At 40.6% G+C, this 144,179-nt stretch overlaps 2 protein-coding genes across 2 annotated transcripts; both read left to right on the top strand.

Moving 5' to 3' along the window:
* The first annotated feature begins 28,352 nt into the window (after positions 1-28,352).
* LOC310955473 (uncharacterized protein) lies at positions 28,353-31,982 on the top strand. Its single transcript, XM_083925290.1, has 2 exons — positions 28,353-28,551; positions 29,971-31,982. The coding sequence occupies exon 2, from the start codon at positions 29,975-29,977 to the stop codon at positions 31,766-31,768; it is 1,794 nt and encodes a 597-aa protein (XP_083781416.1). The 5' UTR covers positions 28,353-28,551; positions 29,971-29,974; the 3' UTR covers positions 31,769-31,982.
* Positions 31,983-84,232: 52,250 nt separating this feature from the next.
* On the top strand, positions 84,233-136,017 carry angpt1 (angiopoietin 1). Its single transcript, XM_083925826.1, has 9 exons — positions 84,233-85,019; positions 105,074-105,229; positions 105,928-106,049; positions 107,192-107,424; positions 113,617-113,744; positions 115,034-115,135; positions 118,626-118,792; positions 130,605-130,735; positions 134,081-136,017. The coding sequence occupies exons 1-9, from the start codon at positions 84,603-84,605 to the stop codon at positions 134,242-134,244; spliced, it is 1,620 nt and encodes a 539-aa protein (XP_083781952.1). The 5' UTR covers positions 84,233-84,602; the 3' UTR covers positions 134,245-136,017.
* Positions 136,018-144,179: the final 8,162 nt, after the last annotated feature.

The raw sequence follows: 144,179 nt of genomic DNA, 5'->3' as shown, positions 1-144,179 counted from the left end.
TATATCAACTTATAACTTGGCAAATATCTTTTTCTCTTTTAATATGTTTCAGCCCGATTATTCTATCATTCGCCGTTGGTGCCTATATTTTCCATTTCGCTGAGAGACATATTTCTATGATGAACGTGTGTTTCCTGGTAATCCAGTAGACAATAAAGAGACCTGAATTTGAAACTGTATAGTCCCGGCACTGGGGTCTAACAGAAATACCAGATGCAACCGGGTGTGCAGTCTGTGCCTCAACTGTTTGGACATGCTGCTATACTGTCCCATGAGACAGTGAACAGTCAGTTCAAATGGAACAGGTAAGAGTAAAATGTGTGTGTGTGTGTGTGTGTGTGTGTGTGTGTGTGTGTGTGTGTGTGTGTGTGTGTTCGTATGTGTAAGTGTGCAAGAGTAGATGGTTGGTGTGTAACTTTCAAAATAAGCATTCAGAATCAATATTGTAAAGGCATGAGGAGGAATCTTAATCTATCCTCTTGCTGGCTTGAATGAAACTTACGACACTAAGTTAATGAGTATATTTATTTATGCTGCATGCACGGGAAATAAATCAGGATGGCAGGTTCATTGCTGACATTAAAATATGGACATCTTGTTACATTAGTTTCCTCTGAAGCAAAAAACAAAAAAAGAAGAGCGAGAGGTCAAAAAACACCTACAGGAAAACAAGTTTAATGTCATAGGAAACCTAATTATTTGCTTCCTTATCAAGCGTTAGATGAGAAGATCTAAACCGGTCTCCCGCTGTGGGTTAAGTACGGAGGTGGAATCAGGACGTGGAGGAAACAGCTAGCCTAACTCTGCTTAAAGTTTCAAATGCACCCACAATCATCTCTAAAGCTCACTCATATGTTATATGGTACATAAACAGCTCCCTGCCCCCCTCCCAACTGCCAGTAGCTCCTCAGAGGATGCTGATTGGCCGGCTCACTCTGGCTCTGAACACGAACGCATTACTTGGAGCATAGGATTGTGCTTCCCGATCTTATACAACATCCCTTGCTTTTACTACATGTAATACAAAAAACACGATGCACTGAAAATATAATGAACTTCTCATCCTCAGTAGTTCATGATGATAAAAGTATTAAAAACAACCCCCCCCCCCCCATATAAGTAAATGGGCAAAGAACCAATTACTCCATGAATGATTAATAAAGAACTTAAGAGTCCCATATGTGATGATATGAAGTGTTAGTTGGTTTGCTTAATACCTTCATGTGGTCCCTTTGAAAACAATTACGTAGTTCAGCAGCTAATTTAAGAATATGTATTAATCAGAGAGAGTAAAGTACTATTTATGGGTGGTTATTCCCCGTCTGTTGTTATTCCAGAGCTCCATGTTAAACAGAATCACTGAATCCTCTTTGATCTGTGTTCTCTGAAGCGGCCCATATAGCTTAACATTCAGAGGGAATATTTACCTCTCTAAGTGAGGTGAAAAGTGTCCTCATTAATAACAGTGGATTGTTTTGTCTCTGAGCTGTCTGCCTGAAGTTGGATGGCTGCTGGTTGCTAAAACCGAGAAGTGCATCTGCCCAGAGGGGGCCGTGATAGGTCAGCGGTAGCGCCTTTAACAGCAGCGCTCATCTGAATATCAGACACAAATATTCACCTTGCATAAGTAGCGGCATGAAAGCTGCTTATATTTTTAACGAGACAGGTGTATGGGATTAAAATGGAAAAAGGTGTGTTTGCGTGTGCGCCCTCGTGTACAAACATGTGCGCGGACGTGGTTCTGACATACATATCCCTATCCCTGTGCATCTGAGGGGAGGAGAGCTGTGCAGGATTGAATTTCACCAGTTGAACTTAGCTGTCTAATATGTTTCTGTGAGAGAGGTAAATCACATACAGAGGTGACTGCTGCCAGGAAGGTGACACTTTGAAGCACCGAGGCACTCTGTCTCAGCCGTTTCATACATGATCATTGGTTTCTAATCACTGACCTGTAATATAGGCTCTATAATCCCTTCTGAAGCACCACAGAACCTGCTGTCTAATCTCCCAGACCCATGACTCATCGACTTACTGCCTCACTACAAGGCAGCTTTTTATTATCAGATGTTTTCTCCTGCTCTGTGTGTCGCAATGGGAAGCTTAATACTTCTTATTTAATTAAAGTGTGTTTATATTAGTGCAGCACGAAGAGTAAAGGAGATACTGAATCTATGAATTTCAATACGGAGGACCCTTATTTGATCTGTGTGCTGCCGCCACAGTGGGATGCAGCCCTATTGCAGCGAGAGGGGGTTAGTTTAGTGTTCTCAAGCCGTACAATTGGCTTTTGTGTTTTCAATACGCTAATATCAGTTGGTCTTCAGAGGGTATGTGTCAAGTCGGAGTGTGGCACTGTTGTCATTTCAAAACCCCCCAAATTTCAAACATCTCTTTAAATGACAAGCGTGTTTCATAAGGATAAACCCAGTAACCATTTGTCCAATATTTACTCTCCTTTTAAGCTCAGTTTTTGGTCTCTAATTCCTGAGAAAAATCTCTGGCCGTTTAACAAATCGTCCACTATGTTCACCATGTAGTTGCTAACTGTGTCTGTTTGCCGTTTGATGCTGGCAGGTATTGTACAGTGGGTTTTTGAGAACTCCTTCACTGAAAACTGCGTCATGGGAGCTGTGATGGCTAACCAAAACAGTCAAGTTGTGGGCCTGGCAGCTGAATGAGCAGAAAGATGTTATAAATCTCTGTGGAGCTTAGTGTAACTGCAGTTAATGATAATTCTCTGTGGGTTCATCACATGAGTGACACCTTTCACAAACAAAAAGTCATGCAATCCATAGTTCATATGACATATTTGATTAAAGCTCCTTTAAATCCTACAGGTGATTTTTTTTTATACTAAAACCGTAAGTGCTAACTCACGGCACACTTCGCATGGGCTACCAGCATAGCCACCAAAGATGTGTGGGGATTTTAAAGTGTTCAAATAGATTAAGATTATTAAGACATACCGTAGTTCAGTATTTTGTCGGTGTGTCCATGTTTGTGTGTGTGCCGTCACAGTACAATGGCCCTGAAAAGGAGGATGTCTGTTACAGCGTACCTGTCAAAAAAAAGCAGAACTCTAGACACAACATGTCTGCCTTTCAGCACCCTTTGCACGACTCAGTGTACAGTGAGGCGCAGGTGTGTGTGTGTGTGTGTCTTCACTGTCATTTTATGTGTCTGTGTGTGCTTGAAATGAGTCCCCTGGGTACCCGTTGGTTTCCTTTTGTCTGATCCCTGAGACCCCATGGGAGCGCAGAGGCTTTAGAGTTTAACTTAAATGTATCCTACACACAAACACACTTGTCCAGTGCTGTAAATCTGCCGTATGCCTCTTTCTCCAATCGACACCAGGAACAAGGGATGTCATTCATGTTTGACATCAATAAAATGACCTGCAACTACTCAAACACCTTTCTGTCGCTTCCAATTTTCTGCCTGCGTACTGATACAACACAGACAAGGAATAATGAAGACCAATGTTCCCCGTGGCTTACAACATACTAGTGAAAGATGTACATTATGTGTTCATATTCATATGATTGATCATATGTTGGTCCACCCACAGATATATATTTTCCGGAAGATGAATATGATTTTTCATTTGAAAATACTCTTATAGAGCATTATATTTATTTCATAATATATACTTTACAAACTGACCTTACTGGCAGCAGAAACGAGGACTTAAAACCAAATTAGTGAACACATTTTCAGTCAGGAGGGACCTCATAGTTAAACAGAGCAGGTAACAAGCTAGAGGCGCAGGATCTGAACTGCTGAGCAGCAGAAAACTGAGAAAGTGTTTGCTGGGGACAATGGGAATCTAACAGAATACACTTGGACCCAGGGATCATGAGTTTACATGAAGCCTGAAAGATAACAAGCTTAGAGCCCAAAGAGGATGCCTGCTGGTACTCGGGATGGTGCCAAAAGGCCAGGCTTGGTGTGCTGATGCTGTGGGTTGGGGATAGGAACCTTGCAGGATATTCACATACCAGGCACCAGGGAACTGGTCACCAGGCATTCACGGGGATGTATCGTCAGCAAGTGACCTTATTTAGCGGATCGGGTATTGGCCACGGCATGACCAAGCCCCATTAGATACTCTTTCTATTTAATTATAAAATTCACCGTTTCCACACTGAACAGTAAAGCTGGATTTTTAGTTGTACATTAAGGAGCTAGGGTGCAGCTCCTGATTCTATGCATGAGGCTGCCGTCATATCTGTGCCTCCTCAAAAAACAAAAGTACACATCAGGGCTTCTCCAGCTACAGCCTGCAAGCACTGAGATCGGCTGCTCGTGTTTTCCCCTGAAAGTGTCGGTTGTTGTTTGGAATAAAGACAACGTTGAGGAAATCGAAGAAAGACTCTGAAGTTTTCTCCTTTTCAATAACACATCTAATAAAACCACTGCGAGCCTGCTGCTTAGAGCAATCACCTGTCTCTATCAAAACAAAGGAATAACCGTAAACACAGAAACCGCACAGGATTAGTGTTCTATCCAGTAATGAGATAAGGTGAAATGGAAGTTATCTCGATGCTTAAACAGGCAGGTAGTCCACCGTTGCTCTGCATGACAGTGAGCAGCAATCGGGGGAATAAATTACAGCATAATACAGCTGGATCACGTACAATATAACCATCCTGTGTTGCTGTGTTGCCATCAAATGAAATCCCAGACCATTTCTAAAAACCTGTAGGTATCTTCGGCAGGACTCCTGTTAACCCGCTCCATGCATACATCCAGCTTTGTATTCATGGACTCACAGTGATTCCAGATCTCATGTTACTTTACATATACATTTGTTACATGCAGTGAAATACGCAGACTATAAATGTAGGAAAATTAGAGTGCTGGTGGCAAATGAGTAGCCAGCATCAGCAGAGTTGACATATTGGAAGCATATTGGGAGTGAAAAAAACATTTTGTGCGTTCCTGATACAGGCAAAGAGCTGGTAGAGGGAGCTCTGAGTTTAACTGGGCAGGGAGTGGAAGGCACCTCAGAGGCACTGGGGAAGCAGCAGCAATATCTGGAGCAGAGCCTGATGTGGCAACAGGATTCAATCGGTGATCACCAGTTTTAATATCACCAGCCAGCCAAACGAGTAACTCCTTCATGCTTATGATTACATGGAGTGAGTGTACCCTGCTGTGAGTTCAGGTTATTGACTGCAAGAATGTAGAATCCTAACAATTTTGTAGTTTATAATGAATTAAGTTCAATTTGCTCCTCTTCTACCATAAAATTACACACATTTTGCACAAGCGGTTTTTGCATCTGTCTCTTTAAACGTCTTAAAGTCAAATTTTTATGACTGACAGTTCGCTTGCAACGCCGACATGATAGAGCTGAGATTCTGGCATTTTCCACGCTGGGCTGACAGAGCGAGTATATTAGTTTGAGCATTTTTTTCTTCCGTATGATCAAAAGCCACCGGTGAGAACAGATGGAAAGCAAGAGAAAGAAAGAGACAGAGAAGGAGATGGAGGGAGGAAAAAAAGGCTGCAGTAATATTTTGAGACCCGGTGATCTAATAAATGATGAAAAGCTGTAATAAATCAGCATAAATAGACTAGGATCCATGCAGGTAAACAGTGTGAGGCTCAGCTGCTATTTGTCCTGACAGGGCAGCACACTGAGGGCTGAGCCAGTTTGGCAGCTGCACTTAAGACACGTAGAGAGCTAAATAATACTGCCCTACAAAAGCTAACCGCAGTAACTACGGATTCATTTAAACCATGAAAAATGACTTTAATGTTTGTTTGCTGTCCTGACAAATTAACAGTTGGCACATCTACAATAGATCATGGTTTAGTGGTTTGCCATGGTATCATTTTAACCAGATCAGTCCTGACCTCCATACTATTAGGTCCAAAAATGTGCATAACTAATTTTTTTTCAGCTAAAACTCACAACAACAATCCCATTATGTTATCAGTTTTGTATAACAACCATGACGGCATTCCTGTGACAGGTGGGTAATCTCATGGAAAGTATTTTTGACAGTCCATCAAACCACAAACGCCGGCTGGAATCTGATCCTTTCAGCTTCATTTTGAATGTCTGTTTTGATTTTAATCTGTTATATGAAAGCCCCCACCGCCGTTATCACCACACCACCACCACCACACACAAACACAAATGAGCGCCCCACATTCAAACACGCCTTCATATCACCACTGCTGCACGCTCCGCCTCAGTCTCCCTCTCCCTCGTACTAGATTGTGTTGCTATCCTCACCTGCAGCGCCACATCATGATCTGTATTTGCCGTATCTGTCCATGTCCTAGAGAAGTAATCACATCAGCTGTGCGATACAGAAGCAGTAACAAGAAAAATACACAGTTTCGGCTTCATTATCCTGCAACTGTAGGAGTAAGTAGGAGCCTTTCACCTCTGCTCCTCTACTGCTTTAGGCTTTTATTCTCGGGAGGGGGGCAGATGTATCCCTTCGATTATTTGCAAATGTAAAACTGAAACAACAACCCTGGATTCTTAATGAAGGGACCTTACGGATGCACCAATCCATATTTTCTCCTTCCGCTCTAATACCAGTGCTCTATGTAGTGTTTTTTTTATTTTACTGCAGTATCTAAACGTTGGTATTGACATGTAACACCAGTGAGCCCTTCTCCTTTATCAGGCTTTGTTAAACGCTGAATAAAAGATCCAATAAAATGCTGCTTTGTTCAGCTGCTCAGCTTCTTGTAATAGAAGACTAAGAAAAGCAGCAAATATTCACACTTGAGAACTTCAAGTGAAACAATCAATCATTCATTGATTGATGTTTCAGCTCTAATTTAATGTGGATTGTAACTGTCACGATACATGAACTTATTATTGAAACTGATCCTACTGATCAGCACATTCTTATTGTACAACCATAGAACAACTGCAGTCAGAAATGAGTTGTCCAGAGGTCAGATGGCAACTTAAATGATACACATCTACTATGATTACTACTACTTTCAAATTATATGAAAATGGCATAATAATGAGAACAATAATATTAAAACTCTTGAGCAGTTGGGGCGGTAGTAGCTCAGTCCATAGGTGGCTGGGCTGGGAACCGGAGGGTTGCTGGTGGCTGGAGAGGTGCCAGTTCATCTCCTGGGCACTGCCGAGGTGCTGTTGAGCAAGGCACTGAACCCCAACTGCTCGGGGCGCCGGTCACTGGCAGCCCCCTCGCTCTAACATCTCTCCATTGGTTGCATGTATATAGGTCCTGTCTGTGCATGTGTGTGTATTTCAGGCGTGTGTGTGCGTGTGTGTGTGTGTGTGTGTGTAAAATAAAAAAATAATAGAGTGAAAATTGAATTTCCCCATTCGCGGGGCTAATAAAGGAATTCTTCTTCTAGCAGTACATTAGTGTGGAATTATTCCAACTGAAACAAAGCATGCATGCATTGTCCTTCAGTTATTATTTATACAAGACATGAATTTAAGAAACATCCTTTTCTCAAACCGCAATATCTGAAAAGTAAATAGAAATTATTGCATCATCTACGGCCTCTCAATCTCCCTCACACACAAACACACTCACATCCACTCACAAACATACCACCCACTCTCTCACTTTAAGCATGGTCTATGTAAGGCCTTAAATAGCTCTCTCTTTCACTGGCCCATCACTTAAGGATACAATGTGCACAAGGTCCAGTGAGCACGTTGAATGATGGCATATTTGCCTCTGTTTCTGCTTTCTCTGCCAGAGTTTGAAGTGACTCTCCTCCTGGGCCATGTTTGCATCTTCTCTGTTGTGGCCAAGGTAGATTAATCATTAATCAGTCCTCCCTTCTGTCCCATCACCATCTGTGTGGGCTCATCCTCAAACCGAAAGGACCCGAACCATCCCTCCATTCTTCAACTCTTTGTTTGGGCTATTTGTTTCCTCCTACAAACTGTGTTTTTTAATCCTCTTTGGATTGTGGACATTTTGAATCAAGGGCTTGAAAACGTGGCAAAAATAAATCCATTCGAGACAGGATGCAGGACGCGAACCTGTTTTACTGTAATCTAGTATGAAAACATTTGACATTTGCATAAGTGTTTACCTCACAATGTGATTAATGAAAACTCTTAAGCTGGGATTTACTGCGACAAAGTCTAATAATCCAATTATCCCAGCCAGCAATGCATGCATATCTTTTTTTTTCAACACTCACACGTTTTATTTCACTTCTTTTAAGCCTCTATTTTAAAATCTTTCCCATAGTAAGAGGGCATAAATAACATTGAACACCTTGCAGTCCATTGCATTGGTATTGTTGATTTTCTACAGCGTATATCCAGTTTCTAGCACTTGTGGCACAAGGAAAAGTTATAATCACGCTCTTTAATCAGCATTTAATTACAGTCTGTCATCAGCTGCAGTGCCATTTTCTGGTCTCACTCATTAACCATGCGGTGGAGTTGTACCTCAGAGGCCCTGCAGATTGGGGAAGCAGAGGACCGCCGCGGCCCCACAGCTGCTTTTCCCATTCTCATCTTCTCAAGACTGTTGACTTCATTTCCTGCAGGCCTCACCCTGGGACACTTTTGTCTGCTTTTTCACTCCTCTGGTTTTCTATTCCTTTTCTTTTCCTCACTTGTTCTCTCTGGATGTGTGTTTCTCTCTGTGTCTCTTGCTGTGTCTATGTTTCCTCACTGTTGTTTCAACCTATTCTTTTGTAACTCCTCTCACTGCTATGATCTGATGCTGACCCACCTGCACTTCCCAAGTCTCTCCAGTCCGCCAGAACAAAATACTCAGTCACAGGCAAATGTATCAGAATGAAAATTGAGTATAAAGTAGCATTCGATCAGACATCATCTCTATAACCAACCATGGAAAATTAAATTTTGATTGAAATATGAACTTTATTTTCATCAGGTCATTGCTGTTGTTGCCATATTTCAACTTTTATGTGCTTCTATTTAATAGCTGCTAAAGTACAGTAGTAAGGTATTAAATATTAAACTCCTGACCTGTGTGTGTGTGTGGCCTCAGCTTTAGCTATTTAAATGACTTTTTTAAAAGCGAGTGGTTCATCAGCAGGTCAACCTCGAAGAGAAATAGGGTGATTTATGGTGTCTGTAGGGGGAAGGGGGAGGAAGGCGTGACGGAGGGGGAGCTCAGAGGTGTAGGGGTATGGGCGTGGGGGGTGGGGGCATCTAACACCCCGTCCAGAATGGGATGTTTTGGCAGCCTGCATGTTTGGTGCCCCTGCCATGACAGACTGTGTTGAGGGCATGGATAAAAAATAGGCCAAGATGCTTTCAGGAACACGGAGCTGTGAAAAAAACACAAAAATGAAGATTTTTACAGAGGCTGCATCACATTTAAATAATAATAATAATAATAAAAAAGAAATTGCCTCCACTCTTTTCTCTTCTCACATGCCAACAAATTGTAACATTTACTTCTAAATAGGTCTCCATTGCATGTGCATCTAATTTACCACTTATTAGATACACAAGCACACATAACTTCCATCAAACTGAGTCTGGTTCACTGCACCCTCCCCCCTACTGTGCTCCCCTCCTACACGAATGCATTACTTCTTTTCATCTTGAGCTTTTCCTTTAATCAAAATCACTCCTGATTTCCTTTCCATTTCCTCCTTTTCTTTTCTCTTTGTCTGGCCCACTCTCATGCTCATAAATCTGCCATGCCGAGGTCCATTGGTTGTGACATTCAGTACAGAAATCCTAATATTTTCTGTGAAGAAATCCTACTGCCACCCAGACACCCTATATACTTACACAGCCGAGGAGTTAGTCTGGGTGACATTCGGGATGTCAGAGAAGCTTCTGTAAAGAGGAGTCATTTGTGGGGAGACAAGGGTAGAAAAAAAGATAATATACTGCATTCAAAAGACAGAAGGAGGTTTTTGTTGTAACTTTAAGTTGGCTTGTCATCCAGTTAAAGTTCTAGTCTACTACAGTGAAGCTAAAATGGCTACACATGAAACACACCAATTCAATGCATGCATGAAAGGGAGTTTATTTGACACACCATCCAACATCTAATGTTAAACCTGGCAGCCGGCTAACTAGCCTCTTGAATCCTTCCTGTGGGTCTTCTGGTTTCTGTTTTTTTTCAATGACAAATACAGATTATTGCCACGTGCTGGCATGGGGAGTTAGTTAGTTGGCCGTTGGCTGTAGTCTTTGCAACGCGTTCAAGGGCCATTTTTTGGGTGAGACAGCGCTGTGTTTCGTAGCTTCCTTTTAGATGTGTACTTACGATTTGGCACCTGGTCGCTACTCCCATAAACATCCCAAACACATCAAACTAGGAAACCAGAGGTCTCTGCTGATACAGACACCACTACACTCTTGGGTCATAAGTGATGACAAAGACAGATCAGTTTTGTATGAGAAAATTCTGCTCATTGTGCCCTTATGTTTTCATGGTGCAACTTTTTTTTTTTTTTTTAGAAAATCATGAGTTTGAAACTAGTTACTAAGAACTTCAGAAAAACTTCAAACAAACTTTGTGGTGGATTTGTAACCCAATCATCATGATGAACATGTCCTTCTGTAATCTTAACTTTACCAAAACAGTTTGCAAAGCTTTATTTATTGATATGCACTTAGGAAATGTATTGCCATTTCATCTTTCAAAAAAAGAAAGAAAGAAAACACACAATTTCACAAAGATAGAAACAGCTGCCCTGCAAAATGAGTAGGCAATTTTAACAGCTTTTGCATATTTTCCCAAATTCAAATCCTGTTGACTCACTTTTGGTCCAAATCATTTACCTAAAAAACACAATGAATACATCAGAGTATATTTAGCGCATAAATATTTAGATTAATTTTGGTCATAACCCGTGGTCCTGTTTACCCTGTATTTTTGTTTTCCTCTCTGGATGCATCAGCTCAGTGCTTTTCCTATGGGTCTAGTGTTTGATGTGGAGTAAAAGGCTCCAGGAGTTTATGAATGAATATTTTAAAAGGGATTCAGCGAGGCGGCGGGGCACAAAATGGTTCCTCTGTCCTCTCTACAAGCCAGTCAGTCATCCTGCCGCAAGCCCAACTCTGGTATCTCATAAAAGCAAAGCTGCATCACTCTGCTGGGAAGGGGGAGTTGAATACAGGAAAAGTATATATATATATATGTATATGTATGTGTGTATGTGTGTGTGTGTGTGTGTGTGTGTGTGTGTCTGTGTGTTCAAGAGAGAGAGAGAGAGAGGCTTGAGAGAGAGAGCTGACAGACAGAAAGAGTGTGAGACAGAAAACAGACGTTCAGGGTGTGGGGTAAAGGGCAAAGGAAAATGTGGGAGCAAACGTTTCTAAAATGGGAACTTGTGCTGTATGAACCTGTAGGTTGTCACATGTATGTGTTGATCAGTGCGCAGCCAGAATCATCTGGCTGCTAGAGGCATTGCTGCAAAGATGCCTACGTCTCCACTTGAAACTACTAAGGGATTTTTGAAGTGGGGTTGTATGAGGTATTTATACACAGTCGGTGTATTGCCTTAACTAGATGGCGGTCGTTATGTACCCAGTTTGAAGAAGCAGGCAGGAAGACAGGCACGGAAGCTATTGAAGCGATGTACTGCTGTGCATTGGAGCAGCAGCTAAACACATTTTAGTCAACCTAAAAAAACAAGTGTATGCTATATTGAGAATATTTTCACCGCTTTCCCTTGCTGTCAAACATCCCTGTTTAAGTGTACGTGGGGGTGGATTGAAAGCATTCTGTGCTCTAGTCAAAGCCACCAGATTCCAGTAACAAACAGGATTATTTGCAGAACACAGGAGTTGCTCATCTACCGCTGTCTCAATCTGTTGTATTTATTTATGTTTTTAGTTTTGTTAGCTCCTAACTCTTTAAAACACCAAAGTCACAAAATAACATCTAATGAAATGGATTTTCATACTCTCTGTATCTGTGCTTGGTGGTTCTTTTTTTTGTACCATTTTTCAATCACTAGCCAATCTCAACAAAACACAAGGTTAAAATATGATGTAATACAAATAACAGGGTACTCTAGACTTTGAGCAGGAGTCTCTGCAGTCAATGTTTTCCATACCCCATGTTGCATAAGCACTTATTAGCCAATCCTGTGAAATCTTGAGGTTGGTATCAGTAAAAGTTTAAAAATCTACATGCAATGTGATCTCTGCTCTAGTCTCAGATTTTTGGCCACCATGTTTGTCTGGTTCTAACTAGTTATTCTCTGTTGGTATTGAGGAAGATAGAGGAAGGTCATGGTGGCGCGGTGCTGCAATTCAAGTTGCATCAGAGTGTGTCTGTGTTGTCTGTTTTTTTCATGTCCTCTACAGCTGCAGTGATAACATCAGTGGGGTGGTTGTGGCACTGCGTCAGGGCGACAACTGGTTTGGGTGTATGCGTGGAATGACGATGATTTGAACTCTTCACATGCAAAACTTGTGAAAGATTGCAAATTTAAAAAAACGAATTAAGGATGTTCTCATGCAGTTTTCGTACATGTAACAACGAAAAGTAATGGGCAGATATTTGTGTGTATTCCACATATTAATTGTGTGTATTCCCCACAGTGAAAGCATTTGACGCAGTATAATAAGGTGAGGGAGGCAGGTCAGGCGGGCTGGCACTTGAAACACAGGACTTAATGCCAGCGCAGTGGGGTTCAATTTCCATCCATACTAAACCAATCCACGGCTTCTTTTCTGATCCCAACCAAGTGTTTCTCATGCCTAACCATAACCGTCACCTTTTGTTGGCTCAAATCAGTCACGTAACGTTGTTTTTGTGCATTGTTACACTTCCAGTTTAGCGTATTTTGTCTTCCAGTTCATCCTGAGGTCTGTCAGCTTGTTTATTTTCATACGTATTTATGTACATAACTTTCCGTAGGATTTTCTATGAACGTGTTCATGAGAACAAGTTGATTGAGGACATCTTCAAGTGAGATTTGAGTCTTGTTAGCATGGATTCTTAAGAGTAAGCAATATTTTCGATGTTCGGTGTATGTGCGCTGCCTTGCATTACTGCCTTGGGGAAACCACATCCCTCAGGTCATTTTGTGATAAACGTCCTGAGATGGAGTTGAGTCTGGAAATGCTAACATTTCTGAATGCATTGCCTCAGACATCTCAGGAGAGGCCGGGGCTGGCGAGTGGGCAGGTGTGACAAGCACACATAATGCAGGAATGCTATGTTAGATGAAGCTCCCTGGCTCTGTGTCATGACTTGGGAGTGATGTAATGTGTTGTTCACTTAGGGCCTCTGGTATGTTTAGTCCAGACTGGTGAATCATGTCTGCGATAGGCTCACTCTCTGCAGCAGCCTTCATGTCTCAGTACACATGCATGCAAACATACCTTTTCCCCACTGCTATTCACCACATTTGTGTCTCTGCGTCCAAACTCCACAGGAAAGGCGAGGGCAGAGCTTTACAGTACAACAGTTCATTTTAATGAGAAGAGTATAGAAATGTCTTTATCTGAGCCACTTGCCAAAATCAATAAGCAGCATGACCTTCAGCACGGACAGGGGTTAGTAAAAAGGACAACATCAATATTTCAGCTGTCTCTGAGCTAACATGTCATGGAATTAAAATGCTGTTACACAAAATATGTCAAACCATTTGCTGATAGAAATATTCACTGTGTCTAAATTGACTGATAATGTCAAAGTTCAAATCCACTATCCGTGAGACCACCATGTAAAATTATATTCAGTAAAGCTTTTGATGGATTTTTACAGCTGCAATTGGTGCAAAACGAAACTCAGGGTGTATGGTAAAAATAAGAATCAAACCTGAGCCCAGAGGCATCTAATGAGCAGCTGCTCATGTGGAGCTGCTCAGTGTTTGTCCTGCAGCTCTTTGTTGTCAATCGAAGTGTATTAAACACAATGAAAAGAGCATACCTGACTGTTTAAGAAGCCGACAGATAACAACTAGGCAACTTTTCAGCTTTAACTTATCATAGGTATTTGCTGATTGAACAATGTAATGGCTATAGAATAATGACACCATCTGCGTTTTGACTTTTTCCATACAGCCTCGCTTTCACTATGTAATTCTGGACTCCCAGGAAAATGATGCTTCTCTTTACGACACAAAGGAAGAGGGCAGCACTTGAATTGGGTCAATACTTATGAAGGTGTTTATTAATAACACTGTAGTCTGAACGAAGACAGCAAACTCTTTATTGTCTTTATGATCTCCCAACATTGCTGTCAACAGCAGTGTAGCGTCACTACTTCTTTCTTACCTTCCACATTAAAAGTTGTCTGTTTCCCCTTTAATACCAGATGCCTAATATTTGTATAACTTCATTAAAAGGTCATATCAACATCAGTATTGGGGGTCAAATATGCCTGGGCTGAATGACGATATATAACAGATAAAATGACAACTTGCAGCTACACACTGTTCTGACTTGATACTGATTTTTTTGCTGTAAGGTTTGTAAAAAGTGATGGGATTTGTATTAAAATGTTAAATCATACTTTTACCAATTATTCAAGCGAGTCTAGAACTGCCTATCTATTTCCTGGAGCTACTTTTGAAATATATATTTATAATTTTCAGCTAAAGTTGAAGCGAAGAACAATTTAAATCTTTCTTGATTGAGCACAAAGCCAATTTTTGAGAGCAGACGAAACTCTTCTCCTGGTATTCATTTGAGACCACTCGAGGTAGATGGTGTTTTTCCTCTTAGAGTTTCTATTAAAGCCTTGTAAAGTCCTGCTGATTTCCCTTAAATGTGTGTTGATTAAGAAAACAGGAAGGCAGGCATGCCTTGGTTCATTAGTTGCCTGGTGAGCAAGGCTTAAGGTACGCATGGCCGAGGGGCAACTCTCATTCCAAACTTACACAACTCTGAAAGTACTGTAAACAAAAGCTCACACACATGCTGCACGTGAAGCAGGTAAGAATGTGCACACACTATAGCTGAATTCACAAACTTGGAGTACTTTGCAGTGACTATTCACACACACACACACACACACACACACACACACACACACACACACACACACACACACACACACACACACACACACACACACACACACACACACACACACACACACACACACACACACACACACACACACACACACACACACACAGGTGTGATCTGCCAGGCAAGGCCGCGAAATGCTGCTATGTGAGGAAAACACCTCACAAAGCAAACACAGTCTCACAAGGCAAGTGCTTGTTCCAAGGCCAGAACCCAGGGCAGCGCTCCTCACATCTCTGTGAGAGGAGAGGAAGGAGGTGAGCAAGCAATCAGATGAGACCAGCCGCTAAGATGCATGAAAAACATGATGAGGGAGCATGAAAGAAATAAGGCAGGAGCGGGAATAGAGGAAAATAAGACGAGAGTACAGGGAGGATTGAGGATGAGGGTTCAAAGAGAGGGGACATACAGTGTAGGGTTAGAGGGGAGATGGACTAATAGACAGCTTGAAAAATATAATGAAGTATGGAAAGGAAAGGTGAAAGGAGATGAAGATGGTGAGTTTAATCACAGGACAGAAATATTGAGTGAACGTGTTCACACCGTAGAGTTTGAATATAGTTAGTCTTTATCGTGTATGATTTACTTTCAAAGTTAAAACTTACAAACAAGGTGGAGAGCAAGCTGAGCAGCTGAACAGGGTTATGCTAGAATAAGATCTTATTTTATGTTGTCATATTTATTATTAGCTCAAGACTAATAAGTATATCCAGTTGTTTCTCAGTTTGCTCAGTGACGACAAATTGTATGTATCATTTATTTTACTGTAAACAAACATTGTGATTGGTTCAATGCTGTAGGTTTTTGGAGGCATAGCAACGGTAACTAAGAGGGCTGAGGTTTAGCAACCAGACAATTAGTATAAACCAGGTAAAAACTAGAGATGTTATATCATGAATCAGATGTTATTATATCATTTTGCTTCCCAATAGTGATTCCAATACCTCAACTTGTGTGTTGGCCAATACCCAGTATAGTAAATAAACATATATATTGTTTAACAGCAATATGCTACTAATCCTGTGTGGCTGTGATATGATTGCCTTCATTGTTGGATGGGATTAAACAAATACATACAGAGAGTGAATGCCATAGACCTTTCTTTTATCATATAGTTTGATAGTCATAATGTAATATTAACATGAATAAACTACTTTAAATTAGTTTTTTTGGTGGGGTGGGGGGTGAATTATGTGGTGGCCTATGTAGGTGCATAGACTCAATACCTGGTACCTGCATTTTAAGCAGGAACAGTCCTAGGAAAAACTACCCTGCAACCAGTAAGAGTATGGGATAGTGAGGAAAAAGTTTAACTGTCAGCATGACTCCTTCTACTCTGCTGTAGTTCTGGATGGTTCCCACCAAGTATTTGGCATTTGACTTTTTTCCCCCCACTTTTTGAGGTGACTATGCAGCAGGGCCCCAAATCTTGCTATGCTTTCTACAGAGACAACAATGAGCCACAAGGTCTGGAATCCAACATCCAACAGCATATTTTTTCTCCCCCCCTCTCCCTTCTCTCTCTAAACGCTTCCTCTTTCCCTCAAGCAGAAGCAGACTGTTTTGAGAAATGTGAGCTTGTTATGTTTTATGATTTGCAATCTGATGTCTTATTGACACGTTGCCCCCTCTACCACAAGAGAACCCTTCAACAACATACTTCAACATCCCATGCAGCCTCACACGTAAACGGTAAAAGGTTGCTCGAGGCCGTGTCTGTATTTTCTGTCATGGGTTTTTTTTTCTTCTTCTTTTTTTTAAGAAGCTGCTCTAGGACGATTCCAACTCCATTCATTCTGGATGACTGGTATTCCCCTCTATAGATGTGAATCTTGCTCTAACATTGCTCCATTAAGGGCTGCTGCCAAACATTGTAATGAGCGCTCTGGTGCCAGGGAAAATTTGAACATGAACAGACTCTCAGACAAAGCCAATCTTTTGTTTTTGTTGCCAGAAAAAATACCCACATGTACAGTAACAACATTAATTCTCTCCTCACATATGTTTGCAAAGGTTTTTTTTCTTAAATTCTTGTGCCGTTCGCTGCTAAATTGCTCTTTCCCTCTAAACTATGATAATTGTTTCGGACACTTTTTCCAGTCTGGAAACCTTTACTCTGATTGGATGATGGGTTGCCCGAGTGCCCGGTCTCCGCTCTGTTGTGTTGCCATATACATTTTGGGTTGCTGTGATGCCTGGCACCCATCTTACATGACCACTTGTTTATGTAGGCTATGGGAGACCTGCCAGGTCCTGGAACTGTAATGAAACACAATTCTGAATATTTCCCCCTCAAAATCTAAACTAAACCAACGTCAATAGCACTTCATCCAGAAATTCCATTTTAGATGTTTTCTCTATTGGCAACTGTAACTTGAGCTATGATCAGGCTAAAAAAGTCATGCCTAACCCAACATGAACCCGTAGAGTTTCTGTCCAAGCCCGACCTGAGCCCAAACCACATAGCAATTCTGGGTCCAGGCTTGTTTAAAAACCTGAATTAGATATCCATTAGAAGCCGGTCACACACAGCGGTACACAACCCCTACATTATTCACAACATAACACGGACTCTCAAGTCAGCATTTCATTTAGAAAAAAAAGCTGGCAAATTTGCACAAACCCGACCCGATTCAAGAGAAATGACTGCAGCCCAATCAGGTTCAGACAGGGAATCCAAGCTCGAACCAGAACTGGCCAACACATCTACGTCTGTAATGTGTGTTGTTGATGATGCTCCTTAAACAGGCTGGTTTCTCGCATTTTCAAATGGCACCAAGTTTTCAGAGCTTCCAGAGTTCCCTATCTGTTCTGCCTCTCTTTCTAAGCATCTGTTAAGCATCAGCTAAACACCACTTCAAAAGCTATAAACTGGAATGAATAAATAGTAATCAGCGTATAAAATAGCGGGGGAAAACAATACTAGGTATTTACCATCTTGACGGTGTTTGTAACATGAGGAAATCATTTGCCTTGTTGTGAACAAATGTTTGTGTGACAACAACATGCAACCACTAAGGACTTGAATTAGAAAGCGTATTTTATTTCAAAATTTCGGTATCGTCTCGTGAAAATATCTTTCTACTCATTGTTTTTCTGCAGAATATATCAGTGGATACATACAGGGATATATTGCACATAAATCATGAGCCACTTCTGAAGCCTTCATAATTTCTAATTGCTTATTCTTCTGGGAAACCATAACTGAGTTAATGTTGGTAGTTTTGACTTCTTTTCTGTGTTGGGGGCTTTAGGCCTGAGTGTAGGTGCCCATGTGTGCATTTCTACTTCTTACCTTGCCCACGTGCAGGATGTCTGCAATCTGTGAGCCGGATCTTCAAGACACCCCGCTCTCATTGAGATCCAACACGACAGATTATCTCCTGCATTCCACATCTGGAAGCAGTTGAGCGCAGAGGAGCCGCTTCTTCTGAGAAATATACAAAGATGTAGGACAAAGTGCACATGAATGGAGGTGATATGACTCCTTACTGTATGCCACTGTATATAACTGTGTCCTGATGGGCCTTGTGGTTTGGGTTATAAATATTCCTTAGACTTCTTGCTTTATCATTTTTGGAGCTATCTACAAACATGTGCAGCGCTTCTAGACTTTCCCATTGTTGAGCGACCAGTTTTTTCTGATCCAGTCTGATACGATACCTGGGCTAAGCTCATCGGTTGATACCCGATACCGATCCGATACTACTGTTGAATGAATGAACCGTATACCTTGCAATGTGAGTGAAGGCATCAGGCTTGACGTAAACATTTTGCCTTGTCAAAAAAGGTAACAAATTAATACAGATATAAATGTACTTAATATTATTTATTAATAAATAACAAAAGTGCAGCAGAAATAAATCAATAAATAACACTTCCATGTAAAGTGCACAGCAAACAGATATTTTAAAATGTAATATAAAAACCTAACCGGTGTCGCAAACAGAATTAAAGTGACTAGATCGCTGTAACCGTATTGCTGTTTGTGAAATTAATAAAAAAGAAATGACTGGATCAGAATGCTGGATCGGCCTTATACATCCGTTATCTGATCCAGCTAGTTAGTCAATATCGGAGCCGATATCCGACCCACGGATGGGATCGGTGCATCTCTAGTTGTGACGCTCCAAACTATTTCTCCGCAGTTTTAAAGCCGTAACAGTAGCAAACTACAGCGCAGTCTATGATGCTTAAGTGTCAGAACATGCATGCATCGCACACGGAGACAAAGATGACATGGCAGCCCGGTAAAAGACTTTATGGTTTTGTAGATGGCCTGTACACAGCTGGAGCGAAGTAAAAACAAACTATGATGTCTAAATCACACAGCTTTGACGCAGATTGGCAGTTGACACAGTGCTGATTGGCTAACCCTTGCTAAGCTAACCATCGTATTTAGCAGACAGAAATTAGAATCTCCTCCAACTCTCCCCAAAAAAGTATATGTGTATTTCCTAAAATGTCCCTTTAACACCAGCAGGCCACAGTATCAGGTGATACCTCATGCACTTGTGCTGAACCATCAGCTTTAGGGGCTGCTGATGACACCGCAACAATCGACCTTTTCATCAGATTTTATAACATTTAAAAATAATTAACATTTTTTAAAATCACGATTTATTCCCCCATAAACTAAATTACACACTAAACATCAGCAAGAGGGGATCTACTACATATACTATCTATCTCTTCATGTTTGTTTGTTGTTTCACCTGTTTTATATAATTATCAATGTGAACTATGCTCGGTACGCCTATGGAATCATTTCTCACACTTGTTCCTCAAACAGTCTTGGAGACAAAAGCGATGCAAGGAATGCAAGGAAGAGTGCAGGTTTTTATTAAATAGCGTGAAGTCAAGCAAAAAGACAAAACGTTCAGACAGCAACCTCTGTGATTATCATACCTAATGGACCACTATAATCACAAAGACCCCACCTGCATGCAAACACACACCCACACACGCACCATTATGATGATGGTAATCTAGCTTTTGTGGAGTCATTAACACCCTCCCGTACATGTGAATTTCCACGCCACATGCTCCTGCTCTCCGGAGTGTGATGTGTGGCTTCAAGAATTTTATTTTCATGTGAGATGATTCATGTGAGCACACACCATGATAATCACCAGCTAGCTGCTGTGCATCAATCAATTAAGAGAATCTGTCAAAGCTCCATAATGGTTTTAATACGCTGCCTCTTCCACTGGCTGGATAATTGCTACATAATTACTCAGAGTCATCTCAGGTAGAGCTGTACCTGGTTAAGTCAGCGCCTGAATGTAAATGTATGAAAAGTTAGTTTCAGATGGTTTGTTTGAAAACAAAGCACTGCTCTGGGGAGCTGCTGCTGCAAAACATATTAATAATGAATTGATAAAAGTGATGATTACAATTACACCTGCAGCAGGAAGAGACTGAAATCAGGGAAGTGTTTTATATGTGGCTGACAGATTTGATTTGTGACTGAGGGACATCTTATAGTGTAATGGAGCAGTGTAAGTGCTAAAATAGCCTGTAAAACTACTCAAACACAGGTAAAAGTCCTTCACTGAAACAGTTTCTCAAGTTAACGTGAGTAAAACTATCAACAATAACCCTGTGACCCCTATTCATATAATATTTAGAAGAAGAAGAATTCCTTTATTAGTCCCGCAAACGGGGAAATTCAATTTTTTCACTCTATTATTATTTTTCATGTTACACACACACATGCACAAACAGGACCTATATACATGCAATTAATGGAGTGATGTTAGAGCGAGGGGGCTGCCAGTGGTTCAGTGCCTTGCTCAACAGCACCTTGACAGTGCCCAGGAGATGAACTAGCACCCCTCCAGCCACCAGTCCACGCTCCATTCATGGTCCACACAGGGTCTCGACCCAAGACCCTACGGTTCCCAACCAAGTCATCTGTGGACTGAGCTACTGCCTGTACTAATGTGTAAGCAGGATTTTACTGTTGTAGTTGAAGCTTTTAAATATTTTATATATGTAGGACTGCAACTTATCTTTATTTTAATCGCAATTATTTTCTTGATTAATAGAGTTTTTGAATGAATGAATGAATAAATAGAGTTTTTTGGTTTGAGAAAACAGTGAGAAATGCTCATCATGATGCCCCAGAGCTCTGAGTGACACCTTCAGAGGGCTTATTTGTCCAATCAATAGTCTAACCCTAAAAAATGATACAGTACTCTAATTTATACTGTAATTAACGATGCAGCAAATCCTCAAATGTGAGAAGCTGAAGCCATTCATTTTGGGCATTATGTTTTATAATAATAATTAATCAGTTATCAAAGTAGCTGCCAATTAATTTTCCGTGGATCAACTATAATTGATCGTTGTGGCTCTAATTTTAGAAACTGCTGGTTATAATGCATTTGATCCCTTAAGCTCTTCATATGCTTTGTACAATTTTAATGTTGTAAACTAACTTGCGACTACAGCTGTCAGATGAACGTATTGTTGTAGAGTAAGAAATACTGAAATGTACTAGAGAAGATCAGGAGTATAAAGTGGCATTAAATTACTTAAAACTTGCACTTAAGTTCTGCACAGACACTGAAACCCCAAACATGCTCACAAAGTAATTGTACAGTAGTTAAAAGTCACCAGCTTTACCTTACCATACTTATATATTTCCTTTTATAATACCTCAGGGGAATATTTCAAACCCAACACAAACTATGATTCTAATAAACCAATAAATTCAGTTTTGGTTGAGAAAATCTGAACGATTGGCCTAATTTACCCCACATTATTAACAGGATAACACTGCATGCTGAAATATTCAGAGCGAGTGAGTGAGTCACGCGCGATCTAATAAGACGAGGCTTTGCGTGGAGCAATATATTGACATTCAATCTGGCTGCATTTGCCTTTCAAATGAGCCTATTGATGGTTTGAAAGTCACACCAGTCACAATCCAGCTGAGCCAGTTGGAAGTGACAATAGCGTGGATTCCGCTGTGGAGTACAAAGCAACAAGTCGGGCTGAACCATTGTTTGCTCCATGCAACCCTGCCTCTCCCATCTGCTCTACTTTTATCACTATTCTTTCAACTTGTTGTCAACAGATAGGATTTATCAGGAGGTCGATGATAAACAAACGTCAACCCCTCGGCGTCTTGTTTCCAGTGAGTTCAGCCCCAGATGATGCTGCTGATTAATGCTGTCTGGCCTTGTTTGATGCCGACAGTGGTACCAGAGCATTCAGGGCCCCTCAGTCTCTCTGCTAATTAAAGTCATTCTTCAGTAATATTCCTAAATCAACTGTTTCCTCTTGCCTATTTGGGACCTAATTGGAAGCATGTGCACTCAACCCAAAAGGGCTCCTTTTAACCCCTGACACTGGAAGAATGTGTCTGTTGCGGTCATTGATTTCACTTTGCTGTTTTTCTTTCTTTATTCTTGCAGCTAGAGAGAACGTGCCATTTCTGATTGTGTCGCTGTTGTGTGGCTCAGGCTGTAGATCTTTCTGGAGGCTTTTGCGGGGTTGAAGTTAGCGCTATCAGCATATGTTTGTGTCAGCCTGTGTATCTTCCACAACAAATAATTGTCAGACACCATGCTTGTTGCTAAGAGGGTTGAGCTTAGGTCACAGTGACATCTGGTAAAGAAAGTGACATTTCATCAAAAGAAGCAGCGGAAAGAGCACAGGATTTACATAGATCTTTGACAAATAACACTGACAGAACAGAAAATGAAAAGTGAATATTTTAATTTCACACCTATTTCATCATCGTGATAGCGCCTTGTACAAATCCCCTCTGATACCGACACTCTTCTTGTATTTGAAGCTCCTTGTTTACGGATTTGTCTTCAATATTACACACATTATTAAAACATCTAAGGAAGATTAAAGCATCCAAGGATGAAACAATATTGTGTTTGTGTTTGATACCTAACTTCTGCATACCAGCACTATCTCATACATACTGTACACTGTGAATGTAAGCACTCAAATACCATAAGAACACTGTGTGCAATGCCATTTTTTCTGTAAATCCTTTCATATTTCTTCTCTGTTGAAGCTCCTTTGTTATCTAGATGTTGTTTTTTATTAAACAAATTGTCTCCCGCCTGACTTCACTGTGTGTAACAAAGCAGGCTGCTTCAAGACAATGTGGTTAGGAGTGGTCTTGCAAACTTGAGACACTTGAGAATATACTCTTTTCTTTTAAAGTCCAAATGTTTAGCCTCTGCCTGCTGCAGTACACAATGGCTTTTGCAGTTATCTACAAAGACTGGTTGCCTGTGAACTCGCTTTAATCATTAATGCCGCTATTTCGAAGTCTTGTGTGTGCTCTCCCCCCCACCTCGCAAAAAGAAAAAAAAAATATCCCCAAAACAAACAGGCATGAAACTCCATTTGGATGAGAGATAATTCCAAAGACAAATGGTTGTGATATTTTCCAGGGTGTTTATTGGATGATCGGAGCGATGGCTGTGACTCATTGAGGCGCCCGGGCTGGTCATTTTCGTGCGGAAAATAAAAATAGGAAAATTGGAAACAATAGGAGGAGGAGGGAGAGAGCTGGGAGGGAGATTGATTTCTCAGCCACCATTTCTGAGCCATTAAGCTTTACCTATCCTTCTCTGATCCGCCTGCCCTCGCACACCTGCGTCCTTACGGGACATTAGTTGTGTTCAGAGGGGAGACAAGACACACTGCCTCTCTACCCGTGTGTGTCAATACATCCATCTTGTGCCAATAGCTACTCCACGAGCGGCGAGCTACTGTACCTGTGTAAATTGCCGTTTACAGGCAGACGGTCATTATTGTTTTTGCTCACTGGTGGGTCGTCATACAGTGAGGTTAAACATACTGCAAGGACAGAGCGAGAAGGCGATCTTACTATGGTAAGTGTAAGCAAATGCTGCCTCTGTACAGAAGATGTTACACAAGAGGCTGGGCTTTATCCAAGAACACTGGTAGTATTGTGTAGCAGTCATAACCACATTGCACTTGACTTTAGAGAGCCCTGGCTCTGTTACTCCGGGTATGAAACACAAGGTCATAGTTTGTTGTGATTAAGGAGCTTCAAGCGTCCAAATCTGAAACAGAACAGGAATCTTAAGCTTCCTGATTCTCTCATTTAATTATAACGTTTAATTACTTTGTCAATCAAAACACACTTCATTTAAATTCAACTGAAACAAAATAGAACTCACCAAACCGCCTTAGTTAATCCATCCACTGCTCCAAAACAACATTAAATCCTTAATTAACCGAGTAACGGAGTAATTTCACCTTGCGGATCATTGTAAAAAAACAAACTTCATTCAAACTGGACTGAAAAATAAAACAGATAAATAAAACTCACGACAACCGTATTTGTTAGTCCAACAAATACTCCAACATTCACCAACTCTGGTTTGGTCGATATTAATCCTAAATTCACAGAGTAAGATGTGAAAGAAGGCCCTGTTTTTCCCGGCTGTTTGAAAAGCAGATGGGACACCAGCAAATGAATTCATCGCCCTAAAGAACCACAACCGGCGATGTACTCAGCGATCGCAGATTGGCGATATATTCGTCCCATCGCCCGATCCTAGAAGTGATCCCCGTCCAGAGTTCTTCTGTGTAAAATGAGATTAAAATATTTATCAAATGTTATTTTGGTGCTTCAGCGTTCTCACTTGGTGAAACCAAGTGAGCATCTTCTGATACAGTCTGTACAGAATTCCCTCTTTGTGATTCCAGAGCTGACGTTAGCTTCACATAAACTGTTGATTTTGACTGAAGATGTTGTCCCCTACATTGGAAGCGCATCATTAACGAATAACTTAATGGTTGGTATTAACAGGAAGAGTTATTAAAGAGACCATAAACTTTATTTAATGTACAAAGGGAGACTTGACTATTATTTTAAGACAGACTTGAACATTTGTGAGCCTATCCTTTAACAAGCATTTGGGGCGGAAAAGCGTAACAATACATACAATTTTTTCAGCACAATTTCCTCTTGATGATGCACCATGTGAACAGAGCTGATTGCAAGTCCTCTCTAAACCATAGGGTGTATTGATACAGAACTACTAGACTGAATATGAGTTCAACAAGGCCCAACTTGGGAGCTGCATTGGGTCTTGCTTTCTTGGAACAAAACTGATCTCTGAGGAGCTCTTTTGTCAAGTGAATATCACATTAAGTGTCTTTTCATCATGAGGACCAATCATCCTTTATGCTTAAAGAGCTATTTCCTTTTATTGTGTGCATGTGCTGTCAAGTATTTCCCCACTCATTTACAACTGGGGTAAAGCAATTTACCTTGCCCTTAAAACCAGTCCTAAAAATAGTGACTCTCTGTTACCAAGAAAAGAAAATAGTAAATGCTTAATTTGAAAAGCCTCACTTGTGCAGCTGTCTGTGTAATTGTGATTTTCAGTGGTTGCTATAGTCGCACATGCTAAAGCCAGCTCATACAGGGGCAAAGAATTGTCTAAAAAAAGACATGATCCTAATCAAACATATATACGCAGGGCACATTTGACAGCACTACGGTCTACAGCCTCATATATGACCTACTGCAGAGCCATGGTGTCGCATTAGAAGGCTTTTCTGTCATTAAGAGTGCCGTTTTAGCCAGCTGGCATCAAGCTGAGGTTACTACGAGTCTGAAAGACAGAGAGATGTCTGATGTCAAAGGTCTTGTGAAGGCGCTTTGTCACAGTGGCCTCTGCTGGGTGGTTAGGGCAGAGCATGCAGCGGTGGAGATCAGGGATTTAACTTTGGCACAACTCAGCTGTGACATTTATTCAAGAATGGGCCGATGATCGCTAATTGTCTAAATCTTGCATTAAATTATAGTGAATCACACTCAGCCAACTGTCGTGGCGGATTATAATTGACGTGGATGAATCCCAATTGCCTACTGGGAGAGGCTGTGGGATGCATCTGTCCTGCCTTTGCACAGCTGCTGAAGACTGATGACAGCAATGTTTGGCTTTCTAATTGAACTGGAATGTGGTAGTGTTTGCAAGATTAAATCAGAAGTCAGTCTTGAAAGGAGCTTATCACATTATACCTGAAATGTTGTTGTTTTTTCCCCGTGTACAGTCTTATCACGGAGAGCGATATCAATCGAATATCTGACATTAATTAGCATCGCTGAGATAAACACAGCGAGAATGGAAACTGAGGGCTCTGTGTGTCCTAGCAAAAAGTAAAAACAAAAGAAAAACAAACAGTGAGAGCCCACACAAATGTGCGTAACATCTATAAAAGAACTCCACTAGTGTTTGAAGGCAAGCTTTAAGACAATATGGAAAGACATTTTATATCAATAAATGTCAACCACAGACAGATAAAACAAATGAAACCAGTCAACAAATGATATTTTTTGAGAGCCGAACATACAGTAAGTGATGTTTTCCCATAAACTGCTCTCAAAGACCTCACTTAAAGCTATTTTCAGTCTGTTTAAAAGTAGCCGAGCTCTGATGTAAATCGAGTAATTGCTAACAGAGTCCCATGATGTAATTTTAGCTTTAAGCTCCAAGGAGCAGAGATCGGCCATTAAAGTGGAATAAAATGATACCATTTAATATGTCTCTATTGAGTGGCCTAATGCAAGAGTGTGTGGGGCTGTTTCATGTTTAAAGAAATGCGTTTTACGTGGTAACTGAAGGGCTTTTATGTCACAAAGTGTTTGGGTCCAAAGCTAGCGCTGGCGTGTTATAAGCCCGACTCTGACAGAGATATAAAGAGAGGGCATTTCACAGAGAACACATGAAAGCCTTTCTTGGATCTTAAATGATAACTTTAATCTTTGAGTCAATTTTTTCCACAACACCCTGCAAATAGATGGGGCGTATGTGTCATCATTACGGTTGTGGCAGATTGTATAACTGTATTCTCACACAAAAATGTACTTGTGTGCACGTGTGACAGTAAAATCAAGATGCCAGCATGAAACCGCTTTTGGTATGTCATCCTGTTACAGTTCCACATTAAATGGGATTAGAGAGGAAGCTTTTGCTCGGGGGACAACTAAATCTGGAACGAAACGAGGGAAATAAAGAAACACTTATCATACTTTAAAATGTGCTTTAAATCAAATTCTGTTACCGCGAGACATCTTGATTGTGTTGTTCCCTCCGTCCCCAGTGGAATTTCCGATCAAGTCATTTAAGTATGAAAAAAAAGTCTAACTTTTGGATGAATGGCGAAATAATTCCCATGATACCAGAGAAGGTTTGAGAGCCGCCAACTAACCAGAAAACCAACATCACCCTCCACCACTGCCATGTCATGACATCATCCTGCTTCCTCTCCGCTGGTGTCTCTGTGGTCTGGACTCCTAATTCTCTGGCTCCTATGCTCTCAAAAAGGGCCGGGCGACTTAATCCAGCACCGAGAGACAAGAAAATAATAGCGCTCGGTCCTGTTTCTGTCTCTCTAGCATGTCAGCGTGAATAATCTCCCTCTGAAGTGTGCCGTGATACAACCTGACATTACCAGCTCAGATTGCCCCCAAATTAGATAGAGTTAGTTTGCTTTGGCTGCACTCATCACTTTTTACGAAAAAACCTGGACACTGTATAAACTCCAGAAATGTCTCTAATGACAGACACATGGCACCGAAATGTGACCCCGAGCTAGAGATAATCACTGTCATTTAGTGTTAGAGCAAATCAGTGTGGGCTATTAACACCAAAACCAGTACAGACCTACATCAGCCGTAAATGATCGGTTTGGTGAATATGCATATGGGACATTTAAACTACATGCATTCGTTTAAAAATGTTTAGATATGCATTGGTTTTTGGCGCCTTCTAGTAAGCAACAGTAAGGAAATGCAAAACAGGAAATATTTAAGGCTACGCACATTTTGGCTTTTAAGTTTGGTTTCATAACAGGGGAAAGGAGAGAGAGGAGAGAGGAATGTGAAAACACCTCCCTGGTGACAAACTTTGCACAGATACAAGTCAGTATAGACAATGTCAGACATTTAAGAGGACAGAAACTTGAGAAAAACACTTTTTTGAGTGGAGAGGCACTTTTAGTACATCCTGCTCTTCGCAAAAACTAGGAGCAACTCCGAGCACTTGACCAGAGCAAACCTAATATTATCATCGCCATTCTGTACTTTTGTTTCATTGCATAGTTTTTCACTTTCACCATCTTCCTTGGTTAGGACCCTGCTGCAATCACCTCCTGCCAGATTCCGCCTCCCATCGACTTCCCTTTGCATCCCCCGCAACCGAAACTCCACAGTCGAACTCACGATTGCTGACCCGTGTGAGCTTCCGTACTTGACAGTTTCAGGAAGTAGCTTACACTCAAAACAACAGCATCTGTGTAGGACAGTTTTCTCGCTGAATGATGACACATTTTACAAAATTGCTCCGTAAATCAGGCGGTAACACGGGATACGTCCAATGTGCAGAGCGTCCAGGATCCCGTCAAAGTGTTTTGCCGCGACAATTTGCACTTTAATCGTTCACGTGAGCCACTTTGCTAGCATGTGTAGCAGGCTAGCGCGTTAGCCCAAACAGCTGATGTTAGAGTCACTTCAGAACCAGACTGAGCCAAAGGCGACTTTGAATGTGCTTTCAGACCGTTACATAGAGGTGGGTGGATGAGATAACAGTTAATGGCTTATGTTATATGTTGTCTGTCATTTGTAAAGTCCATTTTTACATTAATTAGGGCAGGAAGGGGTTCAGTTGATTAATATTACACTCGTTCATTTCACTCGGTTTGTACCAAGCTGGGGTTCCTGACCCTCAATAATAAATAAATATGAGGGCATGAGATGTTTAAGTAAAAGACATTGGTGCCACACAAAACTATATTTATTCTCCCCTTTCTTTTTTTCACAGCTTGGATTTTAGTTTGATAATTACAATAAACACTCTTATGCATTTAAATCAGCATTAAAATAGAACCATGATGGAAAAAGACTAAATGAACTGGGCTCCACCTGTAGTAAAATCTGAATCGGAGACCAAAAAAAGCTAAGATAAAGATTTTAACCTGTTGCCATGACATATTTAAATACAGGGGTTATAAACCAAAAGGCTGTGAACTGCTGTCTTTGAGACGGCTGGAGTGCTTTTAAAGGTAGAGTGGAAAACATTACTTTCAATCAAAGGGTTAGGTAGAAGTGATGTGTGAAACTAATGTTCTAACAGACGAGCGGAGGAGCTCAGACCATGTCCAACCACGAGCAAATTCAAACAACAGTACAAACGGATGGTGTTTGCAAGGTACAGGGAAGAAGAGGGGTGTGACAAACACTAGGGTTCTCACATTTTGCCATACTTGTCATTTATTTATTTTTACACACGCGGTTATTGTGTTGTTTGTTGGTGATTGTTTGTTTTGTTGAGCGTATTAAAAAAACAAAACAAACAGGATACACAGGCAGTGAGAAAACCTATAGTACTAGATACTAAGTGGAGAAGGGGCAGGAATTAATAACCTAATGCTTCTTCATACTCCTTTACAAACATACAAAGGGTTTCAATGACTAGGGCTTCAAGTGTAATTTATTTTTCATATGTTTCATTCATTCATTCATTCATTCAATGTTAGGAACAGAACAAAGTTTGCACAGCCCATTTATCAGATTGTCCTTGTTACATTTTATAAAACAAGCATTGAAGCCATATTTCAAGCAAAGATGCCAAACTTCCTCTTGTTCCACCTTCTCCATCATGATTTGGGGGATCTTTTTGCTTTCTTTCTTGCCTGCTTTTCACGATAGAATACAGAATATTCATAGATTTGGTCATATCACATTGAGCTTTATAAAGTGGTGGTAGGCATTTTGTCATAATCTAAATAAACGATTAAAGTAATCAATGTGCGATCTGATATTGTGAATAACCGTTAGTTGCATCTTAATTAGCACATAAACAAATACTGAAGACCATCTAAGCATCAGTGTGGTTAAAACTGCCCCAAGCCCTGCTTCTGTAGTTTTAAGACACAAATGAGGTGTTCACAAAAACTTACTTTTACCTTTCTTCATTTTACCCATGCAGAACGATGCCGCGCTTGCAGTCTGGGGTTTGGAAGCATTTCACCCTGGTTATCAAAGAAGGGAGGGAAACTTTCATGTGCAACTACTGTTTAAAGACATACACAAAGAATGCGACCAAGATGCAGATGCATTTAGACAAATGCAAGGAGTACTCTATGGTTTCGCAGCAGTCACCGGGTCCAGACGGGAGCTCCTCTGCCTCCATTCCTGTTCCCTCCTTCTCGTTCTTACCATCTGCCACTCCTGGGGGACAGTTCCTCATTGATTCAGTGGATCAGCGCAGCCAGGCGCGTGCTGACGAGTGCTTGGCAAGAGCTGTGTATGCCACTTCGTCACCCCTCACTCTCACAGAAAATATTTATTGGAAACGATTTTTCAATGTGCTCAGGCCTGCTTACTGTCCGCCCACCAGAGAAGTTTTGTCCTCTCATCTACTGGACTGTGAGCATGACAGAGTACAAAGCCAGGTCCATGAGGCCATAGGGAAAGCAGACTGTGTCACCATCATCTGCAGTGGCTGGTCCAACATAAAAGAAACGGGAACTATCATTTATTTTGTTGCAACTCCTGTTCCACTTTTCTACAAACGTACAATGTCAAAGGAGCAGACACACACAAGTACTTTTATAGCTGAGGAACTGAAAAACATTATAAATGAAGTGGGAGCACAGAAGGTCTTTGCTGTTGTCACTGATGACGCCCCAGAAATGATGGCAGCTTGGGCTCAAGTGGAAGAAGCCTTCCCACACATATCGGCTATTGGCTGCACATCGTGCGGCGTCCAGCAGCTCTTCGATGACACAGTTGCAACGCCGTCTATGAAGGCTCTGTGCAGTAGAGCCGAGCAGGTGGTGAGGTATGTAAGAGAGCAAAAAATATTAGCAGACACCTTTAGATGCTGGCAGACTACCAAGATAGGAAACCATACTGCTAATGGGGCAACATTGACACTGCCTATTAACTCTGACTGGACTGGTGTGGTTGACATGTTCAACAGCCTCCTGGAGGGTCAGAACTCTCTACAAGAGATGGCCGTCTCAACCACACTGGATGTTGAAGCATCCATCAGGGCCACGGTGCAGGATGCAGCATTTTGGAAAGGGTTAAGCGGCAGTCGGAACCTGCTCTATTTGATTGGGAATTACATTGATTACATGAAGAGAGGAGATGCTGTACTCTCCGGTGTGGTTGACATGTTCAGTCAGTTAAGATACCACATCGGAGCTTCGCTCTCTGAGTCTGTGCTGCACAGTGCTGAACAGAAAGCTGTCACTGCATCATTAGACAGGTGTCAGGACTTTTGCGTCAAGCCCATCCACGCAGCAGCGTACATGCTGGATCCAAAGCACGTAGGACAGCAGACACTCTCCGGGGAGCAGATAAACAGCGCTTACTACGTGATCTCCAACCTGTCGCACCATCTAAATCTTGATGCGGGTAAAGTGCTTGGCAGCTTTGCCAGATTCTCAGCCAAGCAGGGATTATGGAAGGGTGCTGGGATATGGAGCTCGTGCCAACACGTGTCCGCATCCACCTGGTGGAAAGGGCTGTGTTCCTCTGAACCGCTGTCCGCCGTGGCCTCAGCTATACTCCAGATCCCACCAACAACAAGTGCTTGCGAGCAACTAAGGTCACGCTTTTGCAACACAAAGGTGCAAGGTTTTCTCTCAGCTGACAGGCTGCAAAAGCTTGTAGCAGTACAAGTAAATCTCAAACTTTTAGAGCCAAATGATAGTGAGTATGCTCCGCTGGAGAGTGAGGAAGAGAAGAAAGTGTCCTTTGGATCTGAGACTCAATAGCAAGACAAAATGAGATATGTAAAGCTACGTGGGTTGTGATTCTCATTCCTTATGAAGGAGATAAAAAAAAGCCTTACAAGTCTTCAAAATACACAGGGTTTATTAGTAAAATTGATATTGTTTGTATATCAGTCAGAACTTGCACTTTGCTCACACTCTTCACTCTAGGGCCTGTAAAAAAATTTAAATGCATAAGGAGTGACTGATGCCTGATGCCTTCATTTGTTTTAATCATATACCATGCATACTCATGTAGTACTTTTATGACTTTTATTACAGTTTCAAATTGTATGTATAAGCTTTTTAGTCACAGATGTAAAACGTAAACTGACTAACAAGAGGTCTAATCTTCTGTGTTGAAGTGTTTACACAGTGGAAATCAAACTGTTCTGAGTTTATATCTGCACCTATGAGTTCCTAATGAATTAAAGGAGTAGTTTGGAAAATATGCTGATTCACTTTCTTACAGAGAGTTAGATCAGAAGATTGGCACCACTCTCATAATTAATATAAGGCTCTAGCCAACAGCAAGTTAGCTGAAAACTATTTCTTGGTCGTTAGAAGTCCAGCACATAATTTGGTGTAAAAACGTAACCTGTCATTTTAACACTTCATTTTTTGGTCAGATTAAGCACAAAAATGAGAAATGACCTGTTAATAACTGAGCATTAGAGGTGATGGTGGTTACCTTCTGACAGAGCCAGGCTAGCTGTTTCCCCCGTTTTCTAATTTTTTCCTAAGCTAACTGGCGGCTGTAGCGCTATATTTACTGAGTGGATATGAAAGAGGCATTGATCATCTTTTGTAACTCTCTCTCTGCAAGGAAGCAGATATTTCCCAAAATGTCAGACTGTTGCTTTCAGGAACAAATAACTCCCATGTATCAGCCCTGGGATTGTAAAACCAAATATTAGCTGTTAAATACGTTTCAATTGAAATAAAAGGGGAAAACTCCAAGTTTAGCACTTTTCATCAAAGGTCTAATGAAACACAAAACCTAGACCTAGCTTGTAAGAAAGTTAAAAAGCATCACAAAGAACTGCTGTGGCGAATCACTGAGTGTGATTTCTAACCCCCATTTTTCACACACACTCATTCACTGCTCTCTCCGTCAGCCTCTCTGCTGTGGTCTGCTGGTGGTTTGGCACCAAGGTGGCCTCGGGGTTCTGAGGGGAGACCTGGGCCTTGTAAATACTAGAATTATTAATCTTACTAGGAAGGATCCAGGACGGCTCTGAAGGTGTCTCTGCCTCAAAGGCAGCAGACCTGCCATAAATCTCAGGCAATATGTTCTCCACTACATCACTCAGTAAATTTATCACTTCTTGCGTACATCTTCCCTCCCTCTCTCCCACAGTTGCTTCACACTGCTTCCTGTTTTTTTGCGCCGCATGGGGATTTTGTAGGCAGTGACAACAGATGTGTGGGCAATAATTAGAGTGACGGTATTTATCATTTCACAGATAAAGAGAGGGCCAGTCTCATGATGTGTGTCTATGACAGATGGCAGTGCGTCGGTTGGGTTTTAAAGTTTAGTGATTTAGTCATACCACAGGCAGATTGCATGAAATTATTGTTTTGGCAATTTTTCACTCAGGTCGTGGTTTCATCCGTGTGTCATTACTTGTTGCGTGGTGTTTTCAGCTTAACGAGTGTTTCTGTCAGTTTTTTTCAAATTCAGCACTTTTTAAACTACATACTTAAAGGACCCATATTGTAAACAATTACATTTCCATCTTGTTTTTTTAATTTTTATTATAAAGCAGCTCAAGGATCTAAATAAATACTGTGAAATTTGCAAAACGCTCATCCACAGAAAAATGCACTCAGTCCATATTCAGAAACTGTCTTTAAATGAGCCATCAGGACTTCTTCTATGCTATATATAGGTAGAAGGTGCCGCTACAGTTATTCTCCGGCTGCAATGATGCTACAGAGACGCAGAGAGTGCAGGAAACACTGCCCAATCAGAGCAGACTGGGCGCTTTTTTGGGAGGGGGGTCTTAATGAGACAGGTGCTAAAACAGAGCGTTTCAGACTGGGTGAATACAGGTATAGTCAGACAGTGTGAGAATAATAATGTTTAAGAATAATAATAATAATAATAAAATAATATTATTAGCCTATCCTTTAAAAGTCCCTGAAGAGTTGAAACAACACCTCTTACAAAACAAAAGAACTATTATAAGATATGTTTGTATTTAATTCTATAGCATTATATTTTCCAAAAGTCAATGTTAATGGTATCCACTCAATTAAGACTGACATGTAAACAAGACTAAACTCTTCTGCCATGCTATCATTTGCTAATTATCCCCAGGCACGTTCCCCATCATTGTTTTTGAAAGTATAATAAAGATTTGACCTTTAACCTCATCCACCACTTTTAAAGCTATACCTCTGCATTTGCCCACAAAGAAAATCTATGGCATGGCAAAACTGATCATTTACCTAATCAGTATACTACTGACTATTGACAACCGTAGGTGTAACGAGCCATGACCAATCTGCCCCCTCTCCCTCCCCCTGCAACACGCATCTGCACACACACCTCCAGATTACCAGAAAGATTCTGCAAACAAACGATTTATCCGTGCACTCTTAGAATTTAGACGCATGAGAACACTTGCACTGATGTTGTGTATCTCTATGAAAATAAGAGAAAAATTAAAAATGTAACATTTCAGCACAAGCACAGTCTACTACTGATGAAACAACAGTATGTGCTGATCCCGTACACACACACAAGGATCTCAGATGGTGGTCTGGCAACAATAGCCAACAATGGAAAACGTTCTCCATTCCTTAGGGAACTGATGTCGATTAAGCTGTCTGGAGTCCCTATTCCCTAGTCAACATATTATCCACCAACTCTGCACACCATGACAGCAGATGTTGACGTCTCTCTTAACTCTGACGTTTCACTGCAGACTGGCACCTTGCATTTCTTTTGTAGTTCTGGGTCGTACAGCACAGTGCTAGGTTAGATACATATTATGGTCCAATAATTAATGTCAGATGAGATCGAGCGTAATTTTGTAATCTAACCAGGTCCACAAGGTATGGCTGCTTTAACAGCTGGTGCCGATCCGACTGTAACTCCCCCATCAAGGACTGATACTATTATCTTGGCCTGGAACAATGGCTGGCTTTAGCCGTGACTGTCAGTGTGAGACAGAGAGGGCGAGCGAGCAAATGGCGTGCTGCTTCCATTGAAAACAAAAGCCAGCTTGTCTGGGGATCATTGAGAGGAGAAAGTTATATTTTTACTCTAGTATCAATGGCCCAAGGACCTGAATATAAAACCCTGAGAGGAAAGGTACAGTATGTGATTTCATTAACAAGTCTTTCTCTGCTCACTCTCCCTCTCCATGAAGCATATGCTGTAACCTATTCACTGTCACAATTGAATGTGCAAAGTGCAGTCAACCTGTGAATTAATCCTAAACCCTTTAATATATTTGGTTTTTTATACGTCCTTTTCCTAATGTCTAGTGTCTGAACGCTGCGGCCTAATTTGAAATCTGATAATCTTCTGCGCTCACTCCAGCTGTCGATCACAACTCTAAACACTCAAGACTGAGATGAAGTATTTACCAATATATTTTTTATATTTCTTAAACAGAACAGTTCTATGTAGTGCACATTAATAATCCATCCACATAAAATTGTAAACTTAAGATGAGATAAGCTATGTTCAGGATTTAAAAAAGTTCAGCTAAAATTAAGAATAATACATAATGTAAATCACAATGGCTCTTTTTTTTATTAATTCTGAATGTTTTTTTAAATGTAAATATGTAATCATAAATATTTGATGCTAAATTCTCAGTCACAAAACTGATACTTTTTTATTATTTATTGTGAATGATGACCCACCGGCTGTACCTTCACTGTTCACACACCGCTCTTGGGAACTACAGGAATCATCCCAAGTTTAAGATTTGGGGGAAAAAGGACCAAAGTGTTAAGAACCAACTGTCGAAAACACCTTCAGTGTAGTAATGATTGATATTTATTTACAGACAAATGATTAAAATGATAAACAAAGAAAAATGGCAGAAATTGAAGCAAAATAAGGCAGCAGCGTCACATAGGCCAAAATAACTATAACAAAATCCCACAGTGTCTGGAAAATAAAAACTCATTTTATCTACATAAACTAAAAGAATGATCAAGGTTCTCCTAACACTTAGTCAGCAAAGACAAAAGATAGGTAAATAGAACAAGATGCGACCAAACAACACTGCTTCTGGGAATTGATAGACCGCTCCGGTTACGTACAGGTGAAGTTTAAATGTGTGATGATTCAGGCAATCAGAGACCTGAAACACAGTTCGAGACAACTCTCTTCCAGAAAGAGACCAAAGGAAAGTCTGTGGATGTAACACCATCTTAAAGGAACATGTGGGAAACATACAAGTACCACACAGAAAGGACCAGGGTGGAGATTTGAGGCTAGGACTGTCCTGTTGTGGGGAGCCAGCACTGGCCACTGAGCCACCCTACCACCCAGTTAAAGTACCTAATAGAGTGCTTCTCATTCTGAAATCAGAAACATGACCTTGATATACATCTAAATTTGCAGTATATTCCTTTTTGCACGTCTGCAGTGGACAGCCAAGCTCCAAATCACCTCCTCACCAAGCCCAAAGTGGCCGACCAAACACATCAGTAGGCCGGGGCTTTATTTAAAGATGACCGTTGTGTCAGACTGTTTGGCCATGTTGCCGTTGCTAACGGCTACCTACTGTAATAACAGACCGGCAACAATTTGTGGCTAGAGGCTCCCATCATTATCTCATTCCTCACCCAGGCCAACACCAGCCCACCCATCAACCCACTCCCCTCTAAAAACCAGTCTGAAAAACAAAAACAACAGATGGGTTGTGCCAAGGAGACTGTGACTGCTCCTGGCCATTACCACAGTCAGGATCCCGAGGGGTGGTGGGAGGGTTGAGCTGCTTGGGTTGCAGATATGTAAAGTAACCTGGTGGAGGGAGAGTCTGGGCTGTTCTCCCTTGCATGTCTTGTTCTTGCTGCTCTCAGCACCTCATAATGCTTTTATAATTACATTCCAAGCTAGCTGAATCATGGTGAGGTAATCACAGAACAGCTATTGTAAACTTGTTCAGCAAACATCAGGTTGGCTAGTGGTAGAAGAAGTACTCAGATCCTTACTTAAAGGGGGCTGTACCCCACATCCAGAACATTAATATAACAGCAAACAGCTTATGCCATGTAAAGATATAGTGGAATAATGGTGTCCTGAGCAGAGAATGAAGTCACTCTGCCTCTGTGTGTGAGTTTCTCTGTTGTTTGCTGTGATAGACAGTCCGACACAACTCGTCCAGTTAGTAAAGGTATCCTTTGTTTTTTTTCCTCATTGTTCATGTCTCGTGTTTCCTGTTTTGTTTTGGTCAATCACGTGATGTCTCGTTTCAGGTTCCTTCTCTACCTACCCTACTGTGTGATCTCCTGCCCCGCCCTAATGTGTTACACCTGTGTGTCAATGTCTTCCCTCTCCCTAGTGTATTTAGTCCCTGTGCTCCCTTCCCTCAGTGTCAGTTCGTCTTGTTCCTGCGTGACAGCGCTGCAGCCTTTCCCTTTGTGTGAGGTTTTAACCTTAACCTGCTCCTTTTGTACCTCTGCCTTATCTGTTTGCCTGTCGGTGTGAGCCGTGTTTTCAACTGCATCCATTTGTTGGGTCTGCATTTGAATCCCCATCCTGGTTCAGTACCTGCCACAGTCTGGCCATGCATGCATGTTACTGTGTCCCAGAGTAGGTGTGGTAGGTAGCTTAGTCCTAACTTTTAGTTGAGTTTTTCCTTTCTGTTAGATATTCAAGTTTTATCTCTATAGGTCTCAAAGCAATTTGAGGTATTTTAGAGGGTAAACTTACACACGACAGGTGTTTCTTTTCTCTCTAACAAGCCAAAAAGTTTGACTTCAAATATCTGAACACCAACCAGCAACATAGTTCTTCCCACATGTAGTTGAATATAAGTATAAAGTAGCACAAAATGAAAACACTCAAGTAGCAGTACCTCAATAAAGTACAATACTGAAGTAAATGTACTTAGCTATTCCATCACTGAGATGAACCGCTTTCTATTTACTGGCAAATCGAGGCTGTTAGGCACCTGGCAGCAGAGGTTGATTGACTATGATTAAACATTTATATTGATTATAGAGATACCATCTCCAGAACTGAATCTGCTGTAGATATATTACATGTTCTCTTTTGTTTCAACAACTTTCATCAAGCGACATCTGGATTCAAGAAAGTATTGAAAACGTGTTATTGTCTGGAATTGGCTCGCTGCTATGAGGTGCCGTGTGATTTGTGTGTGAGGACAGAGCACTTGGTATAGGAGCTGGCATCACACACAACCTCATTTTATTCCAGCAAACATTGGCTTTAGCTGAAAGCCGGGGGACTCATCAGCGATAAAAAATGGCATGAAATAACCCAAATAGTAATGGCTCTGGTGGGGATGATGCAGTTTGCACTAAATAGGGGGTCTATCTATTTCATCTTTCCAAAGTCATTTTGTTTTGGGTAATAGCAAAACATTCTTATCATAAAACAAAAGCTAAAAATGTTTAGAGACTGGAGGAGAACATGAAACCAAGCCTGTTCAAGATAAAGGGATCTCAGTGCTTCCCTGCCACCAGGAGGCTGAAAATAACATTTGTTTTTTCCTTTTTTTTCCACCTGGAGAGAAAGCGATAGTCACATTGGAAATACCAATTCAATCACGAGGGAGAAAAGGGCCATGTGACACCTCATCCTCATTACAGGTGTGAAAGAGATCTGTAGGGAAGACAGGCCTTGAATCTGCTTTGCAAATGTCATCAATCATCTCCGGGGGCGTTTTCATCCCTTGTCTCTCTGTCTCACGCTTACACCTCCACCTCCCAGCCTTCTCCCCTGCCCCTTTTATCCTCATCACCATCGTATGTGCTCACTCAACAGCAACTGAGGATTCCGAAAAGAAATCAAAGTCAAGCTACGAAGGAAAGCCGGTGACTTCCTCGTCTCTCCTCCCTCCCATAGAGACCAGAGGTCGGGCTCCTTTGAATCAGACGTCGCTTTTGTTTCTATATGAAGTGAGAGAACTGAGCCGAGCCCGAGCTGCTCTTGGAACGTGATGCTGCTCTCCTCGAGCGGCACAAAGCTCAGTGGTGCCAAGTATGCAGCTTTAACTGCTACCAGATGTACAATTATAACCACTTATAACCACCAAGGACCTTTCGGTGGGTAAAGAACAGAGGGAGATAAACTACTTGGCAAAATAATGAACATTCTGCAGAAATATTTATCTGTTTCAGCTTTAAACTAGTTTTCTTTTATATGGGTATTTTATTGTCTCACAGATGCATATTGTATGTGCTGAGCCACATAAACCACTACAGAAGTTGGTACGTTTTATAAGCTAATTATAGCCCAAACACAGGCACTGAGCAAGAGTGGGCGTATTGATTTTTTATCCAGCTCATTATTGAGGCCAATTGAATGAGCCAGATTCTTTCCTCTGCTCCAAAAGTAGGAAAAGAAAAATCCAACCCATTTTTATTTGTTTTGTTGAGGATATAATGTTCATTCAAGTTGACATATAGTTTTCCTGAGCCATGCCAAGTAGTATACAACCTCATCTATCTGTCAAAATGATTTTACACTGTCATAGCTGTAAAGGCTCTGTGGAGTTCATGGAAAGTTTTAGAAAGAGATGGGAGAAAGGAGATAGAGAGAATCAGAATCTGTTTCACGTTTGGGAGTTTGGGAAGTCCCCCTTTCCTTTGTTTGCTACATTTTTCAAATGTTTCCCATTCATCCCTTGAGCCTCTGATCATTTAGAGATTGAATGTTGGATGTGTTGATGTGTTGACAGGACACCGAAAGCCTGCCCCCTTAGTTACTGTTGCTACGCCTGTCGAGCTCCCAGATCTGGCACAGCACATTTAAAGATAACAGTGGCTGATAATTGAAATTCTTGGTAATTCTTTTGAAACAATGAGTCTTTAATTATAGCCAGACAGAAGGAGATAAAATCAGTTTCTCATTTTTAGTATATTTTTGCATAAATTCTAACTGTCACTGGCAGATTTATATAATGATAGCTGCATGAGTTGGCCATCTTGGCTGACTTTTTAATGTTTTAAATGCTACAGACATGATAATATGCAAAACTGAAGCTAAAGTTGCACATACGCGGCACAAAGTCAGCATCATCATAGTTTCACATCTAGTGTAAGACTTGTAGAAACATCCTTGTAGCTTATTGCAGTTCCGAGCTGATTAGCCCTTTCATTATAAGGAAGAATACTAGCCTGTTTCATTCTGGATGCTTAGTTTACATACTTGTTGATATAAACATTACAAGAGAAAGTGTTTATAATGTAAGACTAACTTAGCAAATGTAAAGCTACCTTGGGTAAAGCTGTCTGGGTGCCATTGTACATTTCCCAGAATCATATACAGCAGGACAGAGCTGCTAGCGTTAGCTAAAATTCTGTAGGCAGCGTAGCAGCTGTGGTCATCGGAATCGAGGTAGCTGGTTAACTAGTTAATGACAGCACCTCCTCATTCCCATGGCGTTAAATACGGCCATTTCTTGACGTGGCTAAGCACAGATCTGTGTTACGACTGATGTTTAATGATGATAATGTGACTGTGTTGATTCAGTTTAGTTGAGGACACACACACACACACACACACACACACACACAGTGTCCCGAGGAACTCTGGTTTAACTAGAGTAATTTTTATTATTATCTTTGATAAGTATTGGTTATATGCTTATGCTATGCTAATATTTACTTGATTAACGATACGTTTATTGGGAATACTCAATCTCAAACTGAACGTGAGTCAAGGCCCTACATTTAAGTGGTTCTCTGTGTGAGGTTTTTAATAAATAAAAGTGATTAATTTTTCTTTATTCATTTTCTTTTTTAAATATTTCATTTGATAGCCACACTTTTGATCCAATTAACCTAGAGTACCTACAGCTGTAATTGGACAATCGTTCTCCTGCCCAGAATGAGATGACACAAGGTAATAAGTGCCTCTGCACATTTCCCTATCACCTTATGTTATTACCAAAACCCTGTGAGGTCCGCACATTTTACGGTTACGGTATGTCCCTGCAAAGAAAGAATTCATGCATAAATCATTCATAAGGGTTTATCTATTTTTAAATAACAAATAATCTTTCACAGCACTCAGCATGCAGCAAGATACTAGGCTACTGTAGTTTAATGAAAGTGTCTCATCTCTTTTCCTTATTTGGCACCCTACTGGAGATCTAAAAATTGAGTTTAGCGTATCTTTTTTTCTTATGGTAATTACAGCATTTTCCAGCATTTAGACTTGTCCAAAGTCTGACTGCATAACAATACGCTGTCTGTAAAAAGACGGAAAATAATCCTAATGCTCAGCGATCACCACTGCAATGCTGCAATACATTTTCTATGGAATGAATGTGCTGTCTGTTGGCCACAGAGTGAAATACGTGCAGGCAAGCACCCCAGCTACAAAAAGTAAGGCTATGCAAGCAAATAAAAGGCTGACTCGGCAAGACTGTGGCTCACAGGTGTGCAAAAGTATATATAAAAGGTGGAGAGCATGTTATTACAGGTGTGTAACCACATGTTGATGTACCCTCCCTCATTTGCTGACAGGGTGTTATATGGTTCAGTCTCCTCTGACCCTGAAGGCTGAGCACACTGCAACCACTGTAAACTAAGCACCACAGAGTATGACATTATGATTTAGCTTTAGTATTGTGGGAATGTAATGACTGAAAGGAGCTCAGGGAGTTCCTAAATCATACACCAAGGGGTGTTAAAAATATGAATGAAGACTCAGTCACTTAACACCCCAGGACAGGAAGAAGACCACTCTAAAAGTTGAACATTTTACAACTTCCTATTGATCTTTTGTCTGAGAGGAAAAGACAGAAAATGCAAAGCTCCCTCCCAACTCTTTTGCCTTGCACTTCCGATTCAAAGTAGTGATTGAGGTGAGGTGTCCCAGTCATCAGAAGGATCATAAAGCGTAGAAAGTGATGAGCAAGTGATTTCCTTAAGATTGCTGATGATGCGTGGAAAGAGTGAGTGCTGTGATGTTGCAGTTTACATAAGCGAAATGATGTAAACACTAATTAAAAGGAGCTCTTTTAAGATGTTCTCAGTATGTAAATTGTAATGAGTTGCTTAAATTAAAGACAGGCATATAAAGAGACCAGATGCAAACATTGTTCATTGTTAGGAGGTTGTGCAAGTATACCTTTTCAGATTGTATGAACACCTTGATTACACAGGAGCATGAGTATGATCAGAACAACAGGGAATACAAGAGGACCTGAGTTTACCATTCTACGCAAATCTGGTTTGTGAAGGCATCTGTGGCATTTTCAGACTATTATCATGAGTCTCTCTGTACCAGCCACAACAGTGATGCTCTCCCTGTGTGTGTGTGTGTGTGTGTGTGTGTGTGTGTGTGTGTGTGTGTGTGTGTGTGTGTGTGTGTGTGTGTGTGTGTGTGTGTGTGTGTGTGTGTGTGTGTGTGTGTGTGTGTGTGTGTGTGTGTGTGTGTGTGTGTTTCATCATGGAAAAATGTGGTCCCAGAGATACCTACTGTAGCAGGAACTACCACAGAGGCGGTTTTGAGTATTTTGTGATTGCGATTACCAATGTGCAAGAAAGAAAAAAAGTCCCTGGCCCGATTTGACGGCGTGGTTGATTCCATCTCTAGTTTTTTTCTGAGTCCGATCTGGAGGGGAAGTAATCCCACCAACTGACACTTTTTTGTCTCACCAGGCAAGTCTAAGTAGGAAGTATGTGAGACTGAATATTGAACTGCTTAAAGCATGTAGTTTCTAAATAATTCATGACTGGAAGTTACTTAAAAGATGTATCTTTTTTCATAGTTTAATCCATGTGATCATTCCATACTTAAATGAATACATTCAATAAAGTCAGTGGTTCTTAGAGCTATCACTGATTATTTGAGGCAACACTACCCGGCCTAATTGAGTACATAGTGTAAACAGTGAAGTAGGCTACATGTAAGGGCGCACTCAATCTGTCCTTCCGCACCGCGCCCCGGGCTTTAGGGTACTTGCCCAACCAATATAAAAATCTACCAGGTCCAAGAACCTCTCAATGTCTTGTCAAGGTGCTGTTCTTCATTCATAGCTGGACGCTAAGGCGGGGCAGAGGCAAAAGAAATAGAGCAGTTAAGATGAAATAATGTGACAAATGCAACGGCTGTCACAACAAAAATGATATTCTATCACGTATTCTATCCACCATGAAAACTCCAATCAAGCCTTGTTTTCAATAGTCTGTGGCGGTTTTGCAGCTTAAATTGATAGATGAAAACAAACTAACATTTAGATTAGCCAATTTTTCATTATCATTCATCACCTAAATTTGTCTTTATGGCTGAACGTACCAATGCTTCATTTTTGACACAACGCCATATGTTTTGTTGACGTGAGAAACATGTTTATATTACTTGTAGCTGACAAAAAGACAGCGACCTGTGAAACCTGTTCAAACTTTCACTAGTTTGTAGTCGAATAGAAGAGGAAAGTTTAAGAATGAAAAGTTGTTTGCTTATTCGGTATTATAACACGCTTTGTTGATGGAATGTGTGAAATACATACCCTACGTATACTGTGCTCTGTTACAGAGTAGCAGAGCTGCAGAGGCATAATGACACCTTTTCTGGTGGCAACCCCTTCATCCACATTTCATTCTCCCTGGAAATAAATCTTATCTGATTCCTCTCTACTCACAATACTGTAACTTTTCAGGAGGAATCCAATTTCCATTGATTCTGCACCTTCCGTGACATGCCGGTGTTAATATGAATTTCCGGAAATCTATGTGGTGAGATATGAGGCAGGAATAATCACATGAGCCACTTTCTCATTTGGAATTCATAGAAACCGTTAACTCACATCTTCAGCACCCTCTTAATCCCTCTGGGTTTTTTTTCCGGCATGTCAATAAATATTGAATTTGACTCTGTACTTCCAACTTGCTGTAGGATTAAGTTTTGGGATTTTATTTCGAAGAAAACATTACGTTCGGTAATATTTAGTATGTCGTTGAACGTTACAAAGCACCTTTACTCAAGTACAAATTTACTCTTACTCCTTTACTTTACCTGTACTCCACTACAATTCAGAGAAGAGTAAACTGTACTTTTTAAGTACTACAGTTATCTGACAGTTTGAGTTACAAGTCTCTTTACAAAATAAGATTTTGCATCTTATAGAATATGATGCTTTCTTATAAATCAATAGAGCTTAAGCAGCAAGTTGATTTATCGTCTGGTCAGAAAATTAATTGGCAACTATTTTGATTACTGGTTTCCCTATTCACAATTTTTTCTTGGAAAAATCCTTCTCAGATGTGAATATTTGCTGCTTTCACTTTTAATTCTTTACCACATTTGTATTTAATTTTTAATAACTTTATCGTTTTGGGAAAAACAAGTACTATGAGGCAATTTTTCGATATTTTCAATAGTTATTATACTTACATACTGTAGTTTTATTTAAGTAACATTTCTGAATACTTCGGGTGCTAATGACTGTACCTTTATGACCAATAAACAATGTTGACATTCAAAGTTCAACCATCAAAGTGAAATGGAGAGCGCTGTTTAATGAAGATGAAATAGAAACAGAATGAATGTCTGCAATGCCTTTAGTCTGGGCCATACATAGAAAGTCTCCTTCTGCTTGAAAGCCAAGAATGGATGTTATTTCAGTGACAAATTCCCTCAAAACGCCGCGGTGTTGCAGTTTGTTCTGTGGTACGTCATGTTAGCCTCTTTCAGCCTGTGTGGCTTTTCCCGTTAAGAAAGAGCACATTCACCAGTTGCTCTACAGGTGCGCCGTCAAGAGTATAAACTTTGTCAGTTTATGAGAACATGTTTTATAGAACTGGAAAGGGGACAATAAAAACCATCCCAGGGCTAGACTGGAAATAAATGGCGCCACATACCACTCTGATAAATACACTTACTCTTACTAAATCATAGAATACTTCAACTGGTCTGCTTTTTCTCTTGCTGTCGGTCTTCTCTCAGCTGTGCAGACAGTAAGTGGGATGTTTTTCGTCCAGCTCTGGGGTTACCTTGGCAACCCGCAAGAAAGAAACGTGCTTGGAGGCTGTGGAAACTGACGTGTAAACTTTCCACAGCCACGTACAAGCTCCAGGGTCCATCCCTGAGCCCGTCGGCCAGTCAGTCAGTCAGCCACATGTCAGGAGACATGGACACCGGCCAGTGCTTCTTTCCAGTAAGGGCTTTCAAACAGAGTCCTGCCGCTGTTCAGACCCTCAGACACACTGTCGGTGGGTGCAGCTACAGAGAAAGTTAATGTGAAGCATCAGATCTCATGCTGCATACACTATGACAAATCACACATCCTCACGACTCTCCTGTTTATCAACTCTCATGGTATATGATGTTATTCCATTCAAAGCCATAGAGGATAACTGCAAACAGATCAAGATGTTAACAGGCGTAATATTTCCATCAGAGTCAGACTTGAAAGAAAAATGTGTTTAAAAAAAAAAGTCTAAAAAACACAACTGATTACTTAGTTGTTTGATGACATGACTATAGCTGTAGTTAAATGACTCTTTTGGCATTTAGAGCTTTTTGAACCTAAATTTCAGAAGTCTCTTAAGATAAAACTGGTGTTATTCTATATTCTTTGTTTTGTTAACACATCACATGAAAACACCAAAGAATGTGTTGATCCGTCTGTCTGGGGCACTTACTAGATCAAGTAATTTCCTAAAACATCTGCCAATGATACTCAATAAGGAGCAAATGTGAATTTGTTGGGCTATTTTTACTATTCTCAGCTTCACATGAATGCACATTTAATGTTTATCATAATGAAGAAATATTCAGTGCAAATGTATGGCTCATATATTGACTGAACACGTTTCCAACAGCAAAAGATTTTTGAAGCAGCTGTTAGCATTTTTCGAACTTAGCTCGACTCTGACTCACATCAATGATGATGATTGGATCCCCCGTTCCCTAATTCTGCATGGACCTTTTTTTCCCCCAGCAAAAACGGGCCCGAAACATCAGGGATTTATTTCTTCCATGACAGCGAAATACATTAATCCAGCGATGAGAGACTTGTGTACATGAAACTGAGCTTCATATACACTTTAAGGACTGACTAACTCATGAAGAGACTTGAAGGAACTTGCTGAACCGAGCAGCATTAACAGGAAAAATTCAGTCTATTGTGACGCTATTGGTCGTGTTAACTTGCCATGACTGTTCCCTGAGATTCAGGGAAAAGGGGCCCCTATGTTTTCCTTATAAACACGTAAGTACTTCCCAGCCTTTTAAGTACAATGTTAACCATAGCATTAAAGCTATGGAATAAAGTTGCTGTGTGATGAGAAGACTGGCAGTTTGGATCCATGTTTGCATTCAGGATTCCTGAAATAAGGCACTTGGCAAGTCTTTCACCAAGTCTGTTATTATAGTGTGCTCAGTTCCTCTGCGGAGAGGGCTGAAATGACACCATGTCAAAGGGCCGCAAAGTCAGTGACAACTTCAATCCCAACATGAACATAGATTTCCTTCTGGGGTTCATTTTTGTATGACTAACAGCTGAGCAGCCGCTCAACATGAAATCTCCACCAGCTTTAATTTATAATTCCTTCATCCTCCTCTGTCCCAGAATTCAACCTTCCATCCAGATTGTCCGCCTTTCTTGAGCGTTCCCTAACGACACGTATTCAACATGGCGATGGCTCATGAGGGGTGTTCTCAACCTATCGCACTTGTTAATGATAATTGTTTCTCCTCTTTCAATAAGCTACTAAAGCTTTCATTCCTTTCATCTTTCCTTGGTGAGTGTGTGTGTGTGTGTGTGTGTGTGTGTGTGTGTGTGTGTGTGTGTGTGTGTGTGTGTGTGTGTGTGTGTGTGTGTGTGTGTGTGTGTGTGTGTGTGTGTGTGTGTGTGTGTGTGTGTGTGTGTGTGTGTGTGTGTGAGTGCTTCTAATACTTGTTTGTAAAGGAGACACTGATGAAAAGGGCCAAAGAGCAACTTCGACTCAGCTGAATGTGCTTTTTCTGGATTCACTCAAACCTCTCTTTGGATGGTAATGTTACCTTGTAGCTTGAGTGAGTATTTGCATGTGAGTATGATTGTGGAATGAGCAACTCATGACATTCACACAACATCCAATATGTCAGATCATCCTGGCCTCGAAAAGAATACACTTGTTTACTGTGTGTCCTTTTTAAGGTCATCTTGCCTTATGCCATCATCTCCAGTATTGTCATGGAGCAAATCGTTGTGTGCTGTGAGAGAAGAGAAAAGGATGAGCTTTTAGTGAAAGAAAAACCCTTTCCCGAATCAGAACAGGCCCACAGGAAAAGTGATGCCTTTATTCAGCTTTCAGTGTCATCTTCACCCACAAAAGCTGCAGGAGATGAGCAGCAGCCCACGGTGGTTATGAGAAACTTCGGGATGACAGCTGAGATTTCTAAAGCTGAATGTGGGGAATTTGAAGTTTGATGTTAGTAAAGTCCGGACCCTGACGACACCGAATACAACCAACCCTTTGAGATTAAACATGAAAGGAAGCAATACAGCTATTACTGTGCTTTTGTCCTTTCAAAACAAACCAATTTCTTGTCTGATCGTCTACCTGTATGAAAGTCCCTTTGATGACAAAGTAATCCTTGAGATTTTTGTTACATTCCCAAACACACAATCCCACAGTCAGACCCCCTTTCAACAGCATTTTGGCTTTTGATGACTGTGGGTGAGGCCAACACATACTCCTTCTCAACTTGACACATATATGGCCACTTGGTCAGGACTCCTACTGTATGTGTCAATGCTTCAGCGTCATTTTTCAACATGCAGATCAGGGTAAGTTAGATTTAGGCAACAAAACTAATTGGTTAGATTTAGGAAAAGACAAGGTTTGGGTTAAAATTAGAACGTTTGTTATGTAACTTATTTACTTAGCATACCTAATTTAGTTCAGCACGTTAGTAACATAAATTATGATAAATCAAAGTTGACTTTTGGTTTCGCACGCGACACGAAGAGCGGCCACCTGGGTGAAAATCCTGTGTTTGCACCCATCCACCCCGACCTCCTCCATACACAGACTTTGGTACTCTTTATACTACGTCATCTCACTGCACTGCAGTTGAGCCTGATGCGTGTCTTACAGACGCTTAAGAGCGCCTTGTGTGTCGGTATCAGACGCTGTGGTCCACTGACCAAGCTCTATTTTACGGTTTGGGAATTAGAACGGGTTGTTGAGGGCATCCAGAACAGGTATGAATGCTTTTTACCTTTTAACATGGTCGGGTGACATGCTTTACAATCTAATTTGTACAGGCATTTCATCGCTCCAATGAACCCATCTTGACAGACTGCTCTTCCAAATAAGTACAACTTTAAAAAATAAAAATAAAAATGAACTGAATGCATGGTTTTTAAATTTGTGTGCATGTTTCTTTTTTCAAATCTGTACATTCAGTTTTGCAGTCCATGCTTCATCTCTACTATACGACTTTCTGGGCTTCATAAAAATATTCCCAGATGTAATCAACAGCTAGAGTAAACTTTAACCCCTGCATACTAAATAGTCTTATGAGCATACAAATAAACTGTGTTTCCCTTAAAGATCTATAGTGATTTATCTAATAGAGAAGAGTAAACCTTAACTTTCTGCTGCTATTAAAGCTTGTGTTAAAGCTTGTGGTCCAGTGGGGTCATCAGTACACGTCTATTAGATCAAAGCCATTTATCCTGGAAGAAAATTCATTAAATAGCAGATAGCGATCAGACTTTGTATCTGTAATTAACAGCCATCTCTCTGATTGCCTCCACGCCATTAAATACCACACCAATATCTGGGCCTTGTATCCCCATTATGAACTGCTTGATTAAAAATGCAAATTAAGCTCCCTCTAATTGCACATTAACTGACATAGAACTGGACAAAGCATTGTGTGTGTGTGCGTGCAGGGGTTTGTGTGTTTGGGCATGTGTGTTAGCGTGCATGTGGGCTGTGCTATACGGTGAGTAATCGAACTAATGGTTTGAGTGGTGACTTGTGAGGTTTTGTGGAAATCTAAATGCCATGGCGGACAATTAATAGAACTTTGTGTATGTCAGTCAAACTTTAAAGGGAGAAATTAATCCCTGCGCTGAGTCCGTCAGTGGCTGGCATTGACGCACTAAGTGCTTAAAATTCTGTGGAAGCAGTCCATCCACTGTAATATGTCTTAAAGGAAATTACCCTGAATGGATCTAATAGGTTAGTCAAAATGCCCTGAAGTGCACCCTTCAGCAGAAAGATACATAATGGTGGTTAATAAAGGTGATTTTTACAAATGCCATAAACCTTGTGTGCAGCTGTGTTATAAATGTCTGCCATAGTTATTAGAAGCCTTTCAAGATGGGCTACATTTAATTACTGAGACTACATCTACACTACGCCATCTTTTATAAGGCAGTTTTTGTGTGAAGGAGACTCGTCGACACTAGTGTTTTTCGAGTTTGTTTTCCCTGTGTACCTCAGTAAAACAGCTGAACAACATAAAAACGTCTAAATCTTCTCTCTCTTCTTTTCAGTTGGCAGAAAACAAAACTGCACATCACAGCTGACGTATCTGGTTGTGACGTCATCTGGCAAAATCACCATAATTGTCACATACGTGTGCTTCTTTAGGACACCTTGGTGTCAAACCACTTGGTTTGGGTCAGGGAAAGAACGTTGGTGAGGTTCAAGTGTGTAGCGTAACCATAGTGACGCACACAACAGGAGTGAAAGTCCTGGGAGAACTCAAGTCCTGTGTTTGTTTGATCTCTGCATCACCCCGGCCCCCTCCCTACCCTCTCACTTCTGGAGCACTTGCTCTGAGCATCTAATATTGCTGCTGATGGCTTTACAGTTGAGAGCACGGCGTGTTTTATACAGAGGCCCAAGGGTGCCTCGTGCGTCGCCACAAATGCAGAGGGCCATGATAAAATGGTATTTAACACCCTGGGAATATGAACAGGGTGACTAAAATCCAGGTCAAGAACAACATCTGCGCGGTATCCAGTTATAGACAGTGAAAATGAGGAAAATGAGAGGCAACAGAAATTCCTTGTTTGTGGAAATGCTTTAACCATTTCCATCCTATGTTTTATCCAAATCTTTATCATTATTGTTATTCTTCCGTACGTTTTCCAGTCGCCTCTAGCTGCTGCATACATTCAGCTACAAAATGTTCAGCTCCTTTAGCTGATTTATGCTGATCAACGTCTTTCTGCCTTTTATACTTTTTCATAAATTAAGCCTTTTTTGTGAATGCAAACCAATGGAGATCAGCTAAAAATACTACATACGATGAACTGATCTCTATGGCAACCGTTGATTTGTCTCAGCTGGGTGATGAGGTCAAAAGGTCAGTCCTAACAGAACTCGGACAGGAACCGTAGGGTCGCCGGTTTAAGTATGAAGGAGCTGACATCTGATTGGCTCTCACAAAGCTGGCCTCTGATTGGCTCTCACAGAGCTGCCCTCTGATTGGTTCTCACAGAGCTGGTCTCTGATTGGTTCGCACAGAGCTGCCCTCTGATTGACACTAACAGAGCTGGCCGTTTGCACGATTTCAGCTGTTTTAATGTTCTTTTCAAATATTCAGCTTTTCATTCTTTTGCACATATTCAGCTTTTTTAAGTCTTAAAATATTCAGCTTTTTATTCTTCTGCACATATTAAGCTTTTTTAATATTCTTTTCAAATATTTAGCTTTTTTATATTTTTGCAAACATTGAGCTGTTTTTCACTGTAGCTTCAGCATTAAAGCATTTCCATGTATTTCCGCAGGAAATGCATTTTCTAGTTTACTGCCAAATGTAGGGAGAGATACCAGTGCATTATCACTGATTACTCTAGCTAAATGTTACTTTTCAGAAACACAAGGATAAAAGACAGTTGTCTTGAGAAATAGAGATATGTATTACACGTCAGGATTTTCTGCAGGGAGGATGATTAGGACGATGAAACAGGGAAATGTTAAAGGAGGACATGGGAGTTCATCTTCAGGGTAAAATTGATTTGGAGATGGACAAGCTGAAACTTCAACTGACCCTGCAGCACAACATCACCACCTTCTCCTTAAATCAGACATGACAGGTTAAACAGCCGTTATGAGGAAGAAAAAAAAAAAAGAAGTGACGCAAGGAAACACAGAAAAAGGTAAGAAAAGGAGCGTTTTGAGTGTCTCCCTACTGACACTTTGCTCCGAGATAACTGAAACAAAAGAGGAAAGAGAAGAAAGGAAGCATTCCCTTTTAGTCATATGTGTGCTGATCCTTCGTCAGATCACTCATTGTCAGAACTCGTCTCGGTTGGACGACCTCCAGCTCACATAGGCCCGTGGGGCTGCAGCGCTCTGCTGTATCTGCGTAGGCTCGGTTTCCTCTTTCCCATAGAAACAACAGGGTTCTAGTCTACCATGGAAATTTCCTCGGTCTGCAAACATCTCCTATTTAACCTACGCTTGGAGCAAGATGGATTTGATTTTCTGAGAAAATCTAACCCTTTCATAGGTATTCATGGAATTTCATTCTCTCGATTCAGCTATGCTTGCTTAGTCCGTCTTGTTATTTTGTTCAGGAGATTTTCTATTATCATTGTGATTCTTTGCCGTGTCATTATAGGCTTTCAGATCCCCTCTGTCAAACGTGTATGGCTGATTTTAACTTTTCATTTCGCTGCTATCCTAAAGCCAAGTGGGATAAAATGTTCTTCCTCAAATATTAATTTATTAAACCCGGATTTGTCTTTCATCTCAAAATGGAAAATGTGTGTTAAACTAGGAAGGGGGTCCTGTCACCCAAGCATGCATCATAACATGCCATAACGAAGCTGAAACGTTTGATGTACTGTAAAAGAGGAAAACAACAAAAAGATTCCCGTTTAGGGACATAACAGACTCAGAAATGTGCCTCAACAAGATTCTGACAAGAAAAATAATTGACAACGTTTCAACAAGGAACAAAGGGACGCATTTACCCAAGGGACAGATTTTACTGTATCGAAAGGAGTCTTGTTAGTCTGTTGAACTGGTTTGAAGTCATCACGTTTTTACGGAACCACACTCATTTTTAAACTAATAGCAGCATTAACTTTTATTCAAATAGGATCAGTTAACTCAAATTTACATCTATCTTTGGAAAATATCTGAATTGTATTGAACCAACTCCACAAATGGCAAAATTGCAGCCATGTACTGTACCACTCCACCCTGCGTACACAGAATTCACAGTAAGATAAAGAAAGATAAAATAAACTTTATTGATCCCACAATGACGAAACTCACAAAGTGAGTGTAAAGAAGCATTGTTTTGTGTTCTGCTATCTTGGTATTCATCAACATGGGTCAGCATTTTATCGGATAAAGGCTTAAAAGAAGCTTTCTATTGGGAAATTAGCGCTGCTTTTTCCAAAAAATGGAGGCTAAACTATTCCTCAGTTACCTTGAAGAAATCCACCTCCTCTGCTACCCACCAGACCTGTCAACCACAAGACTTTGATCTCTGCCAGTCAACAGCTAGCAGTGTCTGTCTCTGAAGGTGGGGAAACCTCAGTCCTCTCTCATGTGGCTGTCTGCCCTTCAGCCCAGTCTGTCTGTGATGAAACCCACCAGACACAAGATGGAGCGAGGCACAAGAGGAGCTCAGTGCAGCCTGCCTGAAAGACCATGCGCGCTACAGGCATCCAATCAAAGCTCTGGGAACACCGTGCTCCAAGCTAAGTCAACTTGGCTGGATCTGAGCTCAAATATTTGAGCAGTGCCTGACGGCCCGGGTGCCACTGGCAGAGCATCACAGGATCCCGTGTCCAAAACAAAAATTTGAAGGTGGAGAGGGGGTCTGAATGTTGGGAATGTGCACCACATGTTTATAAAACACAAGTCTCTTCAGCCTCCCTCGGCCCAATTCCAAAGTTATCAGTTGGACTTGATAAAGTTTAATAATGATGAAGAATCTTGTTTCTCTCTACTGAAGTTACATTTTTGAGACAGGTCAATTCGGATAATCTGTGAAAATAGCTTTTTAATTTGCTACAAACTATGAACAGAGATAAAACCCAAGCACTGCTGCACTTAGGCCTACTGCTCTTTCTGCCATAGAGGAACAGCCTACTAGGCAGCTAAAGCTAAAGCTAGCTGGTGAGAACAGCCACAGCTAGCCTCAGCTTAATCTCTAAAAACTGACTCTGCATAGAAATGTAGAGTCTGTAGGCAGCGGGCTAAGATTTGGGTTTCAAGATTGCAGTTGCTGTTCTTTCTGGCAAAGCTAAAGATAGCTGGTAAGAATAGCCACAGCTAGCTATGTTTAAAATGGAATTCCTTTCTTAAATGTTGGCTGACCAAGTCTTGTTCTTGGACTTCTTCTTCTCCGCTTTGACCTCTTCTGGTGAGGTCTTCTATTTAAATGCTCCTCCTATAAGTTAGAGACTGTAAATAATCAATGCAACGTTTATCTTTCTAAACAAACTAGTTGAAACGAAGAAAGATAAAATAATATTATTGTAGAGATTCCATTTTCTAGCAGTCATTGAAGATTATCCAAATGTGCAGTAACTGCATTTGTGTGTTTTCAGTGTAGCCTAGCCACTATGGCCATGGCTTTTTAAAATAAATGAATCAGCCTACAAGGAATGAAATCAGGGCATTGCAACTGTTATTGCAACTATAGTGTCAGCAGTTGCCAGCCTGCTTGAAATATTTAACCCTTTTTTTCTCAACTTCACTTCTAGTGTATGCTTCCTGCCTTCATATGGCAGCATAGCATGTATCATGTAGCAGCGTAACTTAAGCCACTCAAATTCGGTTACAGAAAGTCCTAGTAAGCTATACTAAAATGGAATCTTTCCCACTTTCTCTCTATGGTCCTGTCCATTAGGCAAATTAAATTAACACGTATATAAAATGGTGCTGTTTTTAATAGATGCTCTGCCATTTCTCCAAGCTCCAGCAACAATGCAGAACACATATATTCTCTACTGTTACCAGACTGAGCCTGCTGCGAATGTCTCACACTGAAATATTAGGCCCAAAGGGTGTGTGTATGGTGATGCAAGTTCGGATTAACTTTCACTCACCATTCAGATATCACGTTTCAGCTTTGGATTTTATAGAACCCATAACAGGGGAGGTTGAGGCCGCTATACAGCAGAGTTACATGTGTAACATAAGACCATTCTGTTCTTTCTCGTACAAAACAGGAAAAATAGCCTCACAGTCACTCTGCGGGAGGGTGGGTATAGATTTATTCTCTCGGCAGTTGTGCCACTAGACATAGGTAAATAAAATGCAACTCTCCTCCAAGCAGTGCCACAGTGTTTTCACCCACTCACCTACCGCCTTTGGGAACATCAAGCACAAAAAAGGCTTTTTATATGCAGATGCTTTTTGCTATTATTCTGCATTTTAATGTGATTCAAATGCCCTCATCCAAACCCGAATGCAATTTCACAACCATCTGATAGACACCATATTTGTATGACACTATGATTAAACAGCAGACTTCCCATATGTTGCTAACATCTTGAGCTTATCTCTTTATTTGTCCTTTAAATGTGCCTGTGTCATTATAGTGCATATGGCTAAGGATGTGTGTCGTGTTTTATATTGAATACTGTAGTGCCATCTAGTGGTTAATGGTATAAAGGGCAAAATATCTCTGTGTGTTCTGACACAAAAACAACTCTGTGCTCATATACCTTATAGCTGTTTGTTCCCACTCATACAGTCTGGTTTGTCTCCAATAACCCTGCAATGGATATGTTTGGACCTTTTAGGACCTTAGCTCCCTTTTTATGGAAGGTTAGACAGGACACAGGCAGCCTAAACATCACCAGTGCCTCTCTGTGGTGCATTCTCACAGGACTACCGGACATAAACAAACCAGGGACCGACCTCTCCCCTGGGGGATGAATTGAAAAGCAGCTTCCTTCAATTCTGCTGGGGCATGAATATAGACACTGCAGTGGTGTACACATCTGTCATGCCCATCCAAAGCAGGCAATCACGCCACGTGCGATCACAAAAGGCTGCACAATGATGATAAGAGATCATTTGCAACCAAGCTCTATGTGCTGTGTGTGTGTGTGTGTGTGTGTGTGTGTGTGTGTGTGTGTGTGTGTGTGTGTGTGTGTGTGTGTGTGTGTGTGTGTGTGTGTGTGTGTGTGTGTGTGTGTGTGTGTGTGTGTGTGTGTGTGTGTGTGTGTGTGTGTGTCTGACCTCAGCCAATTGTCCTACACTCTCTTTAGATACACACAGACACTGGATTCAATAGTCTGTTAGTGGTGTCCTGAGATTAACAGTTCAAAACTGAGGGATCTGAAAACCTTGAGACATTATGTTCTGTAATAAAGGAGGACCATATTTGGAAAAAAATAATCTAATAAAAGCAGGCTAGTCAACATCTCCAATGCTTATTTGTTGAGAGAAAGGCATATGATTTTACTTCACAATAAGATTAGATTACATTTTGTGTAAACTTATTGTTTGTACTGGTTGAGTTCTCTCCAACATACTGGATTTCAAATAAAACAGATACTTTGCAATGAAAATGTTGTCTTTAAAGAGGCTGTAATCAATATGTTTGATATAAACAGTGGCTCAAATGACTACTTGTATGTGAAAGGGGTCACGCCTAGTGATTATCACAGGACTCTGCAGTTCCCCTTCAGCTTTATACCGACTTTCAGCTCATTCTTTTTGGTTTCTGCAACGTAACTATTTTTTCTCTACTCTTACTGGTCTCATAGCATCTTTAACAGCAGCATTAGGTAGCTGTTTTCAGCCAAAATAAACCTTACTCGTAGCTGGTGAACAGGTGGTTCAGACCTAGAGGAAAGCTATTAAAGGAGAGTGAGGAGACACCACGTGGCCAGAAGCAAAACTTCAAATTAATGTTGCTTTCTATCTGCTGGAAGTATAAACACGCAAATGTTTTATCAACTTTAAAAGTGATGTGTCAGTGTTGTGTTACAGCTTGTCCTCGGGGTGATTTTTACAAATGGCACCACAAGGATTGGATGTAAACACCCTAAAATTAGAGCAGAGAGTCAGCACTTAAACCTCAGAGTCATTCTTCCATTAAAATTCCAGTATGCTGAAGTACAGAACCAAAACAAACTGCTCTCATACTTACATGCTGCAGTCTATAGGTATATTTGTGAAGCAACAGTAAATCCCTCATTAAGGCAGTTGCCACCTCTAATAAACAACATAAGGACGTGAAATGTAGGTAGGAGATGCTGACTACTGTACATACAAAAACAAGCTCACATGTAGGCAGCCTATATTTTGATATATATATATATATATATATATCATGTGAGGCTTGTGTATATGCATGCATCTGGTCATGAGAATAGAAAGGATATTGAAGTGTAAATCCTTCAGCAATGCAGCGCCTTCTCACAACGCCCAATACACAGAGACAGAAGACCCTTGTTTCTATACATGCACACACACACACACACACACACACACACAAACACACACACACACACTTCATATGCACGCACACTTGCACCAAAAGTTAATGCCCCTATAATAGCCTCACATTTACAACACACAGCAGCATAACCCCCTTGGGCTGCTGAGTGATGAGCCCTCTTCTAGACAGCGTGTCTGGGACTTAACTCCCTAAGCTGTGACATTTTTTTTTATGTGTGTGTGTGTGTGTGTGTGTGTGTGTGTGTGTGTGTGTGTGTGTGTGTGTGTGTGTGTGTGTGTGTGTGTGTGTGTGTGTGTGTGTGTGTGTCATAAACCCCACTTTCTCACACTCAACTGATACACTGCCCTTCAAATTATTTTGTAATTTTAACAGATTAGACTGAATTTAGCAAAGTGAAGAATTTATTGTTTTGAACGTCCTTTGCTTATGTTCGTTTGAATTATGGAGGGAAGTGAGGTGTGTTTGGTGAGAAAGCAAACTAAGCTCTAGTGGGATGACTAGAGGACTATTTTTACACTTATGTCAGCTTTGCTGCCTGTTACTTAATCTATCCAACAGGTGGCAGTCATGCTTTGTTTTGTCGTATAGCCTTTTTGTATCTCTTGAAGAAACTCTTGACCTACATTCAAAGCAGTTTGTCATGATGTGAATGATATTACAAATCAAAATATATTTCTACACAGATTCTGTAATTAAAAAAAATGTTATAGAGTGAAATGTGGAAATGTAACAGTTTTGTGTTATATTTCTTATTGCTATATGGTTGGTTGGTTTGTTTGTTTGTTAATGCTGATATTATTTTGCGGTTTCATAATAACTCTAACAATAGTATAGTGTTTTTTTTATTCGTTAAATGAAGAATCTCCTCATGATTGCTGCATTGACTGATGTCAAATATTCCCCCGTGTTGGCTCCTATCCCAACTGTAATCTTTTACACGGCTCAGATAAACCAGAAAATCAGAGCGTTGTCTCTGAATGTTGCATTCAAACTGACAATATTCCCAATGCAGCAATTTACAATTGACTTCTCTGATCCCTTTTCTCATGATAGACGTGGAATTCCCAAACAGACGATAAAGACAGTGAGAGGGGGGGGGGGGGGGGGGGAAGATAAGGCGTGCAGATGGATGATTTATCGACTTCACTACTTTTACAGGCTCATGTCGTGTCGGCGGGCCAGCCGCAGAATGATGGCGGTAACCCAATTCCTGCAGTAACTGAAAGATATTAAACATTCCTTTAAGATCCTCGCTTTTCCTTTTGCTGACTTTCACTTCACTTGAGACCCCTCCAAGGATTTCCCCCTGCTATCAGCAGCACTTTCTTTGTCTCTTTGTGTAGAAGATAAAGGCCTAATAAATACTTTCCAACCTCCTCTCTCTTGTCCCGGTCCCACCCCAGGGGCAGTGGCTATCAGAGGCCTTCATGACCCATTTGCCCTGAAGGTTTGTTGGACCATAGCTGGAATACACAAACTCCTTTGATCCCTGCCACAGAGCACTCAGACGTTGTTAACTTCAGATTAGATTCCCTCCATTTGCATAATGGCTCCTTTTAGTCATTTGCAGAACAGAGGCTCAGGGGCAAAGGAGCAGTCAGCCTGCACTGTAACCGCAATATATTTTAAACATCATAAAGGACAATTCTGGTGTCATTAAGAATCATAGCTCACACTGTGTGTAGTTTTTTATGATGTTGCCTCAATTCATTTAATTTAAAATTTAAGGCAACTAATTGTAATTAACTTTAAAGGAAAAGTTCAAAATGTTGAGAAACGTTCCTATTTGTTTTGTTGAAAAGTGTTAGATGAGAAGATTGACAGTACTCTCATGTCATAATTGGGCTTGAACCTGAGGGAAAACAAACCGCTGTGGGTAAATAAGAACCGTGATTTACAAGAAGACGCCAACGAAAATGTAGACACGGTGAGATTCAGGAACTTCTGTTAGTGGGACCCAATGCTCAGCTGACAAATTCAAGGAATGGCAAGAGACTTTGTTGTTTGTGACCAAATTACGGACCAGTTACATGACCATCGTGTCCTGCACACTCTACCCAGGCATCGCCCCTCGCCTAAACCAGACGAAGTTTAAGGATGAAGGCATCTGACATAGACAATCCATTTTTCCCCAAGGTAGTCTCTGTCATTTTAGGTAGTTCTGATCACTCTGATGCTTGTTCACTAGTGCACTTTTCTAATGGTTTGGTTTATTATTAGTTATTTGACGCTATAAAAAGGGGTGAAACATCATGATTGACAGCTGTGATCGACCCGAGTTTGGTCAGGTGAGTGTATGGGCGGGACTTCAGTGACATAACTCTAGCACCACATCCCTACTGCGCACTCTGGTTGCAAAATGACAATATGGTGGCACCCGTATCCGTCGTGTCTAGATGGTAACCCTAGATTTGCTTAAACTCTTAATATAATCAACTTTACCCGTCTCGCGAGACTTTCTCAAAGCTTGGGTTACCATCCAGACACGACAGATATTTTTTCTTCACCTTTGTAAAGCGGGGGGACGTGGAGCGGCGTTGTCTATCTGTATATACTGTCTATGGCAGAGACACGAGAGTGGTATCAAAATTCTCATGTAACTCTAAACAAGAAAGTACAGAAGCACAGTTCCCAAATGTAAAGCTAGTCCCTTGACCACACTGACATCGAATGAAAGGATATGAGATTTTCACCAGCAAGTTAAGCTACCCCTGCCTCCGCCCAGGCCTGTGCACAAGTATCTCCATGTGTCTCCATAAGGCTCAGACTTAAAGCAGTTTCTGTCTGCTCTGTGGCCATGTGCACTGCTATCAGTTGTCTGGTCCGTTTCCTAAAACCAACCCATCAAACACACACACACGCTGAGACACCCCCCTGACCTCCCCTCAGTCGCGTGCCTGGAAACTGATGAATTAGAGATCCTGGACACGGCAGGCTTGAATTACCTCTGATGTTCACTCTGGTTCTGGTGCCTACATCTACGTACTAATGCACACCCACCAGCACACACACACACACACACGCAATGCAGTGGAGATAGAGTGTGATGGTTTGGCCTTGAAACCATTACATCATCACCTGTGTTTCTATGATTCTTTAATCAGTCATCTCTGGAGGGAGGGAACCGTGTTTCCAATCAGACTAAGGTCTATGTTCGTAAAACCTAGAGCTGTGACCCACTATAGCTGACCTGCTACAGAGGTTGTGGTACTGTCCTTTTCAAGTCACACAGCTGCTTTCCCCCAAAAAATCTGTTTCTAATTTTGAAGCATGGCTTTTTGTAAAGAGAAAGAAGGTGTGAACAAATTGGTCCCGCTGCACGAAACTCACCTGAGAGGGGAGAAGTGGTGTATTATCACTAACAATAGCGTGAATAAAATAAAATTAAAAGTAAAATATTTATGACAAGATGGTTTCAAAGGGAATATGCCAATCATAAATACTTTTCAAACTAGCCTACACTAACAGTACAGTTCACCATTTTGGAAAGTGTGATGGCTTTCTTACTAGATTAGAAGATCTATGCCACTTTTATATCTGTGTGCTACATATGAAGTTAGAGTCAATATTCACTAGCTTGGATAAGCATAATTGCTATGACATGTCATATTTGATTACATGTCTTTGTTGAATACTTGATTTGATTGGTCAATTAAAGCATTTTACTGTCTGTATTATTGGGATTACAGAGCATGGACATAGTTCTGATCATAGACTCATGTGGGACCATCAGTCAAATTATTTAAAAAAATGTTTTTTTGTGTCAAATTATTGATTCACTACAATAACCTTCCATATCTTATTTTGGACTAATCCAGGCTAGCTGCAACTTAGCCTATTTCCCCAAACGAACAGACGGATTATTCCTTTAAACAGTTGATGAAATTCATCATTCATCTTCAACCGCTTGTCCCTGTCGGGGTCGCGGGGGGCCGGAGCCAATCCCAGCTGACATCGGGCTTGAGGCGGGGTACACTCTGGACAGGACGCCAGTCTATCACAGGGCACATAGAGACGAACAGAGATTGACAACCATTCACACCTACGGGTGATTTAAGAGTCATCAATTAACCTAACACATGCACGTCTTTGGACTGTGGGAGGAAACCGGAGAACCCAGAGAAAACCCACGCAGACACGGGGAGAACATGCAAACTCCACACAGAAGGGCCTCAACCAGGAATCCTCTTGCTGTGAGGCGACAGTGCTAACCAGCACACCACCGTGTCGCCCACAGTCAATGAAATAATGCGGTTAATATATTCAAATATATAATACTCAATAAAGCAATATATAAATTAAACAAGTCAAAAGTGAGTTAATGTCTGTATTTTCAGTTTCCCTTAAAAATATATATACATATATTTTTTCCATTTCTTTCTAATGGATTTATCAGCAATGTATATTTAACATGCAAATACGATCTCCAGAGGTGGTGTGGTTCAGTGGTATTTTTGGATGCCAAGTTTTATAGCTGTTATGTTTCCATCTGTGATGACAGAAATGGACTCAATGACTGGATCAGCTTGAATTTCCCCTCTTCCCTTCTTTCTCTCTCTTTCTCTCCCTCTCTCTCTCCCTTTCTCTCTCTTTCTCTCTCTCTCTCTCTCTCTCTGAAAAGCACACACACACACACATACACACACACACACACACACAGACACACACACACACACACACACAGACACACACACACACAGACACATCTGTGATGACAGAAATGGACTCAATGACTGAATGAGCTTGAATTTCCCCTCTTCCCTTCTTTCTCTCTCTTTATCTCTCTCTCTTACTCTCTCTCTCTCTGAAAAGTACACACACACACACGTGCCTGCACAGACACACACATACACACGTGCACACACACACACACACACACACACACACACACACACACACACACACACACACACACACACACACACACACACACACACACACACACACACACGCACACACACAGTATTGTCAATGTTAATTCAACACAAGTGTTAAAAATCAGCAGCATGCCAGTGTTTCAGAGTTGATTTAACATGGTTGCCAGTTTTGAACTGCTGCCTCAGACCCTCATCAGCTCTGTAAGTGGACAAACTAAAAACCTTCCAGTCAGCACTTGAAATAATTGTCACTATAAATTAAGACTTGCACAGGCCATCTTATACTTACACTGCACATCGCAAATCATTATCATCTGATTATGAGCTGCTGAAATATTTTTAGTAATATATTCCAAGACACTTGCACATTGTTCAAATAAGCTTAAATCAAAGACAGCAATTCTCTTGGCCCTACGTTATACTGTTCAGTAAAAGTGGATTTCTTGCCCAGAGGAAAATAGTGAAATGTTTCTGTGCCCATGCTGTCCTTATCAGGACTCTGGCTGCCATTTTGTACAGGTGCTACTATGTAAATGGAGCTACAGTGTCAAGTGGTGACAGAGCTGCTGTAAAACGCACCGTTAATCCGTCTATCTGGCTCCGCATTCCTGTCACAGAGCTTCAAGTGGAGTGTAGAGTTAAATGTGACTGTCTACTACAGGACTTCATTCAGTAGTGAACTGTGATCTTGCATTTTTTTATTTTATTCAGTATTTCACATTTTATGTTGCAGTCTTTTGCTTAAATAGTTTGAATTATTTTTTAGAATCATTCAACAATCAATACCCATCATTTTGACACATAAAATTAGATTTTAGAGGGTTTTTTTATGTCATTTTTGCAATCTAATAATAAGAAAAACATGTAATAACTTGACATGAATATTCAGACTCTTTGCCGTGATGCTTGAAATTCACCTTAGGTTGGAGTCGACAAGTGCCAGATTCAATTGATTGGACAGGATTTGGAAAGACACACACCTGTCTGACAATGCACATCAGAGCAAAAAAAAAAGAGACAAGCGCTCAAAGGAGCTGCTTTGAGAGCTCAAGGACAGGATTGTGTTGAGGTATGGCCCCAGAGATTCTGTGTGGAGAAGGAGAAACTTCCAGACACTTCAAACAGGGCTTTATGGGTGCTGCTTTCTGGCACAGCTTTAACTACTTCCAAGGTGCATAGAGAAGGGAATGAAATCTAGAGAGGTCAAAACTACAGCAACATCTGTAGTACCAGAACAACTTCCTTGTGAGACTGATGTGTTTCGGCCTTCATCACATGCCTCTCCTCAGTGAAAGGCTTATAAAAGCACCTTAAGCACTATCATCTCTCTGCTCTGGTTGTTTGTTACGTCTGGAGAAAAGCAGACACAGATCATCACCTGTGCACCGTCCCAAGAATACATACTGTGTGTCAATAAAATCTGAAATCCTGTTTTTGCTTTGGCATAATGCGGCAACATCACAATGTGTAAAAAAAAGATAATTAAGTAATCTGTTCGACTTTCCAAATAATCAACAATTGACCTGCAAACTCTATTATAGCTGCACAATGAGCTCCAATGAATATGTGCTTATGGTTCAGAGGCTTGAATGTTACTTCAGTTTGGCTGCCAATGCTCAAAGAGAGGATTACATTTTTATGCCTTGATGAAAGTTGCATTTTTCGGTTTAGAGCAAAGCTGAATTCCCAAGGCAAAACAGGACAGTACATTTTAATTTTCAGCACTACGTATACTCAAGAGGGCCTCAAAGTGACGTGCTCCACCAGCTTTGAATTACAGAAAACATTACTTCCAGTTATATCATTGCAAGCCATCTGATTTTAAACCAAACCAACCCTAATGAACGTGTAATTTTGCGACTTTCCTCAGCGCTAACAGTGTGAGTCACAATGACAATATTTAAAAACATGATGCCAGAATTTAAAAGTGGCCTTCAAAGGGATGACAAATCACCTACAAGATCTAAGATAGCACTCTTTCCCCTCCTCTTTTCCCCCTTGCACAGGTCTGGAACTCATTTCTGTCCATTTTCAGATAAGGACATGAGTAGCACTTTTCGTGACACTCTGCAGGTTTGAGCCGGTCACACAATGAGCCCATTCAACTACCCGGGCAGGAATATCCTTTCAACGCAGATGCCATCTCTCCAGCCATGTGCGGGACACTCGAGAGAGACGTGCCAATAATGAGCTTGGAAACTTCTTGGCAGCTCACAGCCAGACATAGCTCAGGTATGTGTAGTCAAGTGAAGAGGGAATAAAACACAACACTGAAATGAAATGAAGCAGCTCTCTGGACTAAACCGCTAAATTGAGGTCAGATTTATTAAGGGCCACTCAAGGGAACGTGTTGGTTTTCCAATTAATCACATTTGCTCATGGTTGCATGTGCAGACACACACCATGTGGGCAGAGTCAAGAGACTGCTCTGCAATTAAAGTGAAAATCTTTTGCTAAATCTCTTTTCATCGATCACACTGACACTGAATGAGCTTTTTGGCTCATGTTCAACTTTGCCTGTCACATTAGACATGTCTAGCAGACAGTTGTGTGCATCCCTATGCCAAATCAAATACATCATTGCATAGGTGGAGTGTGGCATAGTGTAGAGGAATCATATCAAGGCTTGTGCAACAAATTGACCATAATGCCAAGCAGCTGTGAAAGCGATTGTATGATTTCAGATAAACTCAGACATCTCACATTCTCCCCAAGCAACACACACACACAGAAGGGTGGTCTGTTAACACGACGTGACTTTTCCTGATAAATTAGGACAAATTGAAGTCATTGAAGTCTATTATTTGGGAAATAAAAAGGAAGCCTGTCTTAATGAAACATGATGGCGGATAGTGTGTTTTTTATTTACTTTATTTTTATTGTAACCAATTGAGAAATGTGTTCCAAAGTCCCGCAGGTGCAATTCAAACTGATGAGGATGTTGCCGAGGAGGTCCACCGCTCTCAGTTTTTACATGAGGTATAAAACCGTGACTAAATCAATATTTGAGAATCAAATAATCTGCAGTGTTGGGATCAGAGCGGGTAGGGGTCTGGCATCCGGTTGTTCGCAACCTGTCAAAATAGGTTCCATGGGCTGTCAAGATCTGCTGCAGCGCACAGCTGTCAGTGGTTGGTAAAAATAGACGGTGTAAGGGAATGAAAAGACAGTCATGGTGCTCTATCCTGACACCTTTTAGAAGATATAACACACGTGTGGTTAGGGTATAATCTCCTGTCACCTCAGTGACACCAGGCCTTGAGGAGGAGGGCATTACAGTAGAAGAAGCCAAACACACAACATTTCCTTTCACAGTCATCACGAATTAGAAGAATAAAATGTGTAGTGTAAGGGATTAAAACTTGACATTCAGTAGCATACTGTATATAATGTGTAATGTGGCTGTGGAGGTTTAGAAGTGTAAAAGGCACTTTTCATGGAGCTATAGGCTGAGTAGTGAAAGTAAAGTAAGGAGTTATGTAACTCTTTTTGCTTAATTGATCGACTTGTCAAGTAAGTATGTTTATATACAAATTTGACATACCTGTACTTTATTCTATTACAAAAAATAATAATATTTCTATATATTTACCACTAATAGAACTTCAGGTAATAAATCAGTATAATAAATATTTTGTATACAGTATATATATATATATATATATATATATATATATGTAATTTAATCTTTTCCTGTATTGTTTTTCATGCATTGGCACGATAAGTGATTGTTCGTTCTTCTTCTCATTTTGTGTGTTTCTTGTTGTCGTTTGTTTTTTCTAAATTATGTTGGCTTAGTATTTTCCTATTTGTTCATCTTTTTTCCTTTTTTTATCATTACTTTTTCTGTTGTAAAAGCATGTGACCTCTCCTGACAGTTTTTGAATTGTTCATTGTCTGGTCTGTATGCCGGTTTTATGTGTGGACAAAAAAAAGTTCAAAGTAGTGCATGTCAAATTTTGAATGCAGGAGCTACTTTAGCTTAAGTAAATGATCTGACTAATATTTGACAGAATTGAGTAGAAGAGCAAATCAAAGGTGAAATGTGCCTCATCTGAGACATTTATTTTGCTTTTGAGATAAAGTTTGTTCACTCTGTAATCACACGTTTGCCCACAGCGCCGTTGGGGCTGCACATTATCACCACAACAAAGACCAAACAGCTTGGCGGCAGTGCCAGCGTTGGATCACGGTTCTCAGTTTCCAGGCCGAAGCTGGATTGCATCTGGCCGTTTATCCAGCTCCAAGATGACAGCAAGGTTTTAGTGATATCACAAGAGGGTGCTAGTCACCACACACACACACACACAACAGTAAAACACAGCCTCCACTTTCAGGAAACCTAGTTACTACACAGATTCAAGTATAAACAGGATTACGGAAATCAGTTTGAATAATTGTACAAAAAAAATATTTAACCAAATTAAACATCTACCTTTGTGAATGACACTTTAAGCACTGACCTCCGGGATAAACTGTAAACTTGATATGATGAACAGCTGTGTACTATCTGTTATTTGCGGTCCTCTGACTATTTTCTGCTGAAACTGAAGCTGTTGGGTTAGTGTGCAGCAAACTCATTTAACACAGATAGAGATCTAGTCTTGGTTCTTAATGTGAGTAAACATTAGCTTGCATCAGACTTTTTCTTTGCCAGCAACCTTTTCAGGCTTGATGCCAATCACTTACTTTTACTGGATTTACTGAGAATTTGTCTTACTTCCCTACTCAAGACAATACTCTGGTCAAAATCTGATATTAATATTCAGGCATCACATAACATTCAGATAAGCCAACTGAATTTGTACATATTTTCTTTCTCTCATAAAAGTCCACTGGGGGCCAAACCTTATTCTTTTGTTTCAAGTTCCAGCCTGAGAGCTCATCATCACATTGCCGGCCTCCTGCTGCAGCGTTAATCATCAGTGTTGTTGGAGGATGTCCGAGGCCTAAGATTTTAATTTCTAATGAAGACTTACTACTGAGACAACTGGTGCCTGACGTTTTCCTCAACCTGGTCTTTATATCTTTGTAATCTTGTGGTGGACTTTAGAGACACAGTCCCACTTTACAAAGTTGTATTTGCATTTGCTTGGGTAGTTAAAAACCACATGCCTTGCAAGCAAACTTTTGTCCTTTTGTTAGTTTGCTTTTTTTGAGGCCTGTCAACAGTCGGTCGTCATTTTGGAACAAACTTCAGGCTGGCTTGTCAAGAACACAAACCAAGGCTACGGCTTGTGCGAGCTTGGTGGCTAAAGGGATAATAAGTTAAGAAGGAAAATTAGCACTAGTAGCACTAAACTGTAGATATTAAAAAAAAAACTTGTGATTGTGAGAAAAAATGAGTCGAATGTAAACAGACAGCTGCTCAATGTAGATGTTCAGCTCTTCCTTGTGTCTCTCTGTTGGTGATATTTATAGGTCTGACCCTTGGCTACCCTTTCTTGCAGATTGAACGCTGGCTGCTTTTCTCAGTGCTTCCGTATGCTTGTTATCTGTTTGCCCTTCACCTTCTTCACAAAGGTTGTTTGTGGCTTGAGGGTAAAGACTTGTCCTCCTTTGACACTGAGGGCTCAACTAGGGTTGAACCAGGGTGGGTTTTATGTTAGAAAGGGTTAACCCAGGTTGGCTGACTGACTGAGCAGGTTGACCTTAGTCTGAGGTTGACAAGAGTCGATTTCAATGTGAGTTGCACACTACAGGGTCGCTAGCAACCGGGGTGGGACAAATTATCTCAGTGGTTGCATTGGTTGGGGCTTACAGTTGTGACGCAGTTCGCAGGACGCTTCCCGTCAATGTATCCATGTAAACAAATGTTGTTGTTTTTGTGGTAACGTTAATGCACCTAAACGCCACAGCCATAAAAGTGAGCAGAAATGTTTTCAGCTACATTGGAAGTGAATGACTGATGGTTTGAACAACATGGATATTTGGCCAGAGGTGCAAGAGCTCCTGGCAGTCTGTAATGGGGAAGTAATTAACCGGGTTTGAGGCATTGTCGAAAGACAGATTTCTCTCTTGTCTTTAGCCTTACATGTAATTCATACTGAAAGCGGCGCAGACATAACTTTTAGTTGTGGTTGATCTGAATGAAAGCCTATGTATTCCTGCTGCACACATATGATTTCCCATTAAAGGAAAACCAATTCTAATGAGTGAAATGCTATAAAATGTGATATATAATTGCCAAAGCCACAAAAATAGGCTGTTCCCAAGAAATGACACTCAAATTGAAACGCTAAAATTTGATTGAAGAGGATTTAAGGTTGGACCAAAGTAGCAGTCACAAGAAAAGGTGAGCAGTCACTGTTGGTTATGGCTACATTTATAAAATATAACAACCCACAAATACCAAGAAGCAGCATTACTTTCCTCAAAAAAGCTCTCTACGCAGTCTTTCCACTGGAAATCAAATTCCAAATGTGATCTTTACACAATATTCTTAGCTTTTCACCTCTTTCTGTGAAATGAATGTTTAGCCTTTAGTCATTTAAAATGTTTTTGTAACTTGCACAATGCTCTCTGAAGCACGCCAATTTCCCACAAAATGGCTTAAATGTTTGACTGAAAAGCTGCATTCTGAGCTCGAGGAGCCAAAAACGGAGCAAGCAAGGATCTCTCAGGCTTTTGTCTGCTTTTTCCCCCTGCTAGTTTATGGTTTTCTTCCTTTTAAATTACAATGATGACCACATGAGTCCTTGGAGGTCAAGAGCTCCATTGTAACTCTGCATATTCTTTACCATGAACTGGTTGAAATCCCACAAAGGTACACACTAGCAAGTTCCCCAGAAGCACGTTATATTATTGAACTCAAAAGTATATTTCGTATCAAAGGTAGAAAGGACCAATGATTTATGATCTTGGGAGGCGTTCCTGGTGTGGTTTTGCCAAGAGGCTGGGTCATCACACTCTTAAGTCGGCCCGCCCTGCTGTAGCATCTGCAAAGTAAAGCTTAAGTTATCACTACTAACTCAGGGATTTACACCATCCTCCTCTTCTGTTTTGACATCCAACAGGAGAAGGTGCTCAATAAACCTGACAAGTGGCATTGATAGGCCAACGTGAACCTTTTTTTAAACCCAGAGAGGTCATCGTTCTGGACCAGTCTCCATGAATGGAGAGCTTTTCTGGCAACCAGAGCAAAGCATATGAAGTTGTTTAGCACAAAACGTCTCACTCACCATGGCAGGGGAAGCCGTGAGGAGGAAGAAAGACAAAAACGGCCAACATGTTGAAAGTAGCAGAGTTTGGATGTGGTGTTCTAAAGGCTGGCTGGTGTCCAGTGTCCTGCGGAGCATCGTATGATAGACGAGCTACTGATGACATGAAAGGTCCTGTCCCACATATTCGTTGTCAATTATCTGTACGGAGGGTCCGGGTGGATGCATACGTATTCTGTGTTCTCAGATAGACCAGGAATCATGGAATCTGGCATCATTAAGAGGACTTATGACACATGCTGTATAGCCAAATAATCAGATTTTTATAAGAATTTTCTCAGTTTCACAATGTTTAATCAAAAAAAAGTGATGCCATCACAATTTGTGACAGACTCCAATTCCATAATAAAAATCTATCATTATTTAAAATGTGTTGATGACAACAAAAAAGGATTATCTCAGGCTTTGCTTTTAAATGGAACCATTTGAGCAGAGGTACTGAACTTCACTTTTACATTAAATAAAACAGGGTGCTGCCAATTTTAAGTCATGTTTGACAGGGATAAACATACAAACCGTTGGAGCATTTTATGATAACTTTGTTTTAGAAGGAAACTTGAGAAAACGTCCCCCCGCAGGTGGGGCAACATATTCCAACTGGATGCATCAGTGTCAGTCAAGTCATTTTTTAAATCCCCAGAAATTACCCCAGGTTCATTAAAAAAACAAAATGCTCACTCTGTACTGATTTCTGCCACGGAGGCAAACCTCTACATTATAAAAGATCCAACTCTGGAGTTAACTTAAAGAGTAGCAAACGCAGCCGGGGTATAGTGTAAGTTGGGATTTATGCATCACTAAAAAACAAGTGGTTGCAATTTTGCACAGCTGTAAAACAGCCACACCGCATATTTTTTTCCTTAATTGCATGCCATTTTGCTAGACAGTAAACAAGTAGAGACTTATGATATTTATATATTGATCTAGCTTACAACACTGTGCTTCGATGCAAAGTCGCTCTTTGCAGCCAGAAAGCTAATGTCATAGAAATACTGTTGAATGAGAGTAGACGGGATATTCTCATTTAAATCAATATAGTTAGAGCGGCTCATTATGATGTGTTGCAGGTTAACTTCTGCATAAACATGAAACATAAACCAATTGTCCGTTGCCTTGCTGCTAGAGTGGAATGGAGGATTGCTGGATTTATTTGTTTCAAATTTCTTTTGGTAAATCATCAAATGCTATTTGCCAACACAGTTCTCAAACTAGTGAGTATGACGACCACATTGATGCTTTTCTCTCAAGCTAGTAAAATGACCATGGCAAACAGTTCAGTGTCCGTTCTACTCTCATTCTATTTTTATGGCTAATGTGCACGTAACCATGGCAATGAAAATCAATCTTTGCTCGGGGATTGGACATTTTTCCATAGTTATGACTTTACTTCCAAATCAGTTATATTATGCCCCAATAAGTCATGGTGCAATTCATTTTAGTAGCTTTAGTAACAAACTAATGGTAGCCAACTTACCAAGCCTCCAATTTGGACTTTCCACCCTCACTAAGGAGAGAACTTTTATCAAGGGCTTAACGCTTTCCCCATCCACACCCAGGAACCTGGGGTGCGGTAAATCAAAGTCGTCAAATATAACATCTTCAACACCACACTGACTGCTGCATATGAAACTGTGTGTCAGTGTGTGAGCTCAACACTTATCTTTCAACAGAAACATGCTTTGCATCAATCTTTTGGCCTCCAACCAAAGCCATCGCCCAACAGAGTTCTGAATAAGGATTTCACATACAGAGATATTTTTTTCTTTGCTGTGTTTAAAGTGAAGATTACAGTTTATCAATACATTTATCATAACTGTTTAAAAAGGTCCCATGTGAATCCAACTGTAATCTTGTTCTACCACGGCCAATAACATTTCTTGATTCCAATGTCTCACACGCCTTGGATGTCATATAAACCTATTTAATCTCAAAAAGAGGCATTTTGTTGACTCCTCCTTGCCTTATATTGCTGTTATTCTTTAACAATTTGTGCTAGCAGGGAATGTGCCACAGCTGTCTGCCCATCTGAGGAAAGTGGGAACCTCCAGGCCCCAGTTCTGTCAACTGTTAGAACACTAGGAGCAACAAACAGAACAAGAGAGATCGGCAAGTTGGTCAAACCCCAATGACCCCGGGGTCATGTACCATGTGGTGGTGCTTTTTCTCCCCCTTTGCTAAATTAGTTTCCATTTATTTTTACTTGGTAATAGCGTATTTAGTGTGTGACAAGTTCATAGACACAAACTCAAATAAGCACTGAGACCCTCACTGGTGTGTCCTGGAGGGCCAGTCATTGATTTTGTTTAGTGTTGGCCTGCTGACCCATCCAACAAAGTGATGTGATGTAAACCATTGGTGCGCTTCTGGATTTATTTGATGTGACAGACCTCTGGTAAACATATACATAACATGCTCAAGTTTATGGCACGTCTCCACCTTCTGACTAATTTCCTGACATGGAATTGATAAGGTCATATTATCACTTGTGTGAGCACAAATTACTCTGATTTAAAGGAATCAATTCATCAATCGTGACAGTTTAATGAGACATTTGTTTCTGATCACACGCTGAGGAATTCACCACCAAGAAGCAGCACAAGTGTTTTACCCAGTTTAATGCGTAGGGGGATGTGAAGATCTGGTTTGTAGCACAGTCAATGTTTCTGACAGATCACTGAAACATACCCACCCAAATCACCAGGTGAATAACTGCCAGTTTGCGAGGAGACATGTTAGACACGCTCCTCTGCTATTTGAGCTTTAATAGGCAGCTAATAGCCCTGCTTTTCTGTGAGGTGTTTAAGGTCCATGCTACACTCTGTCACTCACTCCTCTGACCTCATTGTGTTTCTAATGGTTGAGGCAAGCGCCGCCAGACACTGACGCAATGACGCCTCACAGGCCATTTCTGTAGAAAAAGCTTCTCTGCTTCCCAAGGTGGAAATTAACATTTTACTATTTTTCCTCTCCTTGTCTTTATAATTTAAGTCTATACATGTCTCCAGTTATCAGAGGGTCTTAGGGTGCTATCAACATTAGCGATAAGTGATATTTATTTGTTCATATCACTTTGACATTACACACAATCCCACGCACTTGCTAAATCTGAGAGAAGTACTGCATTAGATCAACTGCATAACAAGAGACATAAATGAATTGCTTTGGCTCAGCGATATCACTTTATGAGTGTGGATAGGGATGTTGTCATATCTAGTGGGTGTTGTTTTTCATATGGTTGCCATAAAAATATGATCTTATTCTGTAAGTTCAAAACATATCCTCTCCGATTAATTTTGGCACAGTAGCTGATTTGACATCAGTCAGGGAAAAAAAGTCATTGCAGAGCTATCACAGCTCAAATGTGTGGTTACCAGATGGTATTTGTGGATAAAGAACATAACCACCCTAAATGGTAAAAGCATTAAATCCCTTTATATTTATAGTTTAATGTTTTGGTGTTGAATTTCAATCAAAAGCTACAGAAAACATCCTTTTTGAGGCAGATCAGCTTGTGAATATCTACATTTGACTCTTGTACATCTTGAACTGTGGTGAGTTTGACGTTATAACATTTTTACACTTTTATCCCAGTCTTCATGATGACAGTCCGAGGTTCAATGGGGATATGCTAAAAGATGTGGATCGCTTTCTTTCCATCAGTTTGACCATGGTGAACTTGCGTCATAGTTACAATAGACTGCAGACAAAGTAAAACTTTGAATAACCTTTGTGTCACATGGAGGGTTGATCCATGTGGTGAAAACAAAGGCAAAACAAGCTAATTCCTGCAAATTGCTGCAGGAATGCACAACTTGATGTGAAAATGAGGAAAAGGCCAAAACCAGCAATTATTCCACCGACAACAGACCCTTTTATTGAACCCAGTTTATTTTTGCTCCAGTCTCCTTTGTTCCTTACATTTGTTCATTATGTTAACCAATACAAACATAGAAACTTGATGAGACTTTACATATGAAAATATGAAAATATATTTTTCATTTGAAATATTTTTATATTGCATTCATCAAATGTAGTGTAACCTGAGGCAAGTCCATGAGTCTCAGGTGATGACAACACACTGTGCAGCCGTTCTCCTGGCCAGGTGACGACAGATATGCTTCACTTTTGATTCATTTGTTTTCTCAATCGTTTTCTTTTTGTCACTGTAAAGACATAACATCGATGGTCTTTCTTATATGAAATATAATAAAAAGAAACCTAACAAACATGTTTACATTGCTCATTGCAGCAAAATTAATTTGAAGGTGAGTAATCAACTAGATGATATGCACTACACTGGCCACCGAACGCTGAGTGGTATCACTATCACTGATTAATTACAATTGCTTAGAATGAAAATATGAGAGTCACTTTGTGTTGTCATCAGGTGATTCAGATACAGTAGACATAAAGGAGGTCAAATTGAAAACAAACCATTTGTGGGTCTGGGAAAGAGAAAGAGAAGGTAAAGCGAAAGACATAAAAAATCAATTCAAATAAATAAGGGTTTCTTTAGACTAACTCTGCACTTTGACTTGACTAAATTGAACACACATATAAACCTTTCTTGAAGTGAAAAATAAAAAAAGCTATTTGTATTGCAGTTTTCAAAACCAACAGTGCATGGTGTTTTACTAGACATAAAATGGAAAAAGAATAAAATAGACTAAGTTGAATATAATATCAATTTAAAAAAGATTTAGACAGTATAAAACATAATGAGATATTAAACCTAAAAATGTAAAAAGTATTGCTCATGTTTGCATTCAAGTTCGACCAATGACACACAATTTGTGGACTTCCAGCCTTTTATATCTGCTATGCACATTTAACCATGGGACAGATCAGAATGGCTGCTGAGCTTCACACAAAGGAATATCGAAGTGTCATCAGCGAAAAGTAAAATGCAATGTCATGTGTACCAATAATGTAACCAATAGAATCATATGTAAAGAAATATGATTGGTCCCAGATTTGAGCCGTGGGGCACTCCACACTTTATGGAGGACAATTATCTGTGTATTGCTTAACCAAAAACAGATGAGTTGAAATGGTAAACAGATACAGATGCTTCTGTTTGTGAAAGATTGTGAAAGAGAGATTGGTCCCATGGGTCTTGATGGCCATGTGCAGTTGATTTCATTTTGTTCAAAGCAAATATACACGCCCTTAGCACAGGAAACATGAAAACTGCCAAGATTTTAGAGTTTTCTAGATTTTTTCTCACAATATTCAACAAATTTGTCTTTATTACCATGTCACACATACTGGTTTATGAAAACAATGAAAAACTATGATGCAAAAAAGACACAAGCATTTGTGATGCTGTAGGTGCCTTTAATACGAATAGTTACTGCATACACCAGTGATAAATTGTTCCCCAGCGCCCTGTCTGCCCTTTTCTGCTAGAAAAAGACACTATGTGTCCACACGCCCTAAACAGTAATAAACTGCAAAAAAGTGCATCTTTGTAACTTACTGTAGCATGATGGCTAACATAATTTTTCCACTGTACATCTTTCGTGAACATTCTTTGAAACAATTGGTGATTGATTTCAAAGACTTCCAGCAGCATTTACTCACACTTTAAGGGAACTTTAACCCTATTTTTCTGGAATTTAATAAATCAAACTGATATTCTCCAGTGTTTGCTACGGGTAAGCTGCATTAAGTTTTTATCGCTTCATCACTGCTAGATAACACAGGTTTAAAGATGGATGTTGCATCAAGAACAGTATCGTAATGATCCATCTTCTCTCAAGAGTCTTTGTATTATGTAGTACCTGACACTGCAAAGACTTTTGGAACATTCTTTGACTCTCAGCACACTAACCCTCCGTCCATTAAAGGATTACCATTGTGACAGAATCGACGAAACCCTGCTCTGTTTGGTGTTGGCTGTGTCATACATCATAATATTCACAAATAGAGCTGTGAGAAGGTGTAGGTGGGGCAAACAGTGAAGCACAAAGACAAACCCTTGTTCACCAGACCTCTTATCTGATTCCAACCCTCCATCCTTCATACAGTACACTAGGAGTCAGCTGAGGGGAGTGGGCCCTGAGGTAAAGCTGGATATTTAAGCTGCCCCTTCCCCATTCATCTCAGCTTGAAATCCTACCATGAATCATCTGAAAAAGAAAGATATACACACAGTAAAACACAGGAAGTGGACATGTGGCAAATTGTGTGTGACACCCGTATTCAACACTGTTGTGCTTCCTGTATGAGTCATTGAATGTGATAGGCAACATGCTATTGAATAGATCAAAAGCAGGGAGTAGGTGGTATTTATTGCTCTAACATGTATGATCTCATACAACACACACCTACACGCTGATTCAAAATGTGTTGTTGATTCCACAGGCAGGTTAAGTCAAGAAAATAACCACCCGCTGATGTAATGCTCTTTTGGCATGTCAGGATGTCCGGCCGACCCCATTACCACAGAAGAAAATACAACATGACAAATGGCAGCAAGCTGGCTGTGCATTAAGATGAAGAGAGCAAACAATGCTTGCCAGCAGTGAAATTAGCAGAGTAAGTAAGAAGATATAGCTCGGCTTACTGTGTCTCCTCTGATGTATGACACTGGACAATGTACAATCTGAGGCCAACAAAAAGGGTCTCCCTTAGCGTCATCATGACTGTCAAACAGTGGTCCAAGTAGCTAAATTAGTTATTGCTAATTAAAGCTGCATTGCTGCTTCATACCCGCAGCAGATCAGGTTCCGCTGTTTGATAAAGTTATGGAGCGCTGACAAACACCAAGGCAGTCTAACTGTGTTGCTGTGACTGACAGAAACGCATGTTTCTGTTTATAACCAATATCTGATATATTTTGTGAAGCAAACATGGTGATATCAGTCGTCATCAACTGGTATCAGGTGTCAACTTGCTGTTGTCTACAGTGCTAAACTTCACTTTATCTGGTGTAGATGGGGAATACATAGAGAATATTAGCTAAAGGCTGAGGAATGTGATGGGTGAGGGTCCTATAGTTACTCACTTAGGCTGGGAACAAACCTTGAGATGATTAAAACATTTAAAGACTGGAGATATATCTGCAGATCTTTTACTGCTGACAGTCTGCAAAGGAGCACATGATTGGAGTCCCCTATAGGCGATGATGGGAAAAACTTTGCACATGCCAACTCCATTGCTGAGATTCATGACAGTAAGGAATTGCCTGGATGTAGATCCCTATGCAGTTAACAATAATGACCAGACTTTCAGTGTTTAGTTTTGCTTGGACTCAGAGACAATCGTTTAAAATGAGTCAAATGTAAAAATCATGTTCTTTTAGAAAGCTCAAGTCCTTGTTTCCCCAGAATCTTTACAACGAAGTTGTAAAGGGCAAAGTTAGCATCACCCATACAGTTCTCTTGACCCAGTCACACTGGCCACATTTGTTGGAAAAAAAGGCATGTTGAAATATACCAGAAGAACAAAAGGGTGTTCCAAAAGACAGCAATTTGCATACCATAATAGAAATCCACCAAAACAGTTTGCCTTTGCTATTTTATTCTCCAATTATTGTGGAAAGAAGAAAGAGATAAATACAGAAAAATGCCTTGGTCTCATGCTTTATAATGTGTTTAGATGGGTATGGTTATAAGGTATTCCCATAGAAATAGGGTTATGTCATATGTGTCTATTCTTGTCCGTGTGTTTGTGGGTATCTGTCAGAGACACTGATCAATATCAGAAGCCTCCATTATGAGATTATACAACATGTCTAATGATCCATTATGTGTGTGTGTGTGTGTGTGTGTGTGTGTGTGTGTGTGTGTGTGTGTGTGTGTGTGTGTGTGTGTGTGTGTGCGCGCGCGTGTGTGTGTGTGTGTGTGTTTTAGAGCATGTCTCCGTGTTTTTGTGTTCTGCAGACCTGCATTGTTCAATGTTTACTCAGCTCTCTAGATTATAGTGGCAGAACATCATGCCCAGAGTACCACTGCAGACACCTCGAGTCTAGCCAAGCCCTCCCCTGACCTTTGCAACAACCTAGCATTACAGCAGCAAAGGTCAACTTTTTTTTGTGCATTTGTTTTCACATGGGGGTGGCTTTTGCTTGCAAATTGAAAGCAGGGTTCAAGCAGCATCATATAAACTTGATTGTGATGAATTTGATTTGATTTGCAGATAATGATTCCTATGCACACAATAGAGGCAAAGTAAACTAAAGTGTGAGGGTGAGAAGTTGGAAAATGGGACATCAGATGGGAGCGGCACCATGCAGTTAACAATAATATACAACTTAAGAAATATACACATCAACTTGAAGTTTGAAATGGATTTGGCTATAATGATAAATTGGTGAAATACACACCGCAAAAGTTATTCTAAACTTGAAAATGGATCCAAAGCATTCATCTTTCTCTTTAATTTACTTTTCCCTTTGTCTGTTTCTATTGTTTGCTTATGTTTTGTCTTTTATATTGTTCCATGGTACCCCCAACTGTTGGACCAACAGAGTGAGTGGTTACCTTGACCATAGTATCTTTTTTTCTATAACTTGTTCCCTTTCTGTTGCTCACGTTGTTGTTCATGTAGTGTGGGTGGGGAAAAAAAACCCTTAGATCTGGAATAAAAGATTTAACATCATACTGACAGGCAGAAACTGCTTTACTTTTCCATTCACCTCGGCCTGAACTTTGCCTTGCGAGTCGAGGATGGGAGAAATTGAGGCGGTACAAGAATTGTGCATAGCTGCTTTGACAGGAGATAGAGGCCATGCCTGTGGTGAACGCAGACTTGGAAGCCCAGGGGGTTAACAAAGGGTGACAGCCACCTTGTGCTAATGGCTTGGTGGTGTCACTCTTCCATTGGTCTCACCCTGATGACATCATTGCTTCAGGAAAGCACATCACAATGGGTTGTTTAGGAAATCCATCAAATCATCTGCTGCTGCAGCAGAATTTATTCAAAGCCACTAAACATACTTTACATCCCTAAGTACTTTATGTTTATGTCATATTGTCAGCAACCTTTTGAGCTGACAGGATGAAAAGAATAGGAGTCGGCAGCCATGTTAGCAGCATTGTGAAGCAAGACTAGTGCTTGAGCTAAATGCTAACGTCAGCATGCTAATATGCTCACATATACTGTATAAATGTGTGCTCATGGTGACAAGATGAGACAGTCAACATTTCAAATGAAACCTTGAAATGTTGATGCAGGATGGTCGTGAATTTTATTACACAGCTACTCACTAAAGAAATCAATAATTTGACTCAAAATAAAAACAATATATAATAATATTTAAAATTATTTTATTGATTTTAAAATGGTTTTCCAGAGTCTGTGAGGAGAACTTTGTCCATAGCAGAATTGAGTATTCAAATTACAGGAAAACCTGAGAGCAATTAGTTTTACAAGAATCTGGTCATAAACCAAAATATTGGACAAATTAGATTTTGAGCTGGTGGTTGTGCAATTTAAAAAGTTAATGGATCACCAAGGTAAATACAATTCATGGAATCATGGATGTCAGTACAGATTTCAATGTCCATCCAGTAGTTGATGAGATGTTTTAGTCCGGATCAAAATGGTGGACTGACCAACAGACCACCAACCAAATAATGCTATTCCAAGCAGCAACCTCTGGGGCTGAAAGATGAATGGGCAAGTGTCAAAACCTGCAGTTTCTAGAATTGGCCACTTGAGGCTGCTTCACAAGTAAGTCAATCCCTATAGACCACTACTTTAAAATGTCCAACTTTACAGCAGAAATAAACACAGCCTGGTATAAAAAACCTCTTTGGTCTCCATAGCTAATTTCCAGACGCCTTCAGGCAGTGGCAAGATGGCAATGGCAAAATGTTCTGTTTTCTTCTTTGGTCTGTAAGGAATTAAGGATTTTACTTCAAATTACGTTCTCTAGAGGGCATAGCAAAGCAAAGCAACTCTTCATAGTGGGCCTCTGTTTAACTCTATACCTCAGATGGATATGCATTTCCATTTAAGCCTTTTATGTTTTGTCTTTACAATGAAAACTGCTGTAGGTTGATCCTCGGTATTATTTTTCAAAAAGGATTTCTGTAAGCAGGCTTAAAAACTTGATCTTTTTACTTTAAAGGCCAAGTGGCTTCAGAGAGCAAACCACCAGTGTAACTCTTAACTCCCTTCACATGCCCTTCAGCACATCCACTCAGACGAAGGCCTTCACCAAATCAAAATCCTCTCAAAGCACGCACAAATGTATAATTCCTTAACCTTTGAGCCATTGAGTGTGAAAAGTGAAGTCATCACTCAACGAATTGCTAACGAGGGTATTGTGCATGAGATTAATGTTCCCCCAAGGCCCCAGCAGACCGGACTGTGGATCTTTCAGAAGGAACTCAGAATATGACAGGCCCGCCCTGAATCCAAAACAGGAGAATAATACAAGAGTGACCCGCATTAGCACTTGCAAGTAGGTCCCCTCACGGATGACTCAATGGTTTAGATGCTGGCACTGGTTCAGCATTACCATGACACTGTGTTTGAGTGTGTGCGTACACTTTAATCACCATCACCATGACAAACGTTGAAGCCTAGGGTTGAAAGAAAACGGTGCCATCAGTGACTTGGCTAGGTTCTGCAACCGTTTAATCAAATTCAAATTTTCAGTTAAAAAGAAACGGGCAAACACTGAGAGTGCTGAAGCTATTCAAGCATGTCTGAATGTGTTGCTAAGGTTTGTCTTCACAGTCAAACAAAACGCTTTTTTTAACATCCAGCGACTACTGCATTTATTACCCATAGCGTGTTTCTTAAGAAGATTAAAGGGCAAAATGTATTAAGGGTGTCACTTTTTTGAGGGTGAAATAACAGTGAAATAATTGGAAATTTAAGTTTTTATATTGTAAAAAGTAATTTCCATAGATATCATTTTGGGGCATACATGCTTTCAGAGGTAGGGGGAGACATATGTGTTTCAAAAACAAAACCAAACCTAAAGATTTAAATATTAGGCTTTATACTAGCCCAAAAATGACACATTATAATACATTTTTTAAACAAACATATATGCTTATATGCAGTATTTAATACCAAAACGCATTGTGTATGAGGTCTAAAAAAATGTGTTGATATTAATTTCCTTCGTCATAGAAACCGAGTAGATGAAATCCTGTCAGTGGTCCCAATTTTCAGATTTCAGCAGCCATGATAAAACGTTCATGCCATATGAAGTAAATATAATGAGCTGTTTATCCGCCCACCTCTCTCGACCTAATTCATTTATTAAAAGCTAAATGCAACATGTAGCCTGGCTATAAAGTAGCTGCTGATCTGGTAAAGCATATAGGATGTGTATTCATTTTAAAGTGAGATTGCAAATTATGCATTATTGCATTATAGTCAGTATAAAGAGTACTATATAATAACGGTTCTGCACACTTTTTAATTTTAAGGATGCTTTCTGTTGGCACCTGGAGCTGCTTTGTCTGCTGTCTGGAGGGTCTCTGGTGCTTGTGGATGCCTTCATCTTGACACCAACATCAGGATGTTGTGCTGTTCCGAGGGGGAGATAGGAACTGCATACAAAGAAACATGCACATGTAACCAAGCATCACAACAAAACTTTTGTTCTGCACTACTTTGTTTTAGTGCCCAAGACTGACTAAAAAATGATATTTTAAAGGGGCCCATGGTTGACTAAGGGCGCACTCACACTGTCCATCCGTACCGTGTCCAAGCACATTTCACGTTTACTGCAGATTTGGTCGGATGAAAATAGTCAAAAACAGTCGACAAGATGCACAAAAACTCTTAGGTCTATGGAAAGATTTGTAAACAAAGCGACGCATCGCGATGACGTCAATCAATGCGTGTGACGTGTTACGCCGTGATGACGAATAGGCAGGCAAGAAGCATTCGCCGAGGCCCAGGTAGTGTGAGTACAAACGGGCCTGGCCCGCGGGGGGAGAGGGAGGGGGGGACGAGTACCCTAAAGCACGGGGCGCGGTACACACGGACAGTGTGAGTGCGACCTAACAAAGAACATGAGACATTTTAAGCCAATAACTGAAACTGAACTGGATACCTCTTATGAATGTGTTTCTATTATTTTCAGAAGTCAGTGGTCGGTGTATTTTCGTGAGCTGGACGTCTTATGGCTCTTATGTATAGTATAGTCTGCTACCAACAGAGTGTGAATTTAGTGAATGTAACCTGTGACCCAACCAAACTGGAGGAGAAAAAGGAGAACATGTCACAAACGTTACACTCTTTCCTGGTGCATTGCAGCGTTTCTTGTTTTTTTATGTGTACTACGTGGCCCGCATGCTCATGCAGACTTTTGTGCTAGTGCACAATTCATACAAAACAGGGAACCAGTCGTATAAACATTGCTCCACAGCACTGCTGCTGGTCAAAAACTCCCCAGTGTACCCTTTTAAAAGTTGTACATGCACTCACCCTATCTAATACATATAGAATTAATAGAATGATTTTACTTATTCAGTAAAACAAGCTGAGACAGTCAACCAAACAAAAACAGACTGGAGGTTTTGTCCCCACTCCCCAGTGGAAATTGCAGCTTTGACTTTATTTAACCTGCAGGCAGACACCAACACATCAGGAGCGACTGGAAAAGGATCTTAAAATTCATCATCTTCCATTTTCCCACATCATTTATTCAGTTTTAGATCACATGCAGTCATGCATGGCAGTCTCATTCTGATTGATGTTGAGCTATACAAAATGTCCTCCCAAACTTTTCACATGTAAAACATAAGCCAGATTCCCATGAAGGCCAGCTGCGTCGAGGCCTCTCAGAACTGACATGACATGCACTGTGCGTGACTGTCACCAGCAAAATGGTTATTAAATTTTACATAAACTGGGTGTGCATTGGATATATGTATATGTATGGGACAGGAATTACAGGACAGACAGCACGGGACCTCAAGGGTTTGCAAATGATTGTGCTCTCGTAGCTTTGAACAGCGGGTTTGTTTTCTCAATAAGTTTACATTCCAGTAAGAAATCAGATCCGAGATCACACCACTCAGTTACCGACCCATACATACAAACAGCTTGTGTTTCTTCATGAGCTTGGTCAAGTAGGACAAGCCAGTGCTGGCTGTAATACAGCAAGATACAAATGTGATGCTATAAAATGGGTTTTCAAACCTATTTTAATAAAAAGCATTTACACAATGCCCATGCAGAATCGACCGATGACTAAGAAGCATCCCCTGTAGTTACCGTTGCTAAGACTGTTTTCTCTCACAGAAAATACTGTAGTTTACAATGATTACTCTTCACCAATTTACCACTTGTAATTGATGTTATTTTTTGAAACAATGAGTCTCACAAATACTCACAAAGGGGGACAAAAACAGCTTCTCATGTCTAGCTGATAACTGTTGATTTTGCCGGATGAAATGAAACTGAAATCTACTAAGATTTCTATCAGTCGTGGCAAGTTAGCTGTCAGTTCATTTTAGTTTCCAGCTGACTCATTTTAAAACAAGAATCTTGTAAAAAGGTGCTTTAAATTGACTGATAGTTGCTGTTCAGGGGAGGAGGATTAGCAAACGGGTAAATGAGTCTCGTTCACAGAAGACCTGACGTAATATCTCCCCTTTTGATTTCTTTTATAAATCAGTGAGTCTTTTTGTCTAGCTGCTCATAGAAGTGATGTGTAGTTTTAATTTTAAACACTGCTCAGAGGTGCCGATTATCTCCCACTTAGTTTCCCTTGGACACAGTAACTGGCGCCCAGAGTTTAGGACACCAGAAAAGTACGTCAACCAAAGACAAGCACTCCAAGAGATATTTGCACATGCTTTATGTCTTGGCCAGTCTCGGTTATTTAAGGGGTTTATTATCTTGGGTTTCCTTCATGCATTCGTTCACACTGCCGCTCAACTCCCACATAGAGGGCCCAACTTTGTGTTGCCCCCTGCTATCACTGAATTGACACACACACACACACACATACACACACACACACACACACACACACACACAGGATCATGCAGAATCATGGAGAATCATGCAGACATATTCAGTATTACACGTTAGCATGAGCAGCAGATGGAGACGGTAAACATGTGTGCACACTGGCGCTCATAGGAGGAGGACATGCACTGTCACACAGATTTGGATGTTTTGGACTAAAGAGGAATGTTTAAGTCCGGCCAGAATTCAGACAGCTGTGTCTCCCCGACTCAGAGATTTTAATGGACTGTCCATAACAAGGACTTGACCTTTGACCCAGAGCCTTTCAGCACTGTGTTTCCTCACTCTGCTCCTTCTTCTTGCCTAATGATGAAGACACATTCCTTCTTCCCCTGCTCATTCTTGGATTTCATTGTTTTCTTGAAAACATAAGAGCAGAGGTTGTGTGTCATAGAGACATACTGTACATGAAATGACTGAAGATAGGGACACTGCGTATAATGGAGATAAAGTGGTGGATGAAAGACAGAAAATAAATCAGCTTTTTGTAGTGACATCACTGAGTCAGCGTCAGTTGAGGCTGAAGTAGCCTGCTCCTCATCTCTGCTTGAAGCTCAGGGCTATATTAGCCACTACTAGAATAACACACTCAATTCTCCAACTGGACTGTCAACGGTCGAGTTGCACTGTGGGTAATCTAGGCATCAGGTTGTGACAAGGAAAGATTTTGCATGGAATAAAAGGATTCTTCAATCAGTTTTCAAATATTTAAGCTACTATTACTACTACTACTAACTACTACTTAAAACTCGTAATTACAGTATGAGTCACACAATGTTATAGGGGTGCAATGCTAAACCTGTAGAGTACTCTTAAGATTTCAGTTCTGGTTGATTTGGCGACACCTGTGGTTACTGCTGGTAACCTCTGTTGCATTTGAAATTACACATTGATCTCAAGGAGAAGAAGATAAGCAACTTTGTATTTCCTTAGTTGTATGGGCATTAATAAAAATGTGCTGCTTATTTAAAAGCTGCAGTGTAGGTTTAACTACTCAAAATGCCAATTAATTCAGTACGTGCATGCATTATTTCCTATGATTCAAATGCCATGCATGGGAATGACAACTCTGCCTCTGACAATGCAACCTACTACAGAGAGGTAACTACTTAATGAAACGCTATGACAGAAATACCAACTGCAACTAATATCCAATACTGAGTGTGATATGATGATAATAATAAGGGTTACAACTTTAAAGTGCTTGAAAGGTGTAAGACTTTCACCTCCACTGAAGAGCATGAAGTCAACTAAAAAGATAAAATCTCCCTTTCCATGATGGTTTTCTATTGTTGGTGGAAAGACAAAAGAAAGTTGAGAATTAGACTATAAAAACCACCTAGCACTACCTCCCTTGTGTCCTACTTGTGATATAGCACCTGTCATTGTACAGTATAGACGGGAGTAGAGCCGTATCTCGGGAGCAGATAAATTGAACACACACATTTAGTTTTTGTGTCAACACACAGGCAGAAAGGCAGGTCAACCACATGAGCATGCAGTCTGCAGCGCCTGTAAACCGATCCTCATAGTCTAAGCACATCCTCTGTGCTGGGGTCCCTTTTCTGCCAGGCACACACACACACACACACACACACACACACACACACACACACACACACACACACACACACACACACACACACACACACACACACACACACACACACACACACACACACACACACACTTGTTCGTGCACACATACTCACATTCCTCTGCAGGCTCTGCGAGGGGCAGGCGCAGAGTGCTGGAAGCTTGGAGCTGTTCTTCAGAGTGAGCGTCTCTCTCACTCTCTCCAGTCGTTAAGTCAGAGAGCAGAGCAGGAAGGGAAGGCAGAGAGACCAGGGGAGGTCTGACGACACCATCTCAGCTTGTCCAGCACCTCTTTCAAATGCACAGATTGATAAATGCATGCACACAGTCTGTCTTTGATTTACTGGAGGAACACCAAGATTTATAACCAAGCCTTCACTCTGCAAGACATGTGTGCAACTTTTCCTGCCAGGACAAAAACTTAAAAGGAGCTCTGGAAATATAGCATGTTCAAGTACCCATGGTGAGAAAAGCAGAGAGAAGGTCCAACATAAGGATGGATGACACAGGCTAACAATGTTCCTCACCACTTTCTGATCCAGCTTTAAAGGGACCATCCAGCCGAACGAAGGACGGGCTAAAGATACAAGAACTTAATTCACCTGCAACTTTTACCCCAGGCTGATATGATGCTGTGGTACAACTCTGGCCCCCAATTGCTCTCTCTGGCAGCACTTCTGGTGATTGTGAGCTGCGGAGGAGGGGAGCAGCGGAGAGGGACGGATAGCAGCAGCAGCACAGGTGGCAGCAGTAGTAGCAGTAGCAGCAGCAGCAGCAGTAGTAGTAGTGGAGGAAGTGGTAACAGTAATTACAGCAACCGACGCTTTCATAAGATCCAGCATGGCCAGTGCACCTATACGTTCATCCTCCCTGAGGGGGACGGAGCCAGAGGAGGCTCCTGCAGGGAGGCAAAAGCCGGTAGCCCACCGCAAAACACCAACTTTCTCCAGAGAGATGCCCCGCCAGCTGAGCCAGAGATTCCCAGCCAGAAGATCCAGCAGCTCGAGCACATTATGGAGAACTATACCCAGTGGCTACAGAAGGTGAGGAGGGTGGTGTGCAGTTTCAATGCAGCACTTAACAAAGTTGACTAACAGAATGGGCCGATAGTCCTTTAAAAACAAAAAAAATCACTCAGAGTATTGGCTGTTTGATATCACGTCATGTTTTTTAATGGCAGATCGAAATAGGAATGCAGTTCCCCCTTTAATCAGACCCCTGTTGAAAAGGGTTTGTATTGATTCACATCTGTAACTGTAACAACCCTGCATGAGACCGGATCCATTTCTTTTGAAGTGGTCACGCTCTAGTTTATTTGTTTGAGATATTTGTGTTTCCGTGGGTGTGTGTGTGGTCTCTGCAGAGTGTATGTATGTGGCGTCTCGAGATAGCTTGTTTTGGTGTCTCAATGAGGCTCTCCAACTAAAATCAGGCTGTTCTGGCTGTTTTCTTGTTGTCGACACATTGTTTGTCAAAGTGTTTATCAGAAGGAGAGTTTATGTGCATTAGAGGTTGTGAACTTTTGTCTGGGTGACGCTGTGTGAGCAGTTTCAAAGTGAAATGTCACAGACAATTATGAATAGAAACATACGGTGTGTGTGGGGGGGGGGGGGTTTACAGTAACAAGAAAGAATACAGCATATCCTCCTCCTGTTTGTCTTTCTCATGAAAACCTATGAAATGATTGGATTTACTCAAAATAACATTGTAGTCAAATTGCAGGACAGCTGTGTTTCTTTGTTAGTGATAATTTTATAGTTTGTAGAAACAAAGTTTGTATCAGACAAAAAGATGTGCATTTGATAGAAGACATAATTGGCAACTCAGTTTATAGTAACCATACTATTCTGTTATGTAACTGTGTACAGTATGTGAATTGAACTTCTTGTTCTGGCTGTCTCACAGCTGTGTGACTTTCAAACCTCCATAGACCTCTTGTACCACCGCAGCTCTTATCAGACGCTCCGTATCTGTCCAGCAAACTCTATCTAAATCTATTTTTTTCTTGCTTTTTCTTTATTTTTTCTGAGTAAACTGCCCTTTAAGTAAATTCCACAGATGTCTAGTTGAGTTGCGCAGAGCGTCGGTCATAGAGCAGAGGTAGTTATATGTCAGTCACCCCCTGTTCTCCAGTGGGCTGTCTCTTTAATGGCAGGAAGTCAGAGAGATCCCCCAGAGACACTCAGAGGAGGAAAAGACAGAAAAAGAGACTGTTCCCTTTATTTATTCAAGTCAAGGGCGTATGAGTATATCTCGAAAGTCCAGACTTAAATAAAAAAATAAATAAAACAACAACTATAACCCGTTTTTCTCTATAGAAATCATTCTATAGAATATATCCTCGTTTGATTGAGCTGATGTGAAATAATTCATATTTAAATGATCTAATTACAGTTAAGGTAATAACAACCAAACTACAGTCTAATATACTGTAGAACCACCGAGGTGTTTACTATGCTCAAATATGGTTCTACAGTAATGTTAATGAGTTACGAGTCGTGAGGCCATCACTGATATGGCTTGGCAGGCCTTCTGCTTTTCTAAGCTTTGAGACATTATGTCTCCAAATCTCCTCGAAACGAATACATGAATCAAATAAACAAACCAATCCAAACTCGGCCGAACAGGCCCCTTAACTTTCCACAATATTGTTCTCAAATAAGATTAGCAGGTTCAATGTGTGATTAATTGCTTAAAGCTAAGGGTGTATTTATTTTTTGTCTACACAGCAAATGCATGCACAGATAACACCTGATGGATTTGATGGATTACAGTGAAACTGGGGAATTAATCAGCCTGTACCTCATCAATACCTACCCTGAGTCTATTCATTAGCGATCAGCGTGTGCTCACAAATGTGTCTGAGCTACTCTGCAGTGTGCCTGCTTTTCATTTACTCTCCGAAAGTAAACTTTTCACTTCTCTGGTTAGAGGAAATAGTCATTCCTCATCAATTACCCAGGCGTTGGTCACAGTATGTTACAGCGAGATGTTGATTGAGTTTGTAATTAGGGAGGTATAGTGTTGGAGGCTACTCCACCCTCCTACGAATTCAGCTTGAGACCAACAGGTCAGAATTTGTGAAATATCAGCTTATCATAAGACTGTATATCACTGACTTCATCTAAGTTTAGAGGAGGAATTCTTTTTCCATGATACACGTTAAGGTTGTAAGCTTGGTGTACACGGTATGTGTGTGTGTGTATATACCTTTAATATTGCAGACATAGGAAAATTAAGCTACATAATATCTGCACTTGTTTCACATTCGAGGGCTAAATGCCAATGTACTTATTATCTACCTAAAGAAATATAAACCCCTGCACCTTTTATTACTGATGACTCTCTACATCCGTTCACTATTTAAAGTCTGAAAACCTGTGTGTGTTTCTGTATGGCTCCCAAAAGCGATCCATGTGTCAAGAAAGGCCAGGGGTGAAATAACACTGGCTTTATCTTTGCTCAGTGGACCTCATCCGTCTGTGATAGTATAAGTGATACTATGAAAACACGACGGCAGCGTTGGTAGACTGAAGGTTTGACTAATGAGACCTCTCGAGTAGCTTTCTCCTCAGATGTGAAAAGGGGAGCATGTGCAAACGTCTGCCATCACCACTAATACTATCATGCCTCTCTCCTGGCACTCTGCACGACCACAGACATTTTTCATTTCAAATAGAAAATGATTTCATTTCTGAAGATCCAGTATCAACAAGATTACATTATATTATGTTTAAAAATGTGTGATGAACAGAAATGGATTAAATGTTCCTGGGTGGATATTGACAATATTTGACTGTAACAAGTCAAAGATTAGCACAAGAAAGGAATTGGTGTAGACATTTCAGTGGGGAAACTTAAACACACAGTGGTAATTCAGGCTAATTATGCTGCATGGGGGGGAACATCAGGATGCAGTTAACATTTTTCATTGGACAGAAGATTAAGTGTCCCGGCCAGTCTATCTATCTTAATCACGCCGGCATTTTTACTGCTTGTCTAAGAGAAAGCTTGCCCTGATGTTGCTCCAGCCAGTCCTGATGAAAGAGACCTGACGGAGGAGACCATTCCAGATAGCACTCCCGTGCCTGGGTGTTCAGTCCAGTGTGGGGGGTAGATAGAGAGAGTGATGCAGCAAACAGCTGTTGTGGAAGCTTTTTAAGTCTGAGATCCTTCCTTCCTCGACCCAGGGTAGAGTATATGGACCCTGATAACATTCCCGATCAGTCAAAGGTGGCTTGTGTTTGCCCAAGGATTATTTCCCCTGCCCTCCTGCAAGGCAAGGGGCGTCAGACAAGCTTGGCTGTCACCTCAGAGAGAAGATGCAGCGGGCTGAAAATAACAGCAGAAAAATAATCAATCAATATTGATGGATTCAGGGCTCAGACAAGTCATCAATCCCCGGAGAAGTCTTAGATTGTACTGTGAGAGAGTGTTGTCAACCAAAGATGAAATACGTAACCACTGACCAAAAGTGAAATATCCACTGTGACGCTAAAAACATTTGCCTTAAGCTCATTTAGAAAAAAAGATTTCTATTTCTACCTCTTTTCTTCCCACTAGTCTATTAAATCTTCGACTGGATCCAGGTATGGTCAGTTACCTGCAAAACGAGTAACAGTTCCATATCTAAGTTTTGTTTTTCAAGAAAACCACTTTTTAAAAGTCAAACTCCTTCAATAGTATGTTTCTGAACGCCAGCAGATGTTCTAGAGCTTTCCCTAAATAGATAAGTCTAAAAGTGGCAAAATTGGCTGAAATTTTAAGATAAGAGAAGATACCTAATAAGGGGGACAAAGCATTCAATACCAGCTCTCAGTATTTGAACGCTTTAGATTATTTCTGTGAGAACCAAAAAACAAAGCTCTACTCACAGGTAGCTAATGGGCCGAGGAACAGATTGGTGTAATGTGTCATTCTTACTCTAGCTGCTGGGCTTCTGTTGAGCTGAAGGGCAGTGAGGATCGGTCTCCGGTGCGAAACATGAGAATGGATGAGTTATTTAAGATAAAGAAAAGGCTGTCTTATTTAAAACGTAGATGTCCGCGTTTCACAGCACATTCTGACAATATCCTTTCTACTTCTCTAATATTTCAAGGTTGATGAAAATTTGGCACGGATGAAGGTTTAGCAGGCCAACTTGTGTTTCTGCTCTTGGGAGTGAAAGTAATAGATCTTCTCGTTTCCCTTCTGGTGGAGACAGTAGAAAGTGGTTGAGAGCAGTGTTTCTTGAGAAGGCCGTCCTGTGCCAAACTAAGCTGTTGAACAACGGGAGGGGGGGGGGGGGGAAACTATCTCTAGTGTCTTATCCCTGTGAAATTCCCATCATTCTGCCTCTCGACGAACATGACTGTGCTGCATAAACACTGGTTTAAAAGGATATACCGGCATGTGGGCAGCAGCTTGTTTCCCTTCCATACTGGGAGTTCATACGAGAAAGGGTGAATATGTTTCTCTACTTAGTGATATCATAGGGCCACACAGCATGCCTGGGGATGCAAGGAGAAAGCTATCTATTTAAGGGGTGACTGCCTCTATGAGAGTTTGTTTTCACTGATAATGTGGGCCAAAACTAACAATCGGATGATGCAGAAAGGCTAAGAAATGCTCGGAGGAATAAAAAGCTCTTCCTTCCTGACCCCAAAAAACTTGTAAAAAGGAAACCATGGAAATTGCTGAAGGACACTACAATAACAGCTTCCAGAGAAGTTGTCTCGGCCGCACTTTCACTATGACTGAAAGCAAAAAGGAAACAGAACTTTCTGCTTAGCATGTCATGGGAATAGGGGAAAACATTATGGCCGTGCCGTTAGTATTTCCACATGGACGTGAAAACGGAGCCCGACATTGTTAATGTTACTGATTTTCAGGAAAAGGGGCATTTAGTAGCTTTGTCACGCTCAATATGGCAAGCCACTTTGTTTTGAGTCCCCCTTTTTTTTCCAGAAATCATATTTCAGTACAGCCACTGGACCCAAACATGCTGGAGGTTTTGATATTGGGCAGGCAGGTAGTGTACATCTATTTCTCTTTACAGCTCAATAAATGAAGCAGTAAATTTCTCGGCAATTTCACTGTGTATCTTGAATCTGTCTAGTTTACCTTATTGCAGCTATAACACACGCAAGGGGTTCCTTTTCCATCACTCATCTGAGTGAATCGCTCTCTGGTGGGCACTTTATAGGGGATTTATTTTGTTTTAATTATAAGGTTATACATTTGGCTAAATGCTTGCAGGATTTATGATATCCCTTCTGAAAACATTGCTGCTTGAAACCTTGTAGCTTGGCACCCACTGGTGCATCTGTGGAATAAATTGTGACTTCCTCTGATAGGTTTGTGTTTCCAGGCATGCGCCCTAGAGTACATTCATTCCTGTAATGGAGCTGATTTTTCTTCATTTGGTTGCTGGAGTTTTATTAATGTGAATGCTCTGCAGCATATCACTCGGGTATAGAAGTGAAACAGCGCTTTCTCGTCCCAACTCGTCACATACGGCCACTTTGTCAGGACCCCTTGGCGTCACTAGCATCCACCCCTACCTCCTCCCTATGCGGATTTTGACGCGCTTACTTCTGGAGCACTTGCTACGAGTGTCTAATTAAGGTGCAGATGGGCTGAGATAAAACAGCAATACTTGAGGCTCTGGAAAAGCACAGACTGATTTTAACCTCCGTTAATTAACTTTTTAAACCTTGGAGGCAGAGAAACAAGCTATAAACACAAAATTGGTGTATGATTACTTCATACCAAACACAAAGGAACTCATTTGGAGTCTTCTCTCTGGATCCTCGTTGAATGTGAGTCCAGTAATCCCTCTGTTTTAGCTCTGGTTTGGTCTCCTCCAACTCCAGAGGTATATATATCTGACTCTTAAGCTGCTAAATATGCCACCATGTTCACCAGTTAGCTGCTAACTCGCAAAAAAGTGACGTGATATCTGTAGGTTCTTCGTTCCAAACAGCCCCACCGACATCGGGGCTCAACATGTGGTCATTTGATCCATTGTAATCAAAAGCTTTAATGCATTATAAATGTGAGTGAACTAAAATGATATTTATATATTGTATTCTACTGTGGCATTTAAATGTTTTCTTTATAAAGTAACTAAAACAAGACTAAAAGCTTTTTTCAAAGGAATGAGTATAAATAATATTATTTTGGGCCGGCGAGTGGAAGTCATTACTACTAAGACTGAGAGTTATGGTCAAAAGGGTTGCCAAAAGCACAGGGTTCATGGCTGTATCTCTGCCACTGCTAAGGTTGAGTGATTATGAGCCAAATATGAGATAGTAATAGCTTAGATAGAGCAAAACATTAGACGTTATAGTCAATCTGAGCATGCAGTTAGTGGGCAAGTAATGTGGTGTTATCACAGCCTGCAGCAAATCACAAGTGTGTTTGAACTTATTTCAGTCACAGAACCGGCTGTTATCTCCGTTGTATTTTTGTTTTATAATGACTCTTGATAAACTGAGCAGATGATAATATTACTCACCCGTATCTGCAGCTTTTTATTATTCTCCAGACTTCAGGTTCATTTAGGTTCCTCATTGTAAATCAGGGTTTAATAAAGGTCAGGGGAACTGAAAGAATTTTAGAATTTGAGCTGCTTGCGATGGATACCGCAGGACGTCTACACAGTGTGAATTTACAATAACGTGTCAGTTTTTTTTTTTCTTCTTTATTTTTTTTTTTACAGCTGCTTTACTTCCAGGAAAAGACAACACTGGGAAAACATGCTTGTCTTGTATTTCTGGTTCTGGCAGGGAGCAGGAGAATGAAAAATCTGAATTAATGGCAAGTCGCAGTGTGCCACATTTTATGTTCATCAAAAATTTGAAGTTTACTGTAAGTTGTGATGTTTGATCCCATGGTATCTCTGTATGTTAATTCTGTAAAGTCTGTGAAGTGGGGAGATAAATTCCTGAAGCCTCCTCACATGCTGCCCCTGAGGCCGACCTTCCCCGCAGCGTCTCTTTGACTCTCCCCGACAGATGTTGCTTTTTGAGTGGATGTCTTTGTCTGTCAACGCTGGGGAGCCTTCCAGAGCCTCCAGAGGACAAACCCAGTTCACCTTTTTTTGGAGTTCGGCCCATGCGGATTTAGTGTTGCTAAGAATTCATACTGAAGAAAAACAAAAAGGATCACAATCAGATGGTTGAAAGAGACACTTGAAGCTGAAAAGAAAGGGCTGTAGAATCATTCAGAGTTGTGGAAAACCGATGACAGGAAGCAAGGTGAAAAGAGAGAAAGAAGGAGATAGGAGGAGAGTGCAAGATACTGGGTGAAAAATAAACACTTTCACTCCCTTGCATTGGGGGCTAGATAGAGCTTCCAATGACTAATGGTTGGCTCCATTATTTTTGTTTTATACTTGTGGTTGTGGGATAGGAACCTCTTACCTCACTTATTTATTTAATCTTTTTTTGTCTTTTGCTGTGGGTGAGAGAGGTGAGTTGGTGGGTGAGTACTGTGTGATGTATTATTGTACATACAATGTGAGACCCACACATCGTAACAGTAGACAGTCTGGAACGATGCAGAATGTCAGGCTGATTATAGCCCCGGTCTCTGTTTTCTGTGAGTGGTTTGGACAATTGAGTGTGTTAGGTCTCGGTTTATCGGTTGAGTGCTGCGATTGGTGTGACACCTCATTCGGCCTGCGTATAGACACACGCATCTACACACATGCAAAGATATAGACGCTCACACGTATACACCCACAAATATGCATACATGCTGCAAACACAGTCTTAACCCTGTCCAGAGCTGTGTTTGCCTCGTCTGGGATCTGAGCCAGGCTTCTCACATTCACTACCAGAGCTGGAGTTGGCACGGAGACTGCAGACGTGACACAGTAAAGTGTGTTATGTGTCCCACTGTGCAAAAATAACACCATCAAAACATAATACAGTACAAGTCAAAAGTTCCTCATAAAACCATGCACGTGGTTGACCTTTCACCACAATGCTTTTCCTTCGTCCCTTCAGCTTGTTGCGCTTTTGATGACACCCAAGTCAGTGATGTGAGAGGTGATAGCTGATAGAAAACACCTGCTGCATACCGTTTGTTGTTCATGCTTTGAGGAAGATTTATACTTGGGATCTCACTTTTTCAAGCCTGGATACTGATTTCGGTGCCTTAACTGATATCGGCAATGAATTTTATCTTTTTTGAAATTTATGATCAGTATACCTCACTGAGTGGAAACAGATTTGTATCATTCTGAAATAAGATAACATGAGGCTGTAACACATCACTCGTATCACTAAATCCACGCTACATAAATTATCTTGGAAAAATAAATGTGGCAGGGACCTTCGTTTCACCGATTTAGCTTCGGGTTTCTGTAAAACACATTTTAAAATGATTTTACCATGTACAAGGTAAAACCCTGTAGAAATAAATGTTGATATTGTCATGTTTGGCATGCCTGTTGCACCAAGTTATTCTCTGCACTGGCATGCTGCACGCTCAAATGTCATGTTTCCACTGTGTGATACAGCTCTGCTCATCTCGACTCACTTTTGCTACCAACTTTTTGTTTTTTCCCACTGCAGGGCACTGCTTTTTTTTTTTAAGGTCTGGGTCGATCCTCAAGGGCACTGCCAATGCATCCTGAGATTAGTGCCAACAAAGATGATTGTAATTGGTTTAAAGAAATACAAATAAGTCAGAATGCAAGAAGAAGTGTGCTAAGAAGCTCTGAGAGCAATTTTTAACGACTGTGGCTCAGTGACAGAGTGGGTCGTCCTCCATTCGAGAGATTGGTGGTTCGATCCCCACCTCCCCCGGTCCGCATGTCGAAGTGTCCCGTGCTGCTCTTGGGTGTGTAAATGTGGTGTGAATGGTTACATTAGATTGGATGGCATGTAGATGTCCACTGCCATCAGTGTGAATGTCTGTGTGAACGGGTGAATGTGACAAACACTGTGAAAGCGCCTTGAGTAGTCAGAAGACTAGAAAGGCGCTATATAAGTACAAGTCCATTAACTCATACTCTTACATCTTAGAGAACAGGATGGGATCTTCTGTGAATGTATGGGGAAAATTAAAATAAGAGTATTGTATTCTTACAGCTATCTCTCAAAGTACAAGAGTATCACAGTAGCCGACAGTCTAGTCCTAAAATGTGCTGCTGCATGGCGACCTAGCAGGAAGTCGCTCATAAATCTATCCTTGATCAAACAGATGGATGTGCTTTTTGGGTCTGTGTTCATGACTAAAACACAAATTCTTACAAATGGTTCTTGATGTTTATTTAATTTGACATGTTTTCAGTGGTTCTGAGATGGAAAGGTTTACCCTCCAGAGGCCTGCGTGTTTGTGTATTTCTCTGTGTACAGACAAATCTGTGTCACACTGATGTCCATTTCTGCATATGTGTTCCTGCATGACATTGTTTGACGTACAAATGACTCTGTGTTTGGATGAAATGACCTTCAGCTTAACTGATGGCCTGTAAAGGCTCAAGTGAGATGTTCCTTCTCTGGACTCGTACAGTCAAAAGGTGAAGCTCAGGCAGAAAAGAGGCCGTCATATTTTCTCATTGACTGTCAAACAGCACTTCTGGTATGAACGTGGATGTATACATCTTAGTGATGTATGATGTCTAGAATACCACAGGACATCATGTCAAACCAGATAAACCCTTTCTGAACAATGAAAACAGACACCCTGTCATGAATTGTGTCCTCACTCAACAGAGAGTGTAGATTTTTCCTTGAATTAACGTATTTTACGTATAATAGTAAGTTCCTGACCAAAATGGGATTTTTATATACAGCTTTTAGAGGAGAAACATCCACAGATTTGCGATATGGTTCCCGATATAGGGAATTTCTGAGCTTGAATGACAAGACCTTTTCTTTCTTATACAGAATATTTAGGCATTTGTTAAACATACACTTTATTTCATTCAGGTGTTAAATCAAGACACGATTGGTGTATTATCATTATTCATTCCTGAAATCTGGAATGGTGCCTGACAACTTTAAGCTCTGTGTAATGTTCTAGAAATGGACACTGAGAAAATAAAAAGTAAATAAATAATAAAAACATAGTGGACATGATGTTTATTAAACAGTCAGTCAATCGCTGACGGTTAAAATAAATAATGAAATAAATTAAATAGCTATGTGACACAATTTCTAAATCACTCCAAGCTATGTTTTCTGTATTATATGTTTGGAAAAAAATCCATATTGGAAATCATATACGCCAAAACAAATAGATACCCATCTCTGTGATAGGCCAATATCTGGCTCTCATAATAGTATACAACTGAGGTCCTTGAAATGTAAAGAACAAATGAGAATCCTAAAAATATCTACAATTCCATGATAACTGAGCAAGCAGCATCTTTTGATGAAGAGCATGTGATATGATCAAAAGCTCCAAAAAAATGACTGTGAATCAGTAGTTCCACCATATTCTACCCCTGAGGTACAGTAGGGTGAGATTGTAAGGCCGTTTGTATTTGACATAGATATGGCTTTGTTCATAAGTACAGTTGATGGTTTGGAGATCTGTGGAAATTCTGGTGTGATGTGTGGGGATGTTTTGCTTTGTTGTCTGAACATAATGATCCAGTTTGGTTGCACTTGGTTTTCATCATTTGAGCTATCCTCTCCTTTTGCCTGTGTTTATGTACACACATCTTGTACACTTCAACCTAGCAAATGCAAAAATAAACAGAAACCTGGACACATGAAAAGCCAGGGATTACACATACTATGTCCTTCATGCTTCTCTAAAACCTCCTAATCTCTCCATCTGTCTTATTTAGAACCTCCCTACAGAAATATACTGTGCATGATCCAAAAATGAATGTTTGACAAATAGCAGTCAGATTTCCATTCTTGTTTTAACTAGTTTAAAATGCATGACTTAAATATACTTTTCCTGAGGTTTCTAGAAATAACTACTTTCTATGTATCACAGTAAAGACACAAACATGCACGTTATCAGCATTTTCATCCATCATCAGTTGAAGGTCAGGCAGCGGCAAATGTTTCTAATGTCGCAGCATGGCAGTGATACAATAGTGGCTGTGAGCTGCTCTTTATCATCAACAGCAGCATCTATTTTCCTCCTATCCAACAGACATGGTGAACCGCGGGTCAGACTGAGGCAGCTCCATCTGTAGATGTTAGTCGGGCTACCGCGCCTTGTCCTCCCGCTCAGCTCTTTTGTTTAGATTGAGTGTCGCTTCAGGATCACTTAAGGGAAATTTAGGCCCACATGCATACACACACAATCCATTTTGCCTTAATGTACCACCATCAGTACTTAAAAGTGCCTCATGTAGCCACTAATGTGATATATAGCCCAGTGTGTGCAAAAGCAACCGCAGCACTGTGGAAAATGACTCGTCATTAGTAATATAATCGGGATCTGATGCAATAGCCTCAATCCGTCTTTGCTGATGGGAGCAAAGCAGAGATTGTAAGAAATAAGGGCAGAGGGCATAACACAGGGAGACAGAGATATATAAAGAGTGACAGTGAGAGAAAGTGAGAAAAACTGTATGGCTGTGGTTGGCGTTCGCTGTGGTGACTGTAACCCTGGACGACTGCAGCGATGGTATATAAACTCTGTAGTCCTCGCTTAATGGGATGTTAGGATGAAAGATAAACACTAATGTGACATTGAAGGAAACAACCCCTGTCATTAAACAGCCTTTCATTTTGATTAGAAGAGACACCCAGCTTGAAAGATAGTGATGCTGGCACACAAACTGGAACGCTACCATTTTTTCCCCCCTGAGGTTTTGCCCGGCTAGGAGGTTTACAACACACATACAACAGAAATGTATCTGTCAGGGGTGAGCTTAAAACAAAACATGTCCCTATGTATCTGCTTCTACAGCTTTTTGGCAGAGGATTCCCCTGCTGAAATGTTTAGAGGGTACGCTGGAATGCTATCTCAAATATTTGGATGTAAATGCCTCCTCCGTGGGAGGGTTGAGTTTGTGGTAGCCCTGTGTGCTTAAGTAAAAGGGGCACACTGACATGGCCACAAAAAAGCCATCATCAGACAGACATTCCTGCCCGGATGGGTCCCTGAGGAAAGATTCCCATGTTCGACAACTTGCGTCACAATACAGACTGCCCCTCTGCTGGTACTCACTGTTTAAGACCTCTGGATGAAAAAGCAGGTCCGAGTTTGTTTGGTTGTTTGGGTTCTGTTACACATTCCCATGTCTTGGGTGAATGCAAGTACTTCCTCTCCCATACGGTCAGATACGCATAATTAGTTGAATTAATTTTTGTGCCCATTTGGACATAAGAGGGCTGGATTGTAACTGGAGGATTTGTGAAAATATACATCTATACTTAAGTGTTACTTCAATGTATTTATTTTCATTTAAATTTGAAAGAAACCACAAGACGTTGTGACCGTTGCATCTGCCTGAGGTATGAGTCAAACATGTTCTATCATTTAACATGAACCGACAATATCAACATGCAAAATATTGTTTGCATATAAAAAATGACAAGTTCAGAGTCTTGGTCTTTGTGAAAAGCATAAACAAGCAGATCTTTTACTTTTACCTCTTTAAATATCGGTGGGATGGCATTCCAGTCCCTGAAAGAACATCTTTGGTAGAGTGTACTTGACACTGGCTTGAGTTGTAACACGTTTCATTTTGTACTTTGGCTAACTAACAAAGTATGTGTTGATACAGCTTATAAAATCTAAAAATGAGAAACAACTTTGATTCTGCCCATAATTTTATTAGGGAAAATTGGGTGCAGGAATGTTGGCTTTACAGGGGTTATTGTCGCAATGAATCTGGCTCAAACCCTATACACTATATTTTACTGCTTCCTTGCCTGTTTTTTTTTAAACGTTTCTCCCTTTCATGTGTTTCTCTATAGAGATTCAGAAGAAACGTCAATGTATGCAAGCAATGACTTGAGTTTTGTGCTGCTAGTGGAACCTGGTCAGAGGATAGTTAAATGATCCCTGTCTGGACCAACTGTGAAAATTCATTTCCTGAATGAATTCTGATCGTAAAAACAAGCAAGTGTCCACGCCATGGTACCAATATCAATAACAGAAAGGCAAACATTTCTGTTGGATGCGCTCACACCCGCCCCGGAGTGCTAAAGACCTCAAGTTCACGGAAAAGCATGTTGTGCTCTTTTTTTATGCCAAGAGAAAGTTCATTATTTTCATAAAACTTTTCAAAACGTTTGTATGCCTCATTTGACTTTTAAGATGAATTGGCTTTTATCTAATCTTTATTTGGCTCTGAGGCTCGTACTTAATTACTGAAGGAATGTCTTGTGGACATAACACTTTTTAAAAAGACCTCTTAAGCTCGAAGCTGCATTCATGTGGTGTGATTTCTGTTAGTGATGGAACGTTTTCTTCATATAGGAGTAAGCTAAGCGTAAAATACCAAATGTGACATTTGTGTCTGAGGGGAAAAGTGCTTATAATAATGCTTGCCATTCTTTTCTAAAAAAAAGCTCTTGAACAGAAACAGTACACCCAGTTTGTTTTCATTTCTCAGGGCATCCATATTTGTCGGTATTTGACATCATTTTAATACATATTTCATTGTGGTTTTCTATTGTTGTAACGGAGCTCATTATTCATTTGAAAATTTCAACACATCAATATTTAACATCACATTTTCCATTGCTTTTTTCTAACAGTTTGTGGTTTATTTAAACTCTTAACACTGAATTATGATTTACAAAGCCATGCAATCGCACATATTTGACTAAATGAATATGGAAAATCAATTTGCCGTGAAACATTTGCCCTTAGGTTACAAGTTCTGATTTGTTTTTCCATAGAAACAACCAGCCTTGACATCTCAAAGTTGGCTAAATATTCTCACTTTCTTTCATTGTCTGCCCTGTTGACAAACCATTGTGTCAGAAAACCTTTGAAATGGTGTGCCTCTGAACCTGCCAAATGATTTTGGGCACCTCCAAGTAAGCACAGTGATTTACCAAGTAACTTATTCAGAGAAATGGTTGGTTTGTTTTCAGGTTGTGTACACAAGCCTCATTATGTCCTTGGAAACTAAAAAACGCAATTGACATCAACACAACAGCATCTTGACAGAAATACAAAGGGAAAGAAAGAAGAGAGAAAGATGTAAAAGGAAAGGAAAAAAGAGTCTTGGAGCGGCGGGTGCTGGCAGCTGGTAGCTGGGTTTGTTTTTCAGATGGCAGTCAGTGATCCTGGCCGAGTAAGTCCTCATCAGCAGTATTTGGACAGAACAACATAGATGAGACAGGGTCTGGACCACCCACCTCACTGAAGACCCTTTCTGCCCTACATGATGATATTAGATCGTTCTCTAAACTACACCCCCTTTACTGTTGCTATGCCTGTCAGCTTTCCAGTCATGCACAGCACATACTGTAGACTTACAGTGATGACGATGGCAGATTTACCTTTCATTTTTCTTGGTAATATTTGGAAAAATTGATCCCTTGTTTTCAGACAGAGGCGGGCAAAAGATGTCTTGACTTTATTTGCAACCATTGCTTTTGCCAAATGAAAGATAATGGACAGATGTTTTTCAACTGTAGCTCCCTTGCTAATTAAGCAAACATTAGCTTCATGAGTTGGTTGAAAACATACAACATTTTTAATGTTTCAAGCTATAAAAGGGCCTTAAATACTCTTAAATGCATTTGATGGATAAGAGAGACAAGACTGAGACTAAGAAGCATGTCTGTCTTCGGTTACATTGTCTAGAGTTGTTGGAGCGTAAACCTCCACAAATCCTGATAAAAGCTGTTATTGTTAGCTAACTCTGGTAACATGCAGGTCCGGTTCGCCACACTCTGGGAAATACAGCAAATGTTCTGGTCGTGATCGGGGCTTTTTTATATACCATAACCTGTAACCCCACAGACTAATGTCATCTATTTTGTTAACAATTTACACCTTGGCCTTGGAAGTAACACTTTATATAGTAACCTAGTTAGCTAGCCATGGTAATGATTGCAGATTACTTTAGACCAGATAAAACCTGCTCTTGAGTTTTTGGTTTCGGAGAGGCTCAACTAAAGACCATTTAGACTTGTTAAATGCAGAGATGAGGCACATTTCTCAACATGTTGAGAAAATTGCTCTTTGGGAGCCATTGACGAATGTTCAAAGGCCAAAGTATCAGTGCTATTTTTATCTTATTGTTATCAATCATTTGCTATATCTATTCATTTGTTATATTTTCATCTGTCTTTCATTTTCTCTCTTTCTAATGACATTATATACGAGGAGAACAACGTGGTAGCAATTGAGAAAAGGCCTGGATGTTAGCCACTGGGGCGAGGGTCACAGAGGTTAACTGTGAGTTCAGCCTGAGTTGTTACTCACCTAATCTTGACAGAGTTTAAGACAGAGAGCCTTAAAACTGCTTCAAGATGGATTTAAAAAACAAACAAGCCAGTGACTGAGTAAGACAGCTTTCTTAAATGTGTACAAAGGCTTCCCAAATCTATATTCTTCTATGCCTGAGAGTGACAGGTTAGTAAGTCAGAGTAACGCCTCCTAAATCCCTACTAGATTGAATTATAGGCCCAGGTTTCAAAGAGGGGTGTCAAATTCACCTTGCATTGTCCGTTGGGCGATAAGAAGGCGTTAGTGTATCTGCTGGTGTTCGTTCCAAGGTGGTTGTTATACACCAGGAGGTGCTGATTACATGGGTGGGTGGCAGAGGGTAACAACCCCCCATGCTCTAGTCCATTAAAGTGGTCTGAAATGGATCCAGGCCTGAGCGAAAGGGATGCATCCCAGAAGCCAGACTGCCCCAGTAACACCATCACCTCCACAAACACACACACACACACACACACACACACACACACACACACACACACACACACACACACACACACACACACACACACACACGCAGAGATGTGACAGAGCTCTAGCTTTTATACAGTCCAGACTCACTGTTTTCTAACTCTCACAGTGTCTCTCAGCCCCACTACCACTTCTGCTTTTTAGAAAGAGATCAAGACCCCCTTTGAGAATGGTTAAATGGGAAATGTCGGGAAAGTGGTAAACATTTGCAGTAATCTCTAACAATGATAGCAGGGGAGTATGATCTTGAAGGATTATCCTGTTCTTGGCTCTCAAGCAATGGCAATTTAGTAGCTGCACCAAGACAATATACAGAATATGTATGTTGGGGATCTCAGCTGATGGATTTTGTGCCTTTTTGCCTGTGAACACTTGTCCGTCTGTATGATGTACAGTCCCTTAGCTCTTAAAATCTGCATCCTGTTACATGCTTTTTTGTTGTACAACTTGCCATTTATGTTCTAGACAGCCGAAAGCAGCTTGTTTAGTGTTTAACAGCCAATGTAGCTCATAAACGGACCAGTCTGTACATGCAGTACGCTGTATTGTGAGGGTCCAGTTTGGGTTGTAATGGATCGGCGTCGTTATGATGGCAAGCAGCATCATTAGTAATGTCAGGGGCAGTCTACATGAAGCCAGACTGTGCCAAACACACCACCTTAAAATCTTTATGCCTCAGTGTAAAGTAGCACTTAGGGAAACATAAACTTGTGTTTATGTGACTCTCACTTAGCAAACAGTGATTTTGTGAAACCTGAGGTTAGATTTAGTAGTTTCTAAAAGCAGAGCCTGGTATTATTGTAGCTTCTGGAATGTCCCCTATAAATCACAAAAAAAGATTTTTATTTGATGAAAGCAGAGTTTCATTTAAATTTCTCTCTCTTTTCAAAGTGTGAAATGATCACGCACAGAGGAGAATTGACAAACGTTACAAGTTTTCAGCTTGAAATTTTAAAGTGCAACTTTTGAAATGCAATGCAAAGCTGAATTCCTCTCCAATACACTCGGGGATTTTGTAACTACAGCCTTATTTGGTCTGGTTTGATCAGTGGCTTATGGTTGGCAAACTTTACGTAAACATTGTTATATAACAAACATTACTTTTTCATTTTACTTCACAAGTCTTTTAGGCTTGTGGCACTGTTGCACTACAGTATTCATCAGTATATCATAATTGTCACTTGCAGGGCAGACACAGTGGAAGGTATATTGTCTCACTTTAAAGATCTGGTTAAAAAAAATGTTGACTCCTTTTTGTCTAAAACCCCGTTTTAAGTTTGTTGATTGTTTGTATCTTACTGCAGATACCTGGCTATATGATTAATGGGGACCCCCATTTTTTTAGTTTAACCCTTAGCTGGTGGGCTAAACCTGGGCTTACCAAACCGTAAAGCTTTTAAACCGTGTCTACTGGTCTGAAACCTGGTTCTCATCAAATTCCCATCAGTGAGAAGAATTCACAAGTATCAGAGACAATTCAGACTTGGTTTTGTCATTTCACTGGCAATCTTTTGGAGAAAATGCATAGAAAACAGCACCATGAATTTAAATGAATTGGTTCCAGTTTTAGTCATTGGCAGAAGGACCCTATGTCAATAATAAAGCACTACAACCTTTGGTTTCCCATCATGCACTCAAATTTATTTCACTAACCTGATCCCATTCCCAGCTGACATAAATTAGAATTTTAGCTCTGGCAATAAAAGATAATATTTGCTTTCATTGCTGACAGTTGTTACTATTGGTAGTCACTGACTGGAAAAGCATCAGATTTAACTGGAGCCGAGGTTAGAAACTATCTAAATAACACCCACATTGACCCTTTTTATGGCTTCTTGAGTGGTTATATTACATGATTGGGCATGTTTGCGTGATCTTAATTCTCCTTGATACTTTCCATTTATGACCACCACCAAATCCAGCCCTGAATCAGCCACGTTCCCTACAGCACAAACCATGAAGTGATCGCTATTTTTAAGTTTCTGTCAGCCATCTGTCCCTTCAATACCTTTTCTCTCAAGTCGACTAACACTTTACAAAGTCTGTCGCTGACCTCAAACAGTGGACAAAATAATCTCAGTAGATGAGTAAACTGCAGTGCAAGGCTGCTTTTGTAAAATGAACAAAGCTGTGAGGTTTAAATTGAAGTTTAGAACCTTGGCTGAAAAAGACGTAAAAACAACCTACACCATCCACAGAGTTCAGAGATTTTGCATTTCTAGATGTACGGAAAACCATTTCCAAACACAGTCATATTCTCTGGTTCATTATCAGGCAAAGTAATCCATCATTGCTTGAGCTTTGTGGATTCCAGAGACTCACTGTTTTCTTTCCAATTCCTGGGGCCAGACTATTGGAGGTTATGTGGAAAGTGACACTTATATCAGCCTTATGTAGTTTAACAGTTAGGGGAAGCAGTATTATGCCTGCAATCTGGCCCGACAAAAGTTACATTTCACTTTAATATTGTTGCCAAGGGAGGATATTACATTGAAAAGCTAATTCGACTTGGCAGACCTGTCCAGATGGCTGAGAGCTGGCTGCAGAAGAGCAAAGACATCCATCTCTGTTCCCACTGTTTGATTATCTATTAGCCTGGGATTGATTGAAATGTTGCAATCCATCTATTCTTTATAAAAGCAGGAAAAAATGGCTACTCTGAATGTTTTACTAGAAATATCTACAGTCTAAATATTAAGGTTTTATCTTGCCAACAGATACAGATATAAAGATTTTTCTATTAGTTTTAGAAATGTCGCCAACACGGGCCCAAAACCAATACATATATTTACTGTACACACTCAACCTATTAATTCAATGATCTAATCATTAGATCAAATGTAAACTGGAAGCACTCCAACCTACAATTGTCAAATTTGAGCCATAACGTAAGAGTGCTTACCAACCTTTTACTTGTGTAAATCCACCCCGAAGTATTTTGTGATTTTCATTTCTCAGGCATTTGGCCCTCCATATCTGAGTCACATAGTCACAGCTCAAGCCTGATTTCCTAGGAATAGCCTACATATGTAAAGGTCCCTATGACTGGACTGTCAATGAGGGTAAATCACTGGGCGTCTGGACCAACATAAGAGCAACAGCGTGTACCTACAAAGGCATGGAACGATGAATGAGACTTGTGCCGTCCCCAGCTGCTTTTGTGGAAGTGTCTTGTAACTCACAACAAAGAATTTCCCCCCACAGACATTTTCTCAGTATGTGAGCAGTTTAATTCGGCACACAGCTACAGCAACAGGATGGGAACTGTTGCTAAGGACACTAACACATGTGATGTTATGCTGTTTGACTCTGATTTGTCTTGGCTGATGTGTTCCCGAAACATGGCTGTTACAGCTCATTGATGAGCCAAAGCAAAAACTGAGAATCTCCCCACTGGCCGATTATTAAATCAGCCATTACAAATCGAGCACCCAGATGAACATGTGGACACTTAAAATTCAATCATGTCAGATTTATTTATAAAACAAAAGTAACCATACACAGGCAAGCCCTTCTATATCTAATAAGTCAACAATCAAGGGAACAAAATGATGTTAAACACATACAAAGTACAAGAATGTTAGTTAAGACTTACCTCCTGAGGTTCAGTAAAAGAGAGGGAAAAAACTCTTGAATTTACAATTCACTTGAAGGATAATTAAATGCATCCAAGCACAGTACACTTAGTTAATTCATCTGAATAAACATATCCAACATAAACCCCCATCTTGTCATTCGTATGCGTTCGGAGATAAGGATGAAAGAGTTCTTTCCAGACAAGCTTCAGTGAATATCTCTTCATCTCTGCCTCTCCCATCCAAGGCTAACCACCCACATCTGGCTGTGCCTATATTGACTAAACCCATTATTCACTTGAGTGACACTCAAATGATGGAAACATTTTTGTTTGTTTGTGCATTTCTTCAGATGTACGACCAAACTAATGCTGATTTTTTTTTTTAATACTTATGTCATCATTTAAACTTGGTATGAATATGAATTGGAGAACAAGTAGGGACAAGAACAATGCCTCCAAGATTATATTACATCAGTTTACCTAGCTCATATATTTCATAGTGTTGAAAGTTGCCTGAATTAACTGCACTGTGATCACAGAGAAAGAGTTGAAACTCACTTTACCAGGCCAGTGGGAACAGTGATATCAACAGCTTATGTGCATCAGATGCTAATGTAGTATCGCACAATGTCTTGACTCTAATCTGTTTTCTGCATGCTGTTTTTGTTGCAGATTGAGAACTACATCAAAGAGAGCATGAAGACAGAGATGGCTCAACTGCAGCAGACTGCCGTCCACAACCACACGGCAGCCATGTTGGAAATGGGCACCAACCTTCTTTCTCAAACAGCTGAACAGACGCGCAAGCTAACTGACGTGGAAACACAGGTAACCTTGAAAAACACACTAAAGTTAATGTTCTCAAACATGTGAATGTCTCTCTTTACATCTTTATCTTTCTCTTGCACACACACGCACACACACACACACACACACACACACACAGACACACACACACACACAGACACACACACACACACAAACACACACACAAACACAGACACAAATAAGATCCTATGCTCCATTAACTCCACTAGTCCACATTCAGCTGCCCCCAAAATGTTACAGAGCACTGGCCAAAGACAATACTGATGCTATATAAATGTCTATCCCTTCTTTGACTTATTTGGCTCAGGTTGCTTTTAGTGTTTATGGAGGAGTTTAAGGGGGATGTGGTGGAAGGTTTTGAAGTTAGCGGTGGGTAATTTTTTGCTAAAGCACTAAAAAGATAACTGTTTGCAAAGTTAAGAAAAATAATAATATCAGGGACGAATATCTCCTAAGTATTACCATGTGGCGGGTGAAATACTTAACAAAATGAAAACAAAGTCGATGGTTTATATGTGCCGTGAATTTGCAGTGTGTTTTTAACTCTTTTAACTTGCCTTAAAATAATGCCTTGCGTTTCTTTTCAGGGTTCAGTGCACATGTGCTTGATACAGTAGCTAGTTTTACTGCAACTCACCTAGTATGTAGGGACATAATATCATCTGCTGTTTACATCTGTGTATTTGTTATCATGACAGGTTCTGAATCAGACATCCAGGCTTGAGATCCAGCTGCTGGAAAATTCTCTTTCCACTAACAAGTTGGAGAAAGAGTTAATGGTCCAGACCAACGAGATCAGCAAGCTGCATGACAAGAACAGGTAAACAGACAACACTTGGAGCAAACAAAACCACACACACTGGATACCATCCATGCTACTCCGGCAAAAATGAAAGGACTGAAGGAAATAAAGATGATGCGTCAACAGACGGATAGGCAGTCTATTCTGCTGTTCTCTGTGGGATTGTATAAACAAAATCAAAAGTTTTCTACCAGCTCTCATTGACTACCACATAGATTGTCCATTTTCCAAAACAGTATTCAGTTGTTTATACAACAGCATAATAGGAAGCTCGTATTTTCTGTGATGTTCAGTAAATCCGCCAAAATGCATGAGGCTATGCTTTCCATGTTAGACCAGTGTGCAGGCAGGGTCTCCAAATTGTGTTCTTTACAATGATTGGTCCTGTGGGATTGTCTTGGATGATGTAGTGTTTAAAAGGGTTGGGTCCACATCTCACATTGCAGTATCCTTGGAGACTCCATGCTGTTTCTTCAGGAAAAAAATGCACACCATTTCAAAGCGTAGTCTCTCGTGATTCTGACTTTTAAGTTATTCTTGAGGCTTATGGAGAACAATTGCTGGGGGCAATTTCCCTAAGTCTCAGCAATTATGACATTATTCCATCTTTTTCCTTTACCAAATCTATAAAAGAAGGAAACATTCATATATCAGTTAATGAATTTGATGTCAGCGTATATCATCTTTCAGTCATGATTGTACATTGGTAATTCTCACATACTTAAAGAGCTTAGTCACTTACCTCAGATGAGTCTGCAAAATGCATGATGAAGCGTTTGACTATATTGTGTGTGGAAAACATAGCAACCTAACCTACATACATCATTATTTGTATTTCTGTCTTATGGACAGTTCTTGTATTTGTATTCCTGTATCGCTCTCTGGGAAAGATTTGATTGTAATTACCAACAATGTCCATCTCAAAGTAACAGCAGAAAGTAAAAATGTCAGAAGAGGAGGAATTTTACCGATTTGGCTTTATTCGGCTTACATAATCAGTAAGTCACTGGCAATATCATAACAGAAATTGCAAAACAATATTCAATCCATTTAAATCTGTAAAAACAAATCTCATTCCAGTTGAGTTTGCTTCCCTAAAGGACCACAATAATAACAAACTTCTCCGTCTTCCACAACAAACTTTTATTTCTTTCGCTCAGCCTCCTGGAACAGAAGATGTTAGAAATGGAGCTGCGGCACCGTGAAGAGCTGGAGACGTTGAAGCAGGAGAAGGGGAGTCTCCAGACCCTGGTGGGGAGGCAGAGCGGGGTTATTGGGGAGCTAGAAGCCCAGCTGAACCGGGCAACAGGAAACAGCACAGCCCTGCAGAGACAGCAGCAGGAGATGATGGATACTGTCCACAACCTACTCAACCTCTGCTCCAAAGATGGAGGTAAGCTAACTGGAATCAAAGTCTCACATGCTGAGACATTTGAAAGTTTTTCAGCAGTTCAAAGTATAAATATGGTCTTATACAATGGCCATCAAAGCCACTGAGAACTGATTGAGCACAGCAGCTCAAAGCTGGACCAATCAGCAAAATAGCAGGAATGGTTAAGATGATGGTAACAACAAGCACGGCTGTGTTTTGAAGTTAAACTGAGTGAAAAGAAATAAATGAAATCATGGACATAAAGCATGACTTACCAACTGCGTGGCCCTTTTCTCCCCTAAAAGTTATTCTGTGTTTGCTTACAGTAGATAGTTTATCTGTAATTTGATGTTGCCAAAATAGCAGCTATATAGCTCTAGGGATGGTCAGTCTGTCTGCTGGTCTGTCCAAAAACAATTGAATGGATTGCCATGAAATTTTATAAAAATATTGGTGGTCCCCAGAGAATAACGCCTCCTGACTTTTTGATCCGCTGACTTATCTGCTCGCGCCACCATGAGGTTGGCATTTGTGGTTTGAAGTGAAAGGCTCTACAACTATTGGATGAGTTGTTATGAAATGTTGTTCACTTACTCGTGTTACCCTCGGGGTGAATTTTAGTAACTTTCTTGATCCCCTGACTTTTCACTTGCCGTCATTAGACTGGCTGTAGGCTCTTAAACCTTTTTCTCATATGATCTTCTATGAATTAGGTGTGGACATTGTCTTGGGTTGCTTTTTCTCACACTCTGCATTCTGACTTACCGGAAATACATTATTTGGATTATGCAAGGGGTGGGCCTGGATAGTGCATGTAGGAGGCAAGACATGACTCGGATAACACCGCGGCCACTTAGCAGAGTCGTCCATTCATCATTAAAAACCGGGTCTCTTGCTATTCCTTTGATTGTTCTGACAAATGGTTTCTTCAGTTAGGCATTTGCCTCTTCGTGTAAATCACCCTTGGGTTTTTGTTTTCTTCTGGTTTCATGCAACTCTCATGATAGAAACTTCAACACAGCTACTCACTCACTGTGGATTCTCTCACATGGGCTCAATCAGAGATTACACAGACTTTGTACCAGAGAGCTTGCAGGGTGAAGTCTGTTTGGGACATTTGTGTTCTCACATACAGCTCTAGGTAATGTCTTGAAAATTGAAGGTTTGCAGTGCACGTATGAAAGGGGCTTCAGTCCTTTTTCACTTTGACACCTAGAAGCAAAATCAGGGACATCTACCGTGCACAGGCTTGTTCCAACCTGACGAAATAAGGTTTATGTTTATGTTTCAGTGAAGGAGAGTGTTTGTCAGTCATCTGTTGATCGATTATAGACTGATCCAAATTTTGTCTACCCCCACTAACGATGACCTTAGCCCAAGGAAATGCCTATTGACCCTCGCCAGACCACAATGTGCAAAGCAATATTTGTGGATTGGCTGTTTTAAGGCAGCACTCAACTTGTTTTGGATAACGGTACTTGCTTCCTCTGGTCTGTTAAAGCTACAACATCTTCGATTTTACAATCCTTATGAAATTATGATGACACCAGTCCTATAAACCTTACTCCATACTGAGAGACACAGGGACAAACTATTAAATCCTGCATCATTGAGAGCAGCATGGAGAAAGAAACATGGTTTTTATTGTAACCCGGTGTGCTCCTGTTAAAGAGGTTTGGTGCCTCTCATAAACCAGCATGGTGCCCTTTTTTTTGCAAACAATCATTTTTTTCACGCTCTACCATCACAAAGTCTGTACGCACGGCTTCACTGAAACGTTGAGCATGACTGATTGTGAAGTATTAGGCTCAATTTATTCCTCTGAGTTCCTCACGTCTGTTAGTACAAGACCAGGGATTTCCCTTTTGGCCCTACGTTTGACCCCACAGCAATGTCACCTCTCTTGTTCGGTCAAACACAGTGAACTCATTCACCCCTTAAATTCTGAACCCACTTGATCCTAATGTTGGCCTTAAATCCCATTGGCCGGGGGAAGATTTGGTGTTAATTTCTTAGGGTGGATTGGTTGCAATCTCATTTCCATTTGCGGATTTCCTTGAGAGATGCCTCGAGACCCCCCGGTGCTTCTTGAGTATTCCCATCAGACAGGAGGCAACAAGGGCAAGAGGGAGTCATGAGTGGATTACTAGTACACATGATTAACACATGCTTTGTGTTTATCATGCTGCTCCTTTCTGTAATTCTAATGGTCCATGCAATGAAAGTCATGGGCGGCCTCTGCTCGCACTTCATCTGTTTAGTCTGGATTTGTGTATGTTGCATTTAATTACCAGGAAGTCTTTGAGGCCATTTTGGACTGACTGGTCTGTATCATCTTCATGTGACTTAAGTCTGTCCTCATGAAACACTTTGTTTTACTTGTTTGTAGTCTGCCAAGTTTGATTAAATTCTCTGTATATTGTGCTTTTATAGCCTTTATTTTGCCACTGTTTGTGCTATTCTCAGTGTCAGCAGGGTCAATAGCTGCTGGGTCAGTAGCTGCTGGATATTCAATTCAATTTCCTTGCGGGAGTCATTCCAAAGGGATCAATAAAGATAAGTCCAAGGATGCCACAGCCCTGTCCCACTGTCTGTGATTGGTGGCTGTCTTAATGAGAGGTGATAGAAATGGAACATGGCCACTGTTGCTCTGTGGTTGGTCCTTTCCTCTTCCATGGTGGTGTTGAAGGTTTAGGCGGGTGTGCAGGTCAGAGGTCTCCCCTTTCTTCACCCCAGCCTGAATAAGTCAAACTGTAATAGCTCCTGAGGGACGCCCCGTCCAAAGGAGGTGAAGGAGTAGGTAGATCTCACTGATAGTCTGACGCACTGCCCCTGTTTTTCAGGCGCATTTAAAACACAGAATCTGCAGAGCTCCCTGTTTTCCATGTTGAGGGGAGGGCTTTTGTTTGTTTGAGAAACGGATTAGTGTTTTCATGTAAGGAAAGGCTTAGCATTACATACCATGGCGTGGCGTCACTTAGCCTGAGCATTTCCTTTAAAGCAGGGGCTCAAATCATCTTTGACTATGCTTTGGAGAAGATGACAAACACTTAGAAAAGGGAGTTTTAACACTAAATCTCCACAAACTTACTTGTTTTCCCCAGCTGTCCATGTATGGATTTTCCTAAAATTTACGTTTTCCAGTGTGTTTTCAACCGTTGCAGTGCAAACTCAGGGCCAGGCTGATACTTTTGATGTGGCCAGATGCGGCAGTGGAGCTCTTGTTTAGGTTGTAATCATTACCCAAACCTCATTAGCGCGCAATGAGCCACACACTGTTATTAACGGTAATTTACCTTAGTTTTGGAACACTGTCAAAACTTCTGACTGCTAAATGTGATTTTGTTTTACAGTGTTCTAGTATCCCACTAAATGAATGGCATTCATCATTTTTACGGCTGATTACTCAGAGTTGAAGAAGGTGGACTTATTTCAGGGTTCCACTCAAAGCCTAAAAAATAAACGCATTTGCGGGTTGTAATGCCTCAACATGACAGTATGCTACACCGCTTCATTAGACATCACTTTACGATCCAGAGCAACATTTTTGAGTGCTGCACATGATTATTTTTATGCCTCACTGACCAGCAGAATGAGTTGACACTTATTGTTGCACAGACCCTGTAAAGTGTGCAGTTATTGCAAGTCACCTCAGTGACCTGCCTAAAACCTTTATTTTCGCAGCGGGACTTGGACTGTTTTATTATATGTTGCGTTTGCACACGTCTGTTAAAAGTGTTTTCAAGCCATTTAATAAGGCAGTAGATATTCCAGTCATCAAAGGTGATAAGTTAATTAATTGCATTCACCTGGCAAGTAAAAATCAGTTAGAAGGGACATATTGTGCTCATTTTCACGTTAATTTTTTGGGGGTTTCTATGGAACACGTTAACGTGCTTTTTTATTTTTAAAAAACTCTTTCACTTTCTTCCTTCATATAGTACAGTTGTGACATCACCACTGTACAGAAGTTCTGGCTGCTCGTTTATACGCACAGTTTCTGAATACGGGCTGTGTGCATTTCTCTTTGGATTGTGTGTGTTCATATTTTCACTGTATTTATATAGCACCTACATCTGCTTTATAATAAAAATAGACATGGAAACTGCACAACTGTATATAGTAGCATAGCTAGAGTGTAGATCTGCTACAAAATATGTATATATTTGCCAAATACATTTTTAAAGAAGCATATTTACCATGCATATTCTTCCCAATATTTACACGATATTGTTCCATCATGTTTCCTACAAAATGTATTTCTAATGCAAAGTAGTTGTTACTCTTAGCAGAGGAGGTTGCATCAGCTGTGGTACTGAAGTACAAGGAGTAGGACTTCTATCAACAAACAAACTTGTATCTCATTAATCTGAACATGTTACCCAGAAATCTTCACACATCAACCTTAATCCTCTTCAACAAGGACTACACATCATTGTTGTTAAGCATACTGTGGGAAAGAACTGGTATTATTTTATAGTGATTTGCATCCTTATATGAATACACCAGAGAAATTCATTGGATCTTGTATGGAATCGCTTTAAGTCTCAGCGGCATTTAGAGACTGATTATAGTCACATGGGAGCAGTGATGTCTATGGCAGTCCATTTAGCTCCATTACTCACTCTCTTTAGTTTGAGTATTTGGGCTCATTTGGCAAGGGTACTGATTTATGCAAACACCCAAGCCCTGCTGGTCTTTTCACATGAACCCCCTACTGAATACGAGTCCCCACTGAACCACAAAATATTTTTCTGTAAATAAATATTGGGACATAAATAATATTTGCAGAGCTGGGCAGCAAGCTGTTCAAGAGAGCCGCTCCTACACTTGAGAATCAAGTCCCTTGGCAGACAGTCTTCTTCCACCAGGGGAGATCTCAAAGGCGATTGTGAAACGATTGTCCACACTGTTACAGGTCGAATACCAGAAAGTTCCCCTCTGTCGTTGATCTCCATGGCCTCTAAAATGTGCCCTGCTGTGTGTCGGCTTGGGGTAAATTACCACCTGACAGGGCCGCTCTTTGTTGTATTAGAGTCTGGAGTGCGCAGGCCAACTCTGTCAACCTGTCACAGCAGGAGATGCTTGTCGCTGACACTCAATACTTTGTCAAAATGCTCAGATTGTACACCCAAATAAGCGTTCTATCTCCACCGGGATGTTCTGAGCTCAGTAGGTGGGATCAAAGCAGAGGCTAAAGATCGCTGACACATTTCACTTTTCCCTGACATCTTCTTTGACTCAACAACTCCAACAATAAAAACAATGGTGTGAAAACTGAGATGGATCCCTCCATATGGGAGGAGAAAGGGAGGAAGAAAGAGGAGTGAGAAAAAAAGGAAAATCGGAAGGAATTTCCATCAATATAACAAGGTCTTGGAAGGTAAATATAAACCACTTGTTATAACAGGAACTTGAAATTTATAGCTTGTAGTATTTTGTCCTTAGCCCATTGCTTGGTTTCAAAATAGTGCCGCCATAATTATCTGCAGATGGAAATGGATGCAGCTGGTCCGTCAAAGTCTGAGGCCTTTCTCTTCGGAGTGAAAGGCAGTCGATGAACTGCTTTGCTCTTGCTAATAAGTTAGTCGCCCTCAGATTTTATCTGGCCGTTACAAGATACTCACAGTGAGACCTCACAGATCAGCTTCTGCCTCAGACTCCTTTCACATTTTCTCCTCTGAGTTGTTCAGATCTGAAATATGATAAATTGACCTGTTAAGGGTTTGCTTGCGAATTTGTGTTTTCATAAAAGCATTATGGAACTATGATTACCAGACTTGTCTGACACACAAGGTTGCATGAAGGGTAACAGTTTTTAAAAGCATGGGCTTTTTGCCTTTTTTTCAACAGCTATTTCTGTGTCTGGGGTATGAAGTGTTTATTTGATCTCTTCTTTCATCACAAAATATTGTAGCACCAGCACCTGGGCTTTGGCATCCTGTCAGTCAAAGTCCAAATGTGCTCGTCTCATGTTTCAGACGGACAGCAGACATATGTGGCAACAAACATGACGTGAGAGTGGTATTGCTCTTCTCATCTTACTCTCGGCAAGAAAGTGAATAAGCATATTTCCCAAAATGTCGAACTATTTCTTTGAAGTAACAGCAGTGAAGATAAAAAAAAACAAGGCTGGTTTGCTTGTGCTTCATTTGTATTTGTAGAACTTCCAATTGTGTAACACTGTTTCCATTACTTCTTTGGTACCCACAGTTGTGCCTAATAGCACAAAGGTTGCAGATGAAGAGAAGAAGTTCCGTGATTGTGCCGACCTCTACCAGGCTGGCTTCAATAAGAACGGAGTCTACACAATTCAGATCAACCCTCAGGAGACCAAAAAGGTGGGAAGTAACAATGTCTTACAGCCAAACATTGTAATGTGAAAAGATCAGCCTTTGCATCACTTCTTGGTCGCTCTTTTGTAGTGTGTTTTCAGGGAGTAGTAATTCCGAATGCGAGTGATGTCCAAATGAAGTTTCATAGCTCGATGAAACTTGACTTTATTTTCGGGGCCTTCTAGATAGCACTTGTTCAACAAAGGTTTGAGAGCACACTGAATTGCCAATTATTGAGCCTTTTTTCTTAGTGCACTCTGTTTGGGTTTAGAAAATAAAGAAAATGCTTCAAGTAGGTGTGTGTGTGTGCGTGTGCGTGCGCGTGTGCGTGTGCGTGTGTGTGTGTGTGTGTGTGTGTGTGTGTGTGTGTGTGTGTGTGTGTGTGTGTGTGTGTGTTTAACCTCTACACTATGCTTACATAGTCTTGATTGATGGGAGTGATGATTTAATTTTGTATGGAGGTCAGCAGAAGGTTTGCCTGTGTGGATTTCTGTCTCTCAAGCTTGGAGTTTCTTGGATAATCGCAGTGAAAGGACATATAAACTTTAATGTTATTTTAGCTATTGTGCATATCGTTCCGAACATATTCATAAAAATAAACACCTAAGCTATAAGCCTCTGTTGGGCGATTACTGCGACAGCTAACTAGCTAATTGGTCTAGCTTGCTAACGTTTGTAAGTAAGCATATGCACGTATAGCATGAATGATGAGCTGGTCTTGGGGAAAAGGATTCTGTCAAGGGTACTTCCTTAATTATACGCAAGCTGCGTTCATGTGTGTTCAGCTGTGTGGGCTGGCTGAGGTGAGAGACCTCCTCCACTCCACCCTGGGGTCTCCTCAAAACAAAGAGAAACACTGCAGATAGAGTACCAGCCCTGCGTTATCAGCTTACACACACTGAGGTCCAAGGTTAAGGGCCACATTACACCCAGGACCCTCCACTTTGATCCTGCCGAAACAAGGCGGCCTGATGAGGAACATCTCTGGGGAGTTGGTGAGGGATAAGGAGACACTGATTAAGTTTGAGGAGGACACAGATACGTCACATTCCCAAAGATGATTCATAATGAAAGCTGGGAAAAGGAGTGTCTGAAACCAAATAATTGTCCGAATGACCCCTCATTGTTTGTTAATGCCGCTGAGAGTCACGTTGAATGTTGAATTCATCAGCTTGTTAGTCAAAATTTCTCTTGAATCCTAAAAAAAATGTACAAAGACCTACGGGTGCTATCATTGTTCCATTACCTTCATACATGTGTTTTTCCCACCCTTCTCTGCTCGCTCTCTTGTGTAGGTGTATTGCAACATGGAAACAGCCGGTGGTGGATGGACAATCATCCAGCGCAGAGAAGACGGCAGTGTGGACTTCCAGAAAACGTGGAAGGAGTACAAGATGGTGAGATAAGACAAATGCACGCACACAGACACTTTTGGGCATGCAGACGCTCATTCATATCCATTAAAATCAAGATGATGAAGGTGGTCCTTCTGAACACAAGACAGTGAGTCAACACACAGAAACACAGAGAATACACTCCACCATAGCCAGTAAGCATAAATTACAAAACTGTGCGATGAGCAAAACATCCTGTTTCAAAAATACACTTCTGCAGGGAGATAATGACAAATAGTGTGTGTTTTTTGGCCTCTTTCGAACATGCTGAAAACTAAGACGCAGTCTCGCTGATCCAGATGTCATTCCTCCTCGGCAAAAGCTCCCCCATCGTTTTTTGTCTAGGGTGTCCGAGACTTGCTCCGCTACTCAGCCGAGGCTTTAGTGACATGCTGTTATTCTTCCTCTTTTCCAACAGGAAATTATTACCTAAATCTGCAAACAACACATTTGTTTAGTCTGCATAGCACTGTGCCAGGTGTTTCATCTGTTTGTCATTAAGGGGAAATCTATGCATATTTGCATTAAGGGTGTTAACATTTCAGAACCTAAGTAGTGTTTAGACGGTAAGACGGATTTATTATTGCTGGCAGTTGCATCGCTGGTGTTTGCTGTGTAAGTCACCTGTGTTTACCTTTCAAGAGCTTTCAGTTTATTGTCAAATGCGCTATGTTCATTCTATCCCCTGTAATATGCTTTGTGTTTCCACTTTAATTATTTCCCCTCTCTCTGCTGCTCTTGGTGTATAATTTGCCAGTCAATGGGAAAGGATTTCAAGGAGTTTGTGGGACATTATAAAACAGAGAACTCCCAAGTTAGATCAAAATAAAAGCACTTTACTGGGGCCGAACACTCGTGAATTCTTCGAATGGTAAATTCAACGGATGAAAGGAGCAAAAAAGAAGAAAATATAGATATGTGAGCCCTAGAAAGTACCGTAATGACAATTGGGACAGACGTGGAAGCCCTCCAGCTTTGAACAGGTGTCATCGAGAGCATGGAGTGCATTACAGTGCATGAGGGCACACTCATGGAACTTGGCCGGCATTTACAGTGCTGATCTAACGGCTTAGTATTACTTTTCCTCTCCTTGAAAAGTCTGGAGGTGATCGATGGTGTTTTATTGTGTTATTAATTTTCTCATTCCTGGTCTCCTGAGGCTTTAGCTCACAGATTTAATGTGCTTGGAGGATTTGTAAATCTTTCGGTAACAACTGACATGTTGTTTCTTTGTGGGACCATGGAGAGTACTTTGGCAACAGTGGTATATGCGCATGTTAACATGGGATTTTAACACCATATATTGTTTGAAATTACATTACCAGGAGACCACACATCACAAGAGACCTTGCAAATTATAGTCACAACTCACTCTTTCATCTTATCAGCATGTGAAAATGGTGCTTGTAATACAAGCACCCCAGGGGTAAGTGGGAGAGTCAAATTATTAACTAGTAAATTTAAAATAACCAGTAAGCTGCCCATCAACTTGAGTCAGTTGTAAAACATGAACATCAAAGTCAAAGTCAGCTTTATTGTCAATTCTACAATATGTGCCAGACATACCCAGGAATCAAGACAAATGTTATTTCCGACGAACGTTGCAATAAGTACAAAGGGAAGAAAAGATAAAGATGAATAATATATACGAAAAAAATAATAGTGCAAAAGTAAGGCACAAACAAAGCTAAAGAAATAGAAATGTGCAGTATAAAGGACATACTGTACCCAAATGAAATGTACATTTTGTACAAGTACAGACTAAATATGACAAAAGTAAAAGGCACTGGTGGAAATGTCTTCCAATTGAAAGCAGCTGAGCGGAGAAGTTGAAATACCTGATAAAAGTATACATTTACAGATAAAACTTAAATGACACAAACAGCTGTATTTGTATTGTGACATACCATATTACTATTGTTAAATATCATATATAACATTCAGACACTTAACTTAACCCAGTCTTAACAAACAATAATGACAATCTGAGCAAAAACACTTTGAGTGGGTGTACATTAACAGTCGATGATTGCTCTGAAGAATTACTGTACATTACTGTACATTGCTCACTCAATAATGGACCAGTTTCAAACATCCCCATTGATAACATAGACAAGGAAACATTGGAAAATAGGGTCCAGGTTATGAATTGCTGAAGTTTCCCTTTAACACCCACTGTTGAAGAGTATTGGACTCTCTCTGTAATTGTAGTTTATCTTTGTATGTGCAATAGTTGCTGAGATTTACAGTGCCCAATGTTTACAATTACTTTTTTTCCCAGACGAAGTGTAACTGAAATGCAAACCAAGCGCTCAGTCCAACAAAATGACTATCCATCTCCTCATCTTTGGTGAGCTGAGTGATGTGGATCAGGTTTGCGTGGGAAGGATCGCGAAGAACCGGAACTATATAAAGAAAACTGTCAACAGAGCTCGATTCCAAGCCTTTTCTCGAGCCAATATTCTTGAGATAAACCACGCTCACTGTAGGAGGCATTGGACTGAGCTTTAAAGACAGTCAGAGGGGAACATCTCATCAGGACTGGGATCAGTTCTAGAGAAAGAGAGAAAAAAGGAGAGAAAGCGGTAATGGGACCCAGTCACTTTCTCTTCCACCCACTCGGCAGGACATGCCTAAGGGTCGAGGAATGCCCCATATTTACTTTCCCTCCTTCCCATTCCTCATCACCACACACGCTCAGCACAAACACAGACTTCTCCATGACTTTGCCTCCCTAGCCCACTCCACCCCCCTCTTTCCCAATCTTTAATGGAGCGGTCCAGACTGTCCTGTCAGAGCTGTAATGTCATCCTGCTTCGTGATATTCCCCTCTGCAATCCACTGCTCTTGCTGCTGTCAGAAGCACTTTGCCTGTGACCGGGAGCCACTCTGATCAAATACAAACTTTTGCAGTTGTTTGAATGAGTGTCCCGTGCATGCAGTATATATTTTGGGTTTGAGTTTTTAAGTAATAATGAGTTTAGCATGTGTGACTTGAGAGAAAGACAGAAATGGAAAAAGGTGTGTCTATTTCAGCTGGTCCCAATTTAAGCACTTTTATAGGAAGGTAAGTCTATCCACATAGAGGACTAAGCCAAAACCTGCATAAAATACATTAATATCCAATGTGAGTAATGTGTGCAGCTTTTTCACCGAGTTCTGGAGGAATAGAAAAGAATGCTGCTGGCCTGCTATGAGAATTTTTTTTTAATTTTTATTCAGTACAGAAACATTTCTGCTGGTGGATAAACAAACACAGTATTATCAGGAACCATTAGTTCTGGTCCGATTTGTGATTGACACACAATAAATCAATAAATAAATGAGAAAATTCCTTCTCGTCTATTCCACAATTCTCTAGTGATGAGATCTTATCATTCTAGGAAATACGTAGAGATCGCAATGATTAATCTCTGGTACAAAAAACCTTGCTCAAAAAGCGGTTTTAGTGCTTTTCCACACTGATTATTGTGTTTGTCTTCCTTCATTGCAGGGTTTTGGGAGCTTGTCTGCAGAACACTGGTTGGGGAACGAGTACGTTTACCAGTTAACTAGCCAGAGGCAGTATGCCCTCCGCGTAGAACTGACCGATTGGGATCTACACCAGGCTTTCTCACTATATGACCGCTTCCAAATCGGCAGTGAGAAACAAAACTACAGGTAAGGCTGCTAGACCACTGGTTGACAAACATGGGTATTTTTTTTTTGTTTTTTTAGGCCAGGGAACACAGAGACATAGAGATTGGGCACAAACGTTGATGTCCCCCTCAGAAGGAATGGTAATAACCTTGGTGTTCCAGTAACCTTTAAGCTAGCACCATTGTTAGCTTTGATCATTGCAAATCAGAAGATTGTGAAGCTGTGTCTTCAACAAATGTCACTAATGGAAGGAAGGATGAAATGAATCGTATCTGGAAATAATACTTCAATGAAAAGACAACATGTTGAAAAGTGTAAACATTATAAACACGGCTGTAACTATGAGCTCTCCAGACACTTCAGTCATGTCGATCCTGTTATGTAAGTGTGCGGCAAGGTTTTTCTCATCGCAAATTCCTTCCAAACCGAATCTATCGCTTGTCATCGTCTCCTCATTACAAACTTCCCTTTGATTGACGCTTTGTCCTTGTGTGTTGCGGGGGCGAAGGTTTCTGTTTTCTTTTGAGGGGGTTAATGATAACAGGCCTCAAACTATGGCAGATGCTTGGCCCTCTCAGATGTGGAAAACTACTGCAAATTCCACAGTTCCAAGCAATTGCTGGCTTCAGAAGAGAAGGTCTGACATCTCCAATTCGGCAGTTTTCACTGGATGGCTGGTTCTTTCTGATAAGAGGTCCCTTTAGTTGCGAAATATCTTGCACACTGCTTTGAATGACGAAACAAGCAACGAGATTCAGTGACTTAAAAGCCTTTACCTCAACCCTTCCATGCCTTGCACCCGAGTGTTTCCCTACAGCGGGGGGTGTTGTCATATCTAATTTTTCAGAATTGTCTTGCGATGACAGGGGTTTCACCTTACGAGGTTTCGTACCTTTGTGGTTTTCTCTAAGGACCAGAGAAATTGATTTCAATGAAGTGGAAAAGATTAAGTTGTTTTCTTTGTTTGGAAACGCAGAGTTGAGGTTTTGTGTGACCACAATGTGAGAACTGAGTGAAACTCCATCTCTTGATACTGTACCTTTTGTGTCTTTATTTCTGCCTCTGGTTTGAATGCACAGGCACTGACTTGTGGCTTCTGTACATGACACACATTACAGATACGTGCATTACTGGTAGGGCTAGGTATCAAACTTCAATACTTCTTATCTATCCTTCTGTATCTTCTCTCTTTCTCTTTCACACACATTTATATTCAATTCATTTCGTTCTTTCTTGTTTTTCACACATATTTTTAACATCCCACACATGACCTTTTGTTCTTTTGAATTAGTAAACAATAATTGTTTTTTTTTTCCCACTGCAGCAGGCAAAGGGCATCCCCTTTAATGTCGCCTCATACTGTTTAGGAGTCCAACCAACACACTGATCTCTATAAATAGAGTTGTTCTTGAAAATATATCCGTGGTATGATAATCACACATTACTCCTCTGAAACACGGAACAAAACAAACCAGATGGCTGGGCCCAGACCAAACCGCACTGCCATGTTTTCTGCTTTGGCACTTCCCAGCTCTTAAATGTCAAACAATCTGCGACACGTCTTCTGAACTGCATTTCTGCTTTCTTCTTATGCTCTGAAACATAAGAGATAGTGATGTGAAGTGATATGACCGGTCCTTTAGTTGGTTTTGGATTATTTTCTGTCATCCGTGGTGGTTTACTGGAATAAAGTCCACGTCAGCGTGAGTCAGATAAACATTTGTAAAGACCTCATTTGGTATCGTAAATCTGCCTCTTGCTCTCTCTAACTCTCCCTCTCACACAAACACACACACACAGAAACACACACACACACACACACACACACACACACACTGCAGATACAGTCTTTAAGAACAAAAGCACATAAACAAAGCCACGAACAGACCATTTGGACCCCAGGTATAATAGTCTAAATCCAACAATACACAAGAGCATTACCAGTAAATGTTTGTCTTGCTGCCAGCTACTTGGTTTCATCTATACTATATACTGTGAAACGGATATTACTCAAGTTGAAGAGAGGGAGGGAGGTGTGCAATTATTCCTTTGTGAAATACAGGGTCCTAATCCTTTATAAATGAAGTAATGTTCACAGAGTTAATATTTATCACCAGAGCACTAAAAGTTTGGACCAGCCATTTATCTTTATTCTGTCATCTGATTCTCGTTGGCATTATTCAGCATAATAAAACTAAAAATACATCAGTAAATTAAAAATCTGATGAGTGAAATAACTTTATATGAATATAATAAATAATGTAATATAAATATATAAATATAACTTCATTATGAATTAAGTTTATTTTCCCTACTTAGGTTCCATTGGGTTGAATTTTTCATTTAAATTGGTGTGTTTGTGCGTGTGTGTGTGTGTGTGTGTGTGTGTGTGTGTGTGTGTGTGTGTGTGTGTGTGTTTGTGTGTGTGCCATTAGACTGTTTTTTGGAAGGCTTTTCATCTATAAAACTAGAAAGAAGATGCACATTTGGTACACCTCTATATTTCTGTATTCATGGTATGTGAAGATATAATTATCAATGGAGCTAAAAAAAAATACATTGAAGATTAATCTCAATTCTTGGTTGCATCAGTCTTCCCTGATGCTAAACTGAATATCTTGCCATGTCGGGCTGCTGGTCAGACAAGACATATAAGTTCAGTATCTCAACCATGAGCTTTGTAAAATTGCCATGGGCATTTACTATTTTATAACAATGTAAGGGCCAGACAAATAATCTATTAGAGAAAATGAAGTGCAGGTTAATGGATAATGAAAATGTGTAACATTTTTGGCTTTACTTTGAACTATGAAGTCAACTTTATACACCTCTGGCCTCAGGACTTTGACTTTTATTCCTCAGTGTAGTTAGGAGAACAGAAAAAAACCTCAAATATCTATCATGCTCAACATGCTTGGTTTTGCAGAACTTATGGGGTAAAATTCTGTGAGAAGCAGAGCATTAGAGCAGGAGCGGATCGAGAGACCTACATTAATGCAACAGCAGCCAAACAAAAGCCAAAATCTACACCGTCTACATCTGCACAGTATGAGCTAACATCAGCAATGTTGTTTTAATGTTAAACGAACAAATCTGGTGGAAAACACTTTAGATGGGAAACTTTGGGTTGACCAGAACTCCAAAGGTCCCACTAAACCACAACCTCATAATATTGTGAAATGAGCTCTTGAGTTTTTTTTAATCATTGTGACTGGGGTCACCATAATTGTAGAGGTTACTGTCTTTATAAGCAACAGAAAAAAGTCCCCATCATCAAATCTAAATTGGTCGCTGTGATACAGTATGGGCTGTAGAAAAGAAAATAATAAAATCAAATATAATTTGCTGACCTGTAAATATTGTTGTAGTGATAGCCATCACATCAACACATTCAGTTAATCGCCCTCATTTGTCACAGTTTCGTTGCTCCGAAAATGGGTTTTGTGCTACATATCAATATGAACAGAAAACACAATAGCAAATAGACAAAAAGGGGTTCATTTGAGAAAATAAGTTAAAGTGAAATAGTAAATATGTATGTTAGACAGTGACAAACACAGGGTTTTCAGTTGAACATTGTTCACCTCCAAACGGTAAATGCTCAGTGTCTCGTCACTGCTGATGTTTGTTGTTGAATGTAAATCCAAAGTGCTCCCATTGCAACAGAGAAAACACACACACACACACACACACACACACACACACACACACACACACACACACACACACACACATTACCCTCAGGACAAAACACTTTGGTGGACACACAACACTACCAGGTGGATTGCTTTCAGTGCAGATTTTTTTTCCCATCTACCGATCAATGGTTGAAGAGTAGGTAGAATTTCAGTTGACCAAGATCTTCTTTGGTGGACTACCGCCCTAAAACGGGGTCAAACTCAGAGTAAGTACATGTAAACTTTCTGCATGTTGGCTCACCTCCATTGAGTTACTTATTGCCACTGGACTAAAGGCCCACTTAAGAGCTAGAGTATATGTGCATAATTATGTTTTAATGGTAGACTTGGTCATAGACTGGTAGGAAAACTAAAGTGGCATTTAAAATAATTGTTCTCCTAAATAATGCTCATGGTTGTTTAAAAAATTGAGTTTGCCCTAAAATCAAACATTAGTGTGGGCGCTGTATGGGGATATAAAAATCCAAAGAGCTGTATGTCTCATAAGAGAGAGAAAGAAAAACAAGACACAGCAACTAAACCATAGTTGATACGTATGAGTCATCATGTAAGATTATTTTAAAGGAGTATATTTACTCGATGGTACTAAATTTAAAAAAAAGTTAGTTCATTCATTCATTCATTCATTCATCTTCAACCGCTTATCCCGGGGTCGGGGTCGCGGGGGTGCTGGAGCCGACCCCAGCTGACATCGAGCGTGAGGCGGGGTACGCCCTGGACAGGACATCAGTCTATCACAGGGCACATAGAGACAAACAGAGACAGACAACCATTCACACCTACGGGTGATTTTTTTCGAGTCATCAATTAACCTAACACGTGCATGTCTTTTGGATTATGGGAGGAAACCGGAGAACCCGGAGTTAAAGAAGTTAAAGTTAGGGTAGACTGTCAGTAAGCAGGCATAAAAAGAACCACAGGCTGATATATGTATTATTTCAATGGATATTTCAGTGGATTTCATTTATCTGAACCTTTTTGTAATGTATGACCCTTTTTGCACCCAAGTGGATTTAAACCTTAAACAAATGTTATATCATATGAACCGTCCATGAAATGTATAACATGTAACATTTAGGATAAAGTTTCTAAAAACCCTTTGCCTAATGATTGATACCAAAAGCCGGACTATGTCTATAGTAAGTATAGTATAAGCTTCATGCAGCTACTTCACAGAGGTGGAATGTGTGAGTATGTTTTAATGCATCTTCAAACCCTAATGTGCATGCTAAGATGTAGTGAAGTGCCCTGGGCACCAGACAGAACCATCATTTCCAAAACTGGCTGAGCTGTTCACAGCAGTTGAGTATATGCACAGACACAAGTTGAGGTTAACATGGAGAAATGTTTCGTATGTACCTTCAAAGTTCCCCAGCTGGACGAAAAGACTTGTATGTTTATTTTTGAACAAGCCATTACATCTTTATTCAATATCGTTCCCTGTTCAGACAGCCAAGTTCTTAAATCCAGTGATTTCTCCATATGGTAATGGCCCAATTTCCCTGTGGAGTCAGCTAGATCTCGTTGAGATGTTTTTCCTGTGAGGATTTAGGAAAGATATTGGCAGAGGTTTAGCCTCCAAAACATGGTGACTGTGCAATTTTCCAAGACTCACACTGAGATAATCGGAGATATCTCAAGTTATGTCTTGATCTTTAGTGCTGGGATCTTCAGGTTCCACGGTTTCCACTGATACAGAATGAAAGTATCCGCGGCACAGAGATTTGGATGAGCAGCCCCGTTTGTTAGACATGAACAACCTGTTGTGTATTTAAAGATGGCAGATTTGAATCTTTTCTTTTTATCATGCAATGTTAAGTTAATTGTGCGGTTCTATCACACGAAATCTAAGAAATGAAGCAACAATAAAATCAAAACAAATCACTGATAACTCACAAAACAATGCCAACTTAAGGAGCACTTACTAGCTTTTCCCAGAGCTTTCAACCACGCTACATGGTCTTCATCGGTGGATGGGGTTTTGTTTTGGTTTTTATGATTATTTTTGGCAGTTTTTCAAGCCTTTATTAAAGACAGGAAATGGGGTGAGAGAGAGAGAGAGAGAGAGAGAGAGAGAGAGAGAGAGAGAGAGAGAGAGAGAGAGAGAGAGAGAGAGAGAGAGAGAGAGAGAGAGAGAGAGAGAGCAGCAAAGGGCCTTCCTGCCTGGAGGACCTTCAGTCTCTTCACATGGGGCGACTGCTCTAACCACTAAGCCACTGGATGGAGTTTTGACTAAATGTGATATTGATGAAATCGTATCAGCTGCTGAACTCACATACCCAACCATCTCCATGACAACTAAACAAACTCCATCTGCTGATGAAGCCCTACAATACGGTTAAAAGCTGTGGAAATAAGCTAGTAAGGATGCCTTGAGTTTAAGTTGTTTCTCAAGTCAAGATTTAACATACTGTTACTATCAGTGTTTATGTGTCTTAATAAGTGATGGCCAAATTATACTTAAGTACAGTAACGAAGTACAAATACTTCGTTACTGTACTTAAGTATAATTTTCAGGTAATTTGTACTTTCAGAAGTATTTATTTTTCTGACAACTTTTTACTTTTACTCAGTACATTTTTAACACGATTGTCGTTACTTTCTACTCCTTACATTTCCCTAAAAGGCTCGTTACTCTTAAAAACAAACAAAAAATCTTTTTTTGGGGGGCGCTGTGACGTATGCTCGTCAGCCTGTAGCCTGTGTTTGCTACAGGCTCCTCCTGCCATCTTGAGAGAGGCACGACAGAGACACGGCTGTCTGTCCGTCAGTAAATCAGATTGATGATTTTTAGACCCAAGAGGGCTCAGCTATGTTCCAAGAACTTTGAAAACCGTCTTCTCTTGAAATTGAACAAACAATTTTGGTACATTAGTTTTCCCTGCCTTCACATTAGACTCGCATAGAGGGATGGGGTGATGTGGTGTAGAGATGAAGATGGGGGTCTAGTATATGTTATAGTAGTAATATTGTTGCCTGATGTGCAACTCAAAAGGTTGATTAACAGTTGGACCTACTAGTATAATTTGTAACACCACAGTTCAGAAGCCAATCTTGGTCCAAAATTGAATGTTCAGAAGTGTGATGTGTAGGTGACATGTACAATACAAATGCCTACAATTGACTATGGTATAGTACATTAGGATACATCTTGTGTTTGGTCAAACATCGATTAAATGGATTCCATATAAATTATTGTGTGGGTATTAGCTCTGCAGTGCAATAGTAATACTTTTTACTTTTTATAATACTTTTGAGTAAATTTTAGAGCCTGTACTTTTTACTTTTACTTGAATGAATATTTGGATCAGTACTTTCCCTTTTACTTAAGTTGTTTTTTATACAGGTAGTTTTACTTCTACTCAAGTGAATTTGGGTACATTTGCCATCTCTGGTCTTAATGGAGCTTTATGTCAAGCGGGTCTCGGCTGGACAGACACCTCTGCGGCCTTGCAGTAGGAAGCGAACCATTGGTCATGGTGATTAACCTCTGCAATGGGCCAATCAGACTGCTGTTCAGGGGGCTAACGACTGCCAGGTGTATAACAGCATGCTCTGGACCCTCAGCGGACTGGGTTGTCGCCTTCATGTATGGAGATGAAAGAAAACAAAGCAGGCTAAGGTCGGCCTTGTCAATCAAAAGATGAAAAGTGGCATATTTTTAAAAAACAATTTAAAAAAGGATTTTGTGCTCATTATAGCGACCATCTACACAATTTCAGTATTTTATCTCTGCTGTATTCTTCAAGGAATCCCTTGAACTTTGCACAGGGTAACACACATTCCATGAGACACTTTGTTTTATGGCTTTTCCCCTAACTTCTCCAGAGACATTATTTCATAAAGTCACTGTGTGACAGCAATATCCTCCGCTCAGAGTAACACAGTGTGTTGTGAAATGGGAAGTGTCAGATAAAAGTAAGGCTGCGAACAGGCGACATGTGAGCAGATCTGAGGGCCCACGCCAATCCCAGCCCACTCAGCTGTTATCCGACACATCTTTCCTCTGTGTGGAGAGAAAGGGACACATTTTGGGCAGGACCAGCTCCAGGGAGTCCTCTATGAACACCTTTGCATTAAATTAAGTGCTTTTTTTATGAAGGCTGGCTCAGGTTTTTAATACGTTGTCAAGGGAGATTGACTGGTCTGACAAAACACTTATAGCCTTCTACGAGCACTGTGAATGCTTTAATGGTGTTTGATAACCATGATGCTTTAAAGCTAGCTTTCCTTGGAAGCGCCCTCAGATAAACATATCACAGTCATCTAATTCCCCACCTGACCCTGCTACCACTCATTTCCCACGTACACAGTTTGCAGCTGTACTGTAATACTCCAGAGGATAGACTCATTATGAAAACTGAAACCTAATCTGCATCAAAGCCCTAAAGCGACAGATCAACCAAATCTTAAAAAAACAACATTTTCTTACTTAATAGTGCTATTTAGTCATGCAAATATTTTAATGATATTTATACTAGTTTTTATGCAGCTCCACTAGAGACATTAGCCGCCGCTCCGTGTCAGATCGAACTTTAAACAGTTTAATTGGGAACAAATTCTCTGCTGACGCAAGTTCTGTGTATTATCCTTGGTGACCTGAGGCCTGTGTTATGAAGCAACATACTCAGGATATTGTTTCGTTATCTGGCTTCACTAACTCTGTCGAGTCGACCCATGGGTTTTTTCAATCCAGACATGGCTGTGTTCACATAAAAGGGGCGGTGTTAACAGCATATGACCAATCACAAATATGAATAAATGTACCAGCAGCAAAGCGGCATATTGTATTAATGAAGAGAGAACTATAATATTATAAAAATACAAAGACGTTAAACAAAATCCAGGCACAGCAGGGATATTATAAAAGAAACAAAACTCCGGCACTCACGGATAGAGTGCAGCTGAAAGTTTAACATTTTATTTCAACCCCTGCCGAGTGCCACTGTCGAGCTGTCTGCACACTGAGTGTTGTGTCCAGGGGGGCTGGCTAATGTTAGCTGTCTTTCTTTTATGACTCCAGTAAACTTAAAAGTTTAAATTGACTTGGGTGGGATTTATGATCAGCAGAAGTCTCTGCCTAGATGTCGCTAAAAGCTATATCCGTGACAAAATACCACCAGGGTTAAATGGGGAAATGTTGGTTTTTTTTGTAATTTTGGTAAGCTTACACTGTTGCTACTCAAACAAATATGTCTAAAGATCGCAAATAAGCCAGCATGATTCCCGGGAGATATTAGAAGAATTAGATGGCAGGACACCAACCTCCTTTCAGAGGTGTCATTGAGTAAAACCAAACCCTTCCCCTCAAAGCTCAATATTTTGGTTACTAATGAGCCTTGACCAATCACATTACTGAGTTACTTTAACAGGGACTATCACATTAGCTTGCATTGCCTGTTAAGTTCCTGATCTGCCTGAGCAGATGTCTAAAAACATTTCATTTACATTATTACTAGATGCAATCTCTCTGTTTTTCCTCGCTCATTCTTAGAAACAAGCCTCAGGAAAAGCATCTCTTCCTCTTTACCCAACTTATCGTTTGAGTGTATAATGGATCCTGACAGGAAAAACTGCAGATGTCAGTTGAGTTGGGGATTGTTGGTCTGGTAAATATGCAGCGCAGCCGGTAAACACAGCCGCAAACTTTTTAAAGCAGCCTGTCATGATGAAAATCCGTCTTTATGATGTGCCCTTGGCGATTCGTCAGCGCCACACAGTTCATAAGCTTTCTGAAAACGGAGAGTCAACGTGCAACAAAGTCTGTTCTTTATCAGAGTGGTAGCAGACCTCATCCTTGACATTGCATGTTTTATTCCTCAGAATCAGGAATTAGCTGATGGAAGTCATGTTACCCATAAGTGAGGCAGTGTGCTGCGCTGTGAGTTTACTCAGGACTGGAACGCATCTCCTGAGACATCTGTTTCCTTGTGGACACCGGTTAATACTTCAGCATGTGTCAAAGATGACATACCGTTCAGACACCCACCCACACACACACACACACGCACGCGCACGCACACACACACACACACACACACACACACACACACACACACACACACACAGGAACCTGCACATTTATACCCACACCCCAAGTTCTTATAATATACTCACAGGCCCTTATCCAAACTTGCCTTATCCAGTGGTCGTTTGGTGCCACTGATTAGACACATGACGCACCCTTACATTGTAGGATTACACATATTGGTTTAGTGACTTAGTGAATTCCCCACCGTGACCCGCAGTCACACTTTTTACTCTGCTGTACAAATCAGCCATTTACACAGCTGTCCAAATACAGAAGTCTTTCACGTTTAAATGACTTTCTTTCCTGGGGAGTCTTGAAGTCTCTTTCTTTGAGGTATTCAAGCTGATGCCTCCGAGCTCCAAGCTTCACAAAGGCTGGACCTGCATTTTAAGTGCTCTCCCAAAAATGTAACATATTTTTGTATTTGTGACTTTCTCATCGGAAAAACTGGGTGCAAGGTTCACGTCACGCCTATGTTCCCTATTGAGAAAGAACTCGGGAAAAATTGCTTTCACTTAGAGTGAACAGTCCTGAATAATAGAGACCTCACTGGCTGGCTGCTGCAGTCCCGCAGTTTTGATGTGCAATCTCTCCTACTGGGAAAATGTGAAACTGAGAGGGCGTGAGAGGAACAAACACATCAAAAGAAAAAAGGCACGGATATGATGCAGCAGGTTAGGGGGAGGCATATGCTGGTAATGGTGGAGCTGTCAAAGGAATGAAGGAATTGTCAGATCCGCATGCAGCAGTTCCAATTCACACCTCGAGTGAGTTCACAGTGGGACACACCCTGGAGAAATCTGCTTCCAAGCTGCATATTAGTTTTCAATTTGGATGTTGAGTGCCGACTTTGTAAAGGAATTCAGCTTGGGAGTGACCACTTATCGGTCCCATATTCTTCATTTTTCTTTATTCTTTTTTCCCACCCCTATTAGCCAATTGATCTCATTGACTCTTATATTGAATGGATAGTTGCCAGGTGATGCTCAGCAGCTTTTTATGATATTGTATATCGCTCACTTTTTAATCTATGATGTAATAGTTTGTGACTTTTTCATTGTAAGTGAGATGCAGAGAACATATGTGCCCAGAAAGTTATGCACTTTGCAGTACGTGCACACACATTTTTTGGAGTAGAAAAGGAACTGGGTAGCGTAACCTTAAACAATAAGAGGCAATAGCACTGCATATAGTAACTTTATTGAGAAACTTTATTAACAAAAGCTTTTTTTAGTCTCTTTTCTCTGATTTAAAGCTTTAACAATGTTGCTACCTCTCAGTCTGCTGGCATAATGGGATAATGGGATTTCATTTGGTAAATAATAGAAAGATAATCATGAAGAAATAGCAGCTCAGTATGATGCACCAGCCTCATACACCACTGTCTTATTCTTAGCAGCCCCTACAAGGACTAACTTATTGCAGGTTCTGCACAGGATGCACTCTAAAGTTATTACGTGCCGACATCCTTCTGACATCCTTTAAATTGGGCCTAGGATAAAATGTATATGGACTGGCAGCTAAAATATAGTAGTGTCACTAGTGTGTATGATTTCATAAAAGGAATTTGCGAGAGGAAGAACAGCAGAGACTGTGAACTTAAACACAGGAAGACAAAACGAGGAGAAATATTGCACACTTGGATTGAGAGTATGGCCTACCTGCTCTGGATGGATGATAGGTTAAACAGGTTGCTTATTGCTCTTTTACTGTGTATAGCTGTTAAAGGTCCGTATTTGTGGGGTAAATTAACGTACTGTGGCCCTGCAGATGGAAATGTGACTCCTAGACGTTCCTTACCACCACACAGTTCCTTTCCCCTTTCTGTCCCTCTCCCTTTCCATCTGTTAGTCTTTCATATGCACTCTCTTTCTTTCAATCTTTATTTTATCTTCTCTCCGTCCCATTAATGTTGTTCCAGGTGTTCTACATGTACCCAATCACAACAAAAAATACATTTCTCTCAGGAGACATTTCTTGCAGCTTGTTATGTCTTCTCGCTGTCTTTATTGCTTACACTGTTCACTCCACCATGCTCCTCTCCCCCTGATGTGTTTTCATGTCCTGACTCCCACCTCACCCTCCTCCTCATCATGTCTTTCAGGCTGTTCCTGAAAAGTCACAGTGGGACTGCAGGCAGACAGAGCAGTCTAGTAATCCACGGAGCAGACTTCAGCACCAAGGACATGGACAATGACAACTGCATGTGCAAGTGTGCCCTCATGCTCACGGGTGGTAAGTGCAGGCAGACAGTGCATTTCAACGAGGATAGCCATACATTCATATAGCCATACATAATTTCCCCTTTGTCCACTATGTTCACCAGCCATGCTGTAACTTTACCCACTGTTTGGAGCTGGTTAGGTGAAGTACTATCAAAGCCTTTTCACTGTAATCTGGTGACTACTGCTACTAGAAGCAATGCTTATGAGATAACAGTTAAGTCAAAAGCTGAAAAAAACAATGACCTAAAAGATGCTTAAAATTCTTCTCTGTATGTATTTGTTCATGATATAGAAAGGGTCACATGAGCCAGGCCATGCAACAATGATAGTAACCATACCACTTCCATACAGGGTTAGTAGTATACAAGTGTTAATAAAATTTAGAAAATATATATATATATACTGTATATAATCTACTTTTGTTACGCACCATTATCTGATCTACGTAAGTTCAGGTATCAGAATCGGCATTGAGAAGGAAAAAACGGAAAATCCATAGTAAAACTATACGGGAATGATCCTTTATGCATTAGTGTCTATATGGCACCAGCCAAACAATACAGAATTTCATTTACGAGAAACAATAGCCTGATGTAACCATTCTGAAAGCAATTTTCTCTGATTAGCTTTATGACCAACCTCACAATGTTCATTGCCCAGTCATTAGTTCAGGTCATTATGATCACAATCTGCTCATGCAAGACATGCACTGGGCTAACATGGCCACTTCTACATCTATCTGCACCTATTAGGTATATGTTCTGCATCCCCTCCCAGTTGCACTGTGGTTGGAAACGAGCGCATTATAAAAAATCCCTGGGCGCGGCACCAAGTGTCAGACAGATTTAAAATGACTGCTTCCCCTGCTGTGTAAGTGGAGCCCAGTGACCCTCACTGTCACCTCATTGCAGCTCTATTGCCGTGAAGTCCTGACCTGGTACTAATCAAGCATTTCTAAGCGCAGATTTAAGATCAGCGTTACCTCTTAGGTCATCGTAAATGCAGTGGGTTAAAAGGAACTGGCATCTGATCACTAATCAACACCCCTACTCTGCTTGATTCATAGCCTGCCTACGGCCAGCCACAAAGGATAGGCGTGAGTCAAGGCTGGTCCGAACCCAGCACTGTGCCACAGTATATACAGCATAGCATTTGATTTATTCCCTGCATTATAAAGAGTAAGGCTCACATCACATGACGCAAGTGTCTGGTATATACAAGAGGAAAATACTTCTCTGCTACATTTATGAAGACAAGTGCAGCATGCCGTGTTAAGAATACAGAGGAGGATATAGTGCGCGCACACACACACATACTGTACAGCAGTGTTTATATTTGCACAGCACCAGAACACACAGTTGGGATACACCACTGATAGTAGGAGGTAGTAAGGGATCCCTCTATCAAGAGAACAAACTGCACTAGCTGAGACCGTTTTTTTTTTGAAGAAGACATCCCCACTGTTTTTACAAGTCTTTAAAAATCTCTGGCCTGGAAACAGAGAGGATACTGATGATAAATCCCAAAGGATTACTGCTGTGCTCTCTGAATGTTTATGTGTGTTACGGCGGTTGGTGGTCTGCAGTTTATCAACAAGTGAGGGATGGCGAGTTGGAGACATTCGCTGTATTCTGCTGCATGGTTTAAGAGGAAAAACATTGTCTTAATCAAATAACACAGCAGATTTCACAAGACACGCTTTGTGACATGCTATCACTAAACCCCCTCCTTTTCTGCTGGTAGTGTCCACTGTCTTTTTACTTTTCATTCAAACTGTAGCTCGCGTCATGAACTATATAGTGTGAACCCTAGCCCCTTGTATGTGATTAAGTGGCTCGCACACTTTCTCTTTACTGTTTAAAGCCGCTTTAATGTATTCTGGGCCCAGAAGCTGCAAGCTCAACATTGACATACTCTATTATCACCTTTTAAGTTGACATGTCAAATGTATTGCATATTAAAACATGCATCTTAAACCACCTGGCGAATCATCCCGTTCACATCCTAATTCGTCACGTACGGACGGACGGATTCATTGACTACAGCGCCTTTAAGCTTTTACAACTTTGGTTCTTCTACAAAGATGGCAGGTGCAGTGCCTCCTCTAAAAGAGCTTCACAGCTCGAGGACTATATTGAAAATCTTTAAAAAAAAATTATAGCAGAGCAAGTGCAATTTCATATTCGATATCCACTGGCACCAGCATCCTGAAATTATAAGCAGCTGTGGAAGTGTAACGGCCACCAGTTTCGATGCAATGCTGTGTACGTGTCTTATGATGAAGCAGCAATCAATGTGAAATTTATATGTGTATGATCCACGCCAGCAACGAGGGCAGAACATTGCTCCTGACAGCAGGTCTTGTGAAATGTCATGCTGTGGGCCATAGTGGTCTGACAGAGAGGGGAGGGGCTGCCATTTGTCTCTGTGTGACTGACACATGCCATGCCTCGCATATGTTCTATATCTGACTGTATCAGCGAAGGACTTGTTCATTAGCTCAGAACTGAGATTTCAATGACAGATTACAAGGATGGAATTGATGGAATTGACAGTAAATCTTGCTCTGCCGAAATATATAAGAGTACTAGTAATAATATAGCAACACTGTTTTTGTAAATCACCTTTCGTACATGCATTTACATAAAATTATTTATTTTAAAACACATTTAGACACCCTTTCCAAGGTGGCAATTAAGATTTCATAGAAATAGACTTTCAGTAAGATTCAATAAAAGACACAGACTGCTTACAGAAGATTAAAAAGGTGCGTCTTAAGAATATTTATGGGCAGGTCGTTCCACAGATTTGCTCCATAAAAGCTGCTTCTTCATATTTTGAGTCTTAACTGCTTCAATGCTAAGGCAGCAGAGCAAAGAATAGAGGGAGAAACGGTTGACTAAGTATAGAGGTCCTAACCATTCTTGTAAACCCTTCTAATTCTACAAAAGAAAGAAAGTCAGTGTGCGTCTTCAATTATAAAAATAACCATCATCTATACAGATATAGTTTTGATATGTGTCACCTTGGGAGTAGAATAAAAGTTTCCCATGCCATCGACTACTCTGATGTCCCACTGGAGGCCGTGCACATGCACTCTTTGCTTTAAATAGAAAGAGGTACTGAAAATGTTGAGCAGCAGGTACTGGCATGCCAGTGAACCCAGTGACAGTAACACGCTCAGCAGATAGCAGCGCACTGGTGTCGAAACCATTGCCACGATCATGGAAACTTTCAGCCTACCAAGGACAAATCTTATGCTTGGGGTGGCTTTAAACACCTTGACAAAACAGAAAATACTTAAAGGCTTATTTTTTCTACCAATGTTTTATTCTTTTCCTGATTCTCTACGTAGGTTGGTGGTTTGATGCCTGCGGCCCATCCAACCTTAACGGCATGTACTTCACCCAAGGACAACACGTAGGGAAGTTGAACGGTATCAAGTGGCACTACTTCAAGGGTCCCAGCTACTCCCTACGAGCCACAACCATGATGATCCGCCCCCTGGACTTCTCCTAGTCTTTTGAACTTTTAACTTTCAAACGGCTATGTAGCACATTAGAGGGACGCTTCCTATTTTAACCTCTTGTCTCATCTCATTTCGCTGGCCACGGGAGTCACCCAATGGGTCGTTTTTGTTTTTTTATTCAACCTGGTTCATCCCCAGAGCGACGGCTATTTCTGTGCTGCTGTTGCCTCATAACCTTTTCCCTCAATGAACTGAAAAGCAGCCACGAGGAGGAAAGGAGACACGATTCACCTGAACTGACTTCTGTTCCCAATCACGTTCACAAACTTGACTTAATTTAAGGAGTGTGTGTTATCTCACACCTGTGCACATTTTGAGCATGCTATAAGGTCCGCTTGTATGAAAAATCAAGCATGATGTCAAGCCACAGTTTTTCCAATTTCCTGGGGACCTGCGTTGTAATAATATGGAGGACATGAACTCTTCTGAATGGAAAGCAGCTATCGCAGGCAGCACTGACTCTTAAACTGCAGGACAGACCTTATCTGGAACGTTCTAAGGAGACTGAGAATGAGAGATATTGCTTTTTTTTATTATTATTGTTGCTCACAGAACGCAGCCCATAAATATTAAGATTGTATTATATATTGTGTTTTTTAGTATCATTTTTGTTATCTCAGCTGTATACAATATCCAAAGTGAGATGAAATTGCCTTTTGTACTGTACAATTGTATTCTGAATTTCTGTCTGCATTATGTATAAAACACACGCTCACTTTTAAGGTGAGCTTGAAATTCACGTGATGAGTTGTTGTGTAATAGTTATAAGGGTCACTTGCTGGCAATTCCACACTAACACTGTCTTGACAGAGTGTGATTATTTTTAGAGTTCAACATTTGAGGCTATTATTGGATTAGATTCTGGACTGAGATCCATTTGCTTTTCGTTGTTGGCTGAGAAACGACTCATACCTGCCAAGGTTCAGATTGGGAGCGATCACCTTACTTCTGCTGAATATAAATAACAAGGAAAGTAATACAGATGCAAATTGGTGATATATAACAATTATAGCTGAGTGCACATCGAGGAATAGAATACACGTGTACATAATGCAATAAGTAGGCTAATGTGTATTTTCAAAAATACACAGGTATATGCAGTATATTCACGAGTGTAATGATGATGAAACACCACGTCATGATGCTTCCATATCCACAAAGATGTACAGTAAATGCTTATATTAAGCTGGTGTCCCAAGTGTTTAAAGCTCACGAAGGTCGTAGGTCATATTACTGAATCTTATTTCCAACTTTAAGATTGGTCCCAACCTCTTAAGACAAAGAGCAGATCATTAATAACATTAAATAAAGTAACATCCCAAATGTTCTTCACAGATATCACCATGACACAGCCTCAGAATCCAGCCAGTTTCTGTTTCTCATCAAAGCGTCTGTAGAAAAAACAAGAAGTTGGATGTGAAGCATGAAATTAATAATCCCACCAAATGATCCGTGTGAACACATACAGTATTTCATAACTTCCAGCTTTATAACAACAGAATCTACTGTGGAGTATTTACTAAAGGTACATGTGGCGAGAAGATAAAGCGTATCTGGAACTTGTAAAACTACAATTGACATGTTTATTAGCATACTAAAATGTTATAATTTAATATGTATGTACATGAAGCAGCTTTCCTGAGGAAAGCTCTTCTCTGTTTCTGTTTTTACTCTGCCAGGAGTACAATGGTGTTTTGAAGTTGAGCATAAAACATAGAAGTTAAGATAATAACCCTGGAGAAATGTGCCTTTGATAACTCTGCTTTTACCTCATTCAATTCCAGATTTGCAGATTTATTTAAACATCATTTGTAACATGTGGTCAGTGTTGTGTTGCTAGATTAAATAAAAGAGAAAATGTTTTCAATCTGTGTTTCGGCTGCACTTTGTGTGCCAAACTGATGTGATGATAGACAGAGGTTTAAAGGGGTCAGGGTTCCAAAATGATGCCCATAGTTACGTCTTTCTTGAAGAAGACATGTTTAAAAACGAAAAGAAAAAAAGCTTCCCATCATGATCATATCATCCAGATTAATTTAAATCTTCAGATACAAATTCTATAGTGTATGTCATGCAGAGCAAGCTTATTACACAGAAAGATATGAGATAAATCGCATTGATAAACATGCTTTCTTTCGCCTTTTTCTGGACTAAACCAGATGGTTCAAACATTAAACTCCCTCTCTGCCCAGGCAGTGGAGTTGCTATTGTCTCAAGTGGTGGCTTGCTTGCTTGCTTGCTTGCTTGCTTGTGGCAATGACAGATTGCCAAAGTGACAAACGATGCTGTCGGGACATGTAGTGTCTCCTCATAGTTGACATTCCTGAGCCTAATCAGAGGTTAAACAAATGACTGCAGCCTGCAAACCACCGCGTGTCCTTCAGCGGCCGCACTGACCCAACACCTCTGCTGGAATGTGTTTCTATAGAGAGTCTGGAGCAGTGGAGTGTGAAGAGAGTCCGCACACGCTGGCAAACACCTATGTGGGTCTTTAGCTCTGTCCTTTGTTGGTGCGAGCACAGGAGCTACCGAGAACCACTTCTAAAGTGGAGGGAAGTTTTGTCACCAGTGGACGTACAGGGTGTCAAAGCAAAGTGGCATTTCACTTGTCATCTCCACATACTCACGTACGCACATGCACACGCACACACACACACACACACACACACACACACACACACACACACACACACACACACACACACACACACACGCACACACGACCAGCTCCTTACATCCACAGCCAGGCTGCTTTGCTGAAAGTGGATCCTTTCCTGTTAACTGAGGAAGAGCTGAGGACTTGGCAAGGCGATGGGACTCCCTGAGGGTCTGAGCTGCATGCAGATGGACAGCGTTTGGACCTCAACCAAATCAGATATGACATTTGAGTACAGAACCTGCAGTATGAACACTCTGGCCCATTGAATCCCCCAAAGAGACCACCTGCACACATGGAGATGAATAAAAACATTGAGGATAAAGGAAGTGAAAGCAAAAATAGAACATGTGTCCTTTATATCACATTTAATCATAAAATGCCTTTAGAATGTTATTAACACAGTACAAATATATTTGCACCAGCGTAAATCATTATTTTATTACAATTTATATTGTTGGTCTTAAGCAGATAAGTCACATAATTGTATATATTATTATGAGTGAACCATGAAAAATTAAATTCAAACAGTGCAGTCCAACAGCTAATATAATCATCTTTCTCTTTAAATTATAAAACTAATTTTATTGTAAATCAAGTCAGATGTAAATAATAAAGCAAGGAACACAATAATACTCAATAATATCAGAGGGGAATATTTAAGGAGAACTAAAATATAGACACAGACTACACCTTTAGTGTTGTTTTAGTTTTAATTGGTCATCATCATGGTATTGGTGGAGACATGCTTCCCAGTTCAACCTGACATCTACAGTAAATTAAGGCATTACACTCACTATGTCAAAGGTGTGATTGGAAAAGTCCGCATAGAGACCTGTTCGAGGCGAGATGAATATGTAATTAACTTAACCCCGAAGATATTTAGGTCAAAAGCAACTCGCTTTTGACCTAAATATCTTTAGGGATAACGATGATCTGGTCAAATGAGAACATTCACAGGCGTAATTAACTTAATAATTATGCCAGTTGATGTCTGTGTAAAAATAGGTTCTCGTCAACACTGCAGACTAAAAAGGTCCTTGTCAGGCTTGCGAATACTTTTAAGTATTTGCATCCCTTGCTGTCCACCTTATTATCAAAAGTCCCGTCAGTCAATTGCTACTAGCAGTTGGTTTCAGTTGAACATTCTGTTGCTAGTCGTTCCACGGTAGTTGTAGTTTCACTGACATCGGACGGGTCCTTGTCGACTTCCTGTCAGCTGATGTCAATCACATACACTGCAACAAGAACTAAACTGTCTCACACTGAGATTGAGAATGTTTATGTTTACAACTGACCTGCTGCATAGCAACAGAATTACATTGAAAATACCTATTGCATTCAAAGTAACAGTTCATTCCTTTGCTATGTATTTTACTTTATTTATTTCACTGTTGTGGACTGTGGAATATCCTTCTTATTACCAAGGAACCTTTAAAATAATCCTTGGTAATTAGGTTTTTTGGTCTCACATTTGCCTCCAGTAAAGACTTCACAGACCGACTGCTGTCTTCAGTCTTTTTTGGAAGTGCCTTTAGCTTGATACATAGCTGTGAGTCCCACAGCCTTGTGAGGGAAGAAGAAAAGCCCCGTGTTTTGGCTTTCTGCGACAGTGACATCATTGTGCCTTTGTTTAAATTAACGACCGGGTCTTAAATGTTTTCATGTTGCGGGGCAATCCCCGACATCAGCAACCAAAGAAATCGTCTGTTTAACCACATAACTGGCAGACAATCGACTATGGATAAAGCAAACATTTTAAAAAGCACTGGGGAAAGAAGTTAATTCAGCAGATGCAAGTCACCCTGAAATCATTATATTGAAGCCGACACCAATGTGTGCAACTCTAAGTCTTCCCCTTTTCACTGCAATATACTCTGTATTCTCAAACCAACTGTGTGGTCTCTGCAGAACTGTTATACATGGAAAGAATCCCCCATTTCCTTCGTATACGCGTATCAGTATTGTACCAAATTGAGAAAGCATCCATGACAAGTTAATTTATTTTAGACATTTCCAAATGTTCAGCAATCTGATGACTTGAGACGACCAAAGGCTAACTTTTATCAGTAAGTTTATAGGCTTTTATAACAATAATGGTTGCCATTTGCACATATTGGTTATCATAGTAAGAGATATGCAGTCCGACTGTTGGGAGAAAAGCCATTTTGGATAAAACAATACTGGTTTGAGTACAAACTCCTGTGGTTTAGCAAAATAAATAGTAGAATAGGACTATGAATGTGAGTTTAGGTGTGGGACTCCCTCATCTAGAAAAACTCAAAAGGAGTGTGATATGATTGATGGTCTGTGGGAGTGAGAATGACACTTGGAGTATACAGAGGGTGTGAGGCAGAGAAAGGCTGCAGGTCCCAGCGAGAGCCGTTCAAACTGATAATAGCACGAAGGCATCTTAGCTGGATGAAAAAAAGATTGGATTTTTCTCTTTCCGACGTTAGTGAAAGCCGAGTCCGCTAATATGGATCCCAGAGAGACTTTAAATCACGTTAAGACATCATGAGAAGCTGAAGCTAAAGAGTGTTTGCTTCTTTGTGTAATTCAGAAAATGAAGTGTTATTTTTGTGTCTAATCCTGTGAAATGTTGGAAAATTAGCAAAAAAAAAACACGGGAAACCAGTGTGAATATTAATGAGTATGATAAGTTGGATAAAGAAATAGAAGAATGAACTTGCGAGTGATATTTTGGGCTTTTGATTTCACAGCTCAGTGTTGGTAACATTATAAAAAGTTGATGTAACGGGTGAGAAGTGTGTGGCCAATTATTGCTCCTGAGGCTGCTGCGGTCACGAGTAATGAAGTGTGATTGCTGACTGACGCCATGCAAGCCAAAAGCAACATGTTTTTATAAGATATCTGGTAACAAGACCCTGTCTCAAAACAAGTAGGCCAGATGTATCACTACACATTCAATATCACTAAAAAAAGATCAAGTCTGCAAATCACAAAACTCTGAAATCTGAAAATCTTCCTAAATTGTCCTCATTTTAGGAGCACACTACCAGGCTTAACTGACACTTTACCTTCTAAACATTAGCATGATCGCACCGTCATGTGAGCATGTTAGCATACTAATATTAGCATTTAGCTCATGGGTGTGAAACTAAGTTTAGTTTGTGGTTTCAAACAACTCTATAGATATCTTTAAAAAAAAAAAGAAGTGCTATTTAAACAATGTCTCACACTCAGTCTGTATTCTGGTCAGGGTTTAAAGGAATGTGATCGTGGTGCACACTGTGTCCACTTTTCTCCATTTTCCACCAACAGCTTCTGCATGAACAGTAGCCTGGTTTGACAGTAGGTTATGTAGCCTGTATCTGAGCACACAGGATCTATTAGCCTATAATGTCTCCAGCATTGAGCCTGCTACTCTAGTTTAAACAAAACAGCCCCCAATGGACAAATAACGAACATTAAAAAATTGCAATTGTTTACAAAATTTTCATGCATTGCAAGTTATTTAGTGGGCCGGTTCTGGCACCACTGTGCCTCACAGAGCCGCTCTTAATGTCATTTACAGACATTAGTGGTTATCAGAGACACAGAAAACATCTTTAACATTAAACAGTGACATTTGAAGCCTCTACAACTGTAAACACTTGCCACTCCAAAGAGCTTCTGTTGTATCTTTTATCATACTCCTTCCTCTTCTGCTTCCATCCTCTCCCTAATGTAAAACATTTTCAAGAAACCTGTCACACAAATCCAAACCAGGGACCTTTAGTTCACCCTCATCCTCCAATGACTCTGTCTGGCTCCAGCAGGGCTCTCTGTCATCCTGTCGGGCCCAGCAGAGGACAAGGTTTCCTCTCAGCCTTGTGGTCGGCCCTCACTGACTCCTGTATTGAGCTAGCTTTAATTTACTGTCTTTCCCATCTTTATTTATCAGGGCCAAGTGGCACAGCCAAACAATAACATACAGCCTCTTCGGAAGGAAGTTTTAGTGGATTATATAGTGGTTTACTTTTCCTGGGCCAGGACAGATTTTCGTGGCTGGCTTCTTTGTTGAGGTCAACACTGTGAAAAGGCAGGAACCCTCTTCAGTTGGATCAAAACTGTACTTCAGTATCATTATTTCAGAGGATTTGTCAAGAGCCATATGTTTGACTGTTACAGATGTTATTGTTGATTAGCCTGGAAATGAAGAGACATTAAATCCATCAAACTTTGCAGACGAGAAGTGAAAAACATCCTTTTGAATCCTGGTTACAGCTGTTTCATTTACTCATTTCAAAAAATAAACTATAAGCTACTGCTGCGATCAAGATGATAGTTAGGAATATCTCTTACACACTAGGATGTTGATCTGATCATTGCAACAACAGGATTCCAATTATGTGGAAGATTAGCCCAAGCATAACAAAAATCAGCATCACATACAGAGGTCAGAGAAACAGCTTGAGAGACCCTCACAGATGCATTCCTGCACAATTAATGCGCAATAATAACGAGGGCCAAATAAAACAACTTCAGAACGAGCAGTAAACAAACAGCAGCAACAGTGCAGATGTTGATCTGCACCAGGAAACAGGTGCATTTGCTCCAGATTTGGACACCCTCTGCCTTTAGTGGGGTCAGCAACCCGGTCTATTTAGCCCAAATCACCCGCGTAGACTGTGAATGAGGAAATGCACAGGCTCCCCTGCAGCATGGACGTCTTTTTAGAGGCTGAAACAGAATGAAAACCAGCTGATGACATTGTTTCACTGCTGTCACGACTGCTTTGCAAAGTCTCATAAAATTCAGCAGATGCTTAACGACATTTTAATGGACATAATCATCACTTTTAGCACCCATGGATCCAGTGTTATTCGTTCATTTTTGACAACTATTGGGTTTTCTGTGCTGTTTTTTACTCGGTGTCAGAAAATGCCTCCCAGAGGCTACAATTGACTCTTCAGAGTGCAATTTTAGACAAGGCAGGCAGATAAATCAAACAGGGTGAGATAGTAGGCTCAATTTAATTTCTTTAATAAAATATGATAAATGATGGTATACAGTGCACATCACTGTGCTGTAATTCAATATATAGTGTGACTGGTTGCAGGTTTATTAGTAAAAAGGTTTGCATGTTTATACTGAGTTTATATTGAGTAAAAATACAATGAGGTGAAAAGACCTTTTTTGTCCTTGTGGAGAATTACAGTGCTTCAACAATGAGCTCATAGCAACCTCTACTGGTAGACTGTCACCCTCACGCTGTTTAAAATCCCTCTAAAATGAAAAGTCACCATTTTTACGTCAAACTGTACATTCATTAACAATGTAAACGACCTGAAGAGTCTTATTTTTCTTACTTCCTGATTAGAGGAAAGGAAGACGGTCAAATTAACAATTAACAAAGGCTGTCAAAAACAAAAACGGTGACATTATTGTGTGGAAGAAGGTATGAGCGACCCTCCTTTTGCCATAGTCTGAAGAAGAGATGGTACAGACTTCCACTACCATCAAAATGGTTTCAGGTCCCTGCAGATCTGCAGTCACATTAAACTACAAACAGCCTCGGAGGTCATATCCAGCTATGCTTGGGAAAGGCAAATTTAGAAAATGCTCCAGATGGTGCACCATGAAAGAAACAGAGTTTGAGGGCTGTCTTGGATGCGACAGATGGGCCGTGTCCTTGTTGTTGTTATTATTATTATAATTATTATTATTGTTATCATTAATATTATTATAGTATCTAAAACCTTTTTAAAAACATCTAACACAGGAGGTATTGAAAATAAAACCATTGACACTAAACACAGCATGTCATCAGAAGTGTCTTGAATAAATAGTTTTATTGCTAAAAATAACAAAAAGGAAGCCGATGGGATTTGTGTTTGCTATATGTGCATTTATACTGTATTATATCAGTGTCATTTCATAAAAAATACTTTGATCTCACTAAAAGACACTAGACCAAATAATTTTCACAAAGCAGTTTCATCCATGTGTTCTACTTTCATCCTGAGAGCGTAATGAGCCCGTTTGTCCTTGTGGAGGAGCACTAACCCTGCTCTCAGATACCATCCCCAGGACTTGCTGATGCTCTGAGTCACTTCCACTCTCCATGACAGACTGCCAACAGCTGCAACTTCATGTCTGTGAGCATGTGTGTGTGCCAAGTTTTATCTATAAATAACCCTCCTCTGCAAACACACATAAAACCACACCATGTATCTTCACATAAAACACATCACTTAAAACAGCACTAAACACCCCTGTCAATTTAGCAGTGCATAAAGTCTTGATGTTGATTGTGCGAATGTCAGGATGCATGTTGCTCTCAGCACTCTTAAGTGAGTGGGTGAACTGTGATGTCACTGCCAGCTGCACTGCAAGATTAAAGCCCTTCGTGCGTAAGCAAGAGATCCTCGTCTCCTTCAGGTGTCACATTCTCTCCTGGTCAGAAGCTCCTTGTTGCTTTTCTCACCTCAGATTAAGTGTCTCCTTGTATCTGTGATACTCTCTGTTTAACTCTTGGCCGCATCTGGTAGATTCAGAAAGTGTCCATAAACTCTCCCATAGCTACAACAGTGTTTTTTTTCTGTTATAAGGGTAAAATGTGGCTTATTTTAGTATACGAAGTTTGTAGGTAAGATATTAAAGCCATATATCCTGCCGGTGCTCCAGATGACTGAGCGATAATACCCGGGGTTGTCTTACTTTGTTGTTTTCTCAGCATTTTGTTGTTTCTCTCTGTAAAACTCGTGGGTAAATGGACGGAGTTTAATTTACTACTTCCCAGACTTCCAAAATGATAAATGACTGTCCAATTGTAAAACAGTTGCAGTTTTAAACACGTGCCTAATGTTGTGAAATGGAAGTACTTGGGTTAGGTTTTGGATTAAAATGAATTTTGCTAAAATGAGGGCGCACTCACACTGTCCATCCGTACCGTGCCCAGTGATTTAGGGTACTTGTCCCCCCCTCCCTTTCCCCGTTTGTACTCAAACTGCCTGGGCCTCGCCGCATTGCTTCTTGCTGCCCATACATCATCACGGCGTAACACGTCACGCGCATTTATTGACGTCATCGCGATGTGTCGCTATGTTTACAAATCTTTCCATAGACCTCAGAGTTTTTGTGAGTCTTGTCCGACTGTTTTTGGAACCAAATCTGCAGTAAACACTCCACCTCCGCACCACACCAACAAGAACCTTTCGGCGCCATTGCTTTAAATGTCTGCGAATGGTCCGTCCTTCTTTTTTTCTATGTCCAAACAGGCGCACATAAAATGACGTCAGAACCGCTGTAGGCCTCGTGCTC

Source organism: Echiichthys vipera, assembly GCF_963691815.1.
Source record: "Echiichthys vipera genome assembly, chromosome: 13".
In the NCBI taxonomy this organism is placed as follows: Eukaryota; Metazoa; Chordata; class Actinopteri; order Perciformes; family Trachinidae; genus Echiichthys; species Echiichthys vipera.
The sequence above is the reverse complement of the archived record's forward strand: the minus strand, read 5'-3'. Positions and strand labels throughout refer to the sequence as shown.

Excerpts from the sequence above, each read along its gene's own strand:
- LOC310955473 (XM_083925290.1), top strand. The coding sequence starts at position 29,975 with ATGCCGCGCTTGCAGTCTGGGGTTTGGAAGCATTTCACCCTGGTTATC.
- angpt1 (XM_083925826.1), top strand. The coding sequence starts at position 84,603 with ATGATGCTGTGGTACAACTCTGGCCCCCAATTGCTCTCTCTGGCAGCA. Across the intron at positions 106,050-107,191 it reads AAGCTGCATGACAAGAACAG|CCTCCTGGAACAGAAGATGT; the intron begins GTAAACAGACAA and ends TCTTTCGCTCAG. Across the intron at positions 115,136-118,625 it reads CGTGGAAGGAGTACAAGATG|GGTTTTGGGAGCTTGTCTGC; the intron begins GTGAGATAAGAC and ends CCTTCATTGCAG.